Source organism: Narcine bancroftii, chromosome 1, assembly GCF_036971445.1.
Source record: "Narcine bancroftii isolate sNarBan1 chromosome 1, sNarBan1.hap1, whole genome shotgun sequence".
Classification (NCBI taxonomy): domain Eukaryota; kingdom Metazoa; phylum Chordata; class Chondrichthyes; order Torpediniformes; family Narcinidae; genus Narcine; species Narcine bancroftii.
This window is the reverse complement of record NC_091469.1, coordinates 159,871,679-159,974,061: the sequence shown is the minus strand read 5'-3', so window position 1 is coordinate 159,974,061 and position 102,383 is coordinate 159,871,679. Positions and strand designations below refer to the sequence as shown.

Here is a 102,383-nt window from a genome sequence, read left to right as displayed (position 1 = left end):
GTGTTGACCAGCTCACCATTTTACTTTCCCGGGTATCTTCGATACCTCACTCTGCCACGGCAGGGTTACCCAACTGCTTCAAACAGGTCTCAGTTGTGCCGGAGCCCGAGTAACCTGCCTAAATGACTCTCGACCAGTGGCACTTACATCCACAGTGATGAAAGCCTGAGGTCAATATTAATGCCATCTGGTTGGAGGGTGCCCAAATGGTTGTGAGGGAGGAGATGTGGGTGCAAGTGGAGTAGGTCCTACAGAGGGGTAGGTCCCAGGGGACAATTGGTGGGGAGTGAGGAGTGGACGAAGGAGTCACGGAGGGAGTGGTCCCTGCAGAAGGCAGAGAGAGAGGAGGAGAGGCGGAGTATGTGTCTCTTGGTGGGGTCACGTAGTAGTGTGGTGGAAATGGCAGAGGAGGACGTGTGGGATGCGAAGGCTGATGGGGTGGTAGGTGAGGACAAGAGGAATCCTGTCCTTGTGTAGTATTGGTCGACAATGTAATGACACGAATGTGCTGTGTTATTATGAAAAGTGGATTTAAATGATTACTGTGAATGACTAAGAAATGAGTATTGGGACCCTCACCCAGACAGGTCAGGTGCAACTAACAAATTCCAGACAACTACCCATTATCACCTCTTCCATAAAGCCAGCTCCTGGTCCTCTGTACACAATTACGCTGTTACCTGTAGTAACACACCATGAGCTGTCAGACACAGCCATTTGTAAACGGGTTCCCGCACAAAAACCGTTGCCAGCACTACAAGCTTGTCAAGCAGAATGCGGAAGCATCAAAGTCTGCAGAACAACCAACGGTGCCGATGGCTTTGTTTCAGTGTCTCGAATTCAACTAACCCTGTTCAAAATAATGAATATTTTGGGAAGCAAAATGTGCCAAGAACCAGGTTAACACTGGTTTTAAAGGACCCTCATATCTGCCACGATTCCATATCTTTTAATTATTGAAAGCCAATCAATGACAACCATTTTCCTGCCTTTAGAAATGAACAAGCACTGACTGTAACACCTCAGCTTGAAACAATCCCGTTAAAGGAATGGTTACTTCATCAGATACAGCAAAATTTCCTAAATATTATACCCTGTAACCTTGAATGAGGTTCAACAGTATTAGGGAGGTGACCTTGTCTACCCAACCCTAATTACTGCTCATTCCTGCTGGCGTGAGTCTAATAAATTATCTGCGCATTGTACTTTGTGGTTTGATTGTACTTCTTGAGAGGACTAAACTATAACACTTGTTGTGTGTGGGGGTGGAGGGGGCCAGGCCAGGTGTGTGGGTGATGGCCAAGTTGATGGTGGTAGTGGGAAAGTCACGGTACTTGAAGAAGGAGGACATCTCTGATGATCGGGAATGGGAGACCTCCCCCTGGGCGCAGATGGGACGGAGATGGAGGAATTGAGAGAATGGAATGGAATCCTCACGGGGGACAGGGTGGGAAGAGGTGCAGTCGAGGTAGCTGTAGGAGATGGTAGGTTTGTAGAAGATTTTGTCGAGAGGGAGGCAGAAAGATCGAGGATAGGGAGAGTGTTGCTGGAGATGGACCAAATGGCTTTGAGGTCGGGGTGGAAGTTGGCAGCAAAGTGGATGAGGTTGACGAGCTCATCGTGGGTACGTGAGGCAGCTCCAAAGTAGTCGTCCATGTTGCCTGTCAGCTATTCTTGAGACTTCAGGCTGCTGTCCCTTCTGCCCCAAAGGTAACAGCAGGAAGAGGTTGTGACCAAGGTGATGGGGGGGGGGGGGGGTCCTTTCTGATGCTGGATGCCTCCTTGAGGCAGCGCCTCACATAGATGTCTGCAGTGGGCAGGAGGTCGGAGCCTGTGGTGGTGCTGGCTGTGTTTGTTATCTTCTGCATTCCTAGGCACTGGAATACCCCCAGCCCGACTGTGATGCAACCAGTTAGTGCACTTTCCGCAGTGGACCTGTAGATGCATCCGAAGACCTGCCAAATCTCCTCAGACTTCTTAGCATGAATATTCATTGCCGTGCCTTTTCCTCATGGCTGCCTCAGGAGAGGTCTGTGCAAGTCCAGGAACCTGACCCTCTCCGCTTCCGTCCCATCAATGCGGCTGGCAGTGAGCTCCCTCCATATTTCACCAACCCCCCCCCCCCCCCACAGCTTTCTGAAGGTCAACAATTAGCTACATGGTGACGTTGAAAACAAGATTGTTGTTCTGGCACCACCAAACCTGGTTCTCCGAATCCGAATCAGACTTTATTGTCATGAACGTGTCACAAAATTCATTGTTTTACGACGGTGTCACAGGTGAAAAATTGCTATAAATTATATTTTTAAAACATAAATAAATTAGTGGAAAAGAGGAGAAAGTGAGGCCATGTCGGTGGATCATTGTCTGTTCAGAAATCTGATGGCTAGAGGGAAAGGAGCTTTCCTTGTGCTACTGGGTGTTCATCTTCAGGCTCCTGTACCTCCTTCCCGCTCTTGGCCGTGTGAAGAGGGAGTGAGCCCTGCTGTGTGAATGATTCTGTCGAAAAGTCCACAGACTCTACAAAAGGCTTTAATTAGCTTAAACTTGTACACACCAGGACTAAGCATACTGCTGGGTCCATGTGTCTGGCCCCCTGTACTAGCTGGTAGGAATGGGGCCAGTGTAGTGGTTGAGAAGGGCCTGGGTGGTGGTGAGGGGGTGGGGTCCTTGAGGACAGAGGGTGCTTTCTTGAGACACCGCCTCTTGTAGATGTCCTTGATGGAGTGAAGTCTGTTGAAAAAGACTGCTTTGGACTCAGGGAGAGCAGGGAGTAGGGTCACAGTGCTCCTCCGGGGTGGGTGGGTCCAATTTCCCAGTCCGACAGATCTTTACAGGCTTTAAATGGCCTGTGAAAGGAACTGACGGTGGTTTATTTTAAAATCCTGCGACCCTGGAATCTGGGTCCAAGATGGCAGAGCCTATGTTCAGCAGTGGTCTCAAGGGGTAGCAGAAGGAGACAAGAAAGTGGGGAGACCACCCTCGTTTGATAAGGAGAAGCAAAGGAGATGACTCTACTGGACAAGACTCTGAAAATGAGGAATGCTGTTGGTGACCCAAGGCGAGGAACCAATGCAGCCTGCGGGCTGCTGGCCACTGCGGTCAAGGGAGGCAGATTGGCTCGAGACTGGCTGGAGACTGGCTGCAGGGGTTACAAGGTATGAGAACCGGGGTGTGAGGCTGTGCTGAGGGCGCTGAAGGGTTCATAATCGTGTCAGAGGTTCGGATCTGGAGCTCAAGTTGCCAACAGTTTGGACTGGACTCTGAGGCTGTGGGGGCAGTGAGAGCATTGGAGGCGAATCGATGGACACTCGGTGACTCTAGGGGGTCTCTCTTTTGCTTCTCTTTCTCTGTCTGTACGAGGTGCTTCAGGCAATTTCTGCTGATGGCAAATTTATCTGCCTTACAGCAGGCAAAAGGCAATTTTGTGGACTATGACATTGCCTTTATATTATGTGACAGGTCCAGAGGACCCCAAAACCCAGCAGCAATTGAAATTCAAATGGTTACTTAAACAAAAGTTGCTTTTAATTTTCTCTAAGCATAAAAGCAGGATCAAACTTTAACTTCTTATTATTAACGTAACCCCCTTCTAATTCTAAGCCCACGTGTATGTAATGTGTGTGTAAGTTCAGGAAAGTTCTTTGATTCACAGTCCAATCTCACTTCTCATTCCTCCAAGTTCACCAGTATCAGACAATTCTTATACTGTGCACAGAATTTAACACATGAATCTCCACCAGGCTCTGGTGCATAAAGTTAAATGGTTATTGCCCAGGAAGGTTCTTGTCAGGTTTCAGAGAGAGATTTGTTGTTCGCTGGACACAAACTGATCCCTTTTAATCAGCCATGTCAGTGTCATGCTGGAGAAAATTGGCCCATTTGGGTTTTCCAGATGATAACCTCTTTCTTTCAGGTCACCACAGAGTTTCCTTTTCTGATTCCCTTATTTCGAGTGAAACATTATACAGCTATCTCCTCTTGTATGGATCACAAGGGCTTTGAACAGGCTGAACTCAGAACTCACAACCCATCTTCAAAATGGGGCTTCAGACAAGCTTCCAAAAGCCACTGCAGAAAAACCAGCAGAGTCTGTGTGTGTGTGTGTGTGTGTGTGTGTGTGTGTGTGTGTGTGTGTGTGTGTGTGTGTGTGTGTGTGTGTGTGTGTGTGTGTGTGTGTGTGTGTGTGTGTGTGTGTGAGACACTCAGAGAAAAACCACATGATCTTCCTAGAACAGCAAACTGCCTTCAGATAGACTGCTGCTCTGGACCTAATCTTCTGAGTTCATTTTTTCTGTTGATTTCCAAAGCAATAATCCATTACTCCACAGCATGTCCAATTAACACTTACTTGTGAAGTCCTTTAGCAAAGCAGTTTCCATTGTCTTTACAAAGGCACTGGGAGCCTGGACTGTCTGGCTTGAGCATTTTAAATGAGATCTGTGCTGTGAAGTTTTTGTATTTGTTTGTGTCCTACACTAACCCCCCCCCCCGCCCCCACAATTTATCTTCCAAAAACTTATCTATACATAATATAAAATGTAACATAATCTGTCACAATGGCAATAAATTGAATCTTGAATTTCTGCTCATGGTAAATCTTTGGCTGCCTTTCAACAGACTATATGACATTTCGTGTAATATCACATTTCCCATGTTATTACATAACAATAAAAGAATCTTGAATCTTGGTGCCCATGATGGTGCAGGTCAAACAGGGTGCGCAAAATCATTGAGGACCACCCCCCCCCCACCCCACTTCCACCCCTGCACAACCATCTTCCAGCTCCACTAGACTAAGGAACAGCTTCTTCCCCCACGGGCAGTGAGAATGCAGAACGATGGCTAAAACAAATCTCCGTGACTCTACTATTTATTCATGATATTTATTTTAGCTTTATTTTGTTTGCATGTATTGCTTGAAACATGAACATCTGCAGATGCTGCGATTGCCGCCAAAACAGAAACACTGGAGGTCTCGCAGCATCCTTAGGAGGTAATATCACCGACATTTTGGGCCGGAGCCCTACCTCAAGCTGTGAGTAAAAAATAGATAGAGGTGTCTGAATCAAAAGACTAGTGAACAGGGAAGAATGGGAGGGAGAGGAGAGCAGACCAGCAGGCAAAAGGTGTTCGTTGGATCGGATAAGAGGAGAAGAGAGATGATTGATTGAGGGAGGGGATTGTTTTGGGCTCTGTGAAAAGGAAAATGGAAGAGGGAGAGGAGACATGTGTCTTGGGTAAACTTATACCTCTCATTTTGTTCGTTTTAGATTGGTCACAGTGTTTGAGCTACTGAAAGAAAATAGACACACACACCGACCGAGAGCAGTTCAGTTTATACAAGTCTTTATTACTAAATCTAAAGCTGAATTCACACTACAATATGCAAGCCCTTCCCAATTATACTTATCAATGCCTGGACTGGTCCCAACTCCCAAAGCAAGGCAACGACTGCACACTTGTAGTAGATTGTCGGGACGTTGGAGGCAGCTTCTCCACCTCCCTCGACCGGGACATTAGCTGGACTCTAGAAGTTCTTCTTCTTGCTGAGAGATGCCACCTCTTGGAAAGTCTCAAACTTCAGCAGTGGGACCATGGCTTATAACCCAAAAGTTGTTTACCTCAGATCTTATCTCTTTGAACAAATGATTTAATTATCTTCAAGGTCTCCTGACAGTCTGCCACCAACAAAAGAAAACTGCATCTCTGGGCCTCATGGTGGAAGTTGGATAATGTCTACTGATTCATATGCATCCCTGGGCCCCATGGTGGAATTTAGGTGTGTCTACTAAATACCCTGGGCCTCATGGTGTAAATTAGATTATGTCTACTGGTTCTCAGCCTCAGAAGCAAAGGCTGCAAAAGTAAAAATCACAATTTAAATCTTTCATTACAACATGGGAAAAGATTGGTGGAAGCAGGGTTGGCGCCAGAACAGTTTCATTGCGTTGTCCTGGTCCAATCAGATGACAAGTGAGCATTAATGTGTTGGGAGGAGAGGAAGAGAACACTCATAAACTTGTTCAGCTGGGGGGGGGGGGGGTGTTGGATGCTGGGACCTACCTGTCAATGAACTTTAGCACCACCCGCCCCCTTACTGAGGCTTGACGCACGTTAGTGACGTGGCCGGGGGCAGTTGGAGAGTTGCTGGCGTGTGTTAAGCTAGACGCTAGTGGTATGGGGAGATGGTGGGGGGGCATCTGATAATGAGTGATGGGGGGTTGGGGAACAACACCTCACTTGGGGGAGGAGCTAATGGAAACCGGAGAACTGGATGTTAATGCCATCCGGTTGCAGGGGGCCTAGATGGGAGGTGAGGTGTTGTTCCTCAAATTTGTGGGTGGTCTCAGTCTGCCATAGACTGACATGTGCGCATAAGACCTAGGAACCTTTGATGCCCTGACTCATCAAGAACCGATCAATCTCTGCCTTAAATATTGATGTCCTTCCTGCAACTGGGCTTTCCCTCCCTTGGAAGCTACACGTCCTGCTGAGTTCCTGCAGCATTTCTGTTCTGTTATACGTATAAGCTTTATACTGTTGTGCCCTGTGGATGGGAGAACACAGTTTCATTGCGTTGTCCTGGTCCAATCAGATGACAAATAAACTTGTGATACTTCACTTTGCTGCATCCTGAGGCTGAGATGGAGACGTGTAATTACGTCTTTTTTCCTACTTAATGCCCTGTGAAGGGGCTTAATGGTTTCACGAGGATGATTCCGGAAATAAAAGGGTTATTATATGAGGTGCATTTAACGATTCTTGGCCTGTACTCGTTGGAATTCAGGAGAAGGGGAAGGAGATCTCATTGAAACACTTCGAATGTTGAAAGGCGTGGACAGAGTCGACGTAGAAAGGTTGTTTCCCATGGTGAGAGGGTCTAGAACAAGGGGGCACATATTCAGGAATGAAGGGTGTCCACTTAGAACAGAGAGGCGGAAGAATTTCTTCAGGGGGTGAATCTGTGGAATTTGTTGCCACAGGCAGTTGTGGAGGGCAGATCATTGGGTGTATTTAGGACAGAGATTGATAGGTACATGATGAGCCAGGGCATCAAAGGTTATGGGGAGAAAGCCGGAGAGTGAGACTGAGTGGGGAAATGGATCAGCTCATGATTGAATGGGGGGCAGACTCGATGGGCTGAATGGCCTATTTCTGCTCCTGTGTTTTATGGTGCTAGTGAGGCTGTAATATTAGTGAAAACTCATAACACTCCCTCAGGATGACAGGATGGGCAGCGCCAGGGAGATTTTCACCAAACCAAAATATTTCAGAGTTGGGAGTTATGTCAAGACCAATCACTTGTTCCTATCCTGGATGAGGGAGGGATGGGGCTGTCTCCTGAGTTCTGCCGTCGCCGACGATCGTCACCTTCACTGGTTCATCTCCACGGCTGCGTAGATGACACCTGAAACACAAGGAGCAGGATGGTGGATGCACACTCCAGGAAGGGTGCACCTGGGCTCAAAACCCCATACCTGGGGCGGGGGTGGTTTACTGGAGCAGGAGGCTCCATCAGATCCACAGGCAGGTGACAAATACCCCCTCACACCCTCCCCGTGCCAAGTGGCAGCCGGCATCCCGGGCCAACATATGGTGGATTGATGTCCGATGCACATGCCATTCAACAGGGGCCAGCCTTCCCACTGGTATCAGGGAATCCCTGAACCCAGTCCTCCCCAGCAGAGTTCTGTGGGCAGTTACACAGAACCGCAGAACTCAATGGCACACAAACGGGCCCTTCATCCCATCTAGTCTGTGCCAACTATTCTGCCTCATCCCTGCACCCAGACCCTATCCCTATCCCATGCACATATGTGTCCAAATTTCTATTAAATGTCAAAATCAAGCCTGCATTCACCACTTCATCTGGCAGCTCGTTCCACACTCCTACCCCTCTCTACAGTGGTTCTCAACCTTTTTCTTTCCACTCACATCCCACTTTAAGTATTCCCTATGCCATCGGTGCTCTGTGATTAGTAAGGGAGTGCTTAAGGTGGGATGTAGGTGGAAAGAGAAAGGTTGAAAATGCCTTTTTCAATTGTATCTCATTAACTCATTATGTGCAGGGTTTTAGAACTCCAAAGGAAATGGGCCAAGGACAATTTTTCTCAAGCAAAATATTTCAGTAACAATTGGGTCTAGAACAGTGATTCTCAACCTTCCCTTCCCACCCACATCCCACCTTAAGCAATTTCTTCCTGACAAGTGAGGAGATGTTGAGAGTCCATGATAGGGCTCTCTCCCCTCACACACCCTTCCCACGGACAATCTCCGCATCACTGATCCCCAAATGAATCCCCTCTCATAGCCATGGAGTCACATGATGAATTCAGAACTCTATTAATTGATATCTTTCTTGTAGTTAGGTGACTAAAACTGCACACAATGCTCCAAATTTGGCCTCACCGTGTCTTATATAACTTAACCATAACATCCCAGCTCCTGTACTCAATACATTGATTTATGAAAGCCAATCTGTCAAAATCTCTCTTTACAACCCTATCCACCTGTGATGCCACGTTCAGGGAATTATGTATCTATATTCCCAAATTCCTCTGTTCTACCGTACTCCTCAGTGCCCGACCATTTATCGTGTATGTCCTCTCTTAGTTTGTCCTTTCAAAATGCAGCAGCTCGCGCTTGTCTGCATTAGATGAGACCAAATGACTGACAGTTTTCTATTGGACACAAATCCAACAGCCATGAAGTCCAGTGAGGCCCAGTTTGAAGGACTGTGTTCAAATTTGGTCACCATGTTGCAGGGAAGATGTCATCAAGCTGGAAAGGGTGCAGAGAAGATCTACGAGGATGTTGTCAGGACTCGGGGGGGTCGTCTGATCTTCAGGGAGAGGTTGAGCAGGCTGGGGCATTACTCTTTGGAGTGTAGGAGGGTGTGAGGGGTTGATCTTACAGAGGGACACAGCATCATGAGGGGAAGAGTTTGAGTGAATGCAGAAAGTGCTTTGCCCAGAGTAGGGGAATCAGTAACCAGAGGGTCTACAGGAGGTTTAAGGTAGGGGGTGGGGTGGGGGGGGTTGTGGAGAGATTTAACAGGAACCCAGAGGGCTGCTGGAGAAGGGGGTTGAGGCAGGTACTATTGCAATGTTTAAAAAAAGATTGGATGGAACCATGGTTCGGATGGGTTTAGAGCAGTGGTTTTCAAAGATTTTGTTCCAATCATAATCCACTTTAAGTCATCCTTATGCCGTCAGCGATCTGTGATTAAGGGATTGTTTAATCTGGAATGTGGGTGGGAAGGGAAGCTTGAGAGTCACTTCTCGAGACCCAATTGTTATTGAAATATTTTGCTGGAGAAAAATTGTCTTTGGCCCATTTCCTTTGGAGTTTCTGAAACCATGCACATAATGAGTCAATGAGGGACGATTAAAACAGTGGATTTCAAACTTTTTCTTTCATCCACATCCCACCTTAAGCAATCCCTTACTAATCACAGAGCACCGATTGCACAGGGATTAAAGTGGAATTTGAATGGAAAGAAAAATGTTGAGAACCACTGTTATAGACGTTTATAAATTCATGAGGGGCTTAGTTAAAGGGAAGGCTCACAGTCTTTTTCCAAGCGTCAAAGATTTCAGAACTGGAAGAGTTTACGGTGAGAGGGGAGAGAATGAAGTGGAACCCAAGGGGCAACGTTGTCACTCAGAGGGTGGTCCATAGTGGGAATGAGGTTCCGGAGAAATCTGCAGCAGGGAATCATGCCCTCCAACCCAACCTGCTGCCGAAGCCTGTCCCATGTGCCTGAGTTCAGCTGAAATCCCGCTAATCCTTTCCTGTCCATGTATCTGTCTCAATGTATTTTAACTGTTACATCTACACTTGGAACATGGAACGCAGAATATTACAACACATTGCAGGCCCTTCAGCCCATGATGTTGTGCTGGCCCATATAAACTAATTCAACAATCTAACCCTTCCCAACTCACACAAAGAACCCTCTATTTTTCTTGCATCCATGAGCCCATCCAAGAGTCTTTTAAATGTCCCTTTTGTACCATCCACCACCACCACCTCTTCTAGCAAGGCATTCCAGGCACCCCTGTGCAAAACATTTATCCCTGACATCTCCCCTGAACTTCCCTCCCCTCACCTTGTACCCATGTCCTCTTGTTTTTGCTACTCTCGCCTCGGGAGAAAAGGCGCTGAATATCCACCCTATCCAGGCATCTCATAACCTTGTGGACACTTATTAAGTCTCCTCTCATCCTTCTTCATTCCAAAGGAAAAAGCCCCAGCTCTGTTAATCCTCTTGCATAAGACACATTTTCCAATCTCCTCTGCACCCGCTCCAATGCTTCCCCATCTTTCCTGTACTGAGCTGATCAGGAGTGAACACAATATTCCTCTGGCAGCTTGTTCCTCACACCCACCACCTGAAGAAGACCCCTCAGGTCACTTTTAAATCTTTCCCCAACCCCCCCACCTTAAATGTATGGGCCCCAGTTTTAGATTCTCCTGCCATGAGAAATAGAATTCAGACTATTTACCATAACCGAGCCCCTCATGGTGTTAGAAGCCTTGATAAGGGCACCCCTCAGCCTCCTACCCTCCCACATGGAAAGTTCCCAGCTGATCCAACTTCACCCTCTGAGCCCTCCAGTCCCGGTAACATGCTCAGGGATCTTATCTGCACCATTTCCAGCTTCATTATATCTTTACTCCACAGTTTCTTCCCATAGCCCCAACATTCAATCGGGAGAATAAATTTGTGGGGAGCCTCAGGTTGCCAGTTTGATGGGAGTTGGGGCCTGATACTGACAGGAGGTGGGGCCTGATACTGAGAGAAGGCAGGGCCTGATACTGACAGGAGGCGGTGTCTGTTACTGGGGGAGGTGGGACCTGATACTTGCTGGTTTTAACAGGAAATTCTGCAGAGACTGTGACTCTGGTGCCATCCATCAATGTGCTGACAAACTCAGCATATAACCATATAACCATATAACCACTTACAGCACAGAACAGGCCAGTTCGGCCCTACTAGTCCATGCCGTAGCAAATCCCCACCCTCCTAGTCCCACTGACCAGCACCCGGTCCCTACTCCTCTAGTCCCCTCCTATCCATGTAACGATCCAATCTTTCCTTAAATGTAACCAATGATCCCGCCTCGACCACGTCTGTCGGAAGCTCATTCCACATCCCCACCACCCTCTGCGTAAAGAAATTTCCCCTCATGTTCCCCTTATAATTTTCCCCCTTCAACCTTAAACCATGTCCTCTAGTTTGAATCTCCCCCTTTCTTAATTGAAAAAGCCTATCCACATTTACTCTGTCTGTCCCTTTTAAAATCTTAAACACAGTGTCCACGGGAAGCGAAGAGTAACCAATGTTTGGGGCCTGGGCCCTTCGTCAGGAATGAACAATAAGCAGGTCCCTGAATATAATTGTGGGGGGGTGGGTAAGGGGAGACAGAGAGGGAGGAAGGGAGACACTTTGGGGAGTGGAAAGGAAAGTGGATGTTTTGTCAGGTGAACATGTTCAAGAGTATCTTGAAGGATAGAGTTGACTCACCCTCTTCTGAAGCTCTGACTCCGATCTTCAGGCCACCTGGATCTGAAGGAGAATGTTAATTTAATTTATTCATTATTAATTATTTTAATTAATTGAGAGATATAGCACGGTAACAGACACTTCCAGCCCATGTACCCACGCCGCCCATGTACATCCGAATGGCCGATTTACCTACAAACCCCATGGTTCTTTGAAACAAAAATCAGAACAAAACAAATTAGGGCAGGAATCGGCCATCCGGCCCGTTGAGCGTGTTCCGCCATTCAATGAGATCACAGCTGATCTGATGATCGGCTCATATCCACATTCCTGCCTTTTCCCATATCCTTTAATTTCTTTATTATGTAAAGATCTATCCAACCCTATCTTAAATTTATTTACTGAGGTCTCCTCCACTGCTTCAATGGGAAGTGAATTCCACAGATTCACCACCTTCTGGGAAAGCAGTTCCTCCTCATCTCCGTCCTAAATCTACTCCCCTGAATCTTGAGGCTACGTCCCCTCATTCTGGGCTCCCCCAACAATGAAAGCAACTTACTTACCTCTATATTATCTATGCCTTTCATCACTGTATACATTTCGACAGCATCCTCTCTCATTCCTCTAAATTCCAGTGAGTACAGGCCCAGATATCTCAATCTCTCCTCAAAGGCTCACCCCTTCATCCCTGGAATCAACCTGCTGGACCTCCTCTGCACCGTCTCCAAAGCCAGTACATCCTTCCTCAACCAAGGAGACCGTATCTGAATGCAGTTCTCCAGATGCAGCCTCACCAGGACCTTGTCCAGTTGCACCACAACCTCCCTGCTCCTAAATTCAATCCCTCTGGCAATGAAGGTCAAAGTTCCATTTACCTTCTTGATAACCTGTTGCACCTGCAAACCCATCTTTTGCAATTCATACACAAACACTCCCAAGTCCTTCTGCACGGCAGCGTGCTGCAATCACTTGCCATTTAAATAATATTCTGATTTTCCATTTATCCTTCCAACATGGATAACTTCACATTTACCAACATTGGACTCCACCTGCTAGCCACTTGCCCACTCACTTAACCTATCGATATCTCCCTGCAGATTCTCCGTATCCTCTGTACAATTTGTGTTTCCACTCAATTCAGTGTTTTTTTTAAACTTTATTTAAAATTTTATAACATGGATAAAATAAAAATTACATTTAAAGAGATAATAAAAATAAGATAATAAAAATTAGAATACTACATCATTAAACTACACAAATTAACCCCCCCAATAATTATAACACAACATTAATCGTCTAATTTAAAATTAGTCCAACCCTCCCCCCAAAATAAAGAGTGAAGAATTAATTAACAATATTGTAAATGAAATAGAAAAAAACCCACTTACAAAAAAAAGGATGAAACTTAACAATAAAAAAAATTACTAACAACAAAAAAAATATATCAATACTAAGATAATACCCTTAAACATATATTTAAATCAAACATAATACATGTATTTAACAAATGAAATCCACTTTAAAACTAAGTTCAAATATTAAAATCATATATCAACCATATATCTGTTATACAAAAACTCATAATTAATAATACATAAATACAGAATTTCCATTAATACCAAGTTTCCTTTATAATTCATCGAGAGAACAAAAACATCCCTTAGAAAAACAATCAGGTAAACTTTTTATTCCCTTCCCCTCCCCTTATATTAAAAAAGAAAGAAAAAGTTCAAACTCTTATATAATTCTCCATATTCTTCATTTATATCATCTTCAAAATTCTCTATCGAAATTAAATTAATTTTATTAAACTCTCCTCCCTCAATGTATTTGTACTTGGTTTTCTTCTTTTTCTTATCACTCTTCCCCTCATCTTCCTCTTCATCTAATTCAACGTCCTCAATTTTTGACTTATTATCTTCTGTGACATCATCCTCTTAAAAAAGAGAGAAAAAAGAGAAAAAAAACCCCAAAAAAAGAGAGAAAAAAACCCTCCTAATTCCCTCTCAATTACAATCAGAAAACAAAAAGAGTTAAAAAAAATTATCTATTTAAAAAAAAATAAAAAAAACCTTCACTTCTTAACCCAAAAATTAAAAAGAAAAAAAAAACAAGTCGGAGGTCACGACTACCTCCTCCTGTTTAAACCGCCCAAAGCGGTAACTCCCCCAAAATATTGGGTGTGAGATAACTCTCAGGTAGCTGATGACTTCTGGAAACTAGTGCCCACCCAGTTCCCTCTCCCAACTCCCATTTCATTAAACTATCATCATTATTTAAACTATTTAAACTCTTCTCAAAAAAAAGATAAAAGATTTATTTTTTAAAATCAACGTTACCACTTCAGTCACATTGCTTCCATTTCTTTTAAAAATCTGGATCCCACCTTACATCTCTACTCTCTTTGGAGACCTTGAAGGACTACATCGTTCCTGAAACTGCATGATTGGTAGAAACTGAGCAAAGTCCATAACCCCTTTAGGATTGTCAAAGAACTTTGGCTAATTTCAATCCTAAAAAATCTTCAGTTCCGCAGGATACCTAAATGTTGCCTTATGTCTTTTTTTCCACAACCGTTCTTTCACAGAATTAAATTCACGTCGTTGAAACATAATTTCTTGACTCAAATCTTGATAGAAGAAAACAGGATTATTCTGAACCATCAAAGGAGATCTATTTTGCTGGGCATTTCTAATAGCCGTACGTAAAATTGTCTCTCTGTCACAATAGTTTAAACAACGGATCAGAACAGGTCTTAGATTCTGTCCTGAAAAAGATTTTCTTCTTAAAACTCTATGAGCATGTTCCAGTATTAAACCTTCAGGGAATTTATCCTGTCCTAACACTCGTCTTGGATCTGGTCCTTCTATGCCTTCTGGCAAACCAACAATTTTCACATTGTTCCGTCTAGATTGATTCTCCAAATAATCAAACTTTTTTGCTAAATTTTTATTTTGGATCTGCAATGTTTCAATTATTCTATTTTCATCTTGCAGTTGATCCTGTGCATCGACTAAACCTTGATCACACATTTCAAATCTTTCAATGGTTTCAAATTTAAAAGCTCCATTAAAGGCTTCCGCCATCACATTAATCTTGATAGCTAAGTGACTCAATACAGAATACATCTTATCTTCAAGATCCCTAACAAACATTTCAACAGAAGTAGATTCAGGCATAATGGGGTCTTGCTGTTCCTTAGAGACCACGAGATCTTCTGTCTCTTCCCTTAATTTAGTATCTTTTCTAGCAGTCGCCCCCAGCAATGCCAGGAGACTGAAGATCAGGATTATCTTTAAGCCAAATCTCTTTAATCATCTTCACTGAATCGATGTCTGGAAAAACCGTTGGAATTGAAGATGCATTTTGCGGCGCCACCACTGTAGCAGTCGAATGACAGCTCTTTAACTCTCCAGCTGGTGGCGCCCCAGCTGATTCAACTGTCAAAGTCTCAGTAACAGCACTCACAGTGGCCGTTGTGTGAAACACTGGCACCCGGCCAGCCCTTTGTTCCGAAAGCTGCTGAATGCGACCTTCAGAGAGCCTCACCGGCTTAAAACGGAGTTTCAATGCCGAATTCTGTACGTCTTCTTCTGGATCCATTCTACACTGAGTCCTGGCTTCTTGTAAACAAGCAGGCCCAGACAATTTCGGAAAATGTAGTTTTTTAACAGTCTGTTGATGTTTTCTTTTACCCCTTTTTTTGCATATAAACCATTAGGCACCTCTTATTATTTATAAACTTTTAAAAGAACTTTAACGGGCACTTAAAGACAAAACAATAAATCAGAGTCAGGAGAGGTCTGGAAGGCACGTCTGTTCCCTACGCCATCTTGCCACGCCCCCCACTCAATTCAGTGTTATCACCAAACAGATACATCCCTCTTTCACGTTGTTAATGTACATCATGAACAGTTGCAGGCCCAGCACCGACCTCTACGGTACCATGCTCATCACTGAATATCAACAAAATTGGAGCTCCTGGAGGAGACCCACGCAGGTCATGGAGAGAACGTATCAACTCCTCACAGAGAGCAGTGGATTGGAACAGGGTCACTGCACCGTAACAGCTTCGTACTAACCGCTACACGAACCATGACCCCCTGAAGCTGCTCCATTTATCCACTGGCTGGAATCCAAGTCACCTGGGAGGTGGCGATGAGGAACATTGAACTTACCTGCACTGTGGGCTTCAGGTGCTTGGGCTTCTCCACCACTGATCTCTAGGCTGGCGTACGTGCAGGTATCTGTAAGTCAGGCAGGGATGACTGCCGAGGTGCAGGTTGTCTGCAGACGTCCAACTCCACATACACGGAATCTCAAATGAGGGTGGAGTTGTGATGGGAGGGCGGGGTCAGATAATGACTGGAGGGCGGGGATTGATACCGACAGGAAGTGGGACTTGATACTGACGGAATGTGAGAGCTTATATTGACAGAATGTGGGGCCAGATATGAATGGGAGGTGGAGCAATGATATGGTAGGAAGGTGGGGCCTGATACTGATCGGAAGCCGTGCCTGATATTGACATGAAGATGTGCCTTATACTGACAGGAAGCTGTGCCTGATACTAGGGGCAGGCGGGGCCTGATACTGATCGGATGCTAGAGGCTTCTTCAGGTGGATTCTCCGCTAAGAATGCTCAGCGCTGGCCACCTGAAGGGACAGCTGCACCGGGATCTGCATCTGAGTGCACTCTGGCTCCTGTCCCTTGAGCTGTCAAGTTAGGATGGCTGGATGTCAGCTGAGACAGTCAGCACGGGCTATCAGCGCGGGGACATCCCCCGTGGAATGTCCCCACACTGATCGTTCTGCCCCCTGGCTGGAGAGAAGGGGGTGGAGCGGCCGGCGGGGGAGAGGGGGCTGGAGCGGCCGGCGGGGGAGAAGAGGGCCTGGGCGCCTGGTGGGGGAGAAGGAGGCTGGGGCGGCTGGCGGGGGAGAAGGAGGCTGGATCACCCAGCGGGTGGGAAGGGGGCTGGAGCGGCCGGCGGGTGAGTACAGTGCTCGAGTTGGGAACCGGTATTGTTTCGGCCAGCTCCCCTCTTCCCCTGCTCGCTGCTCCAGTCCCCTGCTCTCCCACCGGCTGCTCCAGCCCCCATCCTCCCCCATCGACCACTCCAGCCCCCGTTCTCCCCTGCTGGCTGCTCTAGCTCTGAAGTCCCCACGCTGACAGCCCAGCTCCCTTCTCCCCCACAGCTCTATCCCCGCAGTCCCCATGCTGACATCCCAGACAGCTGCCCTTTACCTGACGTCTTGTGCCGGGGAAGGGGCAGCTGGGAGAGGAGCTGTCAGGTGCTTGCGAGCTAACTGTCATCCCAAAAGCAGCCGGTTTTAGGTGGCTGCGTTCAGATGGCTGGGGAGGGCACTGTGCGGCGGCGATTATACCTCTCGGAGGAGGGTTACAAAATTCGCCTTGTAAGCGCCTCCTCCACATTCATGTGTCCTCACAATAGCTGCATATTGTCAAAATACTTGTGGCTTTACAAGCAGGACAATTGGCCAACTGAAAGTGCCTTAAGTTTCAAACTGAGGGCAGGCGAGCCTGATACTGACAGGAGGTGGTCCTGATTCTGAGGGCAAGCATGTCCAGACACTGACAGAAGCAGGGGATGATAATAATAGAGGAGGGGCATGATAATGATGGAGGCGGAGCATGATACTGACAGAGGCGGGGCCTGATACTGAAGGAGGCGTGGCCTGATATTGACAGGAGTTGGGGTCTGATACTGATGGAGGTGGGGTCTGATACTGAAGGAGGCGGGGACTGATACCGACAGGAATCGGGGTCTGATACTGATGGAGGTGGGGTCTGATACTGATGGAGGTGGGGTCTGATACTGAAGGAGGCGGGGACTGATACTGACAGGAATTGGGGTCTGATACTGATGGAAGTGGGGTCTGATACTGAGAGTAGGCCGGGCCAGAGACTGAGAGGCGGCGGGGCCAGATACTGAGAGGAGGCGGGGCCAGACACTGAGAGGAGGCGGGGTCAGATACTGAGGAGGAGGGGCCATATATTGACAGGAGGTGGGGCCAGAAACTGAGAGGAGGTGGGGCCAGATACTGAGAGGTGGGGCCAGATCCTGAGAGGAGGCGGGGTCAGATACTGAGAGGAGGTGGGGCCAGATACTGACAGGAGGTGGGGCCAGATACTGACAGAAGGTGGGGCCAGATACAGAGAGGAGGTGGGGCCAAATACTGACAGAAGGCGGGGCCAGATACTGACAGAAGGTCGGGCCAGATACAGAGAGGAGGTGGGGCCAGATACTGACAGAGGCAGGGGATGATAATGAGAGGAGGAGCATGATAATTATGGAGGCTGATCATGATACTGACGGAGATGGGACTTGATACTGATGGTGGCGGGGTCTGATACTGAGAGGGGGTGGGGCCAGAGACTGAGAGGAGGCGGGGCCAGTTACAGACAGGAGATGGGCCCAGATACAGAGAGGAGGCGGGGCCAGATACTGAGAGGAGGTGGGGCCAGATACTGAGAGGTGGTGCCAGATACTGAGAGGAGGCGGGGTCAGATACTGAGAGGAGGTGGGGCCAGTTACAGACAGGACATGGGCCCAGATACAGAGAGGAGGAGGGGCCATATATTGAAAGGAGGTGGGGCCAGAAACTGAGAGGAGGTGGGGCCAGATACTGAGAGGTGGGGCCAGATACTGAGAGGAGGCGGGGTCAGATACTGAGAGGAGGTGGGGCCAGATACTGAGAGGAGGTGGGGCCAGATACTGGCAGAAGGTGGGGCCAGATACTGAGAGGAGGTGGGGCCAAATACTGACAGAAGGCGGGGACAGATACTGATAGGAGGTGGGGCCAGATACAGAGTGGAGGTGGGGCCAGATACTGACAGAGGCAGGGGATGATAATGAGAGGAGGAGCATGATAATGATGAGGCGGAGCATGATACTGATGGAGATGGGACTTGATACTGATGGTGGCGGGGTCTGATACTGAGAGGGGGCGGGGCCAGAGACTGAGAGGAGGCGGGGCCAGATACTGAGAGGAGGTGGGGCCAGATACTGAGAGGAGGCGGGGTCAGATACTGAGAGGAGGATGGGCCATATATTGACAGGAGGGGCCAGAAACTGAGAGGAGGTGGGGCCAGATATTGACAGGAGGTGGGGCCAGATACTGAGAGGAGGCGGGGCAAGAAACTGAGAGGAGGTGGGGCCAGATACTGACAGAAGGTGGGGAAAGATACTGAGAGGAGGTGTGGCCAGTTACTGAGAGGAGGCGGGACCAGATACTGAGAGGAGGCGGGACCAGATACTGAGAGGAGGCGGGGCCAGATACTGAGAGGAGGCGTGGCCAGATTCTGACAGAGGTGGGGGTTACCTAAATCCGGGAACATGGAGATTGTTGCTGGTGGATTGGAGGGTGCCCGGGAGTAGATGACGTGTCGTTCTGTACGATCCTCAACAGTGGATGAGGCCGAGGACAGACCTGTCCATGTGGGAATGTGGACAGGATGGAAACGGCCGGGAGGTCAAGCTGGAATCTGTTGATCAGGTGACCCTGTACCAGACACGGATCTCTTGTCCAAAAAGGTGCTGGAGTTTACCTGTCTCCCTGTTGGTCATCAGGGCTTCGTAAGTCCTGTTGTTGTCTCCTGGAACACACATTAAAGAAGCAGGATGGAGATATTCAGCATATCTTGGTTGATGCGGATCCTATTGTGGGCAGGTCCTGATGGGGATGGGGCCTGGTGGGGAGTTGGTGGGGTAGGACCCGGTGGTGACAGGGCCTCTTTCTGCTGGGGTTGTAGCCTGTGTGGGTGTGTTCTGGTTAGTCTGGGACCTGGTGGCAGTTCTAGAGGCCTGCTGGAGGCCGCGGTCAAGGGACTCGTGTTAGGTCTGCTTTGTTCATGAATGAGTGAGACAAACACCAGGCTGAGTCGAAATCAGAGTTCTTTGTTCTTTATTACCGGATTGTAACACTTGCGACCAACCATGTTAGTCGGAGAATGCATTCTGCCGTTATCAGCAAAATGGTGATTTTTTATACCCTTGGATACATGCTTAGAACATCATCATATCATTACTTGTCCAATGACTAAAACTGTTGCTATCCTTTCCCTGCTAGCTTCCTGCCTCTCAATCCATCAATGTCTCTCTTATCTTGTAAGTACAAGGATGCATTTACATCTTGTTACAGCCCTGTACATTCCCATCTCATGATGTTTTACCTAACAGGAGTACAAGGACACCTCCCCTTCTTGTTACTGCCCTGTACAGGGTAACTCCCTACACATTCCCATCTCATGATGTTTTACCTTACACTCGCAATAGGCTTTGGGCTGCAGGAGACCATGATCAAGGGACTCGCACTAGGCTGTGGGCTGCTAGAGACCACGGTCAAAGGGCTCGATCCAGGCTGCGGGCTGCTGGAGACGGTTGTCAAGGGACCCGCACCAGGCTGCAGGCTGATGGAGACCACGGTCAAGGGGCTTGGTCCAGGCTGCTGGCTGCTGGAGATCACGGTCAAGGGGCTCGATCCAGGCTGCGGGCTGCTGAAGACCGCGGTCAAGGGACTCGCAACAGGCTGTGGGCAACAGGAGATCACGGTCAAGGGCTCGGTCTAGGTTGTAGGCTGCTGGAAATCACAGTCAAGGGGCATGGTCCAGGCTGTGGGTTGCTGGAGAACATGGACAAGGGGCACGTACCAGGCTGCAGGCTGCTGGATACGGTTGTCAAAGGGCTCACAGCAGGCTGCGGGCTGCTCGAGATGACGGTCAAGCGCCTCGCACCAGACTGCGGGCAAGATAGAGGTTAAGGGGCTCGTCCAGGCTGCGGGGTGCTAGAAACGGCCGTCAAGGGACTCGCACCAGGATGCGGGCTGCTGGAGACGGTGGTTAAGGATCTCACACCAGGCTGCGCGCTGCTGGAGACCATGTTCAAAGGACTCGGTCTAGGCTGCAGGCTGCTGGAGATGGTGGTCAAAGGGCTCACACCCCAGGCTGCGGCCTCCTTGAGATGGCGGTGAAGGAGCTCGGTCCAGGCTGCGGGCAGCTGGAGAACATGGTCAAGGGGCTCAGTCCAGGCTGCAGAATGCTGAAGATCACGGTCAAGGGGCTCATACCAGGCTGTGGGTTGCTAGAGACCGTGGCCAAGGGGCTCGTACAAGGCTGTGGGCTGCTGGAGAAGGCGGTCAAAGGACTCCGGCTGCTGGAGACGGCGTTCAAGGGATCGGTCCAGGCTGTGGGCTGCTGGAGAACATGGTCAAGGGGCTCGGTCCAGGCTGTGGGCTGCTGGAGACCACGATCAAGGAGCTCGCAGCAGGCTGCAGGCTGCAGTAGACCATAGTCAAGGGGCTTGCACAAAGTTGCGGTCTGCTGGAGAAGGTGGTCAAGGGTTCGGTCCAGGCTGTGGGCTGCTGGAGAACATGGTCAAGGGGCTCGGTCCAGGCTGTGGGCTGCTGGAGACCACGATCAAGGAGCTCGCAGCAGGCTGCAGGCTGCAGTAGACCATAGTCAAGGGGCTTGCACAAAGTTGCGGTCTGCTGGAGAAGGTGGTCAAGGGTTCGGTCCAGGCTGTGGGCTGCTGGAGAACATGATCAAGGGGCTCAGTCCAGGCTGCGGGCAGCTGGAGAACATGGTCAAGGGACGTAGCAGACTGTGGGCTGCTGGAGACCGCGATCAAGGGGCTTGCAGCGGGCTGTGGGCTGCAGTAGACCATGGTCAAGGGGCTTGCACAAGATTGCGGTCTGCTGGAGAAGGTGGTCAAGGGACTTGGTCCAGGCTGCGGGCTGCTGGAGACGGCGGTCAAGGGTTCGGTCCAGGCTGTGGGCTGCTGGAGAACATGATCAAGGGGCTCGGTCCAGGCTGCGGGCAGCTGGAGAACATGGTCAAGGGACTTGTAGCAGACTGTGGGCTGCTGGAGACCGCGATCAAGGGGCTTGCAGAGGGCTGTGGGCTGCAGTAAACCATGGTCAAGGGGCTTGCACCAGGTTGCAGTCTGCTGGAGAAGGTGGTCAAGGGAATCGGTACAGGCTGCGGGCTGCTGGAGAACATGATCAAGGGACTTGTAGCAGACGGTGGGCTGCTGGAGACCACAGGCTGTGGGCTGCAGGAGAACATGGTCAAGGGACTCGCACTAGGTTGCAGGCTGCTAGAGACCACAGTCAAGGGGGTCGGTCCTGGCTGCAGGCTGCTGGAGTCGGTTGTTAAGGGACTCGCACCAGGCTGTGGGCTGCTGGAGATCGCGGTCAAGGGGCTCGGTCCAGGCTGCGGGCTGTTGGAGATCGCGGTCAAGGGGCTCGGTCCAGGCTGTGGGCTGCTGGAGATCGCGGTCAAGGGGCTCGGTCCAGGCTGCGGGCTGTTGGAGATTGCGGTCAAGGGGCTCGGTCCAGGCTGCGGGCTGTTGGAGATTGCGGTCAAGGGGCTCGGTCCAGGCTGCAGGCTGCTGGAGACCGCGGTCAAGGGACTCGCAACAGGCTGTGAGCTGCTGGAGACCACTGTCAAGTGGCTCGCACCAGGCTGCGGTCTGCTGGAGACGGCGGTCAAGGGGCTCGGTCCAGGCTGCAGGCTGCTGGAGATCGCGGTCAAGGGGCTCAGTCCAGGCTGCGGGCTGCTGGAAATCATGGTCAAGGGGCTTGGTCCAGGCTGTGGGTTTCTGGAGATCATGGCCAAGGGGTTCGGACCAAGCTGCGGGCTGCTGGAGACCGCGGTCAAGGGACTTGGTCCAGGCTGCTGGAGACTGGCTTGAGTCTGGATGACGGGGAACCAGGTATCGGAACTGGGATGTGAGACTGTGCTGAGGGTGCTGAAGGATTCCCCATCGTGGTTCGGATCTTGAGCTCAAGTTCCTGATGGTTTGGACTGGACTCTGTGGCTGCGTGGGTGGCGGGAGCGCTGGAGGCGAATCCACAGACACTCGGTGACTCTGTGGGGGTGGAGGGGGGGGAGGGTCCTCTCTTTTGCTTCTCTCTCTCTGACTGGAAGAGGCACTTCAGGCAATTTCTGCCGATGGCGAATCTATCTGCCTTACAGCAGGCAAAAGGCGATTTTGTGGACCACGTCACTGTTTTTATGACATGAAAATAAATTGAATCTTGAATCCTTGAAGAAATGCAGTGACCTTGTCAAATGCCTTACTAAATTCTGTGGTTCCCCTTCCTTCCTCTCTACACCATCCACTCCCATTCTTATCTCTCGCTTTAACCTTCCCACGCTCCTGTCACTTCTCCCTCTTCCTTCCTCTCCACGTTCTATCACCCATCTTCTGTGCTGTAAGTCGTTATATGGTTATATTGGGACTAGGAGGGTGGGGATTTGCTATGGCATTGACTAGTAGGGCCGAACTGGCCTGTTCTGTGCTGTAAGTCGTTATATCTCCTGCCACCCCCCCCCCCCCCACCTCCAACTTCCTTCCCCGCTGGTATCGTGGATATCTGTGTTCAGTTCTGGTCTCCAAATTATAGAAAGGATATAGATAAGGTGGAGAGGGTGCAGAGAAGGTTTACAAGGATGTTGCCTGGCTTACAGCATCTGGATTACAGGGAGAGATTAAGGAGACTGAGACTTTATTCATTGGAATGTAGACATCTTAGAGGGGACTTGATAGATGTATTTAAAATTATGAAAGGAATAGATAGACTAGACATGAACAGTCTCTTTCCCCTGAGGGCTGGGGAGGTTGGAACAAGAGGCCATGAGTTAAGGGTAAGGGGGCAATACTTTAGGAGAAATATTAGAGGTGGTTTTTTCACTCAGCGAGTGCTGGCAGAATGGAATGATCTTCCGAATGAAATAGTTGCATCAGGGTCCCTTCTGTAATTTAAGAGAAGGTTGGATGTGTACATGGAGGTGAGGGGGTTGGAGGGTTATTGGCGGAGAGCAGGAGGTTTGAGCTAGTTGAGTTTTTCTAGTGAACCAGTGTGGACTCGAAAAGCCGACATGGCCTGTTTCCGCTCCATAAATGGTTATATGGATATATATCGCCCCATCCCACTTGTCTCAATAGAGGGTCTCGACCTGAAACATTACCTGTTCCTACTCCGTACCTGACCCAGACTGTTGCTTCTTCTCCCCTCTCCCACCAGGGCTGGTAGAATCTGGAGCATTGCTGTCGAAAATGGAACCGAGGTTAAGAGATCACAGCACATTTCTACTTGTGACCTTCCCCCACCCTCACTGTGGCCCCTCTCCCCCACACATGAAACAAAGGCAAATATTGGAGGCTAATTTACAGTGATTCAATATGACACCCATGACCCATGCTGCCAAACACACCCAATTAACCTACAACCCGGTCTGTTTTGAAGGGTGGGAGGAAACCAGAGCAGACACAGGGAGAACGTACAAACTTCTTACAAAATGCACAGGATTGGAAACCTGGCCCCAATTGTTGGCACTGTAATGGCCCTGCATTAACCGTTACATTAACCAGGCAGCCCCTACACCCATGGATGTAAGAACAATAACGGGTTGTGGGAGTGAGGGAGCAAAGGGCTGGATTTTTGTGGAGTAGGTTTACATGGGTCAGCACAACATTGTGGGCAGAAGGGCCTGCACTGTGCTGTAATGTTCTGTGCTGTAAGGACAACACATTTTTGCAATCCTAGCCGATTCTGAATAGTTATTATTTTATTTTCTCTTCCCTTCTGTCGATATTTTTTATCATCTGTTTTGCCTCGTTGTGACTCGGTACGTTGCGGAACCTGTTGTGAGTTGTTCTTTGTGTCACTGGGCAAGTGTGACAAGGACGACTTTGCCTGCATCTGGACATTGTACCTCAGCATTCAATCTCCTGCAGATACGACATCTGAGTCTAAAATCTTGGACATCAGCAGGGCGTTCGTTTAAACCCCAGGGGAATCGGAAGTTAATCCGGGAACAGGGGACACGGGAGTTGGAATCAGAAAGATTCTCAACTATCGTGTAATCATAGAGCCATAGACCATGACAGCACAGACACAGGCCATTAAGCCCATCTGGTCCATGCTGAACTATTTATTCCGCAGCCTCCCATTGACAAGCACCCGGAACATATCCCTCTCTACCCTCATCGATATACCTGCCCAAATGGTCCGTAAATGTTGAATTGAGCCCTGAGTCACCACTTCACTGGCAGCTCGTTCAACACCCCCACCACTCTCTGTGTGAAGAAGATCCCCCTCATGTTCCCCCTAAACTTTTCCCCTTTCAACATGATCCCATGTTCTCATGTTCTTGTCTCACCCAACCTTAGTGGAAAAAGACTGCTTGAATTTACTCTATCCAATCCCCGCATCATTTTGTACATCTCTATCATTCTTCTAAACCCAGGGAATAAAATTCAAACCTGTTTAACCTTTCCCTGTAACTTAGTTCCTGAAGTCCAGGCAACATCCTAGTAAATCTTCTCTGCCCTGTTTCTATCTTATTGATATTGTTCCTGTAGTTCAGTGACCAAAACTGCAAACGATTCTCCAAATTTGGCCTCACCAATGTCTTATCGAACTTCAACACAACATCCCAACACTTACACACAAAATCTCGATTTCTGAAGGCCAGTGTGCCTAGATCTCTCTTCACAACCATCTTGTTTAATCATTTTCAATGACCCTGATCTTCACCACTACTTCAACTTACACAATGATCGAAAAATTAAGTCGGACAAAGGGTGGATCACTTTGTAAATGGGGGCAGGGGTCCCTGAGGCCCATAGGGTCACATTGGGGCAGTTACCCTTGGCCTAATAACTGATAATCTTACCTTTTTGGACCACTTGAACATATCATCGGACACAGATTCACTGAAGGAATAAAAAGGTGCGAAAGTATTAATCTTCAAACCTGATATCCACCCTGTCTACCAAGAGGGGCAGAATATAAAATGGCAAATAAACATCATGGCTCAGGGGAACTCATCCCATCACCGACTCTCCCCCCGGACACTCTCCCCCATCACTAACTCACCCCCCAGACACTCTCCCCCGTCACCCACTCTCCCCACAGACATGCTCCCCGTCACTCACTCTCCCCACAGACATTCTCCCCATCACTAACTCTCCCCCCAGACACTCGCCCCCATCACTGACTCTCCCCCTGGACACTCTCCCCCGTCATCAACTCTCCCCCAGGACACTCTCCCCCATCACTAACTCACCCCCCAGACACTCTCCCCCGTCACCCACTCTCCCCACAGACATTCTCCCCGTCACTCACTCTCCCCACAGACATTCTCCCCATCACTAGCTCTCCCCCCAGACACTCCCCCCCATCACTGACTCTCCCCCTGGACACTCTCCCCCATCACCGACTCTCCCCCCGGACACTCTCCCCCATCACTAACTCACCCCCCAGACACTCTCCCCCGTCACCCACTCTCCCCACAGACATTCTCCCCATCACTCACTCTCCCCACAGACATTCTCCCCATCACTAACTCTCCCCCCAGACACTCACCCCCATCACTGACTCTCCCCCTGGACACTCTCCCCTGTCACCAACTCTCTCCCCAGACACTCTCCCCCTTCACCAACTCTCTCCACAGACACAGTAACAGGCCCTTCTGGTTCACTCACCCCACGGACACTCTCCCCATCACCAACTCATTCCATGAACACTGTCCCCCATCACCGACTCTCCACACAGACAATTTCCCCTGGCACTCATTCTCTCTATGGACACTCTCTGCCATCACCTACTCTCCCCATGGACACTCTACCCCACAGACATCCTACCCATGGACACGCTCCCTTATCACTGACACCCTCTCCAATGAATCGTGTCCCACACCTTGGATTCGCATGACAAATTCAGCACGAAATTTATAACCTCACTCACCAAGCTGTAATCACACCTTTCAGCCACATGAACAGTGAACAGAATTGAATGGAGATTTATCACAACAGCAGTGAAGTATGAGGCCATTTGGCCCATGCTATCCATGCTAACTTTGGACCCAGTCTTGACCCAGTTCTCCACCAGTCCCGACCCAGTTCTCCACCCTGAGATCCAACTCCGGTTTGAACCAGCTGATGGTTTGAGTGGGCAAGGAGTGGACCAGTGGGAATCGTCACAGCACGAGTGGGTGGGAACTGCAGGTCAAGGCACAAGCTAAAAGGAAGTAGGTGCCTGAATAAAAAGGTGGGGAGGGGGAAGGAGGGAGGAAGAGGAAGGGGGGGGAACACAGGCCGACAGGTAAAAGGTGGAGATGGGTGGGAGGGGAGAAGAGGAAGAAGCTGAGATGGGGGGAGGGTAACTCTCTGAATGGAGAGGGAAGGTGGGGGAGAAGGAGGCAGAGGGAGAGGGAAAAAAAAGTCTCAGGGAAGGGGGTTCATGGAAATTGGAGGACATCTCTGGTTGGAGGGGGCCCAGCTGAAATATTAGGTGTTGTTCCTCCAATTTGTAGGTGGCCTCGGTTTGGCCATGTGTCAGGCCATGGACAGTTATGTCAGTGTTGGAATGGTGCAGGGAATTAAAATGGTTGGCCACTGGGAGGTCCTTGCTGTAGACGGAGAGAAGGTGCTCAGCGAAGCCATGTCCCAGTCTGTGCCCTGTCTCTCCGATGTAGAGGAGACCACAAAGGGAGTACCGGATGCAGCAGATAACCCCTGTAGATTCACAAGAGAAGTGTTGCTTTACTTAGAAGGACTGTTTGGGGCCCCAAATGGTGCTGAGGGAGGAGGTGTGGGGGCAGGTGGAGCATCTCCTGTGTGAACATGGGTAGGTGCCAAGGAAGCGATCGGGTGGGAAGGGAGGAGTGGACTCAGGAGTCATGGAGGGAGTGGATCCTGGGGAAAGTGAAGAGAGGTTTGAATGGGACCTTGGGAAACCAGGCAACTGGGGAGGGGCAGCAGAGATGGCCCAACTTCATTTAAATTTGGACATGCAGCACAGTAACAGGCCCTTCTGGTTCACGAGCCTGTGCCACACAAATACCCCAATTAATCTAAAAATCTTTGTATGTTTTGAAAATTGCGAGAAAACCGGAGCACGCAGGGAAAACCCACGCATGTCACGGAGAGAACGTGCAAACTCCTGACAGACAGTGCCAGATTGGAACCTGGGTCTCTGACGCTGTAACAGCATTGCCCTAATCACTATGTCAACTGTGCCATCCATCTTCTGTTGGATAACCCGATCCCACTTCACCCCCCTGCATCCAGCACCGGCAGTAAAATAGAGATGGGTTAGTGAGCTGATTGGTTCCACCTCCTTCAGAGAGAGATGTGTTTGGTCAGCAAGAGATGAGCTCACCTTTTTTCCGGAAGATGAGAAGGATGATGCCAAGTGTGATCAGGAGAACCAGGAGAACTGGCGCATAAATGAAGGTGGGGTTCAACGAGACTGGGAAAGAGAGCGAGAACAATGTTGGTGCATTGAACGTTGAGTCCTTGCCCCTCAAAGGACGGAGGACAAATGAGACTGCTGCACCCCCCAACACCCACCAGGTTCCATCTGGTCATCTCTCTCTCTCTCCTCTCTCACTTCCCCATCCCATACCTGACCCCCTTCTCCCCTACCTGGTTCCCCCATCACTTCACTAAACCATCCCACTCACTCCTTCTGTTTTCCCCATCACTTACCTCCTCTCCCCCACTTAGTTCTATCTGCCTCACATCCACCCCAACTTGGTTTACTCAGATGCTGTCAGAACTTAAGGAACTGAGTTACAGGAAAAAGTTTAACAGATTAGAACTTTATTCCCTGGAGTGCAGAAGAATGAGGGGGATTTAAAATTCTGAGTGGGATAGACGGAGTAAATGCAAGCAGACTTGTTGCACTGAGGTTGGGGTGAGACAAGACCTGGAGGACATGGGTTAAGGGTGAAAGGGGAATAGTTTAGGGAGAACATCAGGGGGAACATTTTCATAACAAAGAGTAGAGAGAGTGTGGAACGAGCTGCCAACTTGAATTTGACATACAAGAAAACATTGGATGGTTATATGGATAGGAGGGGCCTGCAGGGGTATGGTCTGGGTGCAGGTCAGTGGGAGAGGACAGAATAATAGTTTGGTACAGACTACAAAGGCCAGGGGCTTGTTTCTTAGTGTAAATGTTTTATGTTTTATTGTTCTGTTCCATTCCCTCGACGCGACCTGGTACCACCTGATAATCATCTATTGGCCTCTGTCCCACTCAACTAGTGACCTATCGTGGACTTAAGTAATGACCTATTATGGACACGCAACATCTCCTCAATTGTCAGGTAGGCACAATAGTGCCTGCACTTCAAGAGAAGGCTGAGGCGGGCAAGGCTACCTGCCACCATGATGTCAACCTCCTACAGGAGATCTACTGAGAGCCTTCTGGCCGGCTGCATCACTGTGTGGTACAGTTGCTGTGGAGAAATGGATTGGAGGTGAATCGACAGGACCAGAAGTGTGACAGAGAGGATCTCTAGAGTCTCTCTGCCCACCATTGATGTGATCTACCAGGATCGTTGTCTGAAGAGGGTGTGTAAAATTATTGAGGACCCCTTCCAACCTACACACGGCATCTTTCAGCTGCTCCTGTCGGGGAAGAGATACAGGAGGATCAGAGCCGGCACCACTAGGCTGGGGAACACCTTCTTCCCACTGGCAGTGAGAATGCTGAATGACCAAAGGAACTGCTCACACTGACCATCCAAAACTCTCATATTCATAAAATAATATTTATATCAATAAAGTACTTGTCCCGCATGTGTATTATTTGTCTGTACATGTGTGATGTCTGGTTGTGAGTCTACGAGTTTGAATCGAGGACTGGAGACACTGTTTCATTGGGTTGTACTTGTACAAAGAGATGTCAATAAACTTGACCCTTTCTCTCCCACCTGGTTCCACCTATCACCTACCAGCCCCTGTCCCATCCCCCTCTCCCCTACCCAGTTCCCTGAACACTGACGTACCACACCCCAGGCTTCCCCAACTGGATCCTCTATCATTTACCTGTTTCCTCTCCCACCCCAACCTGGATCTCTCATTATTTAAATGTTCCCCCCCCCTTATCTCGTTGCCCCACTATTTATCCATCCAAACCCCCCTCTCCCCCACCCCTTAGCTAGTTCCCATTCCCATATTTGTCCAACACCTCTCTCCCCCTCCTGGTTCCCCCATCGCTTAACTGTTCCCTTCTTCCCCAGATTCTATCTGTCCAGAATCCACCCTCACTTGGTTTGCAGGAATGTTGCCGGGACTTGAGGAACTGAGGTAAAAGGAAAAGTTAAACAGGATAGGACTTTGTTCCTTGGAGCGTAGAAGAATTAGGGGATATTTAATAGAGGTATTTAAAATTTTGAGGAGTACACACAGAGTAAATGCAAGCAGGATTTTTCCACTGAGGTTGGGGTGAGACAAGAACTGGAAGACGTGGGTTAGGGGAAAAGTTTAGGGAGAACATCAGGAGGAAACTTTTCACAGAGCGAGTAGTGGGAGAGTGGAACGAGCTGCCAAAGTGAACTTGACATACAAAAAACATTTGGACTGTGACATGGATGGGAGGGTTAGCAGGAATATGGTCACTGGGACTAGGCAGAATAAGAGTTTGGAACAGACTGGAAGCGTTGAAGGGCCTGCTTAGAACCATGGAACATTACAGTACAGAAACAAGCCTCTTCGGCCCTTCTATTCTTTGCTGAACCATTTTTGCCTAGTCCCACTAACCTGTACCCAGGTCATATCTCTCCATACCCCTCCCATCCATGCACCTGTCCAAATACTTCTTAAATGTTAAAACTGAGCCCACATTCAGCTGGCAGATCAGTCCACACTCCCATCGCTCTCTGTGTGAAGAACTTGATTAGGGCCAGGGAGCCATTCAGATAATAGATGAGGACATGGAAAAAGAGGGAGAGCTGTTAAAGCAGCCAGTGATGGGGGTGGGGTTGTGGGGGTGGGGGGTGAGTGGGACATGGTGGCCTTATCCGCGGTGGCTGAGGAAGAATTTGCTCCCAGTAAGGGAAGAGTGGAAAGTTTCTTTCATTAAGCTAGTTAATTAACTGAGGAATTGGGTAATAGAGGCAGTTGTTAGGCCAGTCCAGTGTTCCGCCTGCAGGATGTGGGAAGTCAGGGACATCACTTTGTTGCCAATGACGACACCTGCAAGAGGTGCATCCAGCTGCAGCTCCTGATAAACGGAGTTAGGGAACTAGAGCTGCAGCTGGATGAACTTTGGATCATTGGGTCGGCAGAGGCAGTGATGGAGAGGAGTTTGAGGGAGGCAGGAACCCCTAAGAGTCAGGAGGCAGGCAGCTGGGTGACTGTTGGGAAGGGCAAGGGAAGGGGCAGAAGGAGCAGAGAACCCCTGTGGCTGTTCCCATCACCAATCAATCTACTGTTTTGGATACAGTTGGTGGGGAGGAAATTATCTCTGATGCATCTATTTCAATGTGAGGAGTATTGTCGGTAAGGTAGATGAGCTGAGGGAGTGGATGGGCACGTGGGATTATGATGTTATTGCTATGAGTGAGACTTGGTTGCAGGGCTGGCAGTTCCATGTTCTGGAGTTCTGTTCTTTGAGACGGATAGAGGGGGAGGGATGAAAGGGGAAGGTGTGGTGTTGCTAGTCAGGGAAATTATCACAGCTGAGTTTAGACAAGACAGTCCAGAGGGCTCATCTACAGAAGCCTTTTGGGTGGAACTATGAAACGGGAAAGGTGTTAACACATTAATCGGCTTGTATTATGGAGCACCCAATAGTTTGAGAGAATTGGAGGCACAAATCAGTCGGGAGCTGGCAGACCATTGTAAGAAACAAAGTTGTGGTAGTAGGTGATTTTAACTTTCCACATATTGATTGGGACTCCCATACTGTAAAAGGACAGGGTGGCTTGGGAGTTTGTCAAATGTGTACAGGAAAGTTTTCAAAATCAATATGGAGATGAACCGATGAGAGAGGATGCAAAACTTGATCTCCTATTAGAGAACCAGGCAGATCAGTTGGCAGAAGTCTGTGTCAGTGAGAATTTTGGGTCCAGTGACCATAATGTAATTAGATTCAAGTTACTTATGGATAAGGATAGATCTGGTCCTCGAGCTGAGGTTCTACATTGGAGAAAGGCCAATTTTGTGGAAATGAGAAAGGATCTTGGAGGAATCTACTGGAACAAGTTGTTTTCTGGCAAGGATTCATCAAACAAGTGGAAGGCATTCAAGGGCGAGGTTTTGAGGGTGCAAAGTTTGCAGAGTCCTACCAGGATTAAAGGGAAAATTAACAGGCATAGGGAACCTTGGTTTTCAAGGGATATTGGTAATAGGATTCGGAAGAAGAGAGAGTTGTGTAACCTGTTATAGGCAACAAGGAGGAAATGAGGTAGTCGCAGTGTATCGAAAATGTAAGGGAATACTAAAGAATGAAATCAGGAAGGGAAAAATGGTCCCCTGGAGGATCAGAGTGGTCAACGATGTGTGGAGCCTCACTAAATGGGGGAGGAATTAGACAGTTTATTTTTACATCAGTATATCCTCAGGAAACTGGTATTGTGCATATGGATGTAAGGGAAACAAATAGAAGTGACATGAAACGTATGGAGATTGATCGCTGCCTGGCAACGAAGAAAGGTAGACAAATCTCTTGGGGCAGATCTGATATTCACTCGGACCTTGAGAGAGACCAGTGTTGAAATTGCAGGGGCCCTGACTTATTCAACATGTTCATAGCCACCGGAGAGGTGCGAGGGGATTGGAGTGTGGCTCCTGTTATCCCCCTGTTTAAGAAAGGCTCCTGGAGTAAACCAGGTAACTATGGGCCAGTGAGCCTGACGTCAGTAGTAGGTAATTTATTCGGAGTTCTGAGAGATAGGATGTTTAGGTTTAGTCCAGACATGGACTGATTAAGTCCAGTCAGCATGGATTTGTGCATGGTAGCTCATGGTTAACAAATCTTGTTGAAGTTACCAAGAAGGGTGGATGAAGGAAATATTCCACAAGGGAGGTTAGTTCAGAAGGTTAAGACATGAGTGTTAGAGGATATGTTAGAATAATAATGGGTAAACTTGGAGAAGTGAAAAGTGAATGATTGCACAGTGAGACAGAACTTTCTTGAACACAAACACATTACATCCATGTGCACTTAGAATTAGTAGGGGATTAAGTTAGTAGTAATAAGTTAAAGTTTGATTCTGTTTTTATGTTCAAACAAAATTAAAAGCTGCTTTGTCTTGGTGAATTTCTACTACTGCTGGGTTTTGGGGCCCTCTGGGCTCGTAACACTACGTGTGCATAGAGTGGTTGTAAACTGGATTCGAAATTGTCTGTGGGTGAGAAAGCCGAGTGCTCGTGGATCATTGCTTCTCAGACCGGAAGCCTGTGATGAATGGTGTGCCTCAGGAATCTGTGTTGGGACCATTGTCTATATCAATGATCTGGTTGATAACGTGGTAAATTGGATCAGCAAATTTGCCGCTGACTCAAAGGTAGGAGGCATTATGGACAGTGAGGAAGGTTTTCAAAGCTGGAAGAAGGATCTGGACCAGCTGGGAAACTAGGCCAGTAAATGGATTTTTTTAAAAGTTTTTAAAATTTTTCACACTATGAACCATACTGACGAAAATACATACAGACATTTTTCTCTTCAATATATACAGTGTCATTTTCTCCCCTTTGTCCTCCTCCCTTCCCTCCCTCCCTCACCCCCCCTCCCATTTATTCAAAGTTCAATCTATAAGATACATTAAACCCGTTAAACAATGTCGTCACTTAATAAAAAAAACAAGAAATTTTACTGAGTCAGTTCTTTTCGTCTTCTTCTCCTTCTGTCATTTTAGGGGGTGGAGGTCCGCAGTAGGCCCTCTCTGTCGTGTTCCATGTACAGTTCCCAAATTTGTTCGAATACTGTGATGTTATTTCTTAAATTATATGTTATTTTTTCCAATGGAATACATTTATTCATTTCCATGTACCATTGCTGCATTCTCAGGCTCTCTTCTGATTTCCAGGTTGACATAATACATTTTTTTGCTACAGCTAAGGCTATCATAATAAATCTTTTTTGTGCTTCATCCAAATCGAGGCCAAGTTCTTTACTTCTTATATTACTTAGAAGAGTCTAGGAACAAGGATACCTTACTGCAGCTGTACAGGGCCTTGGTGAGACGCCACCTAGAGTATTGTGTGCAGTTTTGGTCACCTTATCTAAGGAAGGATGTTCTTGCAATGGAGGGAGTGCAGAGGCGATTCACCAGGCTGATACCTGGAATGGCAGGAATGACTTAGGAGGAAAGATTGCGCAAATTGGGATTGTACTCCCTGGAGTTTAGGAGATTGAGAGGGGATCTCATAGAGACCTATAAAATTCTGGCAGGACTGGACAGAATGGATGCAGATGGGATGTTTCCAAGGATGGGAAAATCCAGAACCTGGGGCCATGGTTTGAGGATAATAGGCAAACCATTTAGGACCGAGATGAAGAGGAATTTCTTGATCCAGAGGGTGGTGAATCTGTGGAATTCATTGCCACAGAAGGCAGTAGAGGTAGGTTCATTAAATCTATTTAAGAGGGAATTAGATCTATTTCTTCAGTATAAGGGTATTAAAGGTTACGGAGAGAAGGTGGGGACGGGATACTGAACTTTAAGATCAGCCATGATCTCGTTGAATGGCGGAGCAGGCTCGAAGGGTCGAATGACCTACTCCTGCTCCTATCTTCTATGTTTCTATGTTTCTAAGAAAGATCTCTGGATTTTTTGGGATGTTGCTTTTTGTAATTTTATTTAATACCTGATTGAGATCTTCCCAAAACTTTTCCACTTTCTCACATGTCCAAATTGCATGTCCTGTTGTTCCCGTTTCCTTCTTATAAATAAAACATCTGTCAGATACTGTTGGGTCCCATTTATTTAACTTTTGGGGTGTGATGTATAGCCTGTGTAACCAATTATATTGTATCATGCGTAACCTCGTGTTCATTGTATTTCTCATAGTTCCTTTTCATTCTTTATCTTTATGTTTAGATTTTGTTCCCATTTTTGTTTAGGTTTACCATTTGTTTCCTCGTTCTCCTTTTGTTTCAGTTTGATGTACATGTTTGTTATAAATCTTTTAATTATCATTGTGTCTGTAATCACATATTCAAAATTGCTTCCTTCTGGTAACCTCAGCCTGCTTCCCAATTTGTCCTTCAAGTAGGTTTTCGGTTGGTGGTATGCAAACATTGTACCGTGAGTTATTCCATATTTGTCCTTCATTTGTTCAAAAGAATAATTTATTTCCCAAAAAACAATTTTCTATTCTTTTGATCCCTTTTCTCTCCCATTCTCTGAAGGAAAGGTTATCTATTGTGAAAGGGATTAGTTGATTTTGTGTCAATATTAATTTTGGTAGTTGATCATTTATTTTATTCCTTTCTACGTGAATCTTCTTCCAAATGTTGAGCAGATGGTGTAATACTGGTGAATTCCTATGTTGCACCAATTTTTCATCCCACATATATAGTATATGTTCAGGTATCTTCTCCCCTATTTTATCTAGCTCTAATCTGGACCAATCTGGTTTTTCCCTCGTCTGATAAAAATCTGATAGGTATCTCAATTGTGCTGCTCTATAATAATTCTTAAAGTTTGGTAGCTGTAAGCCCCCTTGTTTGTAACATTCTGTTAATTTATCTAGTGCTATCCTCGGTTTCTCCCCTTTCCATAAAATTTCCTTATTATTTTCTTTAGCTCCTTGAAGAATTTCTCTGTTAGGTGAATTGGTAATGATTGAAATAAGTATTGTATCCTTAACCATATAACCATATAACCACTTACAGCACAGAACAGGCCAGTTCGGCACTACTAGTCCATGCCGTAACAAATCCCCACCCTCCTAGTCCCACTGACCAGCACCCGGTCCATACCCCTCTAGTCCCCTCCTATCCATGTAACAATCCAGTCTTTCCTTAAATGTAACCAATGATCCCGCCTCGACCACGTCTGCCAGAAGCTCATTCCACATCCCCACCACCCTCTGTGTCAAGAAATTTCCCCTCATGTTCCCCTTATAATTTTCCCCCTTCAATCTTCAACCATGTCCTCTAGTTTGAATCTCCCCCTTTCTTAATTGAAAAAGCCTATCCACATTTACTCTGTCTGTCCCTTTTAAAATCTTAAGCACCTCTATCAAGTCCCCTCTCAATCTTCTACGCTCCAGAGAAAAAAGCCCCAGTCTGCACAACCTTTCCCTGTAACTCAGACCCTGAAATCCTGTCAACATTCTCGTGAACCTGCTCTGCACTCTCTCTATTTTGTTTATATCTTTCCTATAATTTGGTGACCAAAACTGTACACAGTACTCCAAATTTGGCCTCACCAATGCCTTGTACAATTTCATCATAACCTCCCTACTCTTGAATTCAATACTCCGATTTATGAAGGCCAACATTCCAAATGCCTTCTTCACCACACCATCTACCTGAGTATCAGCCTTGAGGGTACTATTTACCATAACTCCTAAATCCCTTTGTTGCTTTGCACTCCTCAATTGTCTACCATTTAATGCATATGACCTATTTAAATTTGCCTTTCCAAAATGCAGCACCTCACATTTATCTGTATTAAATTCCATCAGCCATTTCTCAGCCCACACCTCCAGCCTTCCATTTCTTTTTTCATTTTTTTTAATTTTTTTTATTTTTCACACCATAAATCACATTAGCCATGATATACACTTTTTCTTTTTCACACATATACAGTGACTTTTTCTCCCCCCCCTCCCTCCTCCCAAGCCATCCCCCCACCCCCCCCCCCCCTCCCATCCATTTTAGGTATACAATTTAGGTTGCATTAAACCAGTCAGACAATGTTGTCATTCAACAAAAATACACCGGAAATTCTACTGAGTCCATTCTTTTCTTTCATTCTCCTTCCATCAACTTAGGTAATGTTTGTCCCCGGTAGGTTTTCGCTATTGTATTTAATGTAAGGCTCCCATATTTGTTCGAATATTTCAATATTATTTCTTAAACTATATGTTATTTTTTCTAATGGAATACATTTATTCATTTCTATATACCATTGTTGTATTTTCAAATTATCTTCCAATTTCCAGGTTGACATAATACATTTTTTTGCTACGGCTAGGGCTATCTTAACAAATCTTTTTTGTGCATCCTCCAAATCAATTCCAAATTCTTTGTTTTTTATGTTACTTAGGAGAAAGATCTCTGGATTCTTTGGTATATTGTTTTCTGTTATTTTATTTAATATCTGATTGAGATCTTCCCAAAATTTTTCTACTCTCTCACATGTCCAGATTGCATGATTTGTTGTTCCCATTTCTTTTTTACATCGAAAACATCTATCAGATACTGTTGGGTCCCATTTATTTAACTTTTGAGGTGTAATGTATAGTCTGTGTAACCAATTATATTGTATCATACGTAGCCTCGTATTTATTGTATTTCTCATCGTTCCAGAACATAATAACTCCCATGTTTCCTTTTTTATCTTTATATTTAAATCTTGTTCCCATTTTTGTTTAGTTTTACCATTTGTTTCCTCATTCTCCTTTTCTTGCAGTTTAATATACATATTTGTTATAAATCTTTTGATTAACATTGTATCTGTAATCACATATTCAAGGTTACTTCCTTCTGGTAAACTCAAATTGCTTCCTAATTTATCCTTCAAGTAGGATCTCAGTTGGTAATATGCCAGCGCTGTATCTCCAGTTATATTGTACTTATCTCTCATTTGTTCAAAGGATAAGAATCTACTTCCTGAAAAACAATTTTCTATTCTTTTAATCCCTTTTTTTTCCCATTCTCTAAAGGAAAGGTTATCTATTGTAAAAGGGAGTAGCTTATTTTGCGTCAATATTAGTTTTGGTAATTGATAATTTGTTTTATTTCTTTCTACATGAATCTTCTTCCAAATATTGAGGAGATGATGTAATACTGGAGAAGTTCTATGTTGTACCAATTTTTTATCCCATTTATATAATATGTGTTCAGGTATCTTTTCCCCTATTTTATCTAATTCTAATCTTGTCCAGTCTGGTTTTTCCCTTGTTTGATAAAAATCTGATAGGTATCTTAATTGTGCGGCTCTATAATAATTTTTAAAGTTTGGCAATTGTAAGCCTCCTTGTTTATACCATTCTGTTAATTTATCTAGTGCTATCCTCGGTTTCCCCCCTCTCCATAAAAATTTCCTTATTATTTTGTTTAACTCTTTGAAGAATTTTTCTGTCAGTTGTATTGGCAATGCCTGAAATAAGTATAATATCCTTGGAAAAATGTTCATTTTAATACAGTTTATCCTTCCTATCAGTGTTAGTGGTAGATCTTTCCAATGCTCTAAATCGTCCTGTAATTTTTTCATTAGTGGATTATAATTGAGTTTATATAATTGGCCTAGATTTTTGTTTATTTGTACACCTAGGTATCTTATTGCCTGCATTTGCCATCTGAATGGAGATTCCTTCTTAAATTTTGAGAAATCCGCATTATTCATAGGCATTGCTTCACTTTTATTTACGTTTATCTTGTAACCCGACACTTCTCCATATTCCTTCAATTTCTTATATAATTCTTTTATTGATAGTTCTGGTTCTGTTAAGTACACTATAACATCATCCGCAAATAGACTGATTTTATATTCCCTGTCTTTTATTTTTATTCCTTTTATATTATTATCTATTCTTATCAATTCTGCTAGTGGTTCTATAGCTAGCGCAAACAATAAAGGTGATAGTGGGCATCCCTGCCGCGTTGACCTGCTTAAGTTAAATTGCTTTGATACATGTCCATTTACTGTCATTTTCGCTAACGGTCCCTTATATAATGATTTAATCCAATTAATATACTTCTCCGGTAAACTGAATTTTTGCAATACTTTGAACAAATAATTCCATTCTACTCTGTCGAAGGCATTCTCTGCGTCTAAAGCAACTGCTACTGTAGGTGCTTTATTCCCTTCTACTGCATGAATTAAGTTAATAAATTTACAAATATTGTCTGTTGTGCGTCTTTTTTTGATAAATCCAGTTTGGTCTAAATTTACCATTTTCGGTACCTGTTCTGCTAATCTGTTTGCTAATAGTTTAGCTATTATCTTATAATCTGTGTTTAGCAGAGATATTGGTCTATATGACGCTGGTGAGAGTGGATCTTTCCCTTGTTTTAGTATTACTGTAATTATTGCTGTTTTACATGAATCTGGTAAGCTTTGTGTTTCATCAATCTGGTTGATTACATCCAGGAGGGGCGGAATTAATAAGTCTTTAAATGTTTTGTAGAATTCTATTGGAAATCCATCCTCTCCTGGTGTCTTATTATTTGGTAATTTTTTTATTATCTCTTGTATTTCTACTGTTCCAAATGGTTCTGTTAATTTATTTTGTTCCTCTATTTGTAGTTTTGGTAGTTCAATTTTAGTCAAAAATTCATCTATTTTCCCTTCATTTTCAGTTCGGTATAATTGTTCATAGAATTCTCTAAAGTTTTCCTTAATTTCTTTTGGATTATATGTAATTTGTTTGTCTTTTTTCCTTGATGCCAATACCATTTTCTTAGCTTGTTCTGTCTTAAGCTGCCATGCTAGGATTTTGTGCGTTTTTTCCCCTAGTTCATAATATTTCTGTTTTGTCTTCATTAAATTCTTCTCTACCTTATATGTTTGTAATGTTTCATATTTTATTTTTTTATCCGCCAATTCTCTTCTTTTAGTTGTATCTTCCTTCATTGCTAATTTTTTTTCTATGTTTACTATTTCCCTTTCCAACTGCTCTGTTTCCTGATTATAGTCCTTCTTCATCTTGGTTACATAACTTATTATTTGCCCTCTAATGAATGCTTTCATTGCATCCCATAGTATAAACTTATCTTCCACTGATTCTGTATTTACTTCAAAATACATTTTTAATTGTTTTTCAATAAATTCTCTAAAATCCTGTCTTTTAAGTAGCATGGGGTTTTATCTCCATCTATACATTCTTGGAGCTGGCTCTGTTGCCCATTCAGAGCCAGCTCTTCAGCGCTTGACGTCCTGCTTTGCGGAAACTGCCAAAATGTTTGGCCTGGAAGTCAGCCTGAAGAAAACTGAGGTCCTCCATCAGCCAGCTCCCCACCATGACTACCAGCCCCCCCACATCTCCATCGGGCACACAAAACTCAAAACGGTCAACCAGTTTACCTATCTCGGCTGCACCATTTCATCAGATGCAAGGATCGACAATGAGATAGACAACAGACTCGCCAAGGCAAATAGCGCCTTTGGAAGACTACACAAAAGAGTCTGGAAAAACAACCAACTGAAAAACCTCACAAAGATAAGCGTATACAGAGCCGTTGTCATACCCACACTCCTGTTCGGCTCCGAATCATGGGTCCTCTACCGGCACCACCTACGGCTCCTTGAACGCTTCCACCAGCGTTGTCTCCGCTCCATCCTCAACATCCATTGGAGCGCTCACACCCCTAACGTCGTGGTACTCGAGATGGCAGAGGTCAACAGCATCGAGTCCACGCTGCTGAAGATCCAGCTGCGCTGGATGGGTCACGTCTCCAGAATGGAGGACCATCGCCTTCCCAAGATCGTATTATATGGCGAGCTCTCCACTGGCCACCGTGACAGAGGTGCACCAAAGAAAAGGTACAAGGACTGCCTAAAGAAATCTCTTGGTGCCTGCCACATTGACCACCGCCAGTGGGCTGATAACGCCTCAAACCGTGCATCTTGGCGCCTCACAGTTTGGCGGGCAGCAGCCTCCTTTGAAGAAGACCGCAGAGCCCACCTCACTGACAAAAGGCAAAGGAGGAAAAACCCAACACCCAACCCCAACCAACCAATTTTCCCTTGCAACCGCTGCAATCGTGTCTGCCTGTCCCGCATCGGACTGGTCAGCCACAAACGAGCCTGCAGCTGACGTGGACTTTTTACCCCCTCCATAAATCTTCGTCCGCGAAGCCAAGCCAAAGAAGATACATTCTTGGAGGGAAGTCCTCTAGCTTTACTGTCAATATTAAGGGCGAATGGTCCGATAGTATTCTCGCTTTATATTCTGTTTTTTTTATTCTATCCTGCATACTTGCTGATAACAAAAATAGGTCTATTCTTGAGTATGTTTTATGTCTAGCCGAGTAATATGAATATTCCTTTTCTTTTGGGTTTTGTTTCCTCCATATATCCAAAAGTTTCATTTCTTGCTTTGATTTAATTATAAATTTGGTTACTTTGTTCTTTCTGTTAATTTTTTCCCCTTTTTATCCATATTTGAATCCAAATTCAGGTTGAAATCCCCTCCTATTAGTATGTTCCCTTGCGTATTAGCTACCTTCAAAAAGATATCTTGCATAAACTTTTGATCTTCTTCGTTAGGTGAATATACTTTAAGTAGATTCCAAAACTCCGAATATATCTGACATTTTATCATAACATATCTCCCTGCTGGATCTATTATTTCCTCTTCTATTTTAAATGGCACATTTTTACTAATTAATATAGCCACTCCTCTTGCTTTTGAATTATACGATGCTGCTGTTACATGTCCTACCCAATCTCTCTTTAATTTCTTGTGCTCCAATTCAGTTAAATGTGTTTCTTGGACAAATGCTATATCAATTTTTTCCTTTTTCAGTAAATTTAGTAGTTTCTTCCTTTTAATTTGGTTATGTATACCATTAATATTTAAAGTCATATAGTTCAGCGTAGCCATTTTATACTTTGTTTATCTTCTCTTTCCGTTTTTCCATCATTACCTTTCCTCCTTTTCCATTTCTGTTTTCTTATTTTCAACTCTTTATAAGACAACATTCCTACAACATCAAACATTTTCCTTATTCTCCTATTTATATCTTCTTTCTCCCCAATCTCCCCTTCCCCTCCTGAGTTGTCCTTTATCCCTTGTCGGAAAACCACATCTCCCCTCTCCATTTGGGTTTGCGAATCCACTCGCAAGCGTCAACTGATTTTGCAGTTACCGCTATTTCCCCCCACCCAGCCCCCCCAGAAAAGATTTCACTTTTCATATGTCACAAAGGTCACTCTTTTAATTCCCTCCTTATTCTCTCTATTTCATTACCTTCCCTTATTAATTCTTGTCTCTACTATCTATATTTTCCTCTAATTACAGATACAATCACGTATGCACATTGTCTCTATTCACTCTTATGCCTCTTTACCCGCATACATATCAATCGTGATTATTTTTACTCTCATTACCCGTCTTCATCCCTCAGTCTATTTTTGTAATTGTTCTGCAAATTTTCGTGCTTCTTCTGGATCCGAGAATAGTCTGTTTTGTTGTCCTGGAATAAATATTTTCAATACCGCTGGATGCTTTAGTATAAATTTATACCCTTTCTTCCATAAAATCGCCTTTGCTGTATTGAACTCCTTTCTCTTCTTCAGGAGTTCAAAACTTATATCTGGATAAATGAAGATTTTTTGCCCTTTATACTCCAGTGGTTTGTTGCCCTCTCTTACTTTTTCCATTGTCTTCTCCAGTACCTCTTCTCTTGTAGTATATCTTAGGAATTTTACTAAAATAGAGCTTGGTTTTTGTTGTGGTTGTGGTTTAGAGGCCAATGCTCTATGTGCCCTTTCTATTTCCATTTCTTGCTGTAGTTCTGGACATCCTAGGGTCTTAGGGATCCAATCTTTTATAAACTCCCTCATATTCTTGCCTTCTTCATCTTCCTTAAGGCCCACTATCTTTATGTTATTTCTTCTGTTATAATTTTCCATTATATCTATTTTCTGCGCTAACAGTTCTTGTGTCTCTATAACTTTTTTATTAGATTCCTCTAATTTCTTTTTTAAGTCCTCTACCTCCATTTCTACTGCTGCTTCCCGCTCTTCCATCTTGTCCATTTTCTTTCCCATTTCTGTTAAGGTCATATCTATTTTATTCATTTTCTCTTCTGTGTTGTTTATTCTTCTTCTTAAATCATTAAATTCCTGTGTTTGCCATTCTTTAAATGACTCCATGTATCCTTTAATAAGAGAAAGTATATCCTTTATCTTGCCTTTCTCTTCTTCTTCTACTTCACTGTACTCTTTCTCTTCTTCTTCCTCTTCCTCCAGCCTTCCTAAATCACCTTTTAATCTACGATAATCTACCTCACTGTCCACAACACCACCAATCTTTGTGTCATCCGCAAACTTGCTAATCCAATTTTCTACCCCTACATCCAGATCGTTAATATATATAACAAATAATAGTGGACCCAGGACCGATTCCTGAGGAACTCCACTAGTCACTGGCCTCCAATTGGACAAACAATTTTCTACCACTACTTTCCTTGGGAAGATGTTCATTTTAATACAGTTTATCCTTCCTATCAGTGTTAGTGGTAAGTCTTTCCAATGTTCTAAGTCGTCTTATAATTTCTTCATTAACGGCTGATAATTTAGTTTGTATTGATGGCCGAGATTTTTATTTAGTTGTGTACCTAGGTATCGAAGTGCTTGTGTTTGCCATCTAAATGGTGATTCTTCCTTAAACTTTGTGAAATCCGCATTATTCATTGGCATTGCTTCACTTTTATTTGCGTTGATCTTGTACCCCGATACTTCTCCATATTCCTTCAATTTCTTATGTAATTCTTTTATTGATATTTCTGGTTCTGTTAAGTATATTATAACGTCATCTGCAAATAGACTGATTTTATATTCCTTCTCTTTTATTTTTATCCCTTTTATTTTATTTTCTGTTCTTATCAGTTCTGCCAGTGGTTCTGTAGCTAACACGAACAGTGAGGGAGATAGTGGACAACCCTGCCTTGTTGATCTGCTTAATTTAAATTGGTTTGATATATATCCATTTATTGTCACTTTCGCCAATGGTCCCTTATATAATGCTTTAATCCAATTATTCTATTTCTCTGTTAGGTTGAATTTTTGTAGTATTTTGAATAAATAATTCCATTCTACTCTGTCAAAGGCTTTCTCTGCGTCTAAAGCAACCACTACTGTTGGAGTTTTGTTTCCTTGTACTGCATGGATTAAGTTAATGAATTTACAGATATTGTCCATTGTTCGTCTTTTTTTAATAAATCCAGTTTGGTCTAGTTTTACTATTTTTGGTACATAGTCGGCCAATCTGTTTGATAATAGTTTAGCTATTATCTTATAATCTGTGTTAAGTAGAGATACTGGTTTATACGATGCTGGTGTTAGTGGATCTTTCCTCATCTTTGGTATTACTGTAATTATTGCTGTTTTGCATGGATCTGGTATGTTTTATGTTCATTACTTCCAGGAGAGGAGGAATTAATAAGTCTTTAAAATTTTTAATAGAATTCTATTGGGAGTCCATCCTCCCCCATTGTTTTATTGTTTGGTCGTTTTTTTAATATCTCCTGTATTTCTTCTATTTCAAATGGTTTTATTAATTTATTTTGCTCCTCTGTTTGTAATTTCGGTAGTTCAAGTTTAGTTAGAAATTCATCTATTTTGTCTTCTTTCCCTTCGTTTTCAGTTTGATATAGTTGTTCGTAGAATTCCCTGAAGTTTTCATTAATCTCCGTTGGATTATATGTAATTTGTTTGTCCTTTTTCCTTGATGCCAATACCATTCTTTTAGTTTGTCCGGTCTTAAGCTGCCACGCTAGAATTTTGTGCGTTTTTTCTCCTAGCTCATAATATTTCTGTTTTGTCTTCATTATATTCTTCTCCATCTTATATGTTTGTAGTGTTTCATATTTTATTTTCTTGTCTGTTGATTCTCTTCTTTTAGTTGTGTCTTCCTTCATTGCTAATTCTTTTTCTATATTTGTTATTTCCCTTTCCAACTGCTCTGTTTCCCGATTGTAGTCCTTCTTCATCTTAGTTACATAACTTATTATCTGTCCTCTGATGAACGCTTTCATTGCATCCCATGGTATAAACTTATCTTTCACTGATTCCGTATTTATTTCAAAGTACATTTTAATTTGTCACTCAATGAATTCTCTAAAATCCTGTCTTTTAAGTAGTGTGGAGTTTAATCTCCATCTATACATTCTTGGTGGAATGTCCTCCAGCTCTATTGCCAATAACACGGGTGAGTGATCTGATAACAATCTAGCTTAATATTCCATTTACTTAACTCTTCCTTGAATGTGGGCTGATAACAGGAATAGGTCTATCCTTGAGTATGTTTTATATCTATCCAAATAATATGAGTATTCTTTCTCCTTTGGGTGTTGTTTCCTCCATATATCCAAAAGTTGCATTTCCTGCATCGATTTAATTATAAATTTGGTTACTTTGTTCTTTCTGTTAGTCTTTTTTCCAGTTTTTTCCATGTTTGAGTCCAAATTAAGGTTAAAATCCCCTCCTATTAGTATGTTCCCTTGCGTATCTGCGATCTTCAAAAAGATATCTTGCATAAATTTCTGATCTTTTTCATTAGGTGTGTATACATTGAGTAAATTCCAAAATTCTGAATTTATCTGACACTTTATCATTACATATCTCCCTGCTGGATCTATTATTTCCTCCTCTATTTTGATTGGTACATTTTTATTAATTAATATAGCTCCTCCTCTGGCTTTTGAATTATATGATGCTGCCGTTACGTGCCCTACCCAATCTCTCTTTAATTGCATTGTGTTCCACTTCAGTTGGATGCGTGTCCTGCACGAATGCTATACCAATTTTTTCTTTCTTCAGTAAATTTAACAGCTTCTTCCTTTTGATTTGGTTATGTATTCCATTAATATTTAAAGTCATATAGTTCAACGTGGCCATTTCAAACTTTGTTTATCTTTCCTTTCCATTTCCTCATCACCACCTTCCCTTCTTATCCATTTCTGTTTTTTTTTTGAACACATTGTAAGACAACATTTCTAAAACATAAAATATTTCCACAATTCCCCTATCTAAAATTCCTTTAACCCCAATAGTCCCTCCCCTCTCTGAGTTGCCCTTTGTCCCTTGTCGGGCAACCACATCTCCCCTCTCCATTTGGATTTGCGAACCCGCTCGCAAGCGTCAACTGATTTCACAGTGACTGTTATTCTTCCCCACCCAGCCCCCCCAGAAAAGATTTTAATCTTCATATATAACAAAGGTCACTCTCTTAATTCCCTCCTTACTTCATTTCTTCCCTTTCTTTCCCTTCTTAGTTCTTACTTATACTTTATTCTTCTTTTTTATATATAGTTTGTTGTCACTTTTGTTCTTGTTACATCTCTTTATCTCTCCGTCTGTTTTGTAGTTGTTCTGCAAATTTTCCTGCTTCATCCAGATCTGAGAATAGTCTGTTTTGTTGCCCTGGAATAACTATTTTAAGTACCGCTGGGTACTTTAGCATAAATTTATATCCTTTTTTCCATAGGATCACTTTTGCTGTATTAAACTCCTTTCTCTTCTTCAGGAGTTCAAAACTTATATCTGGATAGAAAAAAAATTTTTTGACCTTTGTATTCCAGTGGCTTTTTGTCTTCTCTTATTTTCCTCATTGCTTTCTCCAATATATTTTCTCTTGTTGTATATCTTAGGAATTTTACTAGAATGGATCTTGGTTTTTGTTGTGGTTGTATTTTCGGGGCTAATGTTCTATGTGACCTTTCTATTTCCATTTCTTCCTGTAATTCTGGTCTTCCTAGGACCCTGGGGATCCAATCTTTTATAAATTCTCTCATATTCTTGCCTTCTACATCTTCCTTAAGGCCCACTATCTTTATATTATTTCTTCTATTTTCTTCTTCTTTCTTTGGCTTGGCTTCGCGGACGAAGATTTATGGAGGGGGTAAAAAGTCCACGTCAGCTGCAGGCTCGTTTGTGGCTGACAAGTCCGATGCGGGAATTTTCCATTATATCTATCTTCTGAGCTAACAGCTCCTGTGTCTCTTTAACTTTTTTATCAGATTCTTCTAATTTTTTTTAAAAAGTCATCTATTTCCATTTCTACGGCTGTTTCTCGTTCTTCCACCTTGTCCACTCTTTTTCCTCTATCTGTCATGACCATCTCTAATCTATTCACTTTTTCTTCTGTACTTTTTATTCTTCTTTTTATTTCACTGAATTCTTGTGACTGCCATTCTTTTACTGATTCCATATATTCTTTAAAAAAAATATATCCATGTACTTGCCCTTCCCTTCATCTTCCATTTCTCTGTGTTCTTCCTCTTCTTCTTCTGAGTCCACTCCAGGATCTGTGCCCTTTACCTCTGTCTCTTCTGGTTTTCTTGTTGGGTTGTTTGTTTTATTTTGTTGGGTATTTTTGGTCTTCTCATTTTTATTAGAAGTGTCTTGGTGTTGGTCTTCTTCCTCTGGATTGGGCATCTGATGTTTCTTTGATTTCCTATTTTTATTCTCTTCCTTCTTGTTCCCGTTATTTTCTATGTTTTCCTGTTGAGAGTCTTGCTGTTGTGTTGTACTTGTCTGTTTCAGCTGTGGAGATTTAATCCTCAGCAGGTCCCCCCTCCCGTCGGTTTCGTATTTGTCTTGTGCCTCGCGCATGCGCGGTTGCACACTATTGTTTGGCTCCGTGAGCCATCATTTTAGTCCTGTGTTCGGGGTTTCCACTGACCTCAGGGAGCGGGCTTCTCTCTCCATGGCGGGCCTTCACCTTTCTCTTCTGACATCTTTCCTTCTTCTTTTCTTCCCGTTGTTTTTGGTTTTTGGTTTTTCTTTCTTTCATTTTCTCCACACTTCTATTTTTAATTTGTTCTGGTTTCTGTGTTTGTGGCTTTGCTTTTTCTTTATTTTTTTTAACTTTTCTGGAGAGGGCTGGTATTTTCTTACCAGTCACGACTCCATCTCATGACTTCCTCCGGCCAGTAAATGGATGATGGAGTATAATGCAGACAAGTGTGAGGTGTTGAATTTTGGAAGAGCAAATCCAGAAAAGACCTTCACTGTAAATGATCAGGCACTGAGCAGTGTGGAGGAGGAAAGGGACCTGGGAATACAGGTACATTGTTCCCTGAAGGGGGTGTCACATGTGGACAGGTTGTAAAGGAAGCTTTTGGCATCTGGCCTTTATAAATCTAAGTATTGAGGATAAGAGTTGGGATGTTACGTTGAAGTTATTTAAGACATTGGTGAGGCCAAATTTGGAATATTGTGTGCAGTTCTGGTTGCCTAGCAACAGGAAGGCTATCAATAAGATTGAAAGTGCAGAAAAGATTTACTAGGATGTTGCTGAGTCTTCAGGAGTTGAGTTACAGGGAAAGATTAAACAGGTTCGAAATTTATTCCTTGGAATGAAAAAGAATAAGGGGAGATTTAATCGAGGTTTACAAAATTGAAGGGTATATTCCAAGTAAATGGGAGAAGGCTCTTTCCACTTAGATTAGGAATCTGAGGCGCCTGCAAGCTCACACCAAGACACAAGAGAAACTTGTCCGTGAACTACTCTTTGCAGACGATGCCGCTTTAGTTGCCCACTCAGAGCCAGCTCTTCAGCGCTTGACGTCCTGCTTTGCGGAAACTGCCAAAATGTTTGGCCTGGAAGTCAGCCTGAAGAAAACTGAGGTCCTTCATCAGCCAGCTCCCCACCATGACTACCAGCCCCCCCACATCTCCATCAGGCACACAAAACTCAAAACGGTCAACCAGTTTACCTATCTCGGCTGCACCATTTCATCAGATGCAAGGATCGACAATGAGATAGACAACAGACTCGCCGAGGCAAATAGCGCCTTTGGAAGACTACACAAAAGAGTCTGGAAAAACAACCAACTGAAAAACCTCACAAAGACAAGCGTATACAGAGCCGTTGTCATACCCACACTCCTGTTCGGCTCCGAATCATGGGTCCTCTACCGGCACCACCTACGGCTCCTAGAACGCTTCCACCAGCGTTGTCTCCGCTCCATCCTCAACATCCATTGGAGCGCTTTCATCCCTAACGTCGAAGTACTCGAGATGGCAGAGGTCGACAGCATCGAGTCCACGCTGCTGAAGATCCAGCTGCGCTGGATGGGTCACGTCTCCAGAATGGAGGACCATCGCCTTCCCAAGATCGTGTTATATGGCGAGCTCTTCACTGGCCACCGTGACAGAGGTGCACCAAAGAAAAGGTACAAGGACTGCCTAAAGAAATCTCTTGGTGCCTGCCACATTGACCACCGCCAGTGGGCTGATAACGCCTCAAACCGTGCATCTTGGCGCCTCACAGTTTGGCGGGCAGCAACCTTCTTTGAAGAAGACCACAGAGCCCACCTCACTGAGAAAAGGCAAAGGAGGAAAAAGCCAACACCCAACCCCAACCCACCAATTTTCCGCTGCAACCGCTGCAACCGTGTCTGCCTGTCCCGCATCGGACTTGTCAGCCACAAACGAGCCTGCAGCTGACGTGGACATTTTACCCCCTCCATAAATCTTCGTCCGCGAAGCCAAGCCAAAGAGAAGAAAGAGGAGAGAGAAATACGAGAGGACATGGCTTTAGGGTGAAAGAGGAAATGTTTATGGGGAACAGAAGGTGGTGAAGTGAGGAACGATCAGTGATTAATGTGGGCTCAATTTTAACATTTAAGAAGAATTTGGAAAGATACATGGATGGGTTTGGTATGGAGTGATATGGACTGGGAGCAGGTTAGTGAAACCAGAAGGGCTGAAGGGCCTGTTTCTGTGCTGTAGTGTTCTATGCCCTCTGAGGATTCACAAGTGGTGTTGTTTCATTTGGAGTTGGAGAGATGAGCCGAGACCCTACATAGTGTCCTCTTTCCTTCCCTCACCCTGTACAGGACATGTGTGCCCAGTGATTGCTGCCGGTCCCATGGCCCTTGGTGAATAGCCACCGGTCCACACATGTTAGGGAGGCAAGGCTCCGCTAGACCGTGACACCTTCCCATAGTCGGCCTGAGTGAAGGAGGGTCCAAGGTCAAGGGGTGTAAGGAAGCAGACTGCGGGCGCTTGAATCCAGAGCCACAGACAATCCGCTGGAAAACTCAGTGGGTCGAGCAGCATCCGTGGGAGAGAGAGAACAGTCAACATTTTGGGCCAGATCCCTTCATCAGGGCTGAGGGTGTAGGGGAGATGGGCTCAGTGTAAATGACAATGGGCGGTGCTGGCGGAGCTGCTGTTACGGCAGTGCTGCCGCTGGTACAGACCTGGGAGAGCGGGGACACGGGGCTGCTCTGAAGGGCTCCAAATGCCAGCGGCTCTGTACAGGCTTTCAACGGCCCGTTAAAGGAGCCCACGGTGTCTGGAAATCAAATCCTGCATCCACAGAAGACTGCGCCCAAGATGGTGGTGCCGGAGGATTCGAGAGGGAGCTGAGGGCAAGAAGGGCTCCCAAATGGCCTCGGGGACTGAAGGCTTCCTGATAGGATCAGGGTTTTGATCCTATCAGGGTTGTTGATGGATCAAACAGGATTCTGTGTGGCTGCAGAGGCTGCGGGAGGGTTGGAGGCAAATCCACGGACACTCAGTGACTCAGAAGGGACTCTCCTTTGCTTCTTCCCCTCACGTGACACTAATGGCCACATTCTACCTGATGGAAACCGATTTCATGTAATATTACATGTTGTGTAACATTACATGACAAAAAGGGAATCTTAAATAATTAAGTCAGGGTGGGAGGGGTTGGGCAGGAGTCAGAGAGAGATTGATGCATCAGGGAAGGTTCATGGTTGATGGACAGAGGCCGGTGATCGGCAGGTGCCGAACAACAGGTGAGACAAATGGGTGTCAAGGAAGGGAGTTTGCCCAATTCCGGCAGCGACAGATCTGACCTTCAGCTCAAGGTTCTGGACATTGGGCGCAGGTCGCAGCTAAATGCCTGGTGTGTCCAAGCCTGTGACAGACTCTCCACCCCTCCCTCCACCCTGCCCTCCCCCTCACCACACACTGGAGAAAGTGCCAATTGTTTCTTACCGGGAGAGTCCACCAAATGGGCCTCGCACTGGCTCAGATAAATATACGGGGTCTTCACACGATCATATTTCGTTGGGTAACGGAAATCAGCTGGTTTCCTGGACTCCACCAGACACAGGTAGCCGTGACTGTCTCGTACACTCAGCTGGTTTATCCGGGTTGAGGCATTTCCATGTTCAAGGTCCCCAACGAGCTCGTATCGAGTTGCATCACTTTCTGCCACCCACGATCCATCAGATCTGTGCCTGAATGTGACAACGTGCCAATAGGGATCCTTCATCATCCAGGTGACTGTGTGCAGGGTGAGGTCAGACAGAGGCCGTTGGAACACACAGGGTAAGGTGACTGAATCTCCCTCAGTCCCACTCACCACTGAGTCCTTCCCGTCAGGAGCTGAGGGAAAGAGAGACACCAGAATGTATCGGTCGACCCGCCCCCACCTTCACGGTCAATTCCTGCCAAAATTTCCACCTTGTAAAATAATAGTCGTGGGGTTGTAGAGCACAAAACAGGCCCTTTGGCCTGACTCCTTCATACTGACTCAGCTGGCATTCTGGGCCAGACCCATTTGCCTGCATTTATCCCATATCTTTCAAACCCTCTCATCCGTTCACCCCACCAAATGTCTTTGGGATGTTGCAATCGTGCCCATTTCTACAGGATCCTCTGGCAGCTCATTCCAGATGCAAACAACTCTATTTTAAATTTGAGATGTACAGCACAGTTACAGGCCCTTTCAGCCCACAAGCCCGCACTGCGCAATTAACCTACAACCCCCAGTACACATTGAAGGGTGGGAGGAAACCAAAACTCCCGGAGGTAACACACACAGACATGGAGAGAACATGCAATCTCCCTACAGACAGGGTGGGTTTTGAACCCCAGTTCCAATTGCTGATGTTGTAACCACAACCCATTTCTGTGTGAAAAGATGGCCATCAGGTCCCTCTTCTGTCTTTCCCTTCTTACCTCAAACTAAGGCCCTCTGGGTTCAGGATCATCTACCTTGGGGACAATTCTGTGAGCATTCACTTCATCCAGGTCTCTCATCTTCCTCTGCTCCAAGGAATAAAGACCCAGCCTATCCAACCTCCCCTTTTACTCAACCCTTCCAATCCTGGCAACATCCTGGTCAATCTTCTCTGCTCCCCTTCCAATTTTATTGAACAACATAGAACACTCCAACACAGCACAGGCCCTTCAGCCCTCAATGTTGTGCAGACCATATAAACCTACTCAACAGTCTAAGCTTTCCCTATCTCACACACACAACCCTCAATTTTTCTTGCATCCCTGAGTCTGAGTTTTTTAAATGTCCCTATTATACCAGGCTCCACCACTACCCCTGGCAACGTGTTCTAGGCACCCACTGTAACACAACTGATTGCACTCAGAGACTTGAGAGGAGCACAGACACACTTTTAATAACTTACAATCAATGGCCAGTAGATACAATGGTCCTTGGGTGAATCTGAGGTAAGGTGGGAAATCCAGCATTTATATTGAGGGGGTAAGGGTGGAGCCAAGGGAGGAGCCAACCATCTGAACTCCACATAGTCGGTGAATTACAGTTAACTGCACCCACTAGTCTCTGTCTAAAAACAAACTTACCCCTGACATCTCCCCTAAATGTCCCGCCCCTCACCTTGTACACGTTTTCCTTTGGTGTTTCCTGATCTGGCCCTGGGGAACAGGCGCTGTCTGTTCACCCCAGCTATGTCTCTCCTAATCTTGTCAACCTCTGTCAAGTCTCCTCTTGTCCTTCTTCGCATCAAAGAGAAAAGTCCCAGCTCTGCTAAACTTGCCTAATAAGTCTTGTTTTCCAATCCAGGAAACACCTTGGCCAATCTCCTCTGCACCCTCTCCTTAGCTTCCACATCCTTCCTGTAACACGGTTGTGGTCTAACAGGATATTTGTCGAGCTGTGACATTATCTCAGAACTCCTCAGCTCAATCCCCAACTAATAAAGGCCAACGTACAACAGGCCTTCTGAAAGACCCCATCACCTGCGGCTGGTCTCTGAAGGACCGGATCCTGTCGAACTGCCGATGAAGCTCCTCACTCAAGGAATGTGCATGAAGGGAACCCTGAAGTGACCTGAGATGGAAAATGGATCCTCGTCTCGGGAAAACTCAGCAGGTCACTGAGCATCATTAGGAAGTAAAAGGAAGTCAATGTTTCGGGCCTGAGCCCTCTGTTACCACCTGGATAAAATAGTGGGGGGAGGAGGGGCACAGGCCCACCAGCAAAAGGTTATAGGTGGGTGGGTCACCATGGGTTGGCGTAACAGTTACCACAACGCTGTTACAGCACCAACGATCGGGATAAGGGTTCAAATCCTGCGCTGTCTGTAAGGAGTTTCTACGTTCTCCCCGTATCTTCGTGGGATTTCCCCGGGGGCTTCGGTTTCCTCCCACCATTCAAAAATGTTCCAGGAGTTTAGGTTAATTGGGTGTAAATTGGACGGCACGGACACGTGGGACGAAAGGGCCAGTTACCATGCTGTACATCTAAATTTAATTAAAAATTAAATTAAGGGAAAAATGCTGAGAAGTGTTAGGAGGGAGGGGGGCTTTCTGAAAGGAGAGGGAAGAGGGAAGTGGGGCACTAAGGAAAGAAGACAGAAGGATGGGGAAAGAGAAAGAGAGACGGGGGCATGGGGGGGTATTAACGGAAATGGAGACATCGGCATTAACGCCGTCTGGTTGGAGGGGGCCCAGACGGGATATGAGGAATTGTTCCTCCAATTTGCGGGTAGCTTTTGTCTGGCAGTGCATGAGGCCAGGGACAGAAACGTTGGTGCAGGAGAGGGGTGAGGAGAATTGAAATGATTGGCCCCTGGGAGCTCCTTGCTCTGGCAGTGAAGGTGCTCAATGGTCGGCATCCAGCCTCCCCAGTGTAGAAGAGACCACAGCGGGAGCACCAGATGCAGTAGATGAGCCCTGCAGATTCACAACTGAAGAGTTGCTTTGTTTGGAAGGACTGTTTGGGGCCCCGAATGTAGGGGGTCTCAACTCAACCATGTGCAGACTTGGGTTGTGAATGAGTATGAAGAATTATCCTGCTTTATTCCACATGTAAGTTATGAAAACAATATGATTAGCTGGGGGAGGAGTGAAGACCGTGACCCACTGCAGCAGGTGGGCTCTTTGCTCACCTCTCACTGTCAGGTTCGTTGCAACAACAGTTTGAAAGCTATTGATATTGAGATCCACGCGGCACCAATACCAAGCTTCGTCCTCCCGGCTCAGACGATCCATCATGACCGAGGCGTCTCTCCGGCTCAGGTTCCCCACGAACGTGAAACGACGCCCTCCGACCTCCTGTGTTGCCCAATCACATCGGGAGGATCCAAGGCCGGGATATGTACAGTTAAACACAAGTTGAGGAACTGATTTAACTCCTGATTTAATCTTGTACCACTTGATGGTACCAGTGAGGGTCTTCTCCGTGGGTGGGTGGGTGAAATGAAACGGCAACACGGCAGAGGCCCCTTCCACGGCTGACACCACATCAGCACCAGACATTGTCCAACCTTGGTAGGAATAATCTGCAGGGAGAGAGGGGAGGGGAATCAGTATTGGAAGAACTGGAGAAAACACCGGGAGTTTCAGGATGCGAATCTGTTCATCACACGTCGTCAGATGCTGCTGGGTCTGATTGAGACATAAACACAGTAGAACAGGGGTGTTCGAGGCAGGAGGAGCTCAGGGTGATTATACCTACAACAGAGGAGTAAGAGGCTGGAGGGGCTCAGGGCGGTTATACCTAAAACAGGGGAGATACAGGCTGGAGGGGCTCTGGATGGTTATATCTACAACTGAGGAGATACAGGCTGGAGGGGCTCAGGGTGGTTATACCTAAAACAGGCGAGATACAGGCTTGAGGGGCTCATGGCGGTTATACCGACAAAAGGGGAGATACAGGCTAGAGGGGCTGAGGGTGGTTATACAAACATCAGGGGAGTTAGAGGCTGTAGGGTTTCAGGGTGGTTATATGTACAACAGGGGAGATACAAGCTGAAGTGGCTCAGGTTAGTTATACCTACAACAGGGGAGATACAGGTTGGACGGGCTCAGGGCGGAGGTACCTACACCAGGGTGATACAGGCTTGAGGGGCTTAGAGTGGTTATACCAACAACAGTGGAGATACAGGCAGGTGGGGCTCAGGGTGGTTATACCGACAGGAGGGGAGATACAGCCTTGAGGGTCTCTGGCGGTTATACCTACAGCAGGAGGGATACAGGCTGGTGGGGCTCAGGGTGGTCATACGCACTACAGAGGAGATACATGCTGGAGAGTCTCAGGGCAGTTATACCTACTACAGTGGAGGTACATGTTGGAGGGTCTCAGGGTGGTTATACCTAAAACAGGGGAGATACAGGCTGGAGAGGCTAGGGCGGATATACCTACAATGGGTAAGATACTGATAGGAGAGGCTCAGGGAGGATATACCTACAATGGGGAGATACAGGCTGGAGGGGCTCAGGGTGGTAGGCTGGAGTGGCTCAGGGTGGTTATATCTACAACAGGGAGATACAGCCTGGAGGAGCTCAGGGTGTTAGGCTGGAGGGCCTCAGGGTGGTTATATCTACAACAGGTGAGATACAGGCTGGAGGGGCTCAGGGTGGTTATACGTTCAACTGGGGAGACACGGTAAGGAGAGTCTCAGGGTAGTTATACCTACAACAGGGGAGATACAAACAGGAGAGGCTCAGGGGGGATATACCTACAACAAGGGAGATACAGACAGGAGGGTCTCAAGGTGATTATACCTACAACAGGTGAGTTAGAGGCTGGAGGGGTTCAGGGTGGTTATACCAACAACAGGGGAGATACAAGCTGGAGGGGCTCAGGGTGGTTATACCAACAACAGGGGAGATACAGGCTGCAGGGGCTCAGGGCGGTTATACCTACAACAGGGGAGACACAGGCTGGAGGGGCTCACGGCAGTTATACCGGCAACACAGGAGATACAGGCAGGAGGGCCTCGAGACGGTTAAACGTACATCAGGGGAGATACAGACAGGAGGGGCTCAGGATAGTTAGACCTACCACAGGGGAGATACAGACAGGAGAGGCTCAGGGTGGATATATCTACAACAGGGGAGATACAGGCTGGAGGTGCTCATGGTGGTTATACTGACAACAGGGGAGATTCAGGCAGGAGGGGATCCGCGAGGTTATACATACAACTGGTCAGATACAGGCAGCAGGGTCTCAGGGTAGTTATACCTACAACAGGGGAGATACAAGCTGAAGTGGCTCAGGTTAGTTATACCGACAGCAGGGGAGATACAAGCTGAAGGGGCTCCGGGTGGTTATACCTACAACAGGGGAGATACAGGTTGGACGGGCTCAGGGCGGTGGTACCTACACCAGGGTGATACAGGCTGAAGGGGCTCAGGGTGGTTATACCTACAACAGTAGAGATACAGGCTGGAGGGGCTAGGGCGGTTATACCTACAATGGGCAAGTCACTGATAGGAGAGGCTCAGGGAGGATATACCTACAACAGGGAGATACAGGCTGGAGGGGCTTAGGGTGGTAGGCTGGAGGGGCTCAGGGGGGTTATATCTACAATGGGGAGATACAGGTTGGAGGGGTTCAGGGTCGTTACATCTACAACAGGGGATATACAGGCTGGAGGAGCTCATGGCGGTTATACCGACAACAGGGGAGATACAGGCTGGAGGGGCTGAGGGCGGTTATACAAACAACAGGGGAGTTAGAGGCTGTAGGGGTTCAGGGTGGTTATATGTACAACAGGGGAGATACAAGCTGAAGTGGCTCAGGTTAGTTGATACCGACAACAGGGGAGATACAGGTAGGAGGGTCTCAGGGTGCTTATACCTACAACAGTAGAGATACAGTCTGGTGGGTCACAGGGTGGTTATACATACAACAGGGGAGATACAGGCTGGAGGGGCTAGGGCGGTTATACCTACAATGGGCAAGATACTGATAGGAGAGGCTCAGTGAGGATATACCTACAACGGGGAGATACAGGCTGGAGGGGCTCAGGGTGGTAGGCTGGAAGGGCTCAGGGTCGTTATATCTACAATGGGGAGATACAGGTTGGAGGGGCTCAGGGTCGTTATATCTACAACAGGGGAGATACAGGCAGGAGTGACTCAAGGAAGTTATACCGACAACAGGGGAGATACAGGTAGGAGGGTCTCAGGGTGCTTATACCTACAACAGGGGAGATTAAGACAGGAGGGTCTCAAGGTGGTTATACCTACAACAGGGTAGTTAGATGCTGGAAGGGATCAGGGTAGTTAATCCTACAACAGGGGTGATACAGGCTTGAGGTGCTCAGGGTGGTTATGCTGACAACAGGGGAGAATCAGACAGGAGGGGATCCAGGAGGTTCTACCGACAAGAGAAAAGGTTTTGGCTTTAGGGGTTATTCCTACATCAGGAGAGATACATGCTGGAGGGACTCAGGGTGGTTATACCGACAACAGGAGAGATACAGACAGGAGGGTCTCAGGGTGGTTATACGTACACCAGGGGAGATACACGCTGGAGAGTCACCAGTAGTTATATTTACAACAGGGGACATACAGACAGGAGGGGCTCAGGGCAGTGATACCTACAACAGGGGAGATACAGGCTGGAGAATCTCAGGTTAGTTACACCTAGAAAAGGGAAGATGCAGACTGGAGAGTATCAGGGGGGATAAACCTACAACAAGGGAGATACAGGCAGGAAGTGCTCAGGGTGGTTATATCTAGAAGAGGGAATATACTGACAGGAGAGGCTCTGGGATGATATACGAACAACAGGGGCGATACTGGTTGGAGGGACTCTGGGCAGTTCTACCTACAACAGCAGAGATACAGGCTGCAGGGGCTCAGGGTAGTTATAGCTACAACAGGGGAGATACAGACAGGAGGGTCTTAGGGTTGTCATACCTACAACAGGGGTGATATAGGCTTGAGGGGCCTGTATTACCGCTCAGAGCCCTTCAAGAGAGTATCTCCCCTGCTGACTGTATGAACACCCTGTCTGTATCTCCCCTGTTGTAGGTATAACCACCCTGAGCCCTCCAGCCTGTAAGACCCTTGTTGTAGGTAGATCCACCCTGAGTCTCTCCTGTCTTTATCTCCCCTGATGTAGGTATAACCGCACAGAGACCTGCCTACCAGTATCTCCCCGGTTGTCGGTATGACTGCCCTGAGCCCTTCCAGCCTGTATCTCCCCTGTTGTAAACATAGAAACATAGAAGATAGGAGCAGAAGTAGGTCATTTGACCCTTCGAGCCTGCTCCGCCATTCAACGAGATCATGGCTGATATTAAAGTTCAGTACCACGTCCCGCCTTCTCTCCGTAACCTTTAATACCCTTATACTGAAGAAATAGATCTAATTCCCTCTTAAATAGATTTAATGAACCTGCCTCTACTGCCCTCTGTGGCAATGAATTCCATAGATTCACCACCCTCTGGGTCAAGAAATTCCTCCTCATCTCGGTCCTAAATGGTTTGCCTATTATCCTCAAACCATGGCCCCGGGTTCTGGATTTTCCCATCCTTGGAAACATCCCATCTGCATCCATTCTGTCCAGTCCTGCCAGAATTTTATAAGTCTCTATGAGATCCCCTCTCAATCTTCTAAACTCCAGTGAGTACAATCACAATTTGCGCAATCTTTCCTCCTAAGTCATTCCTGCCATTCCAGGTATCAGCCTGGTGAATCGCCTCTGCACTCCCTCCATTGCAAGAACATCCTTCCTTAGATAAGGTGACCAAAACTACACACAATACTCTAGGTGGGGTCTCACCAAGGCCCTGTACAGCTACAGTAAGTTATCCTTGTTCCTATACTCAAACGCTCTTGATATGAAGGCCAACATACCATTTGCCTTTTTAACCACCTGCTGTACCTGCATGCTCGCCTTCAGAGACTGGTGTACAAGTACCCCTAGGTCTCTCTGCACTTCCCCATCTCTTAATCTATTGCCATTCAAATAGTCATCTGCCCTCTGGTTTGTATTACCAAAGTGGATAACCTCACATTTATCCACATTGTAGTGCATTTGCCATGGGTCTGCCCAGTCCTTCAATTTATCCAAATCACACTGGAGCTTCCTGACCCCCTCTTCTGTGCACACAACCCCTCCTAGCTTAGTCTCATCTGCAAATTTGGAGATATTACATCCAATCCCCTCATCCAGATCATTAATGTAAATTGTGAACAGCTGGGGTCCCAGTACAGATCCCTGTGGCACCCCACTGGTCATCGCCTGCCACTCAGAAAACGAATCATTTATCCCAACTCTCTGTCTTCTACCTGCCAGCCAGTTCTCAATCCACATCAATACTTTGCCCCCAATCCCATGAACCTTGATTTTGGAAGCCATTCGTTTATGCGGGACCTTATCGAAGGCCTTTTGGAAGTCCAGGTACACCACATCCACTGGCTCTCTCCCATCTATTTTACCTGTCACCATCTCAAAGAATTCCAATAGATTTATCAAGCACGATTTACCTTTTGTAAATCCATGTTGACTCCGTCCGATCCCTTCTCTGCTAGTCATGTGCTCCACTATTACATCCTTAATAATGGATTCCATCATTTTTCCCACTACTGATGTAAGGCTCACCGGCCTATAATTCCCCGCTTTTTCTCTACCCCCCTTTTTAAATAGTGGGGTAACATTAGCTACCCTCCAATTCATGGGTACTGATCCTGAGTCTATCGAGTTCTGGAAAATAATTCTTAAAGCATCTGCTATCTGAATGGCCACTTCCTTGAGTACCCTAGGATGTAGATTATCAGGCCCTTGGGATTTATCTGCCTTCAATCCCATCAATTTCCCCAAGACCATGTCCTTAGAGATACTGATTTCTTTCAGTTCCTCCCTTGCATTAGTCTCTATGTTTCCCAACATCCTTGGGAGGTTATTTGTATCCTCTCTTGTAAAAACAGAACCAAAGTAAGAATTTAATTGGTCTGCCATTTCCTTATTCCCCATTATATATTCCCCTGATTCCGACTGCAAAGGACCTACTCTGGATTTCACCAATCTTTTCCTCTTGACATATTTATAAAAGCTTTTGCAGTCGGTTTTTATATTTGCCGCGAGCTTACTTTCGTAATTTATTTTTGCTCTCTTGATTAATCCCTTTGTCCTCCTTTGGTGCATCTTGAACTGCTCCCAGTCTTCGGTTGCGGTACTTTTTTTGGCCAATTGATATGCTCTCTCTTTGGACCCAATGCTGTCTCTAATTTCCCTTGTTATCCACGGTTGAGTCACCTTTTTTGGTTTATTTTTATGCCAAACCAGTATAAACGATTTTTGCAATTTCTCCATTAGATCTGTGAATGTTTTCCATTGTCTCTCCACCGTCAACTCCCCCATAAACACCACCCAATCAATCTTACTCAACTCCCGTCTCATACCATCATAATTCCCTTTATTTAAATTCAGGACCTTAGTCTCGGTTTTAATTTCATCACTCTCCATGTCGAGTGAGAATTCAATCATATTGTGATCGCTCCTACCCAAAGGGCCTCGCACAACAAGATTGTTGATTAGCCCCTTATCATTGCATAATACCCAGTCTAAAATGGCCTGCTCCCGAGTTGGTTCCTCGACATATGGGTCTAGTTAACCGTCCCGTAAACATTCAAGGAATTCCTCCTCCTCTGTATTTTTACTAATTTGACTAGTCCAATCTATATGCAAATTAATGTCTCCCATGATGACAGCTGTTCCCTTATTGCATGCTTTTCTAATTTCTCTTTTAATGCCTTCCCTCACCTCTACACTACTATTTGGAGGCCTATATACCACCCCCCACTAACGTTTTCCGCCCCTTGCTATTCCTCAGTTCTACCCATATAGATTCCGCATCTTCTGAGTTGATATCCTTTCTGTCAATCGTGTCGGTCCCTTCTCTCACCATCAATACTACCCCACCCCCTTTTCCTTCTTGCCGATCCCTCCTAAATATCGTATACCCCGGGATGTTAAGTTCCCAGGCTTGCCCACCCTGCAGCCATGTTTCTGTAATCCCAATCAAATCATATTTATTTATCTCTATTTCCAAAGCTAATTCATCTACCTTGTTCCGAATGCTTCTTGCATTAAGATATAAAGCCTTCAGATTTGTTTTTTTCACCCTCCTTGCTCTTTCTGATTTTTTACTTTCGCTGCCTAACCTAACTTTTCCTGTTTTATCTTTTCTGTCCTTTGCCCTATCATACAGGTTCCCACCCCCCTGCCAAATTAGTTTAAACCGCACCCGACGGCTGTACCAAACCTACCTGCCAATATATTGACCCCTTTTCGGTTTAGGTGTAACCCATCCTTCTTGTAGCGGTCATGCCTTCCCCGAAAGAGATCCCAATGATCCAAGAAGCCAAAACCCTGTCCTTTACACCAGCCCCTCAGCCACACATTCATTTTTCTTAACCTTCCATTTTTGTCCTCAGTTGCACTTGGCACAGGTAGCAAACCAGAGATCACCACCCTGGCGGTCCTGTTTCTTAGTTTCTGTCCTAGCTCTCTGTAATCCTTTTTCAGTACTTCCTCCTTTTTATCTATGTCATTGGTACCCACATGTACCAAGACATCAGGCTGTTCACCTTCCCCTTTTAGAATACCCTGGACCCGATTTGAGATATCCCACACCCTTGCACCAGGGAGGCAGCACACCATGCGGGCATACCTATCTGGCTCACAGAATCTCCTGTCTGTATTTCTGACAATGGAGTCCCCAATGACCACTGCATTCCTCTTTACCTTTTGGTCCACCATGCCAGGCTCAGTGCCAGCGACCTGGTCACTGCTGCCAGCTTCTGTCAGGTCATCTCCCTCAACAGCATCCAACAAAGTATACCTGTTACTGAGAGGGATATTCACAGGTGTGCTCTCCATTTTCCTGGTATTTTTCTTCCCTCCCCTGACAGTTACCCACTTACCTGACACATCTGGTCTTGGGGTAACCATGTCCCTGAAAGTTGAATCTATCAACTCCTCACTCTCCCTTACCAGCCGTAGGTCCTCAAGTTGCAGCTCCAGTTCCCCAACTCGGTCCTTAAGGAACTGCATCTCGGTGCACCTGACGCAGATGTGGCTATTTGGGAGGGTGGGGCTCACCCATAGTTCCCACATCTGACATCCAGTACAAAGCACTAACCCCATAGGCATGACTGAGCTAAAATAATGCCACTTACCTTTCTCCTTGCCTGCTTTTGCCTAAGCCTGTTGAGCCAAAGGCTGGAAGACCCACTCCTTCAGTGCCCCACTCACTCAGTGATAACAGGGGAGATTCAGGCAGGAGGGGATCCGGGAGGGTATACCTACAACAGCCAAGATACAGACAGGAGGGTCTCAGGGTAGTGATACTGACAATCGGGGAGATACGGGCAGAAGGGCCGCTGGGCGGTTATACCTACATCAGGGGAGATACAGACAGGAGAGACTCAGGGATGATATACCAACAACAGGGTAGATACTGGTTGGAGGGACTCAGGGCAGTTCTACCTACAACAGCAGAGATACAGACAGGAGAGGCTCAGGGTGGATATACCTACAACAGGGGAGATACAGGATGGAGGGTCTCACGGCAGTTATACCTACAACAGGGGAGATATAGGCTGGAGGGGCTTCGGGCGGTTATACCTACATCAGGGGAGATACAGACAGGAGAGACTCAGGGATGATATACCAACAACAGGGGAGATACTGGTTGGAGGGACTCAGGGCAGCTCTACCTACAACAGCGGAGATACAGGCTGGAGGGGCTCAGCGTGGTCATACCTACAACAGGGGAGATACTGACAGGAGAGGCTCAAGGTTGATATACCTACAACAGTCGAGATACAGGTTGGAGGGGCTCATTGCGGTGAATCCGACAACAGGGGAGATGCAGGCTGGAGCGGCTCAGGGTGGTTATACCTACAACAGGAGAGATATAGACAGGAGTGTCTCAGGGCGGTTATACTGACAACAGGGGATATACAGGCTTGAGGGACTCAGGGCTGTTATACCGACAACAGGGGAGCTACAGGTAGGAGGGTCTCAGGTCGGTTATACCTACAACAGGGGAGATACTGACAGGAGGGTCTGAGGGTGGTTATACCCACAACATGGGAGTTAGAGGCTGGAGGGGTCCAGAGTGGTTATACCAACAACAGGGGAGACATACGTTGGAGATGCTCAGGGCAGTTATTCTGACAACAGGAGAGATACAGACAGGAGAGGTTCAGGGTGGATATACCTACAACAGGGGAGATACAGGCTGGAGGGTCTCACGGCAGTTATACCTACAACAGGGGAGATATAGGCTGGAGGGGCTCAGGGTGGATATACGTACAACAGGGGAGATACAGGCTGGAGGGTCTCAGGGTGGTTATTCCTACAACAGGGGAGATACAGGCTGGAGGGATTAGGGCTGTTATACATACAACAGAATAGATCCAGTCTAGAGGGGCTCAGGGCAGTAATACCTTCAACAGGGGATATACAGGATGGAGGGGCTCAGGGTGGTTATACCTTCAACAGGATTGATACAGGTTGGAGGGGTTCAGGGCGGTGATACTGACAACAGGGGAGATGCAGGGTGGAGGGGCACAGAGTGGTTATACATATAACAGTGGAAACACAGGCTGGAGGGGTTCAGGGCAGTTATACAGACAACAGGGGGGATACGGACAGGAGGGCCTCTGGGGGGTTATACTGACAGGGGAGATACTGACAGGAGCGGCTCAGGGTAGTTACACCTACAACAGCTGAGATACAGGCTGGAGAGTCTCAGGGTCCATACCTACAACAGGGGAGATACAGACAGGTGAGGCTCAGGGTGAATATACCTACCACAGGGCAGATACAGGCTGGAGGGTCTCAGGGTGGTTATATCAACAACAGTCGAAATACAGGTTGGAGGGGCTCAGGGCGGATTTACCTACAACAGGGGAGATACAGACAGGAAGGTCTCAGGGTGGTTATACCTACAACAGGGGAGATACAGGCTGAAGGGGCTCAGGGCAGTTATACCTAAAATAGGGAAGATACAGACAGGAGGGGCTCAGGGCGGTTACACCTACAACAGGGGAGAAACAGACATGTGGATCTCAGGTTGGTTATACCTACAACAAGGAAGATACAGGCTGGAGTGGCTCATTGTGGTTATACCTACAACAGGGGAGATACCGGCTGGAGGGGCTCAGGGCGGTTATATCTACAACAGGGGAGACCCTCTAGCCCGTGTAAGAAACCTGCATAGGAGAAGGCCACTCCGATATAAAACCTACGACCCAAGGACCTCGCTGCCACGTCCCAGCTTGCTTGGCCACGGCACACAAACCAAGGGTGTAAAGGGTGGGGCCAGTACTGTGCACATTGCACTCCACCTAAAAGCTCCTTTGCGCAGGCCCGAGGACATGTCCACGTCCTCCCCCTCCACGTCCTCCCCCTCAAAACCGCTGCAACCCTGACTGCCTGTCCCGCATCGGACTTGTCAGCCACAAACAAGCCTGCAGCAGACGTGGACATTACCCCTTCATAAATCTTCGTCCGCGAAGCCAAGCCAAAGAAAAGAAAGAAAAGAAAAGGGGAGATGCAGGCTAGAGAGGCTTAGGGCAGTTATACCGACAATAACCTTGCACAGTTCTGGTCACCCCATTGCAGGAAGGGTTAGATTTTTGTTAAGGTTTAAGATTGGGTGACATGGTTATTGGAGTGATTTATGAAACGCTGTTACAGTGGCAGTGATCAAGTCAGGGGTTTGAATCCCGTGCTCTCTTTAAGGAGTTTGCATGTTCTCTGTGTGTCGATGTGGACATTCGCCAGAGTCTCCAGTTTCCTTCCACCGTTCGAAATGCACCAAGGTTTGTAGGTCAATTGGACATAATTGGGCAGCACAAGCTCGTGGGCCGAAAGGGCCTGTTACCGTGCTGTATGTCTATATTTAAATTAAAATTATTTAATGATATAGCACAGTAGAAGCCCCTTCCTGTTCATGAAACCCATGCTGCCCAATTACCCCCAATTAACCTGTAACCCCGTACATATTTGGAGGGTGAGAGGAAACCAGAGCCCCCCAGGCAAAACTCATTGCCATCAAGGAGAGATCATACTAACTCCTTCAGGAAGGCAATGGATTCGAACCCGGGTTGCTGGTACATCAAAGTCAGTACAAAACTGTAGGTTGACTGGCGTCCGAACAAAATGGAGGGTGGTAGAAAGGTGAAGGGGAAGGAGCACAGTCCCACAGGCAGCCGACATTAGATGGAGAAGGGAGGGAGGGCACAAGTGCATACGGGGAGGGGGAATGGCTCTGTGATTGGAGAGGGAAGTGGTGGAGAGTTGGAGATAAGGCAGAGGGATGGGGCAGGGAGGGAGAATGGGGAGTGGGCTAGCAGGAATAGGAGTAGTCAAAGGGCAAGGTGCTGCATTTGGGTAAAGCACTACCAGTGCAGGACTGACTCTGTTAACGGTGGGTCCCTAATGAGTTCTATGGAGAGGGAGAAGCCAGGGGTGCAGGTTCATCACTCTTTAAAGATGGCAGTACAGGTAGATAGCGTTCTGAAGAGAAGGTTTGGGATGCTGGATGTGGTGAATGTCGGCCAAGCTTCCTGTCTCCCCTCTGGCGGGCCTTGCTGTACTAACATTGGCTGTGCATTATCTCTCCTGTTAAGGACACTCCCCTTGTGTATAAATGTATATGCACCTATTGTCTTTCATTATTGTACCATGAGTTTCTGCTAATAAAAGCCATGATTATTGTTTGACCACATCGTCTTTGTCTATTTCATCAACTGGCACTTCAATGGGTTAATCGATAGGGGCACTGAACACAAGTGTGGGAACAAGACATCGGTGGGGACACATTTGGAATATTCTGTGGAGCTTTGGTCACAGCTGTGGGAAGGATGATATAAAGTAGGAAAGGATAGAAAAGAGGTTTAGAAATTCCTTTTATTGTCACATTACATAACAAAAATGGAATTTACATGAGATGTTACAACATTTGTCTGTTGTAAGGCAAAAAAAGTCCGTGGATTCGCCTCCAGCACTCCCGCAGCCTCTGCAGCCAAAGAACTCCTCAACAATCCATCAGCAACACGAGGTCCAGATCCAAACCCCCGACTCGATCAGGAAGCCTTCAGGACCCAAGGCCCCTTCAGGAGCCCTTCCTGCCCTCATCACCCTCTCGAATCCTGGTTCCAATATCTTGTTCACGTGAGTCAGTCTCCAGCAGGCCACAGCCTGTGTGGGTCCTTCAGCCGCTGAGCCCCTTGCTGGTCTGTAGGGTCGTCTTCCAGCTTTTTCTTCTTCATGGTGAAGGGAGGGGCGGTCTCCCCAGATCAGGTGCCCTGCATCATTCTGAGGCTCCCCCAAAGTCTCCAACCCCTCATGGAAATCTGCTCAGTACAGGCACTGCCACTTTGGGCACGGAACTCCATGGGTTGCAGGATTTGAAAAGAAATATTGGGTTCTTCAACAGGCTGTTTAATGAGTGCTCAGTATCACAACTCGGCACTAGGACCCTACGGGCACTGCTGTCTCTCCCCTCCTCACTCTCCCGGGTCTGTTCTAGCAGCAGCTGAGCCGTTACAGCTGTGACAGATTATGCTATATTTTATATTGTGCATAGATATGTTTTGAAGGGGATAAATTGTGGCAGGTTTTTTAGTGTAGATCACATACAAACAAACTTTGAAGAATTCCTACAAGGATATTACTCGTCGGAGTTCATTGGACATGGTGCGGAATAATGGATTATTGTTTTGGAAAGCAACAGATTAATGGACTTGAAGATGAGGTCCAGAGCCGCAGTCTGTCTGAGTGCAGTTGGCTGTTCTAACAGGGTCATGTGGCTTTCTGTGTGTGTGTGAGAGAGAGAGAGGGAGACAGACAGAGAGAGAGAGAGACAGACAGACAGACAGACAGACAGAGAGAGAGAGAGAGAGAGAGAGACAGACAGACAGACAGACAGACAGACAGACAGACAGACAGAGAGAGAGACAGACAGACAGACAGAGAGAGAGAGAGAGACAGACAGACAGACAGACAGACAGACAGACAGAGAGAGAAACAAAAGACAGAGACAGAGACAGAGAGAAAGTGAGAGAATTCAGTTCTACAGCAGCTGGGACTGGAACAGGACAATCTGGAAAACTTTGGAAGACAGGTTGTGAGTGCTTAGTTCAGCCTGGCCAAAGTCCTTGTGGTCCATACAAAAGGAAATGGTAAGCTGTATAATTTTCACTTGAAATAAGCAAAACAAAAGGAACTGTTGTGACCTGAAAGAAAAAGGTTGTCATCTGGAAAACCCCTGATGGGGCAAGTTTCTTCAGCCAGACACTGATGTGGCTGATTAAAAGGGATCAGTTCGTGTCCAGGAACAACAAATCTCTCTCTGAAAACCGACAAGATCCTTCCTGAGCAGTAATCATTCACTTTTGAAGCACCAAAGCCTGGTGAACTTTATAAATGTTAAATTCTGTGCACGCACGAAGAATTGCCTGCAACCAGTGAACTTGGAGGAATGAGAAGTGAGATTGGACTGTGAACCAAAGAACTTTTCTGAACTTACACACACATTACATACACGAGCACTTAGAATTAGAAGGGGGGTGTTAGGTTAGTTAAGTTAATAGTGATAAGTTAAAGAGTGATTCTATTTTCATGTTTAAAGATAATTAAAAGCAACTATTGTTTGTAACCATTTGTCTTGGTGAATATCTATTGCTGCTGGGTTTTGGGGTCCTCTCGGCTCGGAACACTTTTGGGGAATCGTCCTTTCGGATTGAACATTGGAGTTTTGGGATCTTAAACTTTTGGAGTTTTTGTTATTTATTAGTTAGTTGGTTTCTCCAAGCTAATTTGTTGTTCTTGGACACAAACTGATCTCTTTTAATTCTTGTGTGTGGTTAAACAGCAGCAATGGATGTTGGTACATTTTTATCACAACCATCCGCTGCAGAGCTGGAGAGCAAGAGATAAGAGGAAATGATGGTTATTTCTAAAGCATTAAATCTGACAGAAGTCAAGCATTGGATGAGGAATATGCAAATCCAAGGGATCATAGAGAAATATGATATAGGTGAGGGATAATTTATTGATAAAGGCTTAGATAATTTTCCAGAGGATAGATCTTTTGAGTTGGATTTGGAGAAATTGAGGGTGGAAGAAGGAAGAGAAAAACAGAAGGTGGAAGAGGAAAGAGAAATGGAGGGTGTTAGAGGCTGAAAAAGAGAGAGAGGCAGAAAAACAGGATAAAGGAGGCAGGAGGCAACTGAAAAGTGGAGGAAATAGGAGTTAGAGGGAGCTGATAAACAGAGGGAGGGTGATGAAAAGCAAAGAAAATATGACTTGGAAAAGATTGAAAGGGACAGACGTTTCAATTAGAGAAGATAAACATTGAGATGGAGGGAAGTCAGAGAATTGAGGCTGTAACTCCTGGGGGGATTCTTAACTCAGCAGGTGGTGAGCGCATGGATTGAGCTGCGGTGGAGATAAGGACGGTACGTTCCTTAAGAAACACGGATAACCACTGATGGGAGAGGATTGGAGGGGAATGGGCCTGATGCTGGCATGTGGGACTAAAAGCAGGAAGGCAGGTTGTTCGACATAGACAGGCTGGGTCTGCTGGCCTGGTTCCCTGCTGTCAGACTGTAGGAGTCTCGCATTGAGGGGAGAGGACGGGACAGTAGGGAGAATGCTTGGGACCAGGCAGCGGATAGTCGAGTGTTCAGCTCGGGCTGACTGCCTGGCCCTCTCCTGAGGACATCTGTGTGTCCCTGGAGAAGGAGCACTCAGTGCTCACGGACAGTTTGGAGCGTCGAGTGTTCAGCTCGGGCTGACTGCCTGGCCCTCTCCTGAGGACATCTGTGTGTCCCTGGAGAAGGAGCACTCAGTGCTCACGGACAGTTTGGAGCGTCTCCAGAAATGGTTGGCTCCCCTAAGGGTTCACCAGATATAAGAGCCAAAATAGACCCATCGGCCCATCGAGTCTACGCCACCATTCTAATCATGAGCTGATCCATCCTTTCATTCACCCCCATACCCCAGCCTTCTCCCCATAATCCTAGATGCCCTGACTCATCATATCCCAGTTGATCTCTGCTTTAAATACCACCAACGACCTGGCTTCCACATCTGCCTGTGGCAACAAGTTCCATAGACACACAACCCTCTGCCTAACAAAATTTGTCCACATATCAGTTTTCAATGGATACTCTTTTATCCTGAAGTTGTTCCCTCTTGCCCTTGACTCCATGTACTAACAGAGATAATCTTGTTGGAATTTGTATTTTAGGTTGTAAACTTTAAATGTTATTTTATTTTATTTTGATATACAGCGCGATAACAGGCCTTTCAGCCCCACAAGCTCGTGCTGCCTAATTACAACCCTCCCAGCCACATTTGTTTGAATGTTGGGAAGAAATTGGAGCCCCAGGGAAATCTCACACGGACATGGAGAGAAGGAACAAACTCCTTACAGACAGCGTGGGATAAAAACCCCAGTCCTGATCGCTGGCAGTGGAAAAGCGTTGCACTACCTGCTACGTCAAATGTGCCGTTATGACACCAGAAACCCTGGCAAATTTCTGCAGGTGTCGGGTGGAAAATGTGCTGACCGGCTGTATCATGGTCTGATATGGTGACACCAATACACCTGAGTGTAAAGCTCTCCAAAATGTAGTGGACACAGCCCAGGACGTCACAGGCAAATCCCTCCCCACTATTGAGAACATCTATATAGAACGCAGCCATCGGAGAGCAGCAGGAATCATCAAGGATCCACACCTCCCAGCACAAGCTCTGTTCTCGCCGCTGCCATCAGGAGAGAGGTCTCAGTGCCACAGGACTCGTACCCCCAGGTTCAGGAATAGCTGCTCTCCCTCCACCATCAGACTCCTCAACAACAAACTCAGAGACTCACTTAAGAACTCTTTAACATAACATATAACATAACATAACAATTACAGCACGGAAACAGGCCATTAGGCCCTTCTAGTCCACACCGAACCAAACACTCCTCTCTAGTCCCACCTACCTGCACAATGACCATAACCCTCCACCTTCTTCTCATCCATATACCTGTCCAGCTTTTTCTTAAATAATAAAATTGACTCTGCCGCCAGTATTTCTCCCGGAAGCTCATTCCACACCGCTACCACTCTCTGAGTAAAGAAGTTCCCCCTCATGTTACCTCTAAACCTCTGCCCCTTAACTCTTAACTCATGTCCTCTTGTTTCAATCTCTCCTACTCTTAATGGAAATAGTCTATCCACATCCACTCTGTCTATCCCTTTCATAATCTTAAATACTTCTATCAAATCCCCTCTCAACCTTCTACGCTCCAAAGAATAAAGACCTAATCTGTCCAATCTCTCCCTATACTCTAGATGCTTAAACCCAGGTAACATTCTGGTAAACCTTCTCTGTACTCTCTCCACTCTGTTTATATCCTTCCTATAATTAGGCGACCAGAACTGCACACAGAACTCCAAATTAGGCCGCACCAACGTCTTATACAATCTCAACATCACCTCCCAACTCCTATATTCCATGCAATGATTGATAAAGGCCAGCATACTAAAAGCCTTCTTCACCACCCTATTCACGTGAGTTTCTACCTTCAGGGAACGATGTACTGTCACTCCTAAATCTTTCTGCTCTTCTGTATTCCTCAATGCTCTCCCATTTACCACGTATGTCCTGTTCTGATTCTTCTTACCAAAATGAAGCACCTCACACTTATCAGCATTAAATTCCATCTGCCATTTTTCAGCCCACTTTTCTAAGCAGCCCAAATCCCTCTGCAATCCTTGAAAACCTTCTTCATTATCCACTATTCCACCTATCTTAGTATCGTCTGCATATTTACTAATCCAATTCACCACCCCATCATCTAGATCATTAATGTATATAACGAACAACAATGGGCCCAATACAGATCCTTGAGGCACACCACTGGTCACCGGCCTCCAACCTGACAGACAATTATCCACTACCACTCTCTGGCCTCTCCCTTTCAGCCAATGTTCAATCCATTTGACTATCTCAAAATTTATACCTAAAGACTGTACCTTCCTAACTAACCTTCCATGTGGTACCTTATCGAAGGCCTTACTGAAGTCCACATAGACAACATCCACCGCGCTACCCTCAACCACACTCCTAGTCACCTCTTCAAAAAATTTAATCAGATTGGTCAAACAGGACCTTCCGCCCACAAATCCATGTTGAGTGCTCCTGATCAGACCTTGTCTATCCAGATATTTATAAGTACTATCTCTAAGAACTTTCTCCATTAATTTACCTACCACAGACGTCAAACTTACAGGCCGATAATTGCCAGGCTTCCTCCTTGAACCCTTTTTAAATAACGGAACCACATGCGCAATACGCCAATCCTCCGGCACTATCCCCATCTCTAATGACATTTGGAAAATTACCGTCAGAGCCTCTGCTATTTCCTCCTTTACTTCTCTCAATGTCCTGGGGAAGATCCCGTCTGGTCCCGGAGACTTATCCACCTTTATATTCCTCAAAGAATATTCCTTAAGAATCAAGTTTATTTTATCGTCATGTAATAAAACAGGAAATGTAATATTACACGAAAGGCAGACAAAGATTCGCTCCCAGCAGAAATTGCCTGGTGACCCTTAGACCCAGGAAAGGGAAGCAAAGATCTCTCCCCACACTCACTGAGTGTCCATGGATTCGCCTCCAGTGCTCTCGCAACCTCCGCAGCCACATAGTCGACAGTCCAAACCCTCCAACATGGTCAGGAAACCTCCAGCGCCCTCAGCACCCACTCACATCCCAGTTCTGATACCTGGTACCCCTTCTGTTGGTCTCCAGCTGGTCTCCAGAAGTCCACAGCCTGGTGTGAGACCCTCAACCACGGTCACCAGCAGCCACAGCCTCCGTGGACTCCTCTCCTCAGGTCACCATGTATGACTCTGAACATTATTTATTACTGAATATTTATTTCCTGTATCGTACAGTTTGTTTACACGTCCTTCTTGTTTACAGTTCTCCCTTTCTGCATCTTTCCTTGAGTCCAGGTTTTTTCACCACTGATAATAGAAATTCTGCCTGTCCTGCAGGAATAAGAATCTCAGGGTTGTACGTGATGCCACATCTGTTCTCTGACAATACACCTGAACTCAAAGAATATACTCCAGAACAAAATAAACAGGAGCAGGATGCGGCCATTCGGCCTGTTGAGCCTGTTCCGCCGTTCAATGCGATCACGGCTGATCTGGTCATGGACTCAACTCCACTTACCCAGCTGTTCCTCACAAACCTTAACTCCCCGACAGTGTAAAAATCAACCTGTGTCGTAAATAGAGGCCACCTCTAGTGGTTCATTGTCTTGTGATTCACGACTCTCTGGAAAAAGCAGTTCCTCCTCATCTCCGTCTTAAATCTGGACGTTTTAAAGTTGGCATACATTTTGTATATCACGCTTTAAAATATTATTTTGTGACAATAGAAGGAACCTTGAAATCTGTAGCCCCATATCGTGAGGTAACGTCCCCTCGTTCTCGTCTCATTTCCCATCCTATTCCCTTGCTGACATGTCTGTTCACGGCCTCATGCACGGTCGGACTGAGACCAGCCGCAAATTGGAGATTCACACCTCATCTTCCATCCGGGCACCCTCCAACCCGATGGCAACAACATCGGCTTCTCTGGTTTCCATTAAACACACCGCCACCCCCATCTTTGTCCCCCTGACTCCTTTCCTCTTTCTCTGTCTCCGTCCCTCTCCCCTTTTCGCCCTGTCGCTTTACACAGAACCAACATCAATTCTCACCTGCCCTTTTGTTTTGAAAATTTTATTTATACATCATAATAAATCATACAACCAGAGTACAATCCAAAACATAATTCTTTATCCCATATAAACCCTGGCCTCGACCCTCTCCCACCCGCCCTTCCCAACCCCCCTCTAAACTAACTGAAAGGAAGAGGAGATGAAAACATTTTGCCCTTCGATTATTTGCCCTGGATTGGGTCAACACCATCAATGCATGGGAAAGAAAATATTAATAATTAAATCACATCTATTCCATATATGGGCTCCAAGTTTTAACAAAAAAGGAACAATTATTTTGTAAATTGTATGTTATTTTTTCCAATGGAATACAAAACCTCATTTCCAAATGCCATCTTTCAATACTCAAATTAGTCTCATTTTTAAGTAATTGCGAGACATTTTTTAACCACCCTAAAGTCAATCTTAAAAATGCAATTTGAAATTTATCTAATTTTAAATCCAAATTTTTGAATCCCCACCCCCACCACCAACTGCCATGGAATGTCCCAAGTTCTGAACGATAAGGTTAGCAGAGAAGGTGAGAAAGAAAGGAGGCAGGGAGGTCAACAGAAAACACCTACTGTACCCCTGGATGGGAACCGACAGCAAGAGGACTTGAACGACACAGGTACCTACCATGTTGACCCATGTTGAAGTATGTATGACCCACGTAAAGTTCGACCTCCCCCCCCCAAATTTGATCCGAAAATTTGGACCTAAAAAGTGGACTATTACACGAGTATATCCGGTTATTTCATTTTATTTTTTCACTACCTGCTGAACTATGTCAATAGATAGCACATAAAACAAAGCTTTTCACTGCATCTGGGAACATTGGAGACATTAATTCAATGCACTGCAGCCAAAAGCTTTCCCCATAACCAGGGAGGACCAAGGCAGGAAGCCTGAAGACGAACACCCAGTGGTACAGAAACTGCTTCTTCCCCTCCGCCATCAGATTTCTGAACAGACAATGATCCACAGACACAGCCTCATCTTCTCCTCTTGTCCACTAATTTATTTATTGTTTAAATTTCATTTGTGATGTGCAACTAGTGCTGTTGCAATACAACAAATTTCATAATGTTCATGACATTATAGCATGACCAAAACAGGGCCACCCTCCTCACCCTGGTTTTCCCGTCAAAGCCTTTCCCGCATCATGGAAATTCCAAAGTCCCAACCACAACGTTAACAGAGATTATACAGAAAAAGACCTACTGTAACCCTGGACGGAGATCGACAGCAGGATCCCACAGAGACAGACCCACTGAGAACTCATCACCAACGTTTCAGTGTCGACTTCTCTCAGCAAAATACTTCTTATTTTCCCACTGTCAAAAATAGATGTGGCTGCAAATGTTTCTTCACTTCCTACTGTGGACACTCATCGTCTACTCATGTGTTCAGGAAGGTACAACAGTGACTGCACTTCCTGAGAAGAATGAAGTGGGCAAGGCTACCGTCCATTATGTCAACCTTCTACAGGAGCTCTATCGAGGATGTCCTGTCGGCTGCATCACGATGGGGCTGCAGAGAATGGAACAGAGGACAATCCACACGATTATAAGAGTGGCAGAGAGGATCAGTGGAGTCTCCTTCCCCACCCCACATTGACGTGATCTACTGGGATTGTTGCTTGGAGTGGGTGCATGAAATCATTGAGGACCCCTTCCACCCTGCGCACAGCATCTTTCAGCTGTTCCTATCAGGGAAGAGATACAGGAGGATCAGAGCCAGAACCACCAGGCTGAGGAACAGCTTCTTCCCACGGGAAGTGAGAATGCTAAATGACCAAAGGAACTGATCACGCTGACCATCCGAGACTGTCATTTATACAAAACAATATTCATTTATCTTTATTGAGGAAATACAAAGTTGGGTTCTACTTGTTCAATCAGACAACAATAAACTTGACTTGACGAGACTTATCTTTGCCATATAAAGGAAACTCATTGACCAGCTGAGTTTCTCCAGCATCGGGTTTTTACTTCAACTGCGGTGTCTGCACTTTTGTGTTTTTCCCTCTGATTGAGTTTGTGGTTGAGGAGTCTGATGGTGGAGGGGGAGCAGCTGTTCCTGAACCTGGTGGAGCGGGACTTGTGGAATCGAGACCTCTCTCCTGATGGCAGCAGAGAGAACAGAGCATGTGCTGGGTGGTGTGGACCCTCGATGACTGCTGCTCCTCTCTGACGGAAGCGTTCCCTGTAGATTTTGAAGTGGGTGGGGAGGGTTTGGCCTGTGATTTGCTGGGTCCATGATCTTTTGCGGGGCTTTCCACTCAGAGTTCTTGGTGACCCCATACCAAGACCATGATCTGACTTCCAGGAATGCATCATGGTGCACTTTAGCAGATCCACCTGTCAAATCTCCACCCAACTTTCCAACTGTTTTACCTCCTGATGTCTCCTTCAACAGCCTTTCATGGGTTGGAACGTTCACCCCGTGTCTGTGTGGGTTTTCCCTGGGGCCTTCCGTTTCCTTCCAGCATTCAAAACGTACCAGGGGCGTAAGTTAATTGTGTGTAAATTGGGTGGCACGGACTCGTGGGCCAAAATGACCTGTTACTGTGTGTATGTCTATAAGAAATGAATAAATTACTAACCACCTATTAAAGAAATGTGAGAGGGTACATCGAAGAGCAAGGTCACATATGATCTTAAGACACGAGCAGAAATACACCATTCAGCCCATCGAGTCAACCCCACCATTTAATCATGTGCTGATCCATTTTCCCACTCAGCCACACCGCCTGGCCTCTCCCATAACCTTTGAAGCCCTGGCTAATCAATAACCTATCAATCTCTGCCTTAAATACACCCCAATGACCTGGCCTCCCCACCCAAATATGGCAAAAAATTCATCACCCTCTGGCTGAAGAAATTCTTACGGGTCTCTGTTTTCAGTGGACACCCTTCAATCCTAAAGCTGTGCCCTCTTGTCCTAGACTCTCCCACTGTCGGAAATAACCTTTCTACATCTACTCTGTCCATGCCTTTCAACATTAGAAATATTTAAATGAGATTTCCCCCTCCCACCCACACATTCTTCATAATTCCAATGAGTACAGACCAAGAACTGTCAAATGTTCCTCAAATTGTAACCCTTTCTTTCTCTGAATCATCCTTGTGAACCTCCCCTGAATCCTCTCCAATGTCAGCACATCTTTTCTTAAATGAGGAGCCTAAAACTGCTCACAATTCTCCAAGTGAGGTCAATTCAGTGCCTTATAAACCTCAACATCACATCCCTGCTCTTGTAATTGATTCCTCTTGAAATGAACGGCAGCATCGCATTGGCCTTCTTCACCACCACCTCAACCTGCAAGTTCATCTTCAGACGATACTGCACGAGGACTCCCAGTCTCTCTGCATCTGAGTATTGTGAGAGATGAGTAAAACTAATATAAAAATATGAAAGATGAAGAAAACTAGTATGGATATATGTGTAATGAATAAAGCCAGAATGAATAGGATAAGGATAGATAATAGAATATAGGAAGTAAAGTTAGTCTGAATAAGATAAGGGTCTTCTAGCCTGAGACAGAATTAGCAAGTTCTGCATATAAGAAGTTAGTCAGCCCTGAGAGTCGGGAAGGTGTTGTGAGAGATTAGAAAAACTGATATTGCAATATGAACATGAAGAAAATAAAATTCATACATTAGTAAATGAATGTAACCAGTACAAACAGGATGAGCTTGGGAATTAGATGCAGGAAAGCAGAGTCAGCACGATTAACATAAGAATCTTCTAGTCTTTGTGACAAGATCAATGAGCCCACCATATGAATAAGATAAGGAGCGGTAAGGAACAATAGGGTGTAGGAAGTTGAGGTAGTCTGGATGAGATAAGGGTCTCCCAGCCCTAGACAGAAGTACCAAGTTCTACATATCTAATTAGTTAACCTTACACAGATTTACAAAGTTATACATATTAAATTAGTTAACCCTAGACAGGATTAGCGAACTCTACATATCAAGAGACTGTAGCTCCGAGAATCAGGAAGGTGTGAATAAGGGCAATAACATGAAGGGACACCGACAGGATACCCCCTGGTCCACCAAGTGCACAGAAACAGCACGTAGGCAGGCAGGATTGCCTGATGCCAAACCTCTCCAGCAGGAGGCAGAAGAATGTAAGGGGGAGGGTATTCCTATACTGAAATCAACTGTATAAAAGTTGGGTGAGCCCCAGTGTATGTGTGTATTCCCAGGGAAAGGGGAAGCACCCAACTTTGCATTGTTGTTGTAATAAATGTTCTTTGTTCTCAATATTTGTCTCGAGCAATTTCTTTAAAGGTACTTCTATTTCTAACAAATGGGAGCTCGTCCGGGATCACACTCCCTCCACTGACAGAGTGCCTGACGATGAGAATAGGTGCGCCCCAGCTGATTCAGCTGGACTCACGGACGACAGGTGGCTGGTCAGTGGAAGAAGCGAGTGATATCCGAGAAGAGGCATTGAGAACAAACGACGGAAGGAAGCGTGCTAGAACATTGCTACTGGAACTCGGTAAGAGGAATTTTACTTGCCTATCAGTATGGGAAGTGTGGGTAGCAAGGAAGAGAGTCCTGGTAAAGGATGTGAGAATCAGATAACTATGTACAGCCCGCCTGGGTTGATGTTATCTGAGTGGGGCACGGGAAGGACCCGTGGAGAGGACAAACTGACCATGGTCAGGTATTGTTGTAGGGACTGGGTTAAATACCCGATTAAAGGGAGCTCCGTGTACTGGCCAAAGCTCGGATCCGAGGATGACTGGATGTGTCAAGCTTTGAACATCTGGCTCTATCAAAACCAGAGAGATAACCTAGAGAGCAGGGAATATGCAGCCTGCTGGCTTAGGGGATCATGTGATCAATTGGTTTTGAAAGAAAAAGAGTACAAGGACAAGAGAGAGGAGGAACCTTTTGTCCCTGAAGCACAAGGGTGGGATGTGCTTACATTCCCTCCCTCCACCTTATGTTCCTCCTATGCCGGCTCCTATCTTTCCTCCCCCTCCTATGCCCTACCCTTCTGCACCTTCCCCTCCTCCCCCACAGCTAGAGAAAAGAGAAGAGAATAGGAGTGGTATGATGACTCGCTCACAAAGCACTCGATTACCACCTCTGTTGACAGGAGAGAGAGGTAACTTTAATTCAGAACAGTGTGAGACTCTTCAGGAAGAAAGGGCAGAACCCTTTGATTCATTTCCCAGGGAGCAGGAACCCAGACCTAATAGGCCAGAAACCAACTGGATGCGACCCCTGCGGGAAGTTCCCGTAGGAGAGGGTCTCGGTTTCGTAAATGTGCCCCTGACCAGTACTGAAGTGTGTAACTTTAAGAAAGAACTGACCTCTCTGATAGAAGATCCCCAGGGATGTGCCGAACAGTTAGACCAATTTTTGGGACCATATATATATACAATATGGGGGTCTCGACATAGAATCCCCAGCAGGGGAACAATTGATACTAACAGGTTTTGTTACCAACTCAGCCCCAGACATTAGAAGAAAATTACAAAAGACATAAAATTGGCATGAGCAAGGAATTATCCAGCTTCTACAGATCACACAAAAAGCATTTGTCCAGACGTCTGAGGATAAGCAGAAAGCAAAGGCTAACATTTTGTTAGAAATTAAAGTACCTTTAAAGAAATTGCTCGAGACAAAAATTGAGAACAAAGAACATTTATTACTACAACAATGCAAAGTTGGGTGCTTCCCCTTACCCTGGGAATACACACACATACTGGGGCTCACCCAACTTTTATACAGTCAATTTCAGTATCAGAGTGCCCTCCCCCTTACATTCTTCTGCCCCCTGGATGGGTTTGGCATAGGCAATCCTTCCTGCCTACGTGCAGTTTCAGTACACTTGGAGGACCAGGGGGTATCCTGTGGGTGCCCCATCATGTCATTGTCCTTATTCACACCTTCCTGATTCTCTGGGCTACAGTCTCTTGATATGCAGAGTTGACTCATTCTATCTAGGGTTGGCTAATTTCATATGTATAAATCTGTGTATGGTTAGCTAATTAGAAATGTATGACTTGGTACTTCTGTCCAGGGCTAGGAGACCCTTATCTGATCCAGACTACCTCAACTTCCTACATTCTATTGTACCTTACCATTCCTTATCTTAGTCTTATGGTCTTGTCACAAAGACTAGAAGATTCTTATGTTAATCGTGCTGACTCTGCTTTCCTGTATCCTAAGCCCCAAGCTTATCCTGTTTGAACTGGTTACAGCCATTTTACTGATGAACTTCAGTTTCTTCCATGTTCATAATTTTAGATCAATTTTCCCATCTCTCACAATCCTCACTTTTCTTTTAGATCAGTAATACTGATCTTTCACCATGATCAGTGTTACTGATCTTTGGTTACTAGTGTCAGTGTGACTGATCCCCCCACCCCCTCCTCATTTTTCTTTTAGATCAGTAATACTGATCTTTCAAGTGTAAGGTGTAGTTTTACCCAGCTGGTCAATAACCGAAATGTAACACCTGTGTAAAGTCTTTAGGTAGGGGAGCACCATGAAGGTCAGAGTAGCAAGTCCAGCTGCTTATTAGGGTTGCGAGTATCAGGCTCCAGTTCTCAGTAAAGAGTCTAGTCCATCCCACATCAGTCCGAAGTTGCCACATCTGAACATGGGCATGGGCAGATTCACGTTGAAACATTGAAGCAGTGTCTTTTAACCACCCGACTTTTGTAAGCATTGTCCTGACGAAGTCTGTGAGAGACGCTGCCTTCAGCAGCGAACGAGTAGCAGTAGTCAGGCGGTTCCGTTGAATTGTGGCTAGTATCTGATGTCCTCTTCAGCCCCGAACCCTAGGGCCACCGATCTCCGAAGGCTGTTTGGAGCCTGATATTAAAGTGTCAAGCAGCTCACGTTGTTGGAAACTGGTGCTCCCCTTCACGGGGTGATGAAAAGTGACCAAGCTGGGGGGGGATTGTTTCTTGTGATTTAACTGTGTGTTGCAGCTTGTCTGCTAACATTAGCATATGTATCATTGAACTTGTGAGTTGCAGCCTGTCTGTGTACATTAGCATATGTATTAACTCTCTCTCTCTGCTACATGTACAATCCTGACTACCATTCTGTCTGTCTTTGTCCCACCATGTCTTTTATGCTATCGCCTCAAAACTCTTGTCTTTAATACCTGTGTAGGCTAAGATACAAATTAAATGTACTCCACTAAAGCTGTTCAGTTCCTCTGGTCCGTATTGGAATCCCTTGTTAACCCATATTCCACTATGACTAGACATTAAATCTATGCCCTGTCTACATTCTAAAGGAGCACAATTGTAACCTCTGCTGCCCCTATTCCAGGGGGACTTAAAACATTAATGAACAATATTCCAAAAAATGAGTAAACAACAATGAAAGTAAAACCCATTGAAAGCAGCAAAAAAACAACAATAACTGAATAAACCACAAAAAATGTAAAGCTCATTGAAAACAGCAATAAAATACAACAATAACTGAATAAACCACAATAAATGTAAAGCTCATTGAAAACAGCAAAAGAATACAACAATAACTGAATAAACCACCATAACTGTAAAGCTCATTGAAAACAGCAATAAAATACAACAATAACTGAATAAACCACCATAACTGTAAAGCTCATTGAAAACAGCAATAAAATACAACAATAACTGAATAAACCACCATAACTGTAAAGCTCATTGAAAACAGCAATAAAATACAACAATAACTGAATAAACCACCATAACTGTAAAGCTCATTGAAAACAGCAATAAAATACAACAATAACTGAATAAACCACCATAACTGTAAAGCTCATTGAAAACAGCAATAAAATACAACAATAACTGAATAAACCACGATAAATGTAAAGCTCATTGAAAACAGCAATAAAATACAACAATAACTGAATAAACCACCATAACTGTAAAGCTCATTGAAAACAGCAATAAAATACAACAATAACTGAATAAACCACGATAAATGTAAAGCTCATTGAAAACAGCAATAAAATACAACAATAACTGAATAAACCACCATAACTGTAAAGCTCATTGAAAACAGCAATAAAATACAACAATAACTGAATAAACCACGATAAATGTAAAGCTCATTGAAAACAGCAATAAAATACAACAATAACTGAATAAACCATTAAAAAAACGAATAAAATTGTAACATTACGGCACTTTGTCACGGCGCAGTGTAAGTTTCAGGTCTGATGGATGAGGAACTGCACGCCAGGTTGGGGTTTGAATCTGTGTGTCGTGATGTTGTGGTTCAGAAGCTGGTTTAATTCTTTGAATGTGGGTCCAGCCTTTCTCTCTTGTTCTTACTGCGGTGTCTGTAATTAAAAGTACACAGAAGGGACCATCCCAGGCAGGTTTTAGTTGATCCTCTTGCCATGCTTTTACATATAACCAATCACTAGATTTTAATAAAATGAATAACAATCTGACTTTCCTTTGTGTTAGTGTAAAAATTGTAAAATGAAACACAAACCATATTTGCATGGGTTTTGAATATGTTAGACCTTATTAAAATGCAGTTGGAGCTGCTTGTCTGTATGGGGCACAACCCTCCAATTTGTTAGAGTGAGTACATAACAGACATTGCAGCACAAGAGCCCCTGCAAGAGAACTTGAAACATATTCAACCTTTAGTTCTGCCTTAAGTAAAATGCCTTGTGCCACAGCTCACAGGAGCTGGCCTTATTTAAAACAGTCTGTAAAACAGGCACCAAAAAAAGTTAAAAGATGTTCTTATGAAGATTGCACACACAATCATTTAAGTACAGGCTAGTTTCTATTATATTCCACTTAAAAGTTCTGCTGCATGAATCCTGGAGCTTGTGGAGTCATTATTGAATCAAGAAATATTGGTACCATGCCAATCTCATTCTAACATGCCAATTTCTCCAGTCCTTAAGTCAAGATGTACTGAATAGCATCCGGTACAAGATCTGTGAGTTCTTAATGATATTATTATTCTTATGCACCCAATTGTTCTGAACTATGCCACCAATTTAAATCATATTCCACCTATTGCAGTACTCACACAGCACCATAGACCAGTTCGCAGGTTTATTTCTCCATTAAGCTGAATCCAGTTGCGCAGGGTTTACCTCCGTGATTATTTACAATGTAACTTCCGCACTACCTGATTTAAATATAAACCTGATGAATGGGGGAAAGTTATCATGAATTAAATAACAGCGGCAATAGAGAGAAATTGTGCTGAGGCATTAATTTCACTCCAGAGGAAAATGCACCAGAGAAATGAATGATTAAACTTATAGGAATCCCCATAGGAATCCCCAGAGGTATCTTTATTCTCCAGAGGTGGGTGATCTTTAAACTCACGGACCTTGACTGCTGAATGTGTAGAAGTAATGTACTAAATCTATTGATAGGACTCCATACCTCTAACTGCAAGACAAGAGCCTGAAACCTCAATTTCAAGTGCCACAGTGCACTTAAAGGGACATGCACACTCCCCCTTCAATTGGCTGATCCAGCCACTTTACACATCAGATCCTTTCTTTATCTCACATACACTTAAAGTTAAGATGTATAGAACTCACCCAATTTGCGCAAACATTTCTCCCTGCAAATGTTATAACATCACTCAACTCTTAGGTACTCCCTGTGCAAAATCACATTTGAATACAATTTATTTCATAAATTGGAATTAACTGGTAGTTAAATTCGCTAATTCTACAGTATTGAAAAATGATCCTTTATGACATTTAAATTTTAGCATGAATTTTAATCAATATTGGTCAGTGACTGAAGTGGGAAGTCGTGATTTATGAAATTATCTCTGGTCTCTACTCTCCCACTCCCTGCACTTCTCCCAACATTCAGGAGCTGGCACACAGTCCCTGCCTTTTTTCATGTTACTCATCTACTATTCCTTTAACTGCTTGCATCAAAATGTTAGCCTTTGCTTTCTGCTTATCCTCAGATGTCTGGACAAATGCTTTTTGTGTGATCTGTAGAAGCTGGGTTATTCCCTGCTCATGCCAATTTTCTGTCTTTTGTAATTTTCTCCTAATGTCTGGGGCTGAGTTGGTAACAAAACCTGTTAGTACCAATTGTTCCCCTGCTGGGGATTCTATGTCGAGACCCGCATATTGTATATATATTTGGTCCCAAAAATTGGTCTAACTGTTCGGCACATCCCTGGGGATCTTCTATCAGGGAGGTCAGTTCTTTCTTAAAGTTACACACTTCAGTACTGGTCAGGGGCACATTTACGAAACCGAGACCCTCTCCCATGGGAACTTCCCACAGTGGTCTCATCCAATTGGTTTCTGGCTTATTAGGTCTGGGTTCCTGCTCCCTGGGAAATGAATCAAAGGGTTCTGCCCTTTCTTCCTGAAGAGTCTCACGCTGTTCTGAATTAAAGTTACCTCTCTCTCCTGCCAACAGAGGTGGTAATCGAGTGCTTTGTGAGCAAGTTATCATACCACTCCTGCTCTCTTCTCTCTTCTCTAGTGGTGGGGGAGGTCTGGAAGGTGCAGAAGGGTAGGTCATAGGAGGGGAAGGAAAGATAGGAGCCGGCATAGGAGGAACATAAGGTGGAGGGAGGGAATGTAACACATCCCAACCCTGTGATTCAGGGACAAAAGGTTCCTCCTCTCTCTTATCCCTGAATTCTTTCTCATTCAAAACCAGCTGTTCAATGGATCCCTTGAGCCAGCAGGCTGCATATTCCCTGCTCTCAACATTGTTTTTCTGGTTTTGATAGAGTCATAGGTTCAAAGCTTTACACATCCATTCATCCTCGGATCCGAATTTTGGCCAGTACACGGAGCTCCCTTTAACCGGGTATTTAACCCATTCAATACAACAATACCTGACCATCGTCAGTTTGTCTTTACCACGGGTCTTTCCTGTGCCCCACTCAGATAACATCAACCCAAGCAGGCTGTACGTAGCTATCTGGTGGTCACGTCCTGTGTCAGGACTCTCATCTTTACTGCCCGCTATTCCCATGCTTAGGAACAAGTAAAATACTCTTACCGAGTTCTAGCAGTACTGCTCTAGCGCGCGTCCTTCCGCCGTTTGTTCTCAATGCCTCTTCTCGGATATCACTCGCTTCTTCCACTGACCAGCCATCCGTCGCCCGTGAGTCCAGCTGAATCAGCCGGGGTGCACCTACTCTCGTCGTCGGGGTACTCTGTCAGTGGAGGGAGTGTGATCCCGGACGAGCCCCCATTTGTTAGAAATTAAAGTACCTTTAAAGAAATTGCTCGAGACAAAAATTGAGAACAAAGAACATTTATTACTACAACAATGCAAAGTTGGGTGCTTCCCCTTACCCTGGGAATACACACACATACTGGGGCTCACCCAACTTTTATACAGTCAATTTCAGTATCAGAGTGCCCTCCCCCTTACATTCTTCTGCCCCCTGGATGGGTTTGGCATAGGCAATCCTTCCTGCCTACGTGCAGTTTCAGTACACTTGGAGGACCAGGGGGTATCCTGTGGGTGCCCCATCATGTCATTGTCCTTATTCACACCTTCCTGATTCTCTGGGCTACAGTCTCTTGATATGCAGAGTTGACTCATTCTATCTAGGGTTGGCTAATTTCATATGTATAAATCTGTGTATGGTTAGCTAATTAGAAATGTATGACTTGGTACTTCTGTCCAGGGCTAGGAGACCCTTATCTGATCCAGACTACCTCAACTTCCTACATTCTATTGTACCTTACCATTCCTTATCTTAGTCTTATGGTCTTGTCACAAAGACTAGAAGATTCTTATGTTAATCGTGCTGACTCTGCTTTCCTGTATCCTAAGCCCCAAGCTTATCCTGTTTGAACTGGTTACAGCCATTTTACTGATGAACTTCAGTTTCTTCCATGTTCATAATTTTAGATCAATTTTCCCATCTCTCACAATTTTGATGCAAGCAGTTAAAGGAATAATAGATGAGTAGCATGGAAAAGGCAGGGACTGTGTGCCAGCTCCTGGATGTTGGGAGAAGCGTCGGGAGTGGGAGAGTAGAGACCAGAGATAATTTCATAAATCACGACTTCCCATTTCAGTCACTGACCAATATTGATTAAAATTCATGCTAAAATTTATATGTCATAAATGATTGTTTATCAATACTGTAGAATGAGCGAATTTAACTACCAGTTAATTCCAATTTATGAAATATATTGTATTCAAATGTGATTTTGCACAGGGAGTACCTGAGAATTGAGTGATGTTATAACATTTGCAGGGAGAAATGTTTGCGCAAATAGGGTGAGTTCTATACATCTTAACTTTAAGTGTATGTGAGATAAAGAAAGGATCTGATGTGTAAAGTGGCTGGATCAGCCAGATGAAGGGGGAGTGTGCATGTCCCTTTAAGTGCACTGTGGCACTTGAAATTGAGGCTCCAGGCTCCTCGCTTGCAGTTAGAGGAATGGAGCCCTATCAATAGATTTAGTACATTTCTTCTATACATTCAGCAGTCAAGGTCCGTGAGTTTAAAGATCACCCACCTCTGGAGAATAAAGATACCTCTGGGGATTCCCATAAGTTTAATGATTGATTTCTCTGGTGCATTTTCCTCCGGAGTGAAACTCATGCCTCAGCACAATTTCTCTGTATTGCCGCTGTAATTTAGTTCATGATAACTTCCCCCATTCATCAGGTTTATATTTAAATCCGGTAGTGCGGAAGTTACATTGTAAATAATCACGGAGGTAAACCTTGCGCGACGGGATTTAGCTTAATGGAGAAATAAACCTGCGAACTGGTCTATGGTGGTGTGTGAGTACTGCAAGAAGTGGAATATGATTTAAATTGGTGGCATCGTTCAGAACAATTGGGTGCATAAGAATAATAATATCATTAATAACTCACAGATCTTGTACCAGATGCTATTCACTACGTCTCGGCTTCAGGACTGGGAAATTGGCATGGTACAGAGAAATTGGCATGGCACCAATATTTCTTGATTCACTAATGACTCCACAAGCTCCAGGATTCATGCAGCTAAACTTTAAGTGCAATATTATAGAAACTAGCCGGTACTTAAATGATTGTGTGTGCAATCTTCATAAGAACATCTTTAAAATTTTTTTGGTGCCTGTTTTACAGACTGTTTTAAATAAGGCCAGCTCCTATGAGCTGTGGCACAAGGCATTTTACTTAAGGCAGAACTAAAGGTTGAATATGTTTCAAGTTCTCTCGCAGGGGCTCTTGTGCTGCAATGTCTGTTATGTACTCACTCTAACAAATTGGAGGTTGGTTGCCTCATGCAGACAAGCAGCTCCAACTGCATTTTAATAAGGTCTAATATATTCAAAACCCATGGAAATATGGTTTGTGTTTCATTTTACAATTTTTACACTAACACAAAGAAAAGTCAGATAGTTATTCATTTTATTAAATCTGGTGATTGGTTATATGTAAAAGCATGCCAACATCACCAACAGAAACCTGTCTGGGACGGCCCCTATTGTGTACTTTTGATTACAGACACTGCCGTGCGAACGAAAGAAAAAGGCTGGAGCCACATCCAACGAATTAAACCAGCTACTGAACCACAGAATAACAACATTGTTAATCTATCCTCCACCTGGCGTGCAGTCCCTCTTCCTTCTGACCTGAAAGTTACACTACGCCGTGAAAAAGTGCCGTAATGTTGTTTTTACCATTTATTGTATTGTTTAATTGTTGCTATTCCATTTCTGGGACATCACTTAATTACTCACAATGTATTAAGTCCTCCTGGGATAGGGGCAGCAGAGGTGACAATTATTTACCTTTAGAATGTAGACAGGGCATAGATTTAATGTCTAGTCATAGTGGGATATGGGTTAACAAGGGATTCCAATACGGACCAGGGGAACTGAACAGCTTTAGTGGAGTACATCTAATTTGTATCTTAGCCTACACAGGTATTAAAGACAGGAGTTTTAAAGCAATAGCACAAAGGACATGGTGGGGACAACGACAGACAGAATGGTAGTCAGGATTGTACATGTCGCAGAGAGAGAGAGTTAATACATATGCTAATGTACAAAGACAGGCTTGCACTCACAAGTTCAATAATACTCATGCTAATGTTAGCAGACAAGCTGCAACACACAGGTTAAACGATAAGAAACAACCCTCCCCAGCTTGGTCTCTTCTCAAACATCCTTTGGGTCCCTCAGACATTCAAAATGATAAGCACCACCTCGTTAAGGGGAGTTCCAGTTGTAAACGACGTAAGCTGCTACAGAACGCTAAAGCTGCTTGGCATTTAAATCGTTTAATCAGACTCCAAACAGCCTTGGACATTATCATCAAACAGAGAGCAATGGCCCTGAATTTAGGGGCTGAAGAAAGACGACAGAGCCACAGTTCAACAAAACCGCCTGGCTCTCGATTACTCGTTGGCTGCTGAAGGCAGCGTTTCTGAAAGACTGGTTAAGGACAATGCTCACAACAGTCAGGCGGTTAAAGACACTGCTTCAGGACTTCGACAAGAATCTGCCCATGCCCATGTTCAGACTTGGCAACCTTGGACTGATGTGGGATGGACTAGACTTTTTACTGAAAACTGGAGCCTGATACTCACAGCCCTTATAGCAGCTGGACTCGCTATTCGGACCTTTATGGTGCTCCCCTGCCTAAAGACTTTGGTGCAGTATTTAATTAATCGAACCCCTCGTCAGAAAACTATAACCCAAAGGATGTATGTTTCCCTAGTTCTGTCTGATGACACAGAGACTGCAATCCAGTTACTGACCAGCTGGGAAAAACACCAAGTTGTCAAGTAAGACATTTTCAGTTAAGCATATCAGTATTACTGATCTAAAAGAAAAGTGAGGAGTGTAGATCAGTAACACTGAGACCAGTAACATTGAGATCAGTAACACTGATCATGGTGAGAGATCAGTATTACTGATCTAAAAGAAAAGTGAGGAGTGTAGATCAGTAACACTGAGACCAGTAACATTGAGATCAGTAACACTGATCATGGTGAGAGATCAGTATTACTGATCTAAAAGAAAAGTGAGGATTGTGAGAGATGAGAAAACTGATATTGTAATGAAGAAAATAAAATTGATACATAAGTAAATGAATGTAACCAGTACAAACAGGATGAGCTTGGGAATTAGATGCAGGAAAGCAGAGTCAGAACATTTAAGATAAGAATCTTCTAGTCTTTGTGACAAGATCAATGAGCCCACCATATGAATAAGATAAGGAGCGGTAAGGAACAATAGGGTGTAGGAAGTTCAGGTAGTCTGGATGAGATAAGGGTCTCCCAGCCCTAGACAGAAGTACCAAGTTCTACATATCTAATTAGTTAACCTTACACAGATTTACAAAGTTATACATATTAAATTAGTTAACTCTAGACAGGATTAGCCAACTGCTTATCAAGAGACTGTAGCTCCGAGAATCAGGAAGATGTGAATAAGGGCAATAACATGAAGGGACACCGCCGACAGGATACCTCCTGGTCCTCCAAGTGCACAGAAACAGCACGTAGGCAGGCAGGATTGCATAATGCCAAACCTCTCCAGCAGGAGGCAGAAGAATGTAAGGAGGAGGGTATTCCTATACTGAAATCAACTGTATAAAAGTTGGGTGAGCCCCAGTGTATGTGTGTATTCCCAGGGTAAGGGGAAGCACCCAACTTTGCATTGTTTTTGTAATAAATGTTCTTTGTTCTCAATTTTTGTCTCGAGCAAATTCTGTGAAGGTAATTCTGTTTCTCATGAATGGGGGCTCGTCCGGGATCCCACTCCCTCCACTGACAGAGTGCCCGACGACGAGGGTTGGTGCACCCCGGCTGATTCAGCTGGACTCACGGACGACGGGTGACTGGTCAGTGGATGAAGCGAGTGATATCCAAGAAGAGGCATTGAGAACAAACGACGGGAGGACGTTAAGGAAGCACGCTAGGAATAGCTACTGGATCCCGGTAAGAGGAATTTTACTTACCTGTTAGTATGGGAGGTGTGAGTAGCAAGGGAAATAGTCCTAAGGAAGGACGGGACGATCAGATAACTAAGCAAAGTCCATTAGGATTAATACTATCTGATTGGGGTGCGGGGAGAACCCGCGGGAAAGACAAACAGACCATGGTCAGGTATTGTTGTCTGGAATGGGTTAAAAAAAAACCAATAAAAGGGAATTCGGTATATTGGCCAAAGTTTGGATCCAATGAGGACTGGATGTGTCAGGCATTGAACATCTGGCTCTATCAAAATCAAAGAGATAATATTGAGAGCAGAGAATATGCAGCCTGCTGGCTCAGTGGATCGGTTGATCAACTGGTTTTGAATGAAACCATGTCAGAAAGTGCCCAGTCATAAAAAAGTAAAGGAGCAGACTATTGTATAAATGGGGAGAAATTGGAAGATACTCAGATGCAGAGAGACTGGGAGTCCTCATGCAGTATCATCTGAAGGTGAACTTGCAGATTGAGGCGGTGGTGAAGAAGGCCAATGCGATGCTGCCATTCATTTTAAGGGGGATCGAATACAAGAGCAGGGATGTGATGTTGAGGTTTATAAGGCCCTGAAGAGACCTCACTTGGAGAATTATGAGCAGTTTTGGGCTCCTCATTTAAGAAAGGAGGTGCTGACATTGGAGAGGATTCAGGGGAGGTTCACAAGGATGATTGCGTGAATGAAAGGGTTACAATTTGAGGAATGTTTGAATGCTCTTGTCTGTGCTCTTTGGAATTACAAAGAATGTGGGGGTGGGAGGGGGAATCTCATTGAAAAATTTCATATATTGAAAGGCATGAACAGAGTTGATGTGGAAAGGTTGTTCTCCACAGTGGGAGAGTCTAGAACAGGTGGGCACTACTTCAGGATTGAAGGGTGTCCGCTGAGAACAGAGACACCGCGTAAGAATTTCTTCAGCCAGAGGGAATTTGTTGCCACAGGTGGTTGGGGAGGCCACATCATTGGGTGTATTTAAGGCAGAGATTGATAAGATCTTGATTAACCAGGGCATCAATGGTTATGGGGAGATGGCGGGAAGTGGGGATGAGTAGGAAAATGGATCAGCTCATGACTAAATAGCAGGGAAGACTTGATGGGCTGAATGGCCTATTTCTGCTCAACTCTTAAGATCATAAGTGACCTCACTCCTCAAAGTACCCTCTCACATTTCTTTAATAGGTGGTTAGTAATTTATTTATTTTTAATAGACATACACACAGTCACAGGCTATTTCATCTCATGAATCCATGCCACCTAATCTACACCCAATTAACCAACATCCCTGGTACGTTTTGAATGCTGGAAGGAAACCGGAGGCCCCAGGGAAAACCCACGCAGACACAGGGAGAACGTACAAACCCCTTGCATTGTGCTAACCTCTTCCCCAACCATTGTTCCTGGTTAGGAACATAGGAACATAGGAAGTAGGAACAGGAGTCGGCCAAAAATTGCCCATCGAGCCTGCTCCGCCATTCAATACGATCATGGCTGATCTAATTTATGACCTAACTCCACCTACCTGCCTTCTCCCCATATCCCCTAATTCCTCTATCATGTAAAAAGTTATCTAACTGAATTTTAAATATGTTTAATGAGGCAGCCTCAACCACTTCCCTGGCTAGAGAATTCCAAACATTCACTACTCTCTGGGAAAAACTATTTTTCCTCATCTCTGTCCTAAATCTACTCCCCCGAATCTTGAGACTGTGTCCTCTCGTTTTAGTTTCCCCAGCCAGCTCAAAAAACCTTCCTACATCTATCCTATCCATACCCTTCATAATCCTATATGTTTCTATAAGATCTCCTCTCATTCTTCTGAACTCGAGCAAATACAATCCTAGACGATTTATTCTTTCACCATAAGTCAACCCCTTCATCCCAGGGATCAACCTAGTAAACCTCCTCTGGACCATCTCCAAAGCCAGTATATCCTTCCTCAAATATGGAGACCAGAACTGGACACAGTACTCCAGGTGCGGTCTCACCAGTACCTTATACAGTTGCAACATGACCTCCCTACTCCTAAATTCAATTCCTCCAGCGATGAAGGCCAACATTCCATTTGCCTTCTTTATAACCTGCTGCACCTGGAACCTAATGTTTTGCGATTCATGCACAAGCCCTCCCAAGTCCCTCTGCACAACCGCATGCTGTAGTTTTTCACCCTTTAAATCATATTCAGCTCTTTTATTTTTCTTGCCAAAGTGGATCACCTCACACTTACTAACATTGTACTCCATCTGCCAGACCTTTGCCCACTCATCCAGCTTAACTCTATCCCTCTGCAGACTCTCCACATCCTCATTACAATTTGCTCTTCCACTCAATTTGGTGTCATCCGCAAACTTGGCTACACCACATTTTGTTCCCTCCTCCAAGTCATCAATGTAAATGATGAACAGTTGTGGGCCTAACACCGACCCCTGCGGCACCCCACTTACCAATCTCTGCCAACCTGAAAAACTCCAATTTATCTTGACTCTCTGCCTCCTGTCAGACAACCAATTTTCAATCCAGGCCAATGGACTTCCCCGGACTCCACTTTCCTGTAACTTACTGAGAAGTCTCTTGTGCGGCACCTTATCAAACGCTTTCTGGAAATTCAAATATACAACATCAACTTGTTCCCCTCTATCCACCGCACCCATTATATCCTCAAAGAATCCTAACAAGTTTGTCAATCAAGATCTTCCCTTTCTAAAACCATGCTGCGTCTGCCTGATTGAACCCTTACATTCCAAAAGTTTCACTATTTCATCTTTAATGACGACTTCAAGCATTTTTCCAACTACAGATATCAAGCTAATTGGCCGATAATTTCCAGTCTTCTGCCCTACATCCCTTCTTAAAAAGTGGCGTGACATTTGCTGTCTTCCAGTCTGCTGGGACCTGCCCAGAATCCAAGGAATTTTGGTCTATGACCACCAATGCATCAACCATAACTTCTGCCATTTCCTTCAGAACCCTTGGATGCATATCATCAGGACCAGGTGATTTGTCTGGCTTTAGTCCCATTAGTTTCTCCATCACTACTTTCTTAGTAACAACTATTTTATCAAGGCCCTCCCCAACATTCGCATCCTTAACTCCGCACTTGGGCATGCTGGACGTGTCTTCCACCGTGAAGATTGACACAAAATATTTGTTTAATGCCTCGGCCATTTCCTCATTTTTTGCTACCAGTTTTCCCTTCTCATCCTCCAAGGATCCTATGTTAACTCTGGCCACCCTCTTCCGTTTTATATATTTGTAAAATTTTTTGCTTTCTGTTTTTATATTTTGTGCCAATTTACTTTCATAATCCTTTTTCCCATTTCTTATGACCCGCTTTGTAACCCCTTGTTGTCTCTTAAAGTTTTCCCAATCTTCCAGTTTCCCACTGCTCTTTGCAGCTTTGTACACCTGCACCTTCAATTTTATGCTCTCCTTTATTTCCTTTGTTAACCACGGTTGATTTTTTCCCTCCCTTCCTGCCCTTTTTCCTGACCAGAATATATTTTTGTTGAGCATTACAAAATATTTCTTTGAAAATCTTCCACTGTTCCTCAACTGTTTCATCAATGAGCCTGTGCTCCCAGTCCACTCTGCCCAATTCCTCCCTCATCCTATGGTAGTCACCCTTGTTTAAGCATAATATTAGTTTTAGATCTAACTCTTTCCCCTTCCATCTGAATGAGAAATTCAATCCTACTATGATCGCTATTTCCCAGATGCTCTCTGACTATTACATCATTTACTCTACCTATCTCATTGCACAACTCTCGATCCAGGAGAGCATTTTCTCTTGTGGGTTCCTTAACATGCTGCTCAAGAAAGCTATCGCGGATGCATTCTATGAAGTCCTCTTCCAGACTCCCATGACCAACTTGATTTTCCCAATCTATGTGGAAGTTAAAGTCCCCCATGACGACTGCCGTATCATTATTACATGCCTCACTTATCTCTCTATTTATTTCCTGTCCCACTAAACTATTGTTATATGGTGGGCGATAGATCACACCCTCCAATAATTTTTTCCCTTTGTTATTCTTTATCTCTACCAAAATGGACTCAACATTATGCTCTTTAGATCTTATATCATCCCTCACTTCTGCCTGGAGCTCCTCTTTGATTAAGAGTGCAACTCCACCTCCCTCACCATCCTGTCTATCTCTTTGCACCCCCTGATACCCTTGAAAGTTTCATTCCCATTTAGGGTCACCTTGTAGCCATGTTTCCGTGATGGCGACCCAATCATAGACATGGGTACCGATTTGGGCCTCAAGTTCACTAACCTTATTTCTAACACTGCGGGCATTCAGATAAAGTGCCCTTATGCTCTTTGTCCTTTTAATATCTAGTGACTTCTGTAACCTTTTCTTTTGATTTTTCTGCCCACTATTTTTCTTGGTAATTTTCCTAACACCATCATTGACCCGAAAACTCACTGCACCATCTGATTTTTTATTTTCTCCTCCCAACATTACTTTTCCTAGTTTACTTTTCCTGGCCATTACTTTATCTTCCCTACCCTTTTCCCTATCACTCTGGTTCCCATACCCCTGCCAAATTAGTTTAAACCTTGCCCCACTGCTGTACCAAACATACTTGCCAAAATGTGGACACCTTTTGGATTTAGGTGCAATCCGTCCCTCTTGTAAAGATCATGCCTTCCCCAAAAGAGATCCCGAAGATTCTTTTGGCTGGTAAACATTTTATTTACCAGCTATACAGCACTATATTAATTAGATGCTTTACCCTAGCTTTCACAAACCCGTCGAAAGAGTATTTTTACATTGCTTCCTCGTCAGCTGTCCTTCACTGAGACAGTAGAGCCACAATTAAAAAAAATCAAACCAGAGTCAAAAGCTAAAAAGGGGCAAGAAGCAGATTTAATTGAAATTCGTCTAGAACAAAAAAAAAATCATCTTGTTTCAGCAAATAAAGCATTTGTTCAACTACTTCTCCATGAAAGGCTGTTGAAGGAGACATCAGGAGGTAAAACAGTTGAAAAGTCAGGTGGAGATTTGACAGGTGGATCCACTAAAGTGCACCGTGATGCACCGGGAATAGAACAAAAATATAAATGAAGGAGAGAAGACGGTAAAGGTAGTTGGTCACAGAAGGAGCACATGTGGAGGACAGTCTCTCAAGGACATGTATTTTAATGCAAGGAGCCTAGTAAATAAGGGGGATGAGCTTAAGGCATGGACGGCCACGTGGAAATACGATATTGTGGCCATCAGTGAAACTTGGTTGCAGGAGGGGCATGTTTCACAGTTAAATATTCTAGGATTCTGTTGTTTTACGCATGATAGAACAGGGGGGGATAAAAGGTGGGGGGGGGGCGGGGGTTTGCATTGCTTATTAGAGAGAACATTACAGCAGTGCTGCGACAGGATGGTTCGGAGAGATCGTCCATTGAGGGTATTTGGTGGAATTGAGGAATGGCAGAGGCATGAATATATTAATGGGAGTGTATTATTATGGTGGTATACCACCGGCCTATTGTAGGGGGAACCTCTGTACCTGCAGGAGTGTAAGGGGACAGGACAACACCTTGCCAGCTGTCAATCATTCAGCCTGAATGGATCAAGCCCCACCCGGTCGGGTGTCAATCGCCCTCCAGGATATAAGCCTGCATCAGCCTCCCGAGGCCTCACTCAGAGTTGCTGCAGCTACAGCCAGCCTGGCTCTGTGGAAGTCTTTGTGGATTAAAGCCTGTTGTACAGACTTTACCTTGTGTGTGTGCGATTCTGTCTAACAGTGCACCACAGGTATAGACCACTAAATGGGCAGAGGGATTCAGAGGGGCAAATTTGTAAGGAGATCGCGTATACATGTAATAAACACAAGGTGGTATTTGTGGGAGATTTCAACTTTCCGAACATTAACTGGGAGGCCCATACAGTAAGGGGGCTGGATGGGGTAGAGTTTGTTATAGTGTTCATGAAAGTTTTCTGACTCAATACGTAAAAGAACTGATTTGATTGGAAGTGTAGTGCCAGATGATGAAGTAGAAAAAGACGATGTGGTCAAACAATAATCATGGCTTTTATGAGCAGAAACTCATGGTACAATAATGAAAGACAATAGGTGCATCTACAGTTATACCCAAGGGGAGTGTCCTTAACAGTAGAGATAATGCACAGCCAATGTTAGTACAGCAAGGCTCGCCAGAGGGGAGACATTCACCACAATCTCCCCCCGGCAGAAGAAGGGTTAAAATCAAAAGGACAGCTGCTAGGAAAGAATGAAGCAAGCGATACATGGATACCATGTTGCCTTGAGATACTCTAACATCCAAAATACGCCAGTATCTGCCAAACAATCGAAATATAATGAGATGTTTTATGAATATGTCGGCCTATCAGGTTGTTTACAAATTCTGGTGCTTCGTCTCAAAACAGGTGGCTTCTTTGCAACCTTGGGAACTGGTACAGGTCCTGGGTCTGTAGTGTAGGAAGAACTGACTTCTGGACCTTCTCCAAAATCACAGGCTGGGAGGGTGAGTCCAACCTCTCAGGCTCCCTCTGAGTAGGGGTGCGAGGAAGGAGCAAACCAGGTGAGGCCAGATCTCTTAGGGGTACAGTGTCAGTACTCCCGTCTGGGAATTTGACGTGAACGTAGTTGGGGTTAGTATGCAGTAGCTGAACTGGTTGGACTAGGAGGTCTGTTTTACGTGCCCGAGCGTGGTTCTTCAGCAGCTCGGTTCCAGGCTCAGATAAACAGGCTGGCCAGTCCATCACAGATCCTGATTTCCTAGGAAAGGCAAACACATGTTCATGAGGTGTTTGATTTGTTGCAGTACACAATAAAGACCGAATAGAACGTAGTGCCTCAGGCAGCACCTCCTGCCACTGGGTAACAGGGTAACCATGTGATTAACAGTCTTCCAGACTGTAGTATTAGCCCTTTCAACCTGCCCATTGCCCTGTGGGTTGTAGCTTGTGGTACGGCTGGTGGCAATCCACTTCCGTAGCAGGGCTCGCCGCAGTTCAGCGCTCATGAATGCTGAGCCTCTATCGGTATGAATGTAATTGGGAAAACCAAAAATGCTGAAAATTCTGTCAAGTGACTTAATGACAGACGCTGATGAGACGTCAGGGCAGGGTTTCGCAAAGGGAAACCTGGAATATTCGTCAATTACAGTAAGGAAATATACATTTTTGTTGTTGAAAGGTAACGGTCCTTTAAAATCTAAGCTAATCCTCACAAAAGGTCAGGTTGTATGGTGGTCCACCACCGGGCTACTGCAAGGGGCAACCTCTGTACCTGCAGGAGGGTAAGGGGTCAGGACAACACCTGGCCGGCTGTCAATCAGTCGGCCTGAAGGGATCAAGCCCAACTCGGTCACTTGTCGATCACCCTCCAGGATATAAACCTGCACCGGCCTCCCGAGGCCTCACTCAGAGTTGCGGCAGCCACAGCCAGCCTGGCTCTGTGGAAGTCTTTGTGGATTAAAGCCTGTTGTACAGACTTTATCTTTGTTTGTGTCTGATTCTGGCTAACAGTGCACAACAGGTTGCCTTGATGAGAGTGGCCTCCGGAGCTTTGAACTATTGCGGTTTGCATTCTGCGCAAACAGAACAGCTTTTAGTCAGTTTCCTGATTTCTTCCAGAGAGTAAGGAAGGTTGTTAATCCTTATGTAGTGGAAGAATCTCATGAGTCCTGGGTGGCACAGTCTGCTATGGATCTCTTTTGGCCCCTCCAGCTGAGCACCAGCAGCAGATCGTGACCATGCGTCAGAAGGATCATTTAACCTGCCCGGTCTGTACTGGATCTCATAATTATAAGTTGAGAGTTCTATTCCCCAGCGTGCCATCTTAACGTTCTTGATTTTACTTTTGTGTTTAGTACTGAACATGTAGGCTACAGATTTCTAATGTCTCCAGTAGCGAACAGCTTCAATAATAGCCTGGGCTTCTTTTTCAGGTCCACTTAACGTGCGGGAGAAGAATCCCATAGGTTTGCCCTTTTGATTAAGGGTTCCTGCCAAGGCACAATCTGAGACATCAGTTTCCACTTGGAATGGAACATCCTCGTCAATGGACGAGAGTGCAGCTTTGGCAATATCAGCTTTAATTCTCTCGAAAGCCTTCAAGGCCATTGGAGAGAGAGGAAAAGATTTAGTGTCAAACACAGGGCGTTCCTTCGTGGCGTAGTCCCGAACCCATTTGCAGTAGTAGGAAAAGAATTCCATACACCTTTTAAGGGCTTTTGCTGAGTTTGGAGGTGGTAACTTCTTAAGGGGGGCCATTCTCTCCGGGTTGGGGTGGATTTCGCCCTTGCGGGCAATGTAGCCCATATGGGTAGCTCTGTCGTGTTGAACACACATTTGCCCTCGTTAAATGTATGGTTGAGATCTTTAGCTTTTGCTAAAAATTTCTTTAAGTTGCTGTTGTGCTCAGCCTGTGTTTTCCCACAGATAGTGACATTATCCAGATAGGGAAACATACCCTGTAACTCATACGTCCTAACAATCTTATCCATTTCCCTCTGAAACACTGACACGCCATTAGTGACTCCAAAAGGTACCCTTTTAAACTGGTATAACCCCCCATCAGCCTCAAAAGCCATATAGGGCCGTTCCCTTTTCTTCATGGGGATTTGGTGGTAAACTGCTTTGAGGTCGATAGTGGAGTACACTTTGTATTGCACTATCTGATTAATCATTTAATTGATGCGTGGCAGGGGGTCGGCATCCAGGTTAGTGTAACGATTACTTATCTGGCTGTAGTCAATAGCCAGTCGTTTCTTAGTGTGATTTTTCATGACCACCACTTGGGCCTGTCATGGACTCTTTAAGCTGTCTCTGGGTCTCCGCTTTGATAAAGTCACAATCCTCTTTGCTGTAAGAACGGCTCTTAGTGTCAATCGGCCGACACTCGGGGGATAAATCACTGAAAAGGGAAGGAGCTTTGATCTTTAATGTGGACAGACCGCAGTAACTACCACGGTGGATGGTAAGTGTGGGTAGTGGCCCAACGAAATTTAACACTGCACTGTTCATCTGAGATTGAATATCTAACCCCAGTTTCACATGAATAAAGAGCCACACATCAGCCAGGCAATCTCCCTGCAAATTTAAAGTAACTTTACACTTGTCCCGTACAGTTTTCGTAAGTTCACTACAAGGCAGCGATATCTTTCGGTTCACTGGATATCTCTACAAATTTAAGGCTCTGGCAACTCTCTCGTGGATGTAGCTGTCAGCACTCCCCGAGTCTATTAGACAATCAAGAGTCTCACCATTCACCTCCCCCTTCATGGACGACTGTTCCAGTCCGTAACATCCCCCAAGCTTTGGAGTCAATTGAGCTATCACAGGGGATCCCACCTTGCCGTCACTTGAAGTCGATTCAGCCTGCTCGTCTAAAGATTCCCCCTTTTCACAGTTGTCTTCCATTCCTGCAACTCCAAGACACATTTTCTTGGTGCTTCTCTTCTTCTTTTCGCCTTGCATGCTTTAGCAAAGTGGCCGAGTTTCCCACAATAGCTGCAGGTAGCAAATCAAGCCGGGCACTTCTGTCTGGGGTGCCAGCTCTGTGATAGTCCAGATTCTATCACCAATGTGTCTATGTACAGATGGTAGTGTAGGATGACTGTGATTGGCTGAGAGTGTAGCCACACCTACTGGCAGGTCTTAAAGGGTTGCTCCAAACCAGACCAGGTCATTCTGCACTGGTCGACCTACTTGTGATATGCTCCCGTCTTGGGCTAGGTCCCTTACCGAGACTGTGTCCTCCTGCCTGTCAGGGTACTCAATGCGGGTTTGCATAGAGCAAAGTCACTTGGTCAACCAAGGGTTTGTTCTTTGAGTACCGGGTGTGGCGTCATAAGAGCACCAGACCGGGAACCGTGAGCCACACCGGTATGGTCATTTCCGATTTGGATTTCCTCAGGAAATTAAGAAATGAAACAAACTGATAGAGAGAATTAAATATTCTATAAAGTGAACAAGTAAGACACCTTAAATAAGTCCCTGATTGAGTTTGTGGCATTTGTCACGGTGCATAGGAGGGAGCAGATGGAGTGTAGGGCACTCGTGAGCACGTCCTGCCAGTGAGAGGTGGGGAGACCTTTGGACCGGAGACCAGACAGTGGCATTCTCAAACAGTTGGGCCTGAAGAGACAGTGTCCAGGAGTTGATGTTGCTGCCTGCAGCCTGCTGGGGATGTCAGCCAGCCAACGGTAAATGTTAGGGGTCGCTGGTTGCTTTTGCTGGTGGAGCAGTTGGCGGCAGTGTGTCCCTGGTCAGCAGCGTTGGGTCTCCGGTTGGCAGCGTCGGAGGGTACCGGGTCATGGTTGCGTGTCCAGTGTCGGTGGGTACCGGGTCGATAGTGTCGGTCACAGTTGCGGGTACCTGGTCAGCTGCTTCGGTGGTGACGGGTCCCCAGTTGGTAGCGGTGGCAGGTCCCTGGTCAGCGGTGGCGGCGGGGCCCTGGTTGGCGGCTGCAGCCGTTGAGGTCGGGGCTGGGGCCTTGTCGGACATTGTTTCATGAGGTAGGGTGAATGTCATTGCGGTGAGGGTGGGTTGTACCTAATGCACTCGGCGTCTGCCCCGTGACGTCAGGCGCTGCCACGCGGTGAAGCCCTTGTTCTCATTGGACGTAAGCTCTGAGGAAGAAGTGTTTGAAATGGAGAGTGGCGATTGGGCTTCACACGAGGCACTGTGGTTGACGGTGGCCATTTTGGAGCAACAGACTATAGCAAAGTGGCCGTTTTTAAGGCAATTCTGGCACCTGGCTTTTCTTGCTGGGCACTGGAACCTGCTGTACTTGTCCCTCCCGCAGAAATAACACTTTGGGCTTGCATCGGGGAACATAGCGGCAGTAGTAGGGTAGAGGGAGGGCATTCTACTCACATCAGAGTGTGGGGTCCATCCCCAAGAGTACATGTCCATACTTGAGACCGCAGACTCCATCGTCTCTGTGATCTGGATCACGTCCTCTAGGTTTTCTCCCCCGTGTTCTAGCAGGCGCTGCCTCACCTCATTCAATCGAACCCCAGCCACATAGGCATCCTGAACAAGATCGTCTGTGGTCTCCGCAGCAGTTCTGTCTGTGCAGGCACAGTCCCTGCCCATTGCCCTTAGTGCCTGAATATAAGCTCTACAGGACTCACCGGGCTGTTGCCTCCTTGTAGCAAGTTTGTACCAAGCATAGACCCTGTTCACCAGTCGCTCGTAGAGCCCTTTCAGCTCCTTCATGACTGCGGTGTAAGTGGTCGCATCCTGGACACTCTGGTAGACTCTCGGGGACACCGTAGTCATCAATATTAGTAGCTGATGGCTAACCTCTATCAGGGCAGGATCAGAGAGCTGTAAGTATGTTTCGAAGCATCTCACCCAGTGCTTAAAGTCATTCGAGTCTGTAGCTGACTGTGGGTCGATGTCAAGGCTTTACAGCCATAGCATACGCTCCATCCCTTCCAAACCTTTTAGTTAATAAAACTGTAGTGCGCTTTGAAAGAACCAAAGACTTGATCCAAACCAAGGCTTTTATTAACTAAAAGACTGGAACATATCACAAGTAGGTCGACCAGTCCAGAATGACCTGGTCTGGTTTGGAGCAACCCTTTAAGACCTGCTAGTAGGTGTGGTTACACTCTCAGCCAATCACAGTCATCCTACACTACCATCTGTACATATACACATTGGTGATAGAATCTGTACCATCACAAGCTCTTATCACAGAAGTAGCATTTTTCAGGAATTCGCCTTTTTCTTTCCTTTGCGGTTCCAGCACTCCTGGATATGTCCTTTTCGGTTTCTAGCATTTCACTGGACCGCATGGCACTTCTCAGTGTTTGGGCGAGAGTGACTGCCCAGTCGTTGCTTAAGGGCTCTGTCTCCACCCGCCTTTGTCAGATGTAACTGGAGTCAATCCCGTTGACTAAAGCATCCAGCTTCAAGGCATTGCGGTGTTGTTGCACATCGACTGCCCTGACATCATATTCATTTGCCAGTGAGTTGAGAGCCTATGCATCACTTTCCCCGGGTTTCTGGCGTCTAGTCAGCAACTGGTGTCGAGCAAGCACCACATTCCGTGGCGCTGCATAATAAGAAGTCCGACGTTCCCGGCTATAGCCAGAGGGGTAGCTCCTTGCGTAACGGCGAAAGGGACCTCACCCAGCAGAGAGTTCAGGTGGCCCCACTGTATCGCCTCATCGTCCATGTTGTTTCGACCCATGTAATAATCGAAACAAGCAATCCAGTGGTTGAAAATTTCTCTGGCCCTCAGGGCAGACTGGTTGACATTCAGCCGCTCTGGCTTGAGGGCTGCATCCATATAACCATATCACCATATAACCACTTACAGCACAGAACAGGCCAGTTCGGCCCTACTAGTCCATGCCGTAAAAAATCCCCACCCTCCTAGTTCCACTGACCAGCACCCGGTCCATACCCCTCCAGTCCTCGCCTATCCATGTTACGATCCTTAAACGTAACCAATGATCCCGCCTCAACCACGTCTGTCGGAAGCTCATTCCACATCCCTCTGCGTAAAGAAATTTCCACTCATGTTCCCCTTATAATTTTCCCCCTTCAATCTTAAACCATGTCCTCTAGTTTGAATCTCCCCCACACTTAATTGAAAAAGCCTATCCACATTTACTCTGTCCATTTTAAAATCTTAAACACCTCCATCAAGTCCCCTCTCAATCTTCTACGCTCCAGAGAAAAAAGCCCCAGTCTGCACAACCTTTCCCTGTAACTCAGACCCTGAAATCCTGTCAACATTCTCGTGAACCTTCTCTGCACTCTCTCTATTTTGTTTATATCTTTCCTATAATTTGGTAACCAAAACTGTACACAGTACTCCAAATTTGGCCTCACCAATGCCTTGTACAATTTCATCATAACCTCCCTACTCTTGAATTCAATACTCCGATTTATGAAGGCCAACATTCCAAATGCCTTCTTCACCACACCATCTACCTGAGTATCAGCCTTGAGGATACTATTTACCACAACTCCTAAATCCCTTTGTTGCTCTGCACTCCTCAATTGTCTACCATTCAATGTATATGACCTATTTAGATTTGCCTTTCCAAAATGCAGCACCTCACATTTCTCTGTATTAAATTCCATCAGCCATTTCTCAGACCACACCTCCAGCCTTCCTAAATCACCTTTTAATCTACAGTAATCTACCTCACTGTCCACAACACCACCAATCTTTGTGTCATCCGCAAACTTGCTTATCCAATTCTCCACCCCTACATCCAGATCGTTAATATATATAACAAACAATAGTGGACCGAGGACCGATCCCTGAGGAACTCCACTAGTCACCGGCCTCCAATTGGACAAACAATTTTCTACCACTACTCTCTGACACCTCCCATCCAACCACTGCTGAATCCATTTCACTACCTCCTTATTTATACCTAATGCCTCCACCTTTTTTCCTAACCTCCTGTGGGGAACTTTGTCAAAAGCTTTACTAAGTCCAAATAGACAACATCCACAGCTTTCCCTTCATCAACCTTTTTTGTAACCCCCTCGAAGAACTCAATCAGGTTTGTCAAGCATGATCTACCCCTGACAAAACCATGCTGATTACTCCCTAGCAATCCTTGTACCTCCAAAAATTTGTAAATAGCATCCCTCAGAACATTTTCCATCAACTTGCCCACCACAGACGTTAGACTTACAGGCCTATAATTCCCAGGTTTGCATTTGGACCCTTTCTTAAACAGAGGAACCACATGCGCCACCCTCCAATCCTCTGGCACTACCCCCGTGGCCAGTGACATCCTAAATATCTCTGTTAATGGCCCCACTAACTGTCCACTAGCCTCCCTGAGTGTCCTTGGGAATATTTTGTCCGGTCCCGGAGATTTATCCACCTTTATCTTTTTTAACACAGCTATTACGACCTCCTCGGTTATCCTTATATGCTTCATGACCTCCCCACTATTTTTCTTTACTTCAACTGGTTCAACATTTTTTTCCCTAGTGAATACCGAGGCAAAGAAATCATTTAAAATTTCCCCCATTTCCTCAGACTTCTCACTCAGCCTACCCTCGCTATCTACAAGGGGTCCAATTTTATCTCTCACTAATCTTTTACTTTTAATGTACTTATAGAAACCCTTTGGATTTATTTCTACTCTGTCAGCCAAGGCCTCTTCATGCCTTTTTTTGGCCTTTCTAATTTCTTTCTTAAGATTCTTTCTACACTCCTTGTAGTCCTCCTTCAACTTCTCAGCTCCCTGCTCTTTATACCTCTTGTACACCTCCCTATTTCTCCTAACCAAATTTCCAATATTCCTCAAAAACCAAGCCTCCCTATGACTTCCAGCCTTTCCTTTGATCCTCACTGGGACATAACTACTCTGTACCCTCAAAATTTCTTTTTTGAATATCCTCCGTTTTTCATTAACATCCTTACCTGAAAATATCCTGTCCCATTCAATACTCCCCAAATCCCTTCTTATTCCTTCGAAATTTGCTCTTTTCCAATCCAGAACCTCAACTTTAGGCCTCTCCTTGCTCTT

General features: G+C 45.5%; 1 protein-coding gene across 3 annotated transcripts; it reads right to left on the bottom strand.

Annotated features, from left to right (window-relative positions):
- Positions 1-5,332: 5,332 nt before the first annotated feature.
- LOC138765638 (uncharacterized) lies at positions 5,333-73,321 on the bottom strand. Of its 3 annotated transcripts, XM_069883561.1 has the most exons (10): positions 73,181-73,321; positions 53,318-53,710; positions 50,160-50,552; positions 27,704-27,793; positions 25,215-25,254; positions 23,522-23,583; positions 19,083-19,130; positions 15,691-15,759; positions 11,534-11,575; positions 5,333-7,411 (listed from the first exon to the last, which is right to left on the bottom strand). In XM_069883561.1, the coding sequence occupies exons 1-10, from the start codon at positions 73,239-73,241 to the stop codon at positions 7,377-7,379; spliced, it is 1,233 nt and encodes a 410-aa protein (XP_069739662.1). In that variant the 5' UTR covers positions 73,242-73,321; the 3' UTR covers positions 5,333-7,376. The 3 variants fall into 3 exon arrangements, with proteins under 3 accessions (XP_069739662.1, XP_069739663.1, XP_069739664.1); XM_069883562.1 differs by lacking the exon at positions 27,704-27,793; XM_069883563.1 differs by lacking the exon at positions 50,160-50,552.
- Positions 73,322-102,383: the final 29,062 nt, after the last annotated feature.

Coding starts and splice junctions, on each gene's coding strand:
- LOC138765638 (XM_069883561.1), bottom strand. CDS start 73,241: ATGAGTTCTCAGTGGGTCTGTCTCTGTGGGATCCTGCTGTCGATCTCC. Junction 15,760..19,082: donor GATGACCAACAGGGAGACAG/GTAAACTCCAGC, acceptor CCTGACTTACAG/ATACCTGCACGTACGCCAGC. Junction 7,412..11,533: donor AGTCAGAGCTTCAGAAGAGG/GTGAGTCAACTC, acceptor CTTGTGTTTCAG/GTGTCATCTACGCAGCCGTG.